The sequence below is a fragment of the Oncorhynchus masou genome, chromosome 11 (assembly GCF_036934945.1).
Source record: "Oncorhynchus masou masou isolate Uvic2021 chromosome 11, UVic_Omas_1.1, whole genome shotgun sequence".
Classification (NCBI taxonomy): Eukaryota; Metazoa; Chordata; class Actinopteri; order Salmoniformes; family Salmonidae; genus Oncorhynchus; species Oncorhynchus masou.
In genome coordinates this window covers 23,565,267-23,709,445 of record NC_088222.1, presented here as the reverse complement: position 1 = coordinate 23,709,445, position 144,179 = coordinate 23,565,267, and the positions used below count along the sequence as shown (strand labels likewise).

Sequence of the window (144,179 nt, the reverse complement as noted above, 5' to 3'; positions counted from 1 at the left end):
TCTCAGGCTATACTGCTTACATCGTTGCCCTCGGTCTCAAAGACATCAAACAGCAGGGTGATGTGGTAATGTGTGGGGGCCACCAGCTGCCAAACACAGTTCTTGTTGGGGGGGTATTCTTTGGGCCAGCCGGGGGTGTTGATGGAGCCATTAAGCTTGGTAATGAAGCCTCCACACGCAGCTGCTGGGGGGATACAGAGCTGACATTAGGGGTGGCCACGAGGCAACACAACTCAAACCACATAACAGTTATAGTTTAGGGAAGGTGGAGAGGTAGGTTGAACTTGTTCACAGTTCAATAAAGTATGAAGCACGTGAATGTGACACAATGTCAAAATACTACTCCCTATGTTTCAAACTGCAACATTAATTAAGCAAATAAAAAAGTCAGGTCATACCTATGTAGTCCTGTTATGAAATATGTACCAGGTTTTGAATCCAAGCTCTACAAAATGGAATAATCATCCACTAAGTACAGCAATTAAGAATAACCACATTTCGAGTGGCAGTAGGAAATAAAAAAGAAAGTGACAGGTTTATACCACACAAAGTGCAATCATGTCGTCTTAACAACAATGTCATCTCAGATTTTCAAAATATGCTTTTCAACCATAGCAAAACAACCGTTTGAATTGAGGTTTGTTCCACCTCCTCATTAATTCACAATTGAGGCTTTATTGAGCCGGGGACAAACTTCTCTCTTCAACAAGAGCCCAATCAATTCCACAGTGCTTCCCCAGATCAAGTATGAAGACATTACGCATCTCCAGTCAGAACAGGCTTTGCACAAACTTTTCCCCCCAGCACATTATCTGGCTGGCACCCAAATTGCCTTCATTGTTTTCCTTACAAACTTTGGACATATATGCGTTCCTATCAAAGTAAGTGGCTTATTTTCTGTACATCGTGTTGTCATTTCTACTGTAGCACACCATTTGTATGTATGGATCACATGTATGTGCTAATGCTAAGCTATTTGCTGGTTATGTGTGGCGCCATTTTGTTGACATCATACACTGCATTCTGGATGTCACATGAGCGTCTGTCAGACCAAAGATGTTATAACAAGGGATAGTTCACTCGACTGACTTATGGTGCTTTCAAGACAATTGGGAACTAAAAAAACTACTAGGTTAAACCATGACATCAGTGATCTACAGGTCGGAAGGTCAGAGCTCTAGAAAGAGGCCCAAGTTCCCGAGTTGGAATCCAGAGAGACAATCCCAGTCGGAGGTTGTTTTTTTCAAAGTTCCCAGCAGTGATGTTGGAAGTCAGAGATTTACGAGTTCCCAGTAGTTTTGAACACACCATCAGATTGTAATGGTGCCAGTTCAGACCCCCCTAAGGGGTTTATTTTTATTTAGTGTATAAACCTATCCTGTGTTTGCCCCCAATTTATTGATTAATCCCCCATGATAGTAATATTTTCTGCATCATATCCCCCCACAATACATTTCTACCCCCATGGATTTGAAAAAACACCCACAAATGAAATGAACCCCCCCCCCCCCCCCCACAAATCCCATTAAAATGGTTTCATCCTTGTTTAGCTTTTGTGATATGATTAGGCTAGGCAGTAGGCTTGTATTTGGTGTGATGATCTGTGAGGTGATAACATTTTACTTGTGTTGCGATTTGTCAAAAACAGTAAACGACTTGTCAAGTCATGTGCTCCGGTTCTTGTATACACTGTAACAAGTACATAGAAGATTTGTAATATGCTGAAATGTGGCTAATCTAAATTCATATTTTTCAGACAATGGGCACAGCCATTTTTGATGTTGTTTATTTGCGTCTTATAGTGAATGGCATTCTGGGATGAGGGAGTTTTCACCAAGTCAAACGTAAACAAACATGGCTGCATTCATAAAGAATTTAGCTGCTGTTAGCTTAGCTGACACGCATCTCCTTTCTAAACAATATTACATTTCTCCCTTGTGTTCACCAGAGATGTGGTACATTGTAAACAAGTCGAGTGTTAGGTGTCTAACTTATGTTCTGTTTTTTGGTCAGTGCAACCTGTTATTTAGACTGGTTTATGTAATGAGTTTAGCTGTGGATGTGTTCCATGTGATGTTTGCATGATGACTTTCACATTTATCTTTTACAATAAAAGGTGAAATTAAGGAATAAAGTTGTGAAGACCTTTAATTCCCATCAGCACAAAACATTGTTTAGATGCTTTTCAGACAACAATGCTGTATAGACGCATTTGTTGCCTCATACGCTGTGTTTCTACTGTTCCAATTACATATTTGTGATCGTATGCTGCAGGGACCACTCAACAATGATCACAAATACGAGATCGTACAGGTCTAAGTTTTTTTTTTGGTTACTACATGATTCCATATGTGTTATTTTATAGTTTTGATGTTTCACTATTATTCTACCATCTAGAAAATAGTTTTTAAAGTTTTTAAAATGCACAAAAACCTATGAATGTTTATTTTCGTACCCTATAATTTTGACTGCCTATAGGGTTATGGAATCACATTGTATTTATAAAACATGGTTTACATATTGTTAATGTAAACAATGACTCTATGTGGTTGTAATCCACTTATTTTAGGCCCTTCCCCTCAACAACACTAGAAGACGCCTGTGACAACTAACCATTTCAACTAACCATTTCTGTATTTTGTTTTAGAAAAACTGTATAACCGAACACCAAGCTAACTGCACTAACACTAGCCTGTCAAGCCTATAGGGTTGCTATTAAGTTAGCGGCTAACGTTAGCTGGTTCAATATTGAGTATGGTTCATGATTAGCTAGTATGACAATATAAAATACAGAGGATATATTATGTTACTGTACTTACATAACTTTCTAGTCTTTACAGCATCTGACTGAATTATTCATGTTTGCAGATGGATTATTTGTATTCATTTTTTCGCCAAGTTTGAAGATCAAATCACAATGTGTAATTTTTTGGGGATCTCCATCTCAGAATGCCCATAAGGATAACAGGTGTTGTGTCGGAGATCCATCGCCTGTGAAAATAGGCTACTTGCTGTTCACCCAAACCAACACCATTTCAGTTGGGAATGTCCGTTCTGCTCATTCTAATTCTAAGCGACAATGGCTGTGGTACAGTCTATGTATGTGTCATTTGGAGCATTGTACAGATAAGACAGAGTCATTATATTCTGACCTAACTCAAATTTAAATATCTGGCTGCGTCATTATGTATTTTGATAATTATTTATGACACAGTGAACTCTAGGTGGCAAAGCTAAAAGGGGAGAAGATCGGGAGAAAAAAGACGGATTGGATCCTGAAAAAGAGACAGCAATAATTGGTAAGTAGGTTGTTGTTAATCGATTGCAAATGAGCATTTGACAGTGTGCTGGTATTGTCATGATATTTAAAAAAAATATATACGACTCATAGCATGAGAACTTCAGAAACATAAAAATTGTATTAATGAGTTCATCTGACTCTGATAAGTAGAAAAACAACCGAAATCTCAAAATCTCTCAGTATTCCATTAAAAATGAATATCCCATAACAGGGTTGGGATCAATTTCAACTGAATGAATTGAAGATATTAAAGGGATAGTTCACTTGTTTACACCTTATAGTGAGATGGCTAACAAAAAACATATGTGGGAGATGGGGGAAATTAGACTAAATTCAATATTCATGCCCAAAATCCCCTCAAGTTAATATTGGCTATTTAAATCACTCTGAATCATGAATTACATTTTCTCCTGGCCCATAGACTACTTCCAGGGCAAGGAACCATCTGACTGGCTATAAGGTGTAAAAAAAAGTTAGCTATCCCTTAATTAATTTATAAATGAATCATTGCAAATATGGCATTAATGGTCAATGATTTGTTATTAAACTGAATCTAACAGAAGGTTCAGTTTTAGGATCACTATTGTTTTCACTATATATTTTACCTCTTGGGGATGTCATTCGAAAACATGATGCTAACTTTCACTGCTATGCTGATGACACACAACTGTACATTTCAATGTAACATGGTGACGCCCCAAAATTGCCCTCGCTGGAAGCCTGTGTTTCAAACATAAGGAAGTGGATGGCTGCAAACTTCCTACTTTTAAACTCGGACAAAACAAAGATGCATATTCTAGGTCCCGAGAAACAAAGAGATCTTGTGTTGGATCTGATGATTAATCTTGATGGTTGTAGAGTCTCAAATAAAACTGTGAAGGACCTCGGCGTTACTCTGGACCCTAATCTCTCTTATGACGAACATAGACAAACATATCAAGACTGTTTCAAGGACAGCTTTTTCCATTTACGTAACATTGCAAAATCAGAAATGTTGTGTCCAAAAATGATGCAGAAAAAATGAATCCATGCTTTTGTTACTTCTCGGTTAGACTACTGCAATGCTCTACTTTCCGGCTACCCGGATAAAGCACTAAAACTTCAGTTAGTGCTAAATATAGCTGCTAGAATCCTGACTAGAACCAAAAAATTGATCATATTACTCCAGTGCTAGCCTCCCTACACTGGCTTAAGGCAAGGGCTGATTTCAAGGTTTTACTGCTAACCTACACAACATTACATGGGCTTGCTCCAATCTATCTTTCCGATTTGATCCTGCCGTACATACAGTGGGGCAAAAAAGTATTTCGTCAGCCACCAATTGTGCAAGTTATCTCACTTAAAAAGATGAGGCCTGTAATTTTCATCATAGGTACACTTCAACCATGACAGACAAAATGAGAAAAAAAATCCAGAAAATCACATTGTAGGATTTTCTATGAATTTATTTGCAAATTATGGTGGAAAAAAGTATTTGGTCACCTACAAACAAGCAAGATTTCTAAGCTATCACAGACCTGTAACTTCTTCTTTAAGAGGCTCCTCTGTCCTCCACTCATTACCTGTATTAATGGCACCTGTTTGAACTTATCAGTATAAAAGACTCCTGTCCACAACCTCAAACAGTCACACTCCAAACTCCACTATGGACAAGACCATAGAGTTATCAAAGGACACCAGAAACAAAATTGTAGACCTGCACCAGGCTGGGAAACTGAATCTGCAAATAGGTAAGCAGCTTGGTTTGAAGAAATCAACTGTAGGAGCAATTATTAGGAAATGGAAGACATACAAGACCACTGATAATCTCCCTCGATTTGGGGCTCCACACAAGATCTCACCCCGTGGGGTCAAAATAATCACAAGAACGGTGAGCAAAAATCCCAGAACCACACGGGGGGACTTAGTGAATGACCTGCAAAGAGCTGGGACCAAAGTAACAAAGCCTACCATCAGTGACACACTACGCCGCCAGGGCGTATCAAATCCTGCAGTGCCAGACGTGTCCCCCTGCTTAAGCCAGTACATGTCCAGGCCCGTCTGAAGGTTGCTAGAGAGCATTTGGATGATCCAGAAGAAGATTGGGAGAATGCATATGGTCAGATGAAACCAAAATATAACTTTTTGGTAGAAACTCAACTCGTCGTGTTTGGAGGACAAAGAATGCTGAGTTGCATCCAAAGAACACCATACCTACTGTGAAGCACGGGGGTGGTAACATCATGCTTTGGGGCTGTTTTTCTGCAAAGGGACCAGGACGACTGATACGTGTAAAGGAAAGAATGAATGGGGCCATGTATTGTGAGATTTTGAGTGAAAACCTCCTTCCATCAGCAAGGGCATTGAAGATAAAACGTGGTTGGGTCTTTCAGCATGACAATGATTCCAAACACACCGCCAAGACAACGAAGGAGTGGCTTCGTAAGAAGCATTTCAAGGTCCTGAAGTGGCCTAGCCAGTCTCCAGATCTCAATCCCATAGAAAATCTTTGGAGGGAGTTGAAAGTCTGTGTTGCCCAGCAACAGCCCCAAAACATCACTGCTCTAGAGGAGATCTGCATGGAGGAATGGGCCAAAATACCAGCAACAGTGTGAAAACCTTGTGAAGACTTACAGAAAACGTTTGACCTCTGTCATTGCCAACAAAGGCTGACTAAATTCTTTTTTGCCCCACTGTACCTACAGGTACGCTATGGTCACAAGACACAGGCCTCCTAAATGTCCCTAGAATTTCTAAGCAAAGAGCTAGAGGTGGGGTTTTCTCCTATAGAGCTCCATTTTTATGGAATGGTCAGCCTACCCATGTGAGAGACGTAGACTCGGTCTTAACCTTTAAGTCTTTATTGAAGACTCATCTCTTCAGTAGGTCCTATGATTGAGTGTAGTCGGGCCTAGGAGTGTGAAGGTGAACGGAAAGGCACTGGAGCAACGAACCGCCCTTGCGGTCTATGCCTGGCCGGTTCCCCTCTATCCACCGGGATTCTCTGCCTCTAACCCTATTACAGGGGCTGAGTCACTGGCTTACTGGTGCTCTTCCATGCTGACCCGAGGAGGGGTGCGTCACTTGAGTGGGTTGAGTCACTGACGTGGTCTTCCTGTCTGGGTTGCCCTCCCACTGGGTTGTGCCGTGGCGGAGATCTTTGTGGGCTATACTCGGCCTTGTTGCAGGATGGTAAGTTGGTGGTTGAAAATATCCCTCTAGTGGTGTGGGGGCTGTGCTTTGGCAAATGGGTGGGGTTATATCCTGCCTGTTTGGCCCTGTCCGGGGGTATCATTGGATGGGGCCACAGTGTCTCCTGACCCCTCCTGTCTCAGCCTCCAGTATTTATGCTGCAATAGTTGGGTCAGTCTGTTATATCTGGAGTATTTCTCCTGTCTTATTCGGTGTCCTGTGTGAATTTAAGTATGCTCTCTCTAATTCTCTCTTTCTTTCTCTCTCTCGGAGGACCTGAGCCCTAGGACCATGCCTCAGGACCACCTAACATGATGACTCCTCGCTGTCCCCAGTCCACCTGGCCGTGCTGCTGCTCCAGTTTTAACTGTTCTGCCTGCGGCTATGGAACCCTGACCTGTTCACTGTGATTACTATTATTTGACCATGCTGGTCACTTATGGACATTTGAACATCTTGGCCATGTTCTGTTATAATCTCCACCCAGCACAGCCAGAAGAGGACAGGCCAACCATCAGAGCCTGGTTCCCCTCTAGGTTTCTTCCTAGGTTTTGGCCTTTCTAGGGAGTTTTTCCTGACGTGTACCTATGTGCTGTGCCACTGTGCTTCTCCACCTGTATTGCTTGCTGTTTGGGGTTTTAGGCTGGGTTGATGTACAGCACTTTGATATATCAGCTGATGTAAGAAGGGCTATATAAATCATTTTGATTTGAAAATTTGATTTGAATCTGATACGCTTTTCACCTAGCTTTTTTCCTTTAAAATGTTTCCTTTATTTCATTCTATGACCCCCAAACCCAACACCTAACTGTTCTGTGCTCTTTATCTTCAATTTGTGCAACAAAGGGACAAGTGTGAACCCCAGTCTGAGGTCCTGAGCAGGTTTCATCAATGATCTCTGTACTTTTCTCTGTTTATCTTTGCCTCGATCGTGACTAGTCTCGCAGTTCTTGCCACTGAAAAAATCCCCACAGCATGATGCTGACACCACCATGCTTCATCGTAAGGATGGTGCCAGGTTTCCTCCAGACGTGACGCTTGGCATTCGGACCAAAGAGTTCAATCTTGGTTTCATCAGACCAGAGAATCTTTTTTCTCATGCTGTGAGAGTCTTTGGGTACCTTTTGACAAACTCTGAGCATGCCTTTTACTGAGGAGGGGCTACCATCTGGCCACTACCATAAAGGCCTGTTTGGTAGAATGCTGTAGAGATGGTTATCCTTCAAGAAAGTTATCCCATCTCCACAGAGGAACTCTAGAGCTTTGTCAGAGTGACCAAGGGTTCTTGGTCACCTCCCTGACCTCCCTCCCCCGATTGCTCAGTTTGGGAGCCAGCTCTAGGATGAGTCTTGGTGGTTCCAAACTTCTTCCATTTAAGAATGATGGAGGCCCCTGTATTCTTGGGGACCTTCAATGCTGCAGACATTTTTTTGGTACCCTTCCCCAGATATGTGCCTCGGCGCTCTATGGACAATTCCTTCAACCTCATGGCTTGGTTTTTGGTCTGACATCTTATATAGACAGGTGTGTGCCGTTCCAGATCATGTCCAATCAATTGAATTTACCACAGGTGGACTCCAATCAAGTTGTAGAAACATCTGAAGGATGATCAATGGAAACAGGATGCACCTGAGCTCAATTTCAAGTCTCATAGCAAAGGGTCTGAATACTTATGTAAATAAGGTATGTTTTTTTAATTTGTAACACATTTGCAAAAAATTATAAAAACCTGTTTTCACTGTCATTATTGGGTATTGTGTGTAGATTGCTGAGGAAAATGTTTAACTTAAACCATTTTAGAATAAGACTGTAATGTAACAATGTAATGAAAATGTAGCCTACAGAGGATGAAGACGTACAGTACTAAGCACTATTTTGCATACAATGGGCACCATTTCTCCATCCTCCAACCATGACTTATGCTCCACAGTAAGCATCTGGCACATTGATGTCCAAGTGATAAAGAATATCAACATTTAGTTAGAAGACAGGGACTGATGAGTGCTTTTCAGCTACACTAGTGTCAATATTGGGATATTTTTCTCCTGAGAAGCTCATTATCAATTATGACAATAGCAAAGATAATGTGTCCAAGATGGCGTAGCAGTAAGACTGCTGAAACCTGCTCCTCTTATTCTCTGTCCCCAATGCTCTAGGCGACCAGTTTGATAGCCTTTAGCCGCACCCTCATACTACTCCTTCTCTGTTCCGCGGGTGATGTGGAGGTAAACCCAGGCCCTGCATGTCCCCAGGCACCCTCATTTGTTGACTTCTGTGATCGTAAAAACCTTGGTTTCATGCATGTCAACATCAGAAGCCTCCTCCCTAAGTTTGTTTTACTCACTGCTTTAGCACACTCTGCTAACCCTGATGTCCTTGCCGTGTCTGAGTCCTGGCTCAGGTAGGCCACCAAAAATTCTGAGATTTCCATACCCAACTATAACATCTTCCGTCAAGATAGAACTGCCAAAGGGGGAGGAGTTGCAGTCTACTGCAGAGACAGCCTGCAAGGTAATGTCATACTTTCCAGGTCCATACCCAAACAGTTCGAACTACTAATTTTGAAAATTACTCTCTCCAGAAATAAGTCTCTCACTGTTGCCGCCTGCTATCGACCCCCCTCAGCTCCCAGCTGTGCCCTGGACACCATTTGTGAATTGATCGCACCCCATCTAGCTTCAGAGTTTGTTCTTTTAGGTGACCTAAACTGGGATATGCTTAACACCCCGGCAGTCCTACAATCTAAGCTAGATGCCCTCAATCTCACACAAATCATCAAGGAACCCACCAGGTATAACCCTAACTCTGTAAACAAGGGCACCCTCATAGACGTCATCCTGACCAACTGGCCCTCCAGATACACCTCCGCTGTCTTCAACCAGGATCTCAGCGATCACTGCCTCATTGCCTGTATCCGCTACGGAGCCGCAGTCAAACGACCACCCCTCATCACTGTCAAACGCTCCCTAAAACACTTCTGTGAGCAGGCCTTCCTAATTGACCTGGCCCGGGTATCCTGGAAGGACATTGACCTCATCCCGTCAGTTGAGGATGCCTGGTCATTCTTCAAAAATAACTTCCTCACCATTTTAGATAAGCATGCTCCGTTCAAAAAATGCAGAACCAAGAACAGATACAGCCCTTGGTTCACTCCAGACCTGACTGCCCTCGACCAGCACAAAAACATCCGGTGGCGGACTGCAATAGCATCGAATAGTCCCCGCGATATGCAACTGTTCAGGGAAGTCAGGAACCAATACACGCAGTCAGTCAGGAAAGCTAAGGCCAGCTTCTTCAGGCAGAAGTTTGCATCCTGTAGCTCCAACTCCAAAAAGTTCTGGGACACTGTGAAGTCCATGGAGAACAAGAGCACCTCCTCCCAGCTGCCCACTGCACTGAGGCTAGGTAACACGGTCACCACCGATAAATCCATGATTATCGAAAACTTCAACAAGCATTTCTCAATGGCTGGTCATGCCTTCCGCCTGGCTACTCCAACCTCGGCCAACAGCTCCGCCCCCCACCGCAGCTTCTCGCCCAAGCCCTTCCAGGTTCTCCTTTACCCAAATCCAGATAGCAGATGTTCTGAAAGAGCTGCAAAACCTGGACCCGTACAAATCAGCTGGGCTTGACAATCTGGACCCTCTATTTCTGAAACTACCCACCGCCATTGCCGCAACCCCTATTACCAGCCTGTTCAACCTCTCTTTCATATCGTCTGAGATCCCCAAGGATTGGAAAGTTGCCGCAGTCATCCCCCTCTTCAAAGGGGGAGACACCCTGGACCCAAACTGTTACAGACCTATATCCATCCTGCCCTGCCTATCTAAGGTCTTCGAAAGCCAAGTCAACAAACAGGTCACTGACCATCTCGAATCCCACCGTACCTTCTCCGCTGTGCAATCTGGTTTCCGAGCCGGTCACGGGTGCACCTCAGCCACACTCAAGGTACTAAACGATATCATAACCGCCATCGATAAAAGACAGTACTGTTCAGCCGTCTTCATCGACCTTGCCAAGGCTTTCGACTCTGTCAATCATATTCTTATCGGCAGACTCAGTAGCCTCGGTTTTTCGAAGGACTGCCTTGCCTGGTTCACCAATTACTTTGCAGACAGAGTTCAGTGTGTCAAATCGGAGGGCATGCTGTCCGGTCTTCTGGCAGTCTCTATGGGGGTGCCACAGGGTTCAATTCTCGGGCCGACTCTTTTCTCTGTATATATCAATGATGTTGCTCTTGCTGCGGGCGATTCCCTGATCCACCTCTACGCAGACGACACCATTCTATATACTTCCGGCCCATCCTTGGACACTGTGCTATCTAACCTCCAAACGAGCTTCAATGCCATACAACACTCCTTCCGTAGCCTCCAACTGCTCTTAAACGCTAGTAAAACCAAATGCATGCTTTTCAACCGATCGCTGCCTGCACCCGCATGCCCGACGAGCATCACCACCCTGGATGGTTCCGACCTTGAATATGTGGACACCTATAAGTACCTAGGTGTCTGGCTAGACTGTAAACTCTCCTTCCAGACTCATATCAAACATCTCCAATCGAAAATCAAATCAAGAGTCGGCTTTCTATTCCGCAACAAAGCCTCCTTCACTCACGCCGCCAAACTTACCCTAGTAAAACTGTCTATCCTACCGATCCTCGACTTCGGCGATGTCATCTACAACATTGCTTCCAACACTCTACTCAGCAAACTGGATGCAGTTTATCACAGTGCCATCCGTTTTGTCACTAAAGCACCTTATACCACCCACCACTGCGACTTGTATGCTCTAGTCGGCTGGCCCTCGCTACATATTCGTCGCCAGACCCACTGGCTCCAGGTCATCTACAAGTCCATGCTAGGTAAAGCTCCGCCTTATCTCAGTTCACTGGTCACGATGGCAACACCCATCCGTAGCACGCGCTCCAGCAGGTGTATCTCACTGATCATCGCTAAAGCCAACACCTCATTTGGCCGCCTTTCGTTCCAGTACTGCTGCCTGTGACTGGAATGAATTGCAAAAATCCCTGAAGTTGGAGACTTTTATCTCCCTCACCAACTTCAAACATGTGCTATCTGAGCAGCTAACCGATCGCTGCAGCTGTACATAGTCTATTGGTAAATAGCCCACCCATTTTCACCTACCTCATCCCCACACTGTTTTTATTTATTTACTTTTCTGCTCTTTTGCACACCAGTATCTCTACCTGTACATGACCATCTGATCATTTATCACTCCAGTGCTAATCTGAAAAATTGTAATTATTTGCCTACCTCCTCATGCCTTTTGCACACAATGTATATAGACTCCCCTTTTTTCTACTGTGTTATTGACTTGTTAATTGTTTACTCCATGTGTAACTCTGTGTTGTCTGTTCACACTGCTATGCTTTATCTTGGCCAGGTCGCAGTTGCAAATGAGAACTTGTTCTCAACTAGCCTACCTGGTTAAATAAAGGTGAAATAAAAATAAATACATAAAAAGATGATTATTTTGTGATGTGAGACTGTGGATTGAGTTGTCTATTACCTTGAGACTGTCCAGTGAGTGGGATGGTGAAGTTGTGTGATTCATTCTCCATTGGTGTTTTTAGGAGATGGATAAGTAATAACCCCCTGCACTCACCCTCACAGCTGCGTCTGTCTGAGGCGAGCTCAAAGCCAGGGTCACAGGCACATCGGTAGCTGCCCAGGGTATTCACACAGCGCTGCTCACAGCGCCCATTATCAGGCTTACAACACTCGTCCATCTCTACCACCCACAGAGGCCGTTGTGATATGCAATTAAGAAGAAGAAAGGAACCATCAGTTCTACTGCACATTGTATAACTACTTCCACTTCCCCCCCTTTGTATGTTCATCAAAGTCGACCTCTTCCAAGTACAGACATCGTCGTAATATGCCATGATGAAAGAAGAACGAGAACATTTAGCAAAGCATTCTAGGAAACCATAAATTCTACATCCTTCCCTTTGTATTTTCAGTCCAAAGAAATAAAGAGTTCATCATATACTCCATTTATATACGCCATCTCACCCAGAGGTCATGGCATCCCAAAATATTACCCAATCCTGTGTCATCATAAACACTAATCACAGATGGACACTATTCTTGGCATCTGACCTTTGAAAAAGGTGGCAGCAAATCCATCCTTGTTCACTGATCCATCAGACACAAATTTCATCCAAAGCTGGTTGGAGCTGGTCTTGATGTCGTCTGGTTTGTCATGGCCACAGAAGCGGCCCAGCAGTGGACTGCTCTCTGAGTTCCCATCTCTCACTTCCAGGTAGTCATAAGCACAGCTGTCATGCCTCTCAATCTATGGTAGACATAAGGCAAGGAAGATTGGGGAGGATGTTGACACAGGATGCCCAACTGTCCTACGAATTCACATCTCTGCTATGTCGGTTTTAAATATGATTATTTCCACTATTATTTTGACAGTATCGTCCTATCGTCCTAGCACGTCCTACATCTCCAAGTGTCTGTACTATACGATTGGCAGTAAGAGCATGTGCTGGATGCGCTGCTGTCATCCCAGATTGAATGCTGATTATTCATCCTGCTCAGCAGTGTCTGGGTCTCGTACAGGATCGCGTGAAAATTACATTCTACTTCCCTTTCTGTCTCACAGTCGGTTACCTCAAATGACTGGAAGGAGAGGCCCACATGGAAGTCCTGTGCTACTGTGATCTTCCACACGCACACTTTGTTGGGTCGGTAGTCGTCAGGGTAGTTGGGTGACTGGATCTGGCCATTGTCCCTGTTCACCTCTCCCCCACAGATGGCTGGTGAGAGAGGGAAGCAGAAGGAGGGGGGTATAACTTCCATGAATTCTTCCAACAACAATATCAACTTCACCCTTTTCCCCTTCTTTTGAGATCAAGAGAATATAGTGATAAGCAATAGTTTCTGTGCATAGAGCTTACGTAATTTGAATGTTTCAGAAAACGAAGGCTTTTTTCAGACACTAAAAAAGGGAAAATAATCTCTCTCGATATCTATCTATATATAGTACCAGTCAAAGCTTGGACACCCCTACTCATTCAAGGGTATTTTGTTTTACTATGTTCTACATTGTAGAGTAATAGTGAAGGCATCAAAACTGTGAAATAACACATATGGAGTCATGTAGTAACCATTCACCTGCAATGCTTTACCAACAAGTCTTGAAGGAGTTCCCACATATGATGAGCACTTGTTGGCTGCTTTTTCTTCACTTTGCGGTCCAACTCTTTCCAAATCATCTCATTTGGGTTGAGATCGGGTGATAGTGGAGGCCAGATCATCTGATGCCGCACTCCATCACTCTCCATCTTGGTCAAATAGCCCTTACACAGCCTGGAGTTGTGTTTTGGGTCATTCTCCTGTTGAAAGTATATCTAAAAATATTTTTTTCAGCTCTACATGTAGGTCTCCTGATTTAAACCTGATCAAACTTGTTTGGCATCAACTGAACACATTCATCCATAACTCTGCCAAGCCGACAAGCACAGATGAACTAGTCAAGATGGCTAGAGAAATTGACGATACAATAATTAAAATTTAGTTTAAATAAACACCTGCATTTGAATGTATTTTTACTCGTTATTTTATTAGCATAAAGATAAAAAAGCATAAAGATGTTGATGAAGAAATACTGTACTGCTGTTTTGAGATAGAAATGTAACACTTTAGAGTACTTAAGCATCCAATACATTGCAAGTTGAGGGATTTTCACTACAGTAGCCGGGCTATAAAAAAGTATATTGTTCTGCTAATAGGAAACATTTGTATGATGGGCTACACCTGCTACAATACTACAGTAGACTTGTGGAAAACAAGTGTTTGACAACCTGTTTTCAAAATGCCTCCAGTTGTCCATCACTACTGTAAATAAAAACACAGCATCTTGTTTACATTCTTTATTGTAACCACAATGTCACAAATAATTTATATCTACCTTTCCAATAACTTTGAGTTTGGGATTTACAAATGTGCGCTTTTCATTATCAGTTACATTGTTTTAGTTCGAACATGCAGACTTTTTTTCTTTACATTATTGTTTTATGTAGGATGTTACATTTTTGACCAGTTGCAATAGTAAGTCGGCCTAATAAAAAAAGTCCTACTTCTATTAGGCTCTTCAGCCTCATAACTGGCTGAGGTAGGCTAAGTTATTTTATATAGGTCTTGGCTCCAAAGAACTAGACTCCAAATAAGCCCTCTTGTTGTTTGTAAAGTCAAATTAAAATGAAGATTATTGTTGAAATTAATTGCTCGACTGATGTAGGTTTTCTCCATCTGTTGGTGTGCAACACTTGCATAACAAGTTACACGGAACTCAAACCGGCTGTGTGTGTGCGCCATCGTGCGCTATCGTGCATAAATGTATTTTGTCCCCCTACACCAAACGCAATCATGACACGCAGGTTAAAACATCAAAACAAACCAATTGCATTAATTTGGGGACAGGTCGAAAAGCATTATACATGTATGGCAATTTAGCTAGTTAGCTTGCACTTGCTAGCTAGCTTGCTGCTGATAATTTGTCCTGGGTTATAAACATTGAGTTGTTATTTTACCTGAAATGCACAAGGTCCTCTACACCGACAATTAATCCACACATAAAACAGCCAACTGAATCATTTCTAGTCATCTCTCATCCTTCCAGGGTTTATTTTATTTTATACATTTATTTAACCAGGCAAGTCAGTTAAGAACAAATTCTTATTTCCAATGACGGCCTAGGAACAGTGGGTTAACTGCCTGTTCAGGGGCAGAACGGCAGATTTGTACCTTGTCAGCTCTGGGGTTTGAACACGCAACCTTGCGGTTACTAGTCACACGCTCTAACCACTAGGCTACCCTGAACTGTTACAGTGATTGCATCTACACTTTCATAGTATTACCACGACAACCGGCAAAACAGTTTGTCTTTCAATCACCCACGTGTATATCTGCTTCTATAAACCAATGAGGAGATGGGAGAGGCAGGACGTCCAGCGCGATCTGCGTCCAAAATAGAAAGGAGTTCTATTTTAGCCCTTGGCTGTCATGTCTTGTTATGTCTGTTCCTGTCCTTTCTCTTCACTCTGTCTCTCTCTGCTGGTCTTTTTAGGTTACCTTCTCTGTCTCTCATTCTTCAGCTGTTCTACATCTCCCCTAACTAGCTCATTCACTCTTTCTCACCTGTTCTCTCTTCCCCCTCTGATTAGGTCTCTATTTCTCTCTCTGTTCCTGCTACTTTCAGTGTCTGATTCTTGTTTGTGTTTTTGATGCCAGAAGCAAGCTGTCGTCTCGTTTGCTTCCACCTTGTCCTATCCTGTCGGAGTCTGCCTGGCAGGTGCATCCTGCACTATACTACGTTCTTTTTGTTCCATTGTCAACGTTGGAAGAGGATTTATGCCATTCCTGTTTTTCATTAAAGAACTCTGTTTTCTGTTAAAACCGCTTTTGGGTCTTCACTCAAGTACATAACACTTGGCATCGCACAATTGGCACAACAATTGAATAACTTGGATTTCTACATTTATTTTGCGACGCTCACGCAAGCAATGTGTCCGGTCTGGTCAGCATGTTAGCTATATTTTCAGCACCAGCCAATGTTCACCTCCTATTGATTGTGCTGTGGTTGTCGCCAGTTGTTTTTTAAATTGAACCTTTATTTAACTAGGCAAGGCAGGTAAGAACAAATTCTTATTTACAATCACAGCCTACCCCAGTTTACCTTGGGCCAATTGTACAACGCCCTATGGCACTCCCAATCACGGTCGGATGTGATACAGCCTTTATTCAAACCAGGGACTGTAGTAATGCCTCTTGCACTGAGATGCAGTGCCTTAGACCGCTGCGCCACTCGGGAGCCATCACCAATATATAGTCATGGCAAAAAGTTTTGAGAATTACACAAATATTAATTTTCACATAGTCTGCTGCCTCAGTTTGTATGATGGCAATTTGCATATACTCCAGAATGTTATGAAGAGTGATCATATGAATTGCAGTCCCTCTTTGCCATGCAAATGAACTGAATCCCCAAAAAACATTTCCACTGCATTTCAGCCCTGCCACAAAAGGACCAGCTGACATCATGTCAGTGATTCTCTCGTTAACACAGGTGTGAGTGTTGACAAGGACATGGCTGGAGATCACTCTGTCATGCTGATTGAGTTCAAATAACAGACTGAAAGCTTCAAAAGGAGGGTGATGCTTGGAATCATTGTTCTTCCTCTGTCAACCACGGTTGCCTGCAAGGAAACACGTGCCATCATCATTGCTTTGCACAAAAAGGGCCTCACAGGTTAGGATATTGCACCTATTTTTTTTATTTATTTTACCTTTATTTTACTAGGCAAGTCAGTTAAGAACAAATTCTTATTTTCAATGACAGCCTAGGAAGAGTGGGTTAACTGCCTGTTCAGGGGCAGAATGACAGATTTGTACCTTGTCAGCTCGGGGATTCAAACTTGCAACCTTTTGGTTACTTGATCAACGCTCTAACCACTAGGCTACCCTGCCGCACCACCTAAATCAACCATTTATCAGATCATCAAGAACTTCAAGGAGAGCAGTTCAATTGTTGTGAAGAAGGCTTCAGGGCACCCAAGAAAGTCCAGAAAGTGCCAGGATCGTCTCCTAAAGTTGATTCAGCTGCGGGATCGAGGCACCACCAGTACAGAGCTTGCTGAGGAATGGCAGCAGGCAGGTGTGAGTGCATCTGCGTGCACAGTGAGGCAAATACTTTTGGAGTATGACCTGGTGTCAAGAAGGGCAGCAAAGAAGCCACTTTCTGGGAAAAACATCAGGGACAGACTGGTATTCTGCAAAAGGTACAGGGATTGGACTGCTGAGGACTGGAGTAAACTCATTTCTCTGATGAATCCCCTTTCCGATTGTTTTGGGCATCCGGAAAAAAGCTTGTCCGGAGAAGACAAGGTGAGCGCTACCATCAGTCCTGTGTCATGCCAACAGTAAAGCATCCATTCATGTGCGGGTTTGCTTCTCAGCCAAGGGAGTGGGCTCAATCACAATTTTGCCTAAGAACACAGACATGAATAAAGAATGGTACCAACATATCCTACGAGAGTAACTTGTCCCAACCATCCAAGAACAGTTTGGTGACGAACAATGCCTTTTCCAGCATGATATAGCACCTTGCCATAAGGCAAAAGTGATAACTAAGTGGCTCGGGGAACAAAACATCAATATTTTGGGTCCATGGCCAGGAAACTCCCCAGACCTTAATCCCATTGAGAACATGTGGTCAATCTTCGAGAGGCGGGTGGACAAACAAAACCCCACAAATTCTGACTAACTCCAAGCATTGATTATGCAAGATTGGACTGCCATCAGTCAGGATGTGGCCCAGAAGTTAATTGACAGCATGCCAGGGCGGATTGCAGAGGTCTTGAAAAAGAATGGTTAACACTGCAAATATTGGCTCTTTGCATCAACTTCATGTAATTGTCATGTAATTGTCAATAAATGCCTTTGACACTTATGGAATGCTTGTAATTATACTTCAGTATTCCATAGTAACATCTGACAAAAATATCTAAAGACGCAAACTTTGTTGAAATTAAAAAGTATCTATATTCACAGTAAAACTAGTCCTATATCGACATAACCTGAAAGGCCTATCAGCAAAGAAGAAGCTACTGCTCCAAAACAGTCATAAAAAAACAGACTACGGTTTGCAACTACACATGGGGACAAAGATCGTACTTTTTGGAGAAATATCCTCTGGTCTGATGAAACAAAAATAGAACTGTTTGGCAATAATGACCATCGTTATAGAGCAAACATTGGGAAGCTTGCAAGCTGAAGAACACCATCCCAACCGTGAAGCACGGGGGTGGCAGCATCATGTTGTGGGGGTGCTTTGCTGCAGGAGGGACTGGTGCACTTCACATAATAGATAGCATCATGAGGCAGAAATATTATGTGGATATATTGAAGCAACATCTCAAGTCATCAGTCAGGAAGTTAAAGCTTGGTCGCAAATGGGTCTTCCAAATGGACAATGACCCCAAACATACTTCCAAAGTTGTGGCAAAATGGCTTATGGACAACAAAGTCAAGGTATTGGAGTGGCCATCACAAAGCCCTGACCTCAATCCTATAGAAAATGTGTGGGCAGAACTGAAAAAGTGTGTGCGAGCAAGGAGGCCTACAAACCTGACTCAGTTACACCAGCTCTGTCAGGAGGAATGGGCCAACATGCACCCAACTTATTGTGGGAAGCTTGTGGAAGGCTACACGAAACGTTTGACCCAAGTTAAACAATTTAAAGGCAATGCTACCAAATACTAATTGGGTGTATGTAAACTTCTGACCCACTGGGAGTGTGATGAAAGAAACACAAGCCGAAATAAATAATTCTCTCTACTATTATTCTGACATTTCACATCCTTAAAATAAAGTGGTGATCCTAACTGACCTAAGACAGGGAATTTTTACTAGGATTAAATGTCAGGAATTGTGAGAAACTGAGTTGAAATGTATTTGGCTTTGGTGTATGTAAACTTCCGACTTCAACTGTATATATATATATATATATATATATATATATATATATATATATATATATATCTTTTTTTCAGAACATTAACTGTGTGTATGTAGATACGTGTGTAGGTAGATGTGGAAACAAAGGATTTGTTGCAAGTTGGGGAGGGGGGTGTTTCTTATTTTCAATGATGGCCTAGGAACAGTGGGTTAACTGCCTGTTCAGGGGCAGAACAACAGATTTGTACCTTGTCAGCTCAGGGATTTGAACTTGCAACCTTCCAGTTACTATTTTATTTTATTTATTTATTTCACCTTTATTTAACCAGGTAGGCAAGTTGAGAACAAGTTCTCATTTACAATTGCGACCTGGCCAAGATAAAGCAAAGCAGTTCGACACATACAACGACACAGAGTTACACATGGAGTAAAACAAACATACAGTCAATAATACAGTATAAACAAGTCTATATACGATGAGAGCAAACTAGTCCAACGCTCTAACCACTAGGCTACCCTGCCACCCCAAAATTCTTTAGGAGAGATTGAATAGTTTTTGTTCAGCTAATAGCCCATCCTAGAAATGTTGTTAGCATAATTCACAGCCTGCTACGCTTGAGAAAAACGAATAATAATAATTTTCCACTTGTTAAAGATTCCAATTGATAAAGTGTTTCTAGCCACAAATCGGCCCCAACCCCAATTAATACATTTGGGCACAGTCGAAAGCGTGCTGGACTTCAGGCTAGAATGTTGAGGATTCGAAACCTGCTTCCTGCTTGTTTCATTCCATTATTATGCCGGTCTCAGAGCAAATAGCCTCGATTGTTACTCCCATCTCATTCCTCACCTTCTTCCACGCGTCATTCTCTGCCTGAGTGGCTCGCTTGTGGGTGTGCTGGAAGGATATGGTAGCACCTTCGGTTGGGTGTCAAGAATTCAGCATAGCAAGTTTGTTTGAAGGTCTGGTTATTCACAGGCAAATAGTAGTATGCTCTAAACCGCTCTAGGAAGTGTAGTGTACTGTTTTTTTCTTCTGTATATATGAATTACAAATCAGCCTTTACTTAAATCATGTTTCTAGTATATTGCATAGTTACAATGTGTAATCATTGATGTCCTAGGAGCGGCAGTGGTAAACACTGTTGAAGTGTATAATTGTAATACATACATGCAGACACAGCATCATTCAAAGAATGAAGTTTGATACACCTTGTTTTGGATATAACTGACAAAATACTTGCTAAATAGCCATTTTCGCAAATTAACTTTATGACAAAAAAATAAATGCAAAATCGTTTGTTTCTACATTAACATATTCCTCTCAATTGTACAGTCTTCGCTTGACTCGTTATAATTACTTACATTTGCTTCCACCGTAATGTTTTTGTCAAACACCTTTGCTGAAGAAAGTCATCAGCAATGGGTGGCATAACGTCAAATTCATCATTGGAACCACTCAATATGATTGGTCATATAAAAACCTTGGGACCCAAATGCATAATGAGTGCTCTAACTCCGCCCTGCGGTGGTGTGGAGCAAAAAGTCCCGCGGTGTAAGCTCGCAACTTTTAAAAGGAGGAACCACTGTACCACCCCTACCTTGTCACAACACAAATGAATGGCTCAAACGCATTAGGAAGGAAATAAATCCCACAAATTAACTTTTAACAAGGCATACCAGTTAATTGAAATGCATTCCATGTAACTGCCCCATGAAGCTGGTTGAGAGAATGCAAAGCTGTCATCCAGGCAAAGGGTGGCTACTTTGAAGAATCTCAACTATATAACACTTTTTGGTTACTACGTGACTCCATATGTGTTATTGCATAGTGTTGATGTCTTCACTATTAATCTACAATGTAGAAAATAGTAAAAATAAAGAAAAACCCTTGAACGAGTAGATGTGACCAAACTTTTGACTGGTACTGTATATAAACAAAATATAAACAATATGGACTATGGTCAAATGGCTGATGTTACCTTCATACACGGCTGAGAAGCCCTTGCCCACCCAGTTGCTGCTGCTCCTGAACTCTATCCATAGCCGACTATCCGTGGAAACGATAGGGCCAGGTAGACTGTCCCCACAGTAACGGCCTGATGCAAAAGATAAAACAAAAACACCACAACAACTCCAGGGTAATGACTAATAACAACACTGAGATAGGCAGCTCCTGGGCTGAGATTCATTCCAATCTGAGTTAGATCCACCTTATTGTGCGATTTACATTTAAAGGTAATTTCCGATTGTGCCAACATGTGCAAAGTTTACTGTGAATGCGGTCTCTGTGAATGAGGGAACACTGTCTTTAAAAGGTGCACAGCTGAAAAGGGGCAATTGGGATGAATCCGAGGCATAGTTTATCACTATTACACAGACAGCTGGCGATGTCTGATCTTTATGTATCAGTCTATTATTCTGAACATATTGTACATTCCAACCATTCTAACATTTTTCTGCTCTAGGATTTAAAAATATCAGGTGAACATCAACTTGATTGGATGTTTTCTGAGAGTTATTGGCAGATGTAGATAGCAGACCTCTCTGGAGAGTTCTCTATGGATAGGTTCGACTCTAAATCTTTTTCCAAGTAAAAGACCTTTCAGAGGGGCTTTTCTCCCGAACCCGTCTCGGACCTCCACATGGTCATACCAGCACAAGTGACTCCTGTAGAGGTCCATGGCAGTAATGTTCAGAATTATCTGTGTGTGAGAGAGAGAGAGAGAGAGAGAGAGAGAGAGAGAGAGAGAGGCAGACAGACAGACAGACAGACAGACAGACACAGACACGCAGACAGACAGAAATGAAGATAGGGAGAGATAAAAGAAAGGTGTCATGACATTGGCCTGGGGGATAGGTTTATGACAGTCATAAATACCTATTTTTCCCTTTTTCCTCTCTCTACCCTACTGAGGTAAAAAAAAAAACTTGGTTAACATAGAGATTCTGGGAACATCAGTAGGTAGGGGGAAATGAACTATATTCTGGTAATCCGAACAATTGAACATATGCGGTGGTACTTAAAACCTCTTGGTGTTAGGGGGCAGTATTTTCATTTTTGGAAAAAAAACATGCCCGTTTTAAACAGGATATTTTGTCAGGAAAAGATGCTAGAATATGCATATAATTGACGGCTTTGGATAGAAAACACTCTAACGTTTCCAAAACTGTAAAGATATTGTCTGTGAGTATAACAGAACTGATGTTGCAGGCGAAAGCCTGAGAAAAATCCAATCCGGAAGTGCCCCAGGTTTTGAAAGCGCTGCGTTCCAATGACTCCCTATTCAGCTGTGAATGTACCATGAACGAGTTTACGCTTTCTACGTATTCCCCAAGGTGTCTACAGCATTGTGACGTAGTTTTACGCATTTTTATTGAAGAATAGCCATAGGCGGCCACATTGCGTAAGTGATCACATGGTGGCCCCGAGAGAGATTCTCACGTAAAATACAGAGGTAGCCATTATTCCAATCGGTCCTAATGAAAAACGAATTGTCCCAACGGATATATTATCGAATAGATATTAGAAAAACACCTTGAGGATGGATTCTAAACAACGTTTGCCATGTTTCTGTCGATATTATGGACCTAATTTGGAATATTTTTTGGCATTGTGGTGACCGTAATTTGGGGCGATTTCTCAGCCAAACGTGAAGAACAAACGGAGCTATTTCGCTTACAAAAATAATCTTTTGGGAAAAAATTAACTTTGGCTGTCTACCTGGGAGTCTCGTGAGTGAAAACATCCGAAGTTCATCAAAGGTAAACGATTTAATTTGATTGCCTTTCCGATTTCCGTGACAAGGTTGCCTGCTGCTAGCAAGGCATAATGCTATGCTAGGCTATGATAAACCTACACAAATGCTTGTCTAGCGTTGTCTGTAAAGCATATTTTGAAAATCTGAGATGACAGGGTGACTAACAAAAGGCTAAACTGTGTTCCAATATATTTCTCTTGTCATTTTCATGAATATGAATATTTTCTAGGAAGATTTATGTCTGTTGCATTATGCTAATTAGTGTCAGATGATGACAACGGTCCCGTTCACGGGATGGGGTGTCACTACAGGTTAATGAATATGATGTCAGTTCAGTTGTCATCTGAGACATTCTCATCAATGATAATATGACAAACTCTACAGTGGAAAGTCTACACATCAGAGTTATCGGATTCACATGGAATTGTTGTTCAATTTAAATGTTTGAATATGAAATTATTTGTGACGGGATGAAATGTGATTTTAGCTTCTAAAATGTGAGATGTGGGTTTTCATAAGTTAGGGCTGCTCACTCAGTGGCCCGCCCACCTGAAGAGACAGAGGTTGTATACTATGAAACACACCCCTTTTCTCCCTTCCTATATAAGCCCTTGACGACAATAGAACTTCCTGTTCCGAGGATGTGAGGACGACGGTCCGATGTCAGGATGGTTCAGATAATAACTACAGAACAAAGCCAACATCAGCATGAGCTTTGGTTGCGAATAGTATTAACTTTGAACTCTTATTCACAACAGAAGTCATACCTCCTAGCCGTTGAGTTAGCGACCGCAGCTGCAAACGCAGGTTAGGAAGGAACAGACAGAGTATCACATCTACCACACAACGACGTTACTATAATGTATCCAATTGTCCACCAGAGACATTCTTCAAAGGACAAAGGACTCGATTTGGCAACACGGTCTTCCATCCACCACCAACCTACTGAAGCGCAGCTCAGAGTAAATATTTATTGTATTTTCCTTTTCCAAATGGGCGGTCATTTAGAATGCATAAGATACTGTATTTACGATAGCACATCTTTTTTCCTTTGTTCCTTAGTCTCCCACTCTTTCACTCAACTCAGCCCCTTTGTGTAACAAGCTGTCATATCTGTTCCGCCCGCTAGTGACGTTTTCCTTTATGACGTCATTTGTAATCAAGTTATGATTTAATTATGTGTACGTGTGGTATTTAGTAAATAAATTATTAAACCCAATTTTGTATTGCTGATTAAACTTATTAGCCAGGGTTCTTGCAGATAACCAAGAATTTACAACTTTCAGATTATGAGACTGAAGTAAGATGACGATTGATATTGACTGCTATAGATGTAAAACATTACTAGGTCTTTAAGAGTTTATTCGGAAGATAACAGCTCTATAAATATTATTTTGTGGTGCACGACTCTCTAGTTAATTACATTTACATGATTAGCTCAATCAGGTGATATTAATTACGGAGAAAATATTTTATAGAATAGCATGTCTTATCAATTAATCTGGCATAGCCAAAGACACGACAAAGGAAAGAGTAGAGTTTGTTAAGGGTAGCACATAAAGGTAAGAGGAAATCAAGCATTTCTTCTCGAGTGATCGAGAGAGCAGCACAATTAAATTCAGGTTGAGTTGTCAGGCAATGTAGCCAATGCACCTCACTTGAATCAAACCAGAACTATCCTCCCCTTTGTTATAGGATACCGTATATATTTTGTCAAGTGAACTGATTAGGGGTTGCAAAGTTTACCAGTAAACTACCAGAATTTTGGTATCTTTCAAGAGTTTATGTAATCTATCACAATATCTCTAATGGCCCTTTTGGGTACATCAGATGAGGTGTCTGTAATCATCTCTGGCCTTATCACGTAAAATATATAAAATAATAAGATCATTTTAATAAATGTAAGAGAATGACAACGCTGTAAAACATTGTCCTAAATACAAACCAGCAATTTTGTGAAAATCATTGGTGTTTAATATGATGGTTTCAGCATGAAATATAATTTTTATTTTAATTTACACATTTTAATTTATTTTACTATGTCATTATGTATTTGTTGTCAATGTGTTGGTGTCAAACTGGTGTCGGTTGTGAAAAAAGCCTAGTTGGAAGAGTTGCAGAGATAATTGAAAATAATGCCATTGTTGAGTAAATGATTTTTTCATTAATGGGGCTATTTTCTTTTACATTTACATTTAAGTCATTTGGCAGACGCTCTTATCCAGAGCGACTTACAAATTCTTTTCAACCATATGGTCTATCTACTAGGTGTATGTCGCACATCACTACTTGGGGCGGCATTTGAACGTAAACATACATTTTCTTTTATCAAAATGTGCTTTTTTTTGCCAGAAATACCTTCTGAAACGTGAACTTCATGTGCCTTAATTTAATAACAAACTTGTATTCCACCCATAAATTCAAATAAAATCGTTAAATTAAGAGTTTAGATTGTTTAGCCACGGAAAAAGACAGGGACATTCATGCTAGCCATAGATTGACTAATATAATGAATGGGCTGGACATGCCAGGAGATGTTTGGATTGGTCTGCCATTTAGCATGCTTCTGTCTATAATGTGAGCTGTTCAGTATGTGCTGACAGTCCTTTCTACCACACTGTTTTTGAAAGATATATCATTAGCCATCGAGAAATAAAAATGTTTTGCTACTTTTGTCAACAACATTGAAGCCCTGAATTTAGCAGGCGTTATCGACAGATCAGTTGGAAAATGTGATGGGCTACTTTCTGCACATGCCACATGGTTAAATGATTCAAGTCTGCCGTAAGAGTCTAGCTACATTTTCAGATATAAGTTTCTAATTTTGTCAATAAGTCATTTTAATTGCAAAGCAATAAAGCACACTAAAGCATACTGTCAGTTAGCTAGCAAATATTAGCTTGCTGGCTCAATATTTAATGTTACATGTATGATCTGTGTAGTAATATTATTCAAATCAGAAAGCTAATATTAAGCTATAACTAGCAATGGAAATAGTTATCTAATATGCAGATTCATACTACAGCTATGACAATGTTTATATTGGTAGTAGTATGCGTTGGGATTATGTCAGTTCATTGTTTAGCTACATGTCTAAACAAAAGACTATTACAAAAGATTATTACATGACCCATCAAATTAGCCAGGGATTTTATCTGGACACTTTCTGTTTTTGATATTGTCGCTATGCAAGTACCCATTTCACTGTACCATTTACACCTTCTGTACTGTATCATGTGCATGTGACAAAGACATTTCCATATGATGTGAACCCTTAAAAAGATGAGTGGGGTTAAGGCTTAAGAGGGTATGAATGATGTTGAATAGGTGTAGACAAAAAAAGAGTTCTCCAGTAGGTGTACCAAAATATTCAAGGCCATTTTCTCAAAAGTGAGGTTACAAGTTGATCAACTTTCAAAGCAGAATTACATTTCCATTGTTCCTCAACTGCAGTGTATGATACAGTGAGGCAAAAAAAGTATTTAGTCAGCCACCAACTGTGCAAGTTCTCCCACTTAAAAAGATGAGAGGCCTGTAATTTTCATCATAGGTACACTTCATCTATGACAGACAAAATGAGAGAAAAAAATCCAGAAAATCACATTGTAGGATTTTTTATGAATTTATTTGCAAATTATGGTGGAAAATAAGTATTTGGTCACCTACAAACAAGCAAGATTTCTGGCTCTCACAGACCTGTAACTTCTTCTTAAAGAGGCTCCTCTGTCCTCCACTCGTTACCTGTATCAATGGCACCTGTTTGAACTTGTTATCAGTATAAAAGACACCTGTCCACAACCTCAAACAGTCACACTCCAAACTCCACTATGGCCAAGACTCCACGCAAGATCTCACCCTGTGGGGTCAAAATGATCACAAGAACGGTGAGCAAAAATCCCAGAACCACACGGGGGGACCTAGTGAATGACCTGCAAAGAGCCGGGACCAAAGTAACAAAGCCTACCGTCAGTAACACACTACGCCGCCAGGGACTCAAATCCTGCAGTGCCAGACGTGTCCCCCTGCTTAAGCCAGTACATGTCCAGGCCCATCTGAAGTTTGCTAGAGAGCATTTGGATGATCCAGAAGAAGATTGGGAGAATGTCATATGGTCAGATGAAACCAGATATTTGGAGGACAAAGAATGCTGAGTTGCATCCAAAGAACACCATACCTACTGTGAAGCATGGGGGTGGAAACATCATGCTTTGGGGGTGTTTTTCTGCAAAGGGACCAGGACGACTGATACGTGTAAATGAAAGAATAAATGGGGCCAACTATCGTGTGATTCTGAGTGAAAACCTCCTTCCATCAGCAAGGGCATTGAAGATGAAACGTGGCTGGGTCTTTCAGCATGACAATGATCCCAAACACACCGACCCGGGCAACGAAGGAGTGGCTTCGTAAGAAGCATTTCAAGGTCCTGGAGTGGCCTAGCCAGTCTCCAGATCTCAACCCCATAGAAAATCTTTGGAGGGAGTTGAAAGTCCATGTTGCCCAGCAACAACCCCAAAATATCACTGCTCTAGAGGAGATCTGCATGGAGGAATGGGCCAAAATACCAGCAACAGTGTGTGAAAACCTTGTGAAGACTCACAGAAAACGTTTGACCTCTGTCATTGCCAACAAAGGGTATATAACAAAGTATTGAGATAAACTTTTGTTATTGACCAAATACTTATTTTCCACCATAATTTGCAAATAAATTCATTAAAAATCCTACAATGTGATTTTCTGGATTTTCTTTTCTCATTTTGTCCGTCATAGTTGAAGTGTACCTATGATTAAAATTTACAGGGCTCTCTCATCTTTTTAAGTGGGAGAACTTGCACAATTGGTGGCTGACTAAATACTTTTTTGCCCCACTGTATACTATTTTCCAACTCTGAGTCTCTACTTCATTCCAACACAATTTCTGTGTGGGTTCACAGCTCCAATCCAGATGCGTTGATCATTACTAAGACGTGGTAAAGGAAGAGTGTTTTCGCCAAGACAGATCTTCCAAAGGTGGAGGGAGTGGTAATGTTTACCAAGGATCACCTTCAGTACTCGGTTGTCACCACCAGGTCTGTACCCACACAATTTGATTTGCTGGTTTTAAACATTAAACTTTCAAATAGCTCTTTGTTGACTGTCGCTGGGTGCTATTGTCCTCTATCAACACCGGCCTGTACCCTACCTGCCCTAAGCTCTCTCCTGGCCCCTTACACTAAGTCTGAATTTGTCCTGCTTGGTGACCTAAACTGCTTAAACCACCTGACCCAGTCCTAAAGCAATGAGACTCCTTAAATCTTTCTTAGATTATTACCAATCCCACAAGGTATGACTCCAAACACCCAGAAAAGGCTATTCTCCTTATGTTATCCTCACAAATAATCCTGATAGATATCATTGTGGTGTTTTCAGTAATGACCTTAGTGATCACTGTTTTACAGCCTGTGTTCGTAATGGCTGCTCAGTGAAACGACCTGTCTTAATTTGTCATTGACGCTTGCTAAAAAACTTTCATGAGCAAGCCTTCCTTCATGACCTTGCCTCTGTAAATTGGTACAGAATGAGCTTGATCTGTTGAAGATGCTTGGACCTTCTTTTTTAATATTTTCAGTGGTATTGTTAACAAACACGCCGACATAAAGAAAATGAGAATTAAAAACAGGTTCAGCCCCTGGTTCAACCGTGATCTTGCAGAGTTACTCCACCTCAAGAATAGCATTTGACGAAAGGCTCGGCACACGAATACTCAGTCTGACTGGCTATCATTCAGGCAAATGAGAAGTAAGTGCACTCAAGCTATCCGGAAGGTCAAAGTTAGTTCCTTTAAGGAGCAGTTCTCTTTCTGTGGGTCTGACCCCAAGAAGTTCTAGAAAACGGTTAAAGACCTGGAGAATAAATCCTCCTCACAGCTGCCCATAACCCTTAAACGTTGATGTGGGGTTGTTACTGACAAGAAGCACATGGCTGAGCTCTTTAGTCACCACTTCATTAAGTCAGGATGCCCCCTTCCAACATTTCCTAATCTCCCACCCCTTCTAATGTGACTAATATGACTATCCCCGATGCTTCTCCCTCTTTTTCCCCTGCCCTGCTACAAACTTTCTCTCTGCGGGCAGTGACTGAGTCCGAGGTGCTAAAGGAGCTCCTTAAACTTGACCCAAAAAAAAACATCTGGGTCAGATGGGCCTATTTCTCTTTTGCCCTGTTTATCAAAAGTGTTGGAAAAACTTGTCAATAATCAACTGACTGGCTTTCTTGATGTCTATAGTATTCTCTCGTGTATGCAGTCTGGTTTCTGCTCAGGTTATGGATGTGTCACTGCAACCTTAAAAGTTCCTCAATGATGTCACCATGTCCTTGATTCTAAGCAATATTGTGCTGCTATTTTTAGGAACTTGGCCAAAGCTTTTGATACGGTAGACCATTCCATTCTTGTGGGCCGGCTAAGGAGTATTGGTGTCTCTGAGGGGTCTTTGGTCTGGTTTGCTAACTACCTCTCTCAAAGAGTGCAGTGTATAAAGTCAGAATAGCTGCTGTCTCAGCCACTGTCTGTCACCAAGGGAGTCCCCAAAGGCTCCATCCTAGGCCTCACGCTCTTCTCAATTTACATCAACAACATACCTCAGGCAGTAGGAATCTCTCTCATCCATTTATATGGAGATGATACAGTCTTATACTCAGCTGGCCCCTCCCTGGATTTTATGTTAAATGCTCTACAACAAAGGTTTATCTACCCTTAACCTTGTCATGACCACCTCAGAAACAAAGGTCATGTGGTTTGGTAAGGAGAATGCTCTTCACCCCACAGGTGGGATTACTACCTCCTGAGGGTTTAGAGCTTGAGGTAGTTACGTCATACAAGTACTTAGGAGTATTGCTAGACGGTGCACTGTCCCTCTCTCAGCACATATCAAAGCTGAAGTTAAATCTAGACTTGGTTTCCTCTATCGTAATCACTCCTCTTTCACCCCAGCTGACAAAAACTAACCCTGATTCAGATGACCATCCTACTCATGCTAGATTACGGCGACACAATTTATAGATCGGCAGGTAAGGGTGCTCCCGAGCGGCTAGATATTCTTTACCATTCGGCCATCAGATTTGCCACCAATACTCCTTATAGGACACATCACTGCACTCTATACTCCTCTGTAAACTGGTCATCTCTGTATACCCGTCACAAGACCCACTGGTTGATGATTATTTATAAAAAACCCTCTTAGGCCTTATTCCGCCCTATCTGAGTTATCTACTGCAGCCCTCATCCTCCACATACAACACCCGTTCTGACAGTCACATTATGTTAAAGGTCCCCAAAGCATACACATCCCTGGGTCGCTCCTCTTTTCAGTTCGCTGCAGCTAGCGACTGGAACGAGCTGCAACAAACACTCAAACTGGACAGTTTTCTCAATCTCTTCATTCAAAGACTCAATCATGGACACTCTTACTGACAGTTGTGGCTGCTTTGTGTGATGTATTGTTGTCTCTACCTTTGTGCTGTTGATGGTGCCCAATAATGTTTGTACCATGTTGTGTGCTGCTACCATGTTGTGTTGTGTTGATACCATGCTGTGTTGTCATGTGTTGCTGCCTTGCTATGTTGATGTCTAGGCCTCTTTTTATGTATTGTTGTGTTGTCTCTCTTGTTGTGATGTATGATTTGTTCTATAGGTATATTGTATTTTATTTATTTTTTATCCCAGGCCCCCTTCCCCGCAGAAGACCTTTTGCCTTTTGGAAGGCCGTCATTGTAAAAAAAAATGTGTACTTCATGGACTTGCCTAGTTAATTAAAAGGTCAATAAAAAAAATACAAGTAAAAAAAATCTATATGAGGTCCCACAGTTGAAAATGCATGTCCAAGCAAAATCCAAGCCATGAGGTTGAAGAAATTGTCCTGAGAGCTCCGAGACAGGATTGTGTTGAGGCACAGATCTGGTGAAGGGTACCAAAATATTTATGTAGCATGGAACCACCAAGACTCTTCCTAGAGCTGACTTCCCAGAGCAATTGGGGGAGAAGGGCCTTAGTCAGGGAGGTGACCAAGAACCCGATGGTCACTCTGAAAGAGCTTTAGAGTTCCTCTGTGGAGACAGGATAAACTTCTAGAAGGACAACCATCTCTGCAGCACTCCACCAATCAGGCCTTTATGGTAGAGTGGCCAGATGGAAGCCACACCTCAGTAAAAGGCACATGACAGCTCGCTCAGAGTTTGCCGAAAGGCACCTAAATACTCTCAGATCATGAGAAACAAGATTCACTTGTCTAAGAATGAACTCTTCGGCCTGAACGCCAAGCGTCACATCTGGAGGAAACCTGGCATCATCCCTATGGTGAAGCATGGTGGTGGCAGCATCATGCTGTGGAGATGTTTTTCAATGGCAGGGACTGGAAGACTAGTCAGTATTGAGGGAAAGATGAACTGAGCAAAGTACAGCGAAATCCTTGATGAAAACCTGCTCCCGAGCTCTCAGGACCTCAGACTTGGACAAAGGTTCACCTTTCAACACAACAACAACGCTAAGCACACAGCCAAGACAACGCAGGGGTAGTTTCAGGACAAGACTCTGACTGTCCTTGAGTGACCCTGCCAGAACCCAAACTTTAACCCAATCGAACATCTTTGTTGAGACCTGAAAATAGCTGTGCAGTGACGCTCCCCATCCAACCTGACAGAGCTTGAGAGGATCTGCAGAGAAGAATGGGAGAAACTCCCCGAATACATCTGTACCAAGCGTGTAGCGTCATACCCAAGAAAATTTGAGGCTGTAATCACTGCCAAAAGTGCTTCAACAGAGTCCTGAGTAAAGGGTCTGAATACTTAAGTTAATGTGATATCTATGTTTTTTTATTTCAAATAAATTATAAAAGCATTTCCAAAAAACAGTTTTTGCTTTGTCATCATGGGGTATTGTGTGTAGATTGATGAGGAAATAGAACAATTTAATACATTTTCGAGTAAGGCTGTAACGTAAACAAAATGTGGAAAAGGCAAGGGGTCTGATTACTTCCCGAATGCACTATATGAACACAGAAAAACTCACAGTGTCCTCTCACAGTCAACTGCATTTATTTTCAGCAAACTTAACATGTGTAAATATTTGTATGAACATAACAAGATTCAACAACAGACATAAACTGGACAAGTTCCACAGACATGTGACTAACAGAAATGGAATAATGTGTCCCTGAACAAAGGGGGGGGATCAAAATCAAAAGTAACAGTCAGTATCTGGTGTGGCCACCAGCTGCAATAAGTACTACAGTGCATCTCCTCTTCAGGGACTGCACCAGATTTGCCAGTTCTTGCCGTGAGATGTTAGCCCACTTTTCCACCAAGGCACCTGCAAGTTCCCAGACATTTCTGGGGGAATGGCCCTAGCCTTCACCCTCCGATCCAACAGGTCCTAGACGTGCTCAATGGGATTGAGATCCGGGCTCTTTGCTGGCCATGGCAGAACACTGACATTCCTGTCTTGCAGGAAATCACACACAGAACGAGCAGTATGTGGCACTGTCATGCTGGAGGGTCATGTCAGGATGAGCCTGCAGGAAGGGTACCACATGAGGGAGGAGGATGTCTTCCCTGTAACTCACGGCGTTGAGATTACCTGCAATGACAACAAGCTCAGTCCGATTATGCTGTGACACTCCGCCCCAGACGATGACGGACCCTCCACCTCCAAATCGATATCGCTCCAGAGTACAGGCCTCGGTGTAATACTCATTCCTTCGACAATAAAAGTGAATCCGACCATCACCCCTGGTGAGACAAAACCGTGACTCGTCAGAAAAAAGCACTTTTTGCCAGTCCTGTCTGGTTCAGCGACAGTGGGTTTGTGCCCATAGGCGACGTTGTTGCCGGTGATGTCTGGTGAGGAGCTACCTTACAACAGGCCTACAAACCCTCAGTCCAGCCTCTCGCAGCCTATTACGGACAGTCTTAGCACTGATGGAGGGATTGTGTGTTCCTGGTGTAACTTGGGCAGTTGTTGTTGACATCCTGTACCTGTCCCGCAGGTGTGATGTTCGCATGTACCGATCCTGTGCAGGTGTTGTTACACGTGGTCTGCCACTGCGAGGGCGATCAGCTGTCCATCCTGTCTCTCTGTAGCTCTGTGTTAGGCATCTCACAGTACGGACGTTGCAATTTATTGCCCTGGCCACATCTGCAGTCCTCATGCCTCTTTGGGGTGGCAGGGTAGCCTAGTGGTTAGAGCATTGGACTTGTAACCGGAAGGTTGCAAGTTCAAATCCCCAAGCTGACAAGGTACAAATCTGTCATTCTGCCCCTGAACAGGCAGTTAACCCACTGTTCCTAGGCTGTCATTGAAAATAAGAATTTGTTCTTTAACTGACTTGCCTAGTTAAATAAAGGTAAAATAAGTACAAATTTGCAGCATGCCTAAGGCACATTCACACAGATGAGCAGGGACCCTGGGCATCTTTCTTTTGGAATTTTTCATACGTTTTCATAATTGTGACCTTAATTGCCTACCGCCTGCAAGCTGTTAGTGTCTTAACGACCGTTTCACAGGTGCATGTTCATGAATTGTTTATGGTTCATTGAACAAGCACAGGAAACAGTGTTTAAACCCTTTACAGTGAAGATTTGTGAAGTTATTTGGATTTTTTCTAATTATCTTTGAAAGACATGGTCATGAAAAAGGGAAAGTTTATTTTTTTGCTGAGTTCATAATGGATAAATACTGTATATTGTTTTGTTTTTTTAAAGTTATTCAAATATAAATGACCAACGTTACAATCAATTGCCATAGATTTTCTGTCAATTACCAAAATTATTGAAGATTCTGGTAACTTTAGTAAATTACCGATAGGTTTGCAACCCTAGAACTGATTTAACTCAAGGAGAAACTCGCTGCACAGTTGTGAACTATTTCCACAAGACAGAGTTTGACGGCTAGCCCTTGGATGTTTTCAACCCACCTTCTCTCCAGGTGTGACAGCGATCCTCCAGATACAGTGGACATAGGCTGCATATCCATTGGGATAACCAGGAGAGGAGAAGTTGCCACTACTGTCCTGTAGGCTGTCCCCACACCCTGCCCACAAAACAGCACATGGTAATAAAACAAAGAAACAGACTCTAAACACACCACAGGAATGGCATAAGCTACAATAGAGAAAGAAGGCAGTTGTCTCAACATACTGTCTCAACATACTGTAGATTTCCTTTAGCCTCAAAAAGGAGGAACAATAACTAGCACTTGAATGGTTGCTGATTTATTGGTTGTTGAATTTTAACAACATTCGCCATTCCTGGGGCTTGAGTTCTCCAGATTACAACAATAAACTGAATTCCAATTTCTGGAAACAAAGAAACAAAAAAACAATCAACCTCCTTTCGACAATGACAACGCAAGTCCATTCATCTACTAATGTCACAGATTTGTCGTCACAGTCTTGTCTTAGACTCAGAAAAATTAACACAGTAATCATCAGTCGTCATCTTTTGAATAGGCAGGGGTGGTAGTAGTTAGACCTTGTGCAGGGTTTATCAGCATGTTCTCTCTGACATTTCACATGGTGAGAATTCTATACTCTTAGAAACAAAAAGAGCTATCTATAACCTAAAAGGGTTCTTTGGCTATAGCCATAGCTGAAACCTTTGAAGATCCCTTTTGGGTTCCAGGTAAAATGGAAGGGTTCTACATGGAACCCAAAAGGGTTCTACCTGAAACCAAAATGGGTGCTCTTATGGGGTCAGCCAAAGAACCAGCAGTCAGGAGGCCTGCCAAGTCGGATTTGTCTTACTTGTACACTTGTAGAGTTTGCGAGCTTGTGTGATGTCCCCTTTGCTCAGCCTTGTCCTCTGGCCAATGGGTGGCCTGACTCCATTTACATCATAGCGAGGTAGAATGGTGTCTAAGAAAATGCCTCTGTGGTTCAGACACAAACACAAACAGGGTCAATAAGAGAGACCAATAAGAGAGACCAACACCTATTCTCTCTTTGCAGAACTGAAGTTTTCATTTGTATTGATGGACAAGAGGAAACTTTGGTTTTACTGCGAAAATTCAAAACCATTTATCTTAGATATTACCATCATTAACAACAGTTCAATCGAGTACAGGCTTAACTGAATGAACAGCAAAGACGGAATGCAATATGATATTTTATTAAATAGTTTGGGGAATCCTCAGCGCCAGATGATATGATGGCATCAAACCCCAAAACAGTTGCTGAAAAACAGCAAGTACGAGAATGAGGGTAAGTTTACATACAAATACATCCCAAGATTTGGTTGGTTGAGAGAGAGGAAGGTGATCATTGCCAGAGTGAACCAATGGGTTAAACAACAAGCGTGAGGAATGTACATTATTGTGCCGTGCTTATACAGATGTAGGATCTTAATTTGATCACTCCTTTGTTGCTCATATAATTTCCTCCACAGCAGGGAATGCAAACTTGAGGTTTTAAAAACACTTCACTCTGGTCAAGCTTTATATTTCAATAAAACATGGTGAAGGCCCAAAATTGCCAAAATGGCTGCAAATGTTTTACTTTTAAACTCGGACAAAACAGAGATGCTCGTTCTACGTCCAAATAAACAAAGATATCTGCTGTTTGATCTGACAATTAATCTGGATGTTTGTACAGTCGTCTCAAAGAAAAAATATTTGAAGAGCAGCTTTTCTTCATCTTTGTAACATGCAAAAATCTGAAACTTTTTGTCCAAAAATTATGCAGAAAAGCTAAGCCATTCTTTTTAAACTTCAATATTAGACTACTGCAATGCTCTCCTCTCCAGCTACCCGGATAAGGCCTAGAATTTCTAAGCAAACAGCTGGAGGCAGGGCTTTCTCCTATTGATCTATATTTGTATGTGCTTTGGCAGTGGGCGGGGTTATATCCCGCCTGGTTGGCCCCATCCGAGGGTATCGTTGGACAGTGTCCCCTGACCCAGTCTCCAGTATCTATGCTGCAATAGCCTATGTGCCAGGGGGCTACGGTCAGTCTGTCCTATCTGGTGTAATTCTCCTGTCTTATCTGGTGTCCTGTGTGATCTTAAGTATACTCTCTTTGATTCTCCCATTGCGCTCTCGGAGGACCTGATTCCTAGGACCAGGCCTCAGGACTTCCTGGCCGTCCTCAGTCCACTTGGCTATGGTACACTAACGTGCTACATTGTTCCGGACACACACACACCTCTTTCTCCCTCTCTCCCGCCCGCTCGCCCTTTAATCCTTATGTGACCTGTTGCACCCTCTAAAATAACTTATTATCTGACCCTGCTTGTCATCTTTGAACGTGTGGCCATGTACTCTCATAATCTCCACTGGGCACAGCTATATGAGGACTATCCACCCCTTAGAGCCTGGTTTGTTCCTAGGTTCCTGCCTTTCTATGGAGTTTTTTCTTAGCCACCGTGCTTCTATAGTACATCTGCATTGTTTGCAGGCTGGGTTTCTGTATAAGCACTTTGTAACATCTGCTGACAACTGTGGTATACGCGGGATAAACGCCTCCGTTCTATATATACCTTGGAAAAAATAAACGATGCAGCATCCTTTGTGGAGTTCACTTTTCCAAGGTAATGTACAGAATGGAGGCGTTATCATGCTTATACCAGAGAAAATAATACTAAAGCACACAATTACCGGCATCTTTTTTGTTGTTGTTGATATTTCCATTTTTATAAGCTTTCTCATCTGTCATTCGATTAGTTCGATATTAATTGACGCGACCCAGTTGTTCATTCATTATGTTCCATTGCCATGCTGGTGGCAACGCTCTTATCCCTTGCTTGCTAGCTAGCCAACTAACTATGGCTAACATGGTCACAACTTCTTCACCCAGTATAACAGCAAAGTAGCTGCATTTGTGTTTGTTTAAACCGTTTTCTATCGACATCCATAACGATTAGCTGATAATGCCCGATTAGCTAGAAAAGTTTGCCTTCCCATAGGATACTCGTCAACAATGACTGTTAATAACGAGGAGACAGCATTGCAAACTAGAAACATGTGTGAGGATTTGACAGCATAGCGACAGCAGGTTCATCACTCACCTCGTTAGGTCATCAGATGCTCCAAAAAGAATATGTCTCTGGAAAAGCAAATCAATGCTACCTAGCAAAAAATATTCCTCGTTGGACCTGCATTTACAATGTATCTTATTTCAGTTTCTGTGGTTGTTGATTTAGAATTCTGTAAGTACAGTCTGCATGTGAAGAGCATATTACATCATGATTACGAGGAGTCCCGATATCTTTTCCGACTGTCCCAATATATTTTCCAACTTGTCCCATTATTTGGTTTTAATGTCCATTCTAGAATGCCATTCTAGCCAATCAGAAACAATTTTTCAACAATGCTGTGGATTAACATTCACATAATAATTCACATTTCCTGTTGCTGCAGGATTTCCTGCTGTAGCAAACTGGCTCAAATTAATATCCTACATCTGTAGGCTAAGGTAAATAGGTGAATCACATTCCGCACATGGCTATTAGGAAAGAGGAGAAGAAACAAGACGCTATATTGATGATGATACGTTTGTATTCATTCCCACTACGCCCGTAGAATAGGAAACAAAGATAATTATGTTGTTCTTACTGGATGAAGTTAAATGATCATTCAGACCAGCCTTCCTGATTGAACTTCCATAAACTACATTTCCACTGGAAAAGCAGTCATGAGTTGGGACAGCTGAGGCGCAAGCCATAATAAGATATTTTCACATGGAGTTCCTGTTTGACACTTTACTACTTTATTGAACTCCCTTTCTGTCCCTCAGTAGCCAGTTAGGGAGCTCACCATCACCAGGTTCCCATGGCGATGCACCCTTGAATGGCAGGCATGTGCAAACAGAGTGTTCTGAATGAGGGCTTTAGGCTGTGCCAAAGGGCTCTGTGGAGCCCAGCCCTGAATGCAAGAGAACAAGGCCACTCCAGCCCAGATTGTCACATACAAAGACCCAACTGGCAGCCCTATAGTTACCCTGGCCCGCCTCCACGACCCTGGCCTGCAAAGTGTTGGTGGAGGTAAAAAAGTAGAACACAGAAAAAGCAACAGGGCAACAACATGCACGAGACTGAAATGAAAAGACGTCTGTCTTCTGTGAAATCATTCCAATCAGGACCCAATCGCCATGGCTTCCAGTGGTTATTTGCAGGAGAACTATGTGCAAAGTGTTAGTTTTTCTGGAAGACAACCAGTTCCTGACAGTGACATTGTTATTCTAACACGTATACTAATAAGAGGATTTATCAAGCACGGAGGGGGGGGGGGGGGGGGGGTGATATATGGGGGATTTAAAAAAAATGGCACTATTAATTTATTGTATACCAGACCACTAATATGCAGATACTTTGGAGATGCTTTACTGCATAAAATGTATATTTGACCTGACTAGAATATATAAGGGGAAAAGTACTTGTGTGATTAATACTCAACTGAAGGTCAGAATACGTTACATGTTGATCCTAAGGAGTAGAATGTCCAACAAGACAGTACCTAATGAACCAAACAGAGCCTATAATTAATCAGTTGCTTTGTACCAACCTTGAAAAGGTATTCCGTGCATAATGCATGATGCTGTCAAAGTCGTACACTTCCCCAAGAGAGTCCACCTCCCCTGGCTCCATCTTCAGGAAGTTATACTCTTGACCTGGGGCAAATGGGAAGAATCAAGATTTGACCTGTCAGACTAAAATCAGGTATTATTCAATAATTTGACTAAACAGGCAAGCAAACAGACAGAGAGAAAGAGAGAGATTTACCTGCCTGGATGTTATCTCTGATAATACTGACATGCTCATCGCGGTCGGGCCGTGTATGCTCGTGCCAGAAGCCGATCACGTGGCCCAGTTCATGCACAACGATCCCAAACTTGTCACAGTTCTTTCCTATGGAGATGGCCTGGGGACCTCCGCCCCTCCTGCCCACGTAGGAGCAACACCTGCAGAGGGAGACACAGTCTTTCAGGGGGATATGCGCTTGGGAGACAGTGGGCCTTTTCTCACAGATTGTGCTTGATTAACATTTACTTCAGTCAATTCAGCACATATAATACCTTATTACATTTATTGAATTGAAAAACTACCCATTGATTTGTACTCATTGATTTTCTTTCAGTTCATTATTTGACTCTAATTTGACCCCTGAATGAAAATGGATTTGACCATTTACCCCGCACACTTCAATAACCCAGTATGTTCAAACTCTGCAACTGGAGAAATACAATACAGCTCTAGCTCTATGGTCAGTCACACATGAAAACCAAGCCCAGATTTAAAAACTGACCAAAGACTTTGCTCTGAGGCAATGTTCCAGTTTTCTTTTTTTGTCACATGCAATTTGTGACGATCTCAGCTAGTTTTGGAGCAAGGGGGGAAACGTGGCTATAGAAGTCGCAAAAACACTCAAAAACACACATACAGTAACAGGTTGAAAATAATTGCACAGCACATGCAGGCAACACACACATTGTTTAAAATTTTTTTATCCTTTATTTAACGAGCGGGCACATTGAGATTTACAACTCTTTTACAAGTCAGCCCTGGCCAAAAAAACAGTGTACTTACAATCAAATCCCCTGTGTAGAACAACTCTCTTACAGCCTCGCTCCCAGTCTTTTCTTTCTTTTTCAAAGGAGAACAGAATTTCTAACTCCTTACATATTTGTATTTATTTGTGAAATGACAGGAGCAGAGAAGCAGGGAGAAAGAGCAGCGGAATGAGAAATTCATAGGGCTGATGAAAGCTCTGAACCGGCATCTGTATGTGGTTCCGAGGATGAGAGTGTTACTGCTAGACTATGCATTTGGAGCCAGTCCTAATCTGTCTTAAGCAAAAAATATGAGAGAAGAAAGAGCAATTAGTCCTGCAGTGTGAAGTATGAACCTTGTCTGAATGGCAGACATTGTGAAAAGGTTTAAGGTCAATGTGGAGGCATGTAGTTGCTGCTCATGGAGATAATCACCAGGTTTGAAACCACAGGAGCTGAAGATATAGGCTAAAATGACAGTGAAGCATTCCTGCCTGAAGTGCATTCTTTTGCATAGGAAAACATATATTTTGTGTCAAGGACAGCTTAGAAGGCCACAACCCAGAAGCATCTGGCAATGTTCTGTGGGATGGAGCTGTACTGATGAAAATCAGGAGAGAGCTGTAATTTACCAGCAGGTGGGCATAAAGGACTTCTAAGTAGTAGGTGAGTGCATTGAGCTTTCCTGGAGAGACAAGAGAAGATTTGGTATCCTAATAGACGGGTTGGTTGTTTAGCAACAAAACCGACGTGGGCGCAACTATGAGACAAAACAGACAGAGTTGGCATAGGTTGTTGACAACATGTACACTATATTTGGATGCAGTCTATCACAGTGCCATCAGTTTTGTCACCAAAGCCCCATATACTACCCACCACTGTGACCTGTACACTCTCGTTGGCTGGCCCTCGCTTCATACTCGTTGCCAAACCCACTGGCTACAGGTCATCTACAAGTCTTTGCTAGGTAAAGCCCCGCCTTATCTCAGCTCACTGGTCACCATAGCAGCACCCACCCGTAGCACACGCTCCAGAAGTTATATCTCACTGGTCACCCCCAAAGCCAATTCCTCCTTCGGCTGCCTTTCCTTCCAGTTCTCTGCTGCCAATGACTGGAATGAACTACAAAAATCACTGAAGCTGGAGACATATATCTCCCTCACTAGCTTTAATAAGCACCAGCTGTCAGAGCAGCTCACAGATCACTGCACTTGTAGCTCATCTGTAAATAGCCCATCCAACTACCTCATCCCCATACTGTATTTATTCATTTACCTTGCTCCTTTGCACCCCAGTATATCTACCATTCCAGTGTTTAATTGCTGTATTGTAAGTACTTCGCCACCATGGCCTGTTTCTTGCCCCGTTATCTTACCTCATTTGCACACAATGTATATATACTTTTTTTCTAACATATTATTGACTGTATGTTTGTTTATTCCATGTGTAACTCTGTGTTGTTGTGTGTCAAACTGCATTGCTTTATCTTGGCCAGGTCGCAGTTGTAAATGAGAACTTGTTCTCAACTGGTTCTCAATACATCGTTACAGTTGTTGGTTAGCTAGCTAGCGAATTTAGGCCATATTAGCATCGTGGTTAGATCAGTGAAAATAACAAGATAAAACTAGCTGAAACGAGTCACTTAAAATTCCCCACATTGTAGTTTCTTGTTATTGGTGCTATCTATCTGGCCATCTAGAATCACAACCTTCTGCCGCATTGAAGAATGAGCTTCATATTGGTGACTTTCTCAGCTATCCCGTCTATAGCCTATTGCAACAATGGCATGTCACTCACCCGCATGGCCGGTAGGTGAAGACTATGTAGCTCTCCTCCGTTGTCCTCTCAATGAAGGTCACGCACGTGTGCTTCTCCCAGTGACGCATGGCCTGACGGAATATCGCTCGCTGGCTGCCTAAAAGGGAGGGTGGTCCTTCAAGTGCCCTAATCAAGGACTGCACTGAGAGTCTAAGTGGATTGAATTACTGATGTCGTACATTAGTAGACAACTTATATGATTGAACATCAAAAGCAAACAAATAATGATTTATTCTCTATAATGCTACAAAGTTATGGTATGTAGCTATACTGTAGCTACAGACAGATGGAGAGACGTTAACAATCAATGAAGCATCTGAAAATCAAGTCAATTTAAGGTCTTTCTCTATCTCCTAGTCAGAACTCACCACTGAAATTCCCACTGATTACATATGGAATGACCCCATCTGGCCACACCCGCTCTGGTCTGGAGGTGGCAGCCCTCCTCCTGCGACGAAAGCCCTGCCCATGGCTGTCTGGAGACATGTCATTCCTACTGCTCTCACTGGACAACGAACCATTCACTGGAACAAACACATGCAAACAGATATGTAACCCATGCAGGGTTGAGGTCATTCAGTCAATTTTAACTCAGTCCCTTTGGAAAACAAATGTAACCCCTCGTTTAAAATTCATACATGGTTTGATGGCAGTCATATGTGAACACACCCTAAATTGACCCCAATTGTGAATCCTCCATGTCCAGCATGACTCCTGTACTGTACCTGCATCTGTGTCATTGAAGGTCTGGATGGACCTCTGAATAACATCCAGAATGCGGTCCACCTTAAACATACGCAGGTCTTCCTCATCCAAAGCAATGTCTCCCAGGAAGGCAGCTAGAGCAGACACACAGACACAACCAAGAATTCATTCTGCAGCTGAAACATTGTTTTAATGCGATTCACAGTTGGCAAAAAAAGTTTGCAAAACTAGAGAGATAGTTATTTCGACAGGCAATCAAGAAGACAGAGATGGAAAAAGTGAAAGGGAGACAACTACTGTTTTTGGTAAACCTTTATTTGTACCCGAATATATAGCTACACAGTAGTTGGAAGAAACTGGAAGTAAAGGTGGGAATCTGGTATATTTAAAACATAAACGTATCTACAGCCACTCGGCATGGTACGCATTTGAATTCAGCTGACGGTATATCACCTACAGCATGTAAAGCAGTGCTTTGGGGTATGTTATGCTTAGGTCCCTCATTTTTGACATGTGTGAAGCTATGCAGTAAGGCCCACACCCTGCCTGCTGGCTATGGTGTGTGAGCTGATGTGTGATTGGTGCTTCCCTCTCCCCCAATGGGAGGCCCTCAGGGCTCTGTTAGTTAGCATACAGTTAGCATACAGTATGCACTGCAAAATAACCCTCACATACCCACTAACTGTCACGTGTGTGAGCACATACAGTGCATTCATACTTAAACAGAGATGCCCAATAGAACACAATTATACTGAACAAAAATATAAACGCAACATGCAACAATTTCAACAATTTTATTAAGTTACCCTAATCTATGGATTTCACATGACTGGGCAGCGGAAAAGCCAGCGGTACAGCCTGCGGTGCAGCGGTGCGGCCTTGGAGGGCATAGGCCCACCCACTTGGCAGCGAGGCCCACCCACTGGGGAGAATGAGACCATCAGAATGAGTTTTCCCAAAAAAATGGCTTTATCACAGACAGAAATACTGCTCAGCAGCGATCCCGCAGGTGAAGAAGCCAAATGTGGAGGTCCTTGCGTGGTTACACGTGGCCTGCGAATATGAGGCCGATTGGACATACTGCCAAATTCTCTGAAATGGCATTGGTAGAGAAATACAATTTTAATTATCTGGCAACAGCTCTGGTTGACATTCCTGCAGTCAGAATGTCAATTGCACTCTCCCTCAAAACTTGAGACATCTGTGGCATTGTGTTGTGTGACCAAACTGCACATTTTAAAGCAGCCTTTTATTGTCCCCAGCACAAGGTGCACCTATAATCATGCTGTTCAATCAGCTTCTTGATATGCCACACCTGTCAGGTGGATGGGTTATCTTGGCAAAGGAGAAATGCTCACTAACAGGGATGTGAACAAATGTGTGTACAAAACCTGAGAGAAATAAGCTGTTTGTGTGTATGGAACATTTCTGGGATTTTTCATTTCAGCTCATGAAACACTTTACATAGTGTGTTTATATTTTTGTTCAGTGTACATAAAGGGGTTGAAATATACGTGCTTTCTGAATCTAGACCCTTTTTCCCCATGACATACAGTAATCTAATCAACCCCACACAAACCTTATGGTCATGTTCCAATACCCATACTACCACATAGATCGGCATGATGGTGTGCAGCAGTGTGCAGATGTAGAGCTGAGAGGCCATACTCTTTGAATACCCAGACAGGCTGCTACTTGTCAGTTAGAGTAACCTGTCAAAGCATAACAATCGGAAGGCTTAATTAGCACAGTGAGTTGAGAGAAATTGATCAGAAAACAGGTTCAATTCAACCTGCCATGACAAATCTAACCTTTAGAGACACAAAGTGTGAGATGCATGACATATAGATTGGCAAATTTCAGATATGATACTCAGAATTTATAATTAAGTAGTCAAAGCAATAATGTTAAAGTAGATGCCTCTTGGGAATTTGCTGACTTCTGTCCAGAGGGAATGAGTCTAGTGGGATTGAGCTACACTCTGCTTTTTTCCCTATTTTCCCTTGTGGCTTCCCTCACACTGTGACATGTTCAAATAAGGTCCATGGAGAATTAGCACTCCACAATACTAACCTAAATGACAGAGTGAAAAGAAGGAAGCCTGTACAGAATCAAAATATTCTAAAACATGCAACAAGGCACTTAAAATATACTGCCAAAAAATGTGATAAAAAAATAAACTTTTGTCCTGAATACAAAGCATTATGTTTGGCGGAAAAAAAGATCACTGAGTACCACTCTTCATATTTTCAAGCATGGTGGTGGCTGCATCATGTTATGGGTATGCTTGTCATGGGCAAGGACTAGAGAGATGTTTTATTAATAAAAATAAACAAAATACAGCTATAAGTACAGGCAAAATCCTAGAGTAAGACCTGGTTTAGTCTGCTTTCCAACAAAACTGGGAGGGAAAATGCACCTTTCAGCAGGATAATAACCTAAAATACAAGGCCAAATCTACACGAGAGTTGCAGGAAATGTAAAACGTGCAGTGTATTTGAGGTTTGAAAAGGTTTTTGAAGTTTGCGATTTCAATTTTTAAGGGTTTGTAGAAGTGTATAAACCCCTACAAAAATGTCCATTAATTATAATCCACATAATAATTCACATTTCCTGTTGCTGCAGGATTATTTTCCTGCTGTAACAATCTGGCTCAAATTAAGACCCTACATCTGTTCATGGGGCAAGGGAAAGTAAATTATGGAGAAGGGAACCACCAAATCCTGGGTCTAAGTAACCCTAACTAAGTACTTTGGCAATAAGCCCTGGTTGTCCCTGCCTTTGAAGCAAAGTCATTCATGCAAAGAATGACTGTAAATGACTGCAGACCTAGGCCTACAGTGCTCAGCATATGCCTTGCAGCCAGTGGGATTTCACCGGCTTCCAACCGAGGACTACTCTGTCATGGCCTCAATGACCTCGGGTCTCCAGGCAACGGAGAGAAGGAAGAGGACAGAGATGATATTAGGGGGGAGAGGGAAGAAGGGAACAGGACAAAGGAGGAAATAACGAATGGAGAGGGAAAAGTAAATATGGGGAAGGTTGGGAGGGTGGAGAGAAGATGAGAGTATCGTGATATAAAAGAGGTAGAGGAAAGGGAAGAAAAGAGGGGAGTTGAGAGATGTGGGGAACCAGATAGTTGAACACAATTGTAAACTGGGTCTCCAAGAAGAGGGAGCCTATTCAGTGCACCGACAATGTATTATTAAATACAAATCAAAAGCATCGGAGTGGATCACAATGGTGCTGTGACCCGAGTTTGATCTATTGATGTCTAGTCTGTTAGCTAATGGGGTCATTGTGAAGAGGAGGAAGAGGCCAAATGGCATTGAAGTATGATGGAGGGGGTTCAGTGAGCCACGCTCACGTGATGAGTAACCTTGTCTGAGTGTACATTTTCTGAGGAAGCTCTGTGGATTAATACAACCTCAGATGATCTGAGTTCAAACTAGGTTAGCGGTTACTGAGATTTACCTAAATGTACCACATAAAACCACTCTTTTCCCAGGAAAAATAACTGTGAGAAACTGATAAATTGTAATAAAATATTATAAATTATTTATATGAACATGACGTGAAATGGAACTTTTAAATGATATGCAATGTCTAAATCTGGATTCTTTACGGCCTTCTCTCTAGTCACTGCATGTTCAATGCTCAGGGTGGGGACCGACAGCCAATCTCAGTATGTATCAGTATCATCTCATCATGTTAACTTTTTATTGTGACAGGTGGACCTACATTTGCTGCAGCATAGCCTATGCTACAGTAGTATAATGACCGAATGTGAGTCTAATTTACACATCTCTATCTGGCTTTCAGGGTCACCTAATTTTTTTAAATGTTTATTGCAGCTGCAGAGAGTGCAAGAGCGAGCACACTCTTGCAGTCTCTCTCTCTCCATCAATTCCATTAAAATTGCTTCCAAAATAGATCATCCTGTTCAAAATTGATTTATAGCCCTATATATACAGTGGCAAGAAAAATAATGTGACCCCTTTGGAAATACCTGGATTTCTGCATAAATTGGTCATAAAATCTGATCTTCATCTAAGTCACAACAATAGACAAACACAGTCTGCTTAAACTAATAACACACCAACAATTACATGTTTTCATGTCTTTATTGAACACACTGTGTAAACATTCACAGTGTAGGGTGAGAAAAGTATGTGAACTCTTGGATTTAATAACTGGTTGACCTTCCTTTGGCAGCAATAAACTCAACCAAACATTTTCTGTAATTGCGGATCAGACCTGCACAACGGGCAGGAGGAATTTTGGACCATTCATTTTTACAAAACTGTTTCAGTTCAGTAATATTCTTAGGATGTCTAGAGTGAACCGCTCTCAAGGTCATGCTACAGCATTTTAAATTGGGTTAAGGTCAGAACTCTGATTGGGCCACTCCGGAAGTCATACTTTCTTCTGTTCAAGCCATTCTGTTGTTGATTTACTTTGTGTTTTGGGTCGTTGCCCTGTTGCATCACCCAACTTCTGTTGAGCTTCAATTGGCGGACAGATAGTCTTACAAAATGTCTCGATAAACTTGGGAATTCATTTTTCGTCGATGATAGCAAGCTGTCCAGGCCCTGAGGCAGCAAAGCAGCCCCAAACCATGATGCTCTCTCCACCATACTTTACAGTTGGGACGAGATTTTGATGTTGGTGTTTTGTGCCTTTTCCTCTCCACGCCCTAGCCAGCTCAAGATTTTTCCTTGCCCCAGTTGGCTCGGCAGGCGCCCATCCCACGTCAGGCCTCAGCCGGATCGTCAGGTTTTTATGCCTCAGTCGGCTCATCAGGCTCCCACGTCCCAGCGGGCTCATCAAGCTGTCTCACCCCGACTGGCTGTTTCAGCGCCCATGCCTCGGCCGGCCCGTCAGGCTCGTCCGGACGGGACACCGGGTGGGGGGGTACTGTACTGTCACGCCTGCTTCCGCTCTCCCTCCTTGGTGCTCGAGGGTGCCAGGCTGCCCTGCTTAACGCACGCACTTCTGCCACCATCATTACGTACACCTGCTCCCCTCGTCACACGCATCAGCGATCCATTACACTTACCTGGACTCACTCACCTGTGTTTATTTCCTCCCCTATATCTGTCTGTTCCCGAGGTTGTCCCCCGCTTCAGCATTATTGTCGTCATGTTGTTTTGTTCCCCCTTTTCTGACGCTGTTCCTGTCCTGTTCCTTGTCTGTGCTTGATTAAATGTTCACTCTCCGTTCCTGCTTCTCATCATCAGCATCGGTTCTTACAGAAATAGGTAGGCAGGCTAATAGCATTAGGGGAAATATTCTTAAAAATGATAACCAAATTCGCTATACTTTGTAGGACACATGGTGCTGCACCAGAATGTTCTCTCTGCTTTATCATGGTTTGAACGAGGTGCCTAATTCCAGCCCATATAGTACAGTATAATACAATACAGTACAGTAGTACAGTTCACACTCAAAAAGATTAGCCTACTGGAGCTTTTTCATTTATTTACCCAAGAGAGCACATCATTGTGCTTTTTATATTTTATTTTCGTGCTTGAATGTTTGATTAAAACTCTATTCAAATCCAGACACAGGGTTATTTATATCCTTTAAATGCTTTTGAATGACACTTCCGGTTTTGGCGGGAAATACCGTGTTAGTGATTTATTTTCGGGATGGAACATTTGTATAATACCGGGAAAATATTCAACCCTAGTTCAAACCCAGGTGGTCACAGATACATATAGCATTGTGGATAACAGTCTTCTGGCTGAGCAGACCCTTTTACAAAATGAAGTACCTTGTTACATACCCTAGAGTCCTGTGTGTTTAAATTGATGGATTCAATTAAATGGACATTTCACCTTAGCTCTATATTAAAAACATCAAGACTTTGTCATAAACATTTTAAAAAAGTGCTCACCACAAGCTAGAACGAGCACATTTTAATTTCACCGGTAGGATCAGGAAGTTTCGACTTCCTATGTATTAGTCTGCTTATAGTGTACCACAAGGTCCTGTATTCACAGCAAATGCACGATGCATGACAGGGCCAGAGCAGGAAGCACCGGCCCACGCTGAGCTGTAGTCTTTCAGAGGCTGAGAGAAAATGTGGCACCTTGCACATCTAACAATGAATATGCCGATAGGAACATTGCTGGAAATGTCCAATGGCTCTATCGAACAAGGACGACCATATAAAGTATACACGAACACAAATGTATAGAACGATAATCATAACATAGAGGCTTTGTGAAATGCCACAAAGCGGGAATACGTTAATTTTCAGATCTCATCCACATGAGGTCATCGGGTGTATAATTCGGTGCGCGAAACCCAGACATGACTTCTCGGTGGTCAATATGTGTGAAACAGATGTCACTGACCTAGAGGTGCCTTGGACACGATCAAAACCAACCCAGAGTCATAGGTGAAATATACCTTTAAGGCTTTGTCCCTTGTTTTGACTCTATCATCTCTTGCACCCAATTGACATGGTCCATGTCTGTTCTTTAAAACTGTTTCATAGCTATTCCAGCCTCCAATTTACAGTAGCTTAAGTACAATGTTATGTCTTATATATATATATATATATATATATATATATATATATATATATATATATATATATACACACACACACAGGTTTTAGGACCACATTTTGTGCCCAATGTTATTTAGCACGCCTAGATTCATCAAAAGGCCATACCCTCTGTTTTGAATCTTTTTCATCATGCCCCCACTTGAAATGTTCCATGGCCATTCTATTCTATTCAAGTCTTCCATAGCTCTATTCCAGCCTCCTACATACACTACAGAAGGTAAAACAGGATAAATGATCTTCACATAACAGAGAACATTGAATTGTATTGAAGCAAGCTCAAAGTGATGCTTGATTGATTAATGGACAAAGGCTTTTCAGCCCTGTCTGGATTTGACAGCTGTCTGTGTGTTCCATACAATACCCCTAACACACCACTGTGGAACAATGCCCGGCGCACCATGCACGATATGGTTGGCCTTGGCCTCGAGTTTTTTATCATTTCTACCATAATTGATTTCGGTAACTTTACACGCTGCTGCTATACTACGTAAGTGATGTGCTTCACCTTCGAGCGGCGCGCTTGTGAAAACAAGTTCAACTCATTGCCTGTCCCTTTAAATCAACCATCACTTCGGTCTTGCCCAATGTGCAGTCTTATCTATAAAGGGAATCCAGATAAAGCAAACTATAATTAAATATCCCATATAATATGAAACATAGTAACATTACCAGCTTTGCAGGGATCTTTGTAGTCGATTACTTCTGGGGCGCTTATGTCAATGAAGTTACTTGTTTCCACATCCAAATCAACCGTAAGTAAAACGCGGAGACCTGATAGCAGTAACAAATAGCTCGGCATAAAAGTCATATTTTGAAGTTAATAAAAGCAGAGTTTTGGAAAATTAAAAGGAAAGAAAAGAAAGGAAAAGCGGGTAGACAGAGAGGATTTGGGGAAACGCAATCTTTTTTTTTTTGAGGGCGGGTTTATACACACGGTGCTGCCTCTCCACAATGTCTTTATTCTAGATCAGTGATTCGCTAACATACCCGGGCGCCAGGCCAACATCCCATAGAAAAGCTTACAAACTTAGCACACTGGAGGTCGTGACACAAAGCTGCACCCTGGTCACCAACACAGGCCAATTCAGTTTTTTTTAATCAACACAATTTTGTAGCGCAATCTTGTTGTAAACTAGACTTGTAAAATGCCTATTTTTTTGTATGAACCATACAGGATGTTATTTTCGTCATAGGGGTTTATAGCCTAGGGGCCGGATGTATGGGGTTAGGATTTAGATGGGGTGTTAGGGGTAAATTGGAGTTTAGGGTTTAAAAACTATCCAGTGCTCTGGGTGAACTGAATAAGTAAACTGACCCATTTCACTAACATTTCCAGCTGAATGGTTGGTTGGTTTATCCCAGTGAGCCTAGACCTGGGTGGCAGCGGGTCCTATATTACTTTCATTCAATGTCTATAGCCTGAGCCCTTGTTGATTAAATGTGTGTTCAACATATTGGACATTGTGATCTCCTCAACCCCAGAGTTAATGGGACAACCAATCCCAACAAAACTGCTGTTGACACACCTAACAGCATCATATACAATACTGTTGAAAAGTTTGGGGAAATGTCCTTGTTTTCCATGAAAACATACATGAATTGAGTTGTGAAATGAATAGGAAATATAGTCAAGACGTTGGCAAGGTTATAAATAAGGATTTTTTATTGAATAATCAGTTTGTCCTTCAAACTTTGCTTTCGTCAAATAATCTTCCATTTGCAGCAATTACAGCCTTGCAGACCTTTGGCATTCTAGTTGTCAATTTCTTGAGGTAATATGAAGAGATTTCACCCCACGCTTCCTGAAGCACCTCACACAAATACGGTCAAACTGCTCCCACAACAGCTCAATAGGGTTGAAATCTGGTGACTGTGCTGGCCAGCTGACTGCTTCTTCCCTAAATAGTTATTGCAGAGTTTGGAGCTGTGCTTTAGGTCATTGTCCTTTTGTAGGAGGAAATTAGTTCCAATTAAGCACCGTCCACAGGGTATGGTATGGCATTGCAAAATGGAGTGATAGCCTTCATTCTTCGAGATCCTTTTTACCCTGTACTCCCACTTTTCCACCACCAAAGCACCCCATCACATTGCCTCCACCATGCTTGACAGATGGCGTCAAGCACTCCTCCAGCATCTTTTTATTTTTTCTACGTCTCCCGAATGTTCTTCTTTGTGATCCGAACAACTGAAACTAAGATTTATCTGTCCATAACACTTTTTTCCAATCTTCCTCTGTCCAGTGTCAGTGTTCTTAATCATTTATTTTTATTGGCCAGTCTGAGATATGGCTTTTTTCTTCCAACTCTGCTTAGAAAGCCAGCATATCTTCAGTTTCTTGGCAATTTCTCACATTGAATAGCCTGAAATTCGCAGAACAAGAATAGACTGACGAGTTTCAGAAGAAAGTGCTTTGTTTCTGGTCATTTGGAGCCTGTAATCGAACCCACAAATGCTGACACTCCAGATACTCAAATAGTCTAAAGAAGGCCAGTTTTATTGCTTCGTTAATCAGCACGACAGTTTTCAGCTGTGCTAACATAATTGCAAAATGGTTTTCTAATGATCAATTAGCCTTTTTTAAATGATAAACTTGGATTAGTTAACAAAACGTGGAACACAAGAGTTCTGGTTGCTGATAATGGGTCTCTGTATGCCTATATAGATATTCCATAAAAATCTGCCGTTTCCAGCTACAATAGTCATTTACAACATTAACAATGTCTACACTGTATTTCTGATCAATTTGATGTTATTTTAATGGACAAAAAAAATGCTTTTCTTTCAAAAACAAGGACAATTCTAAGTGACTCCAAACTTTTGAACAGCAGTGCACCTATTTCCTTCCTCAATCCAAGAAAGATCTCATTCATGTCAATATTATACATCATTGTCATGGTCGTCATAAAGAGGAGACCAAGGCGCAGCGTGGTGAGAAAACACAACTCTTTAATAAAGAGAGAACACTGAACAGAACTAAACAAAATGTGAAGCAATATGGCTAGTGCAGAACAGGCAACTAAACATATAATAACAACCCACAAAATAACCAAGGAATATGGCTAGCTAAATATGGTTCCCAATCAGAGACAACGAATAAACAGCTGCCTTTGATTGAGAACCAATCTAGGCAACCGAAGACATATAAACACCTAGACTAGCGAAAACCCTAGACAATACAAAAACTAAACAAACCACCCTTGTCACACCCTGACCTAAATAAATAATAAAGAAAACAAAGATAACTAAGGTCAGGGTGTGACAGTCATAAACAACCTTTGTCGCCATTTTAACGATTCATGGCGCTGACATGACATGTATTATATTAACAACATGGATGATCTCTTTATTGCAATGTCCAAATACTATTACAGCCACAGTAGAGGTGTGGGACCTTAATTTGACCAGTTTTGTTGCAGGAATAAAATAATCCTGCTGCAGGAGGATTTTATATTCTCCAAATAAGTGATAGTTTCTAACGGGAAATTCGTTTTGATAGGTTACAGGAGGCAATAATTTAGATGTTGCCTACAGCTGCATTTCGGGTGATTAGGCCTGGCTTGCAGTCGGCATTCCAATTCGTTCCAAATGGGTTGAGGTGAGGGCTCTGTGCAGGCCAGTCAAGTTCTTCCACACCGATCTCGACAAACCATTTCTGTATGGACGTAGCTCTGTGCATGGGGGCATTGTCATGCTGAAACAGAAAAGGACGTTCCCCAAACTGTTTCCACAAATTTGGAAGCATAGAATCGTATAGAATGTCATTGTTTGCTGTAGCATTAAGATTTCCCTTCACTGGAAGTAAGGGGCCTACCCTGAACCATAAAAAACAGCCCCAAACCATTATTCCTCCTCCACCAAACGTTACAGTTGGCACTATGCATTCGGGCAGGCAGCGTTCTCCTGGTATCCGCCAAACCTTAAATTGTCCATCAGACTGTCAGATAATGAAGAGAACACGTTTCCCCTGCTCCAGAGTCCAATGGTGGCGAGCTTTACACCACTCCAGCTGACTCTTGACATTGCGCATGGTGATCTTAGGATTGTGTGCGGCTGCTCGGCCATGGAAACCCATTTAATTTTTGTGCTGACATTGCTTCCAGAGGCAGTTTCGAACTTGGTTGTGAGTGTTGCAACCGAAGAGAGATGATTTTTACTTGCAACATGCTTCAGCACTCGACGGTACCGTTCTGTGCGCTTGTGTGGCCTACCACTTAGAAACTGAGCCGTTGTTGCTCCAAGACATTTCCACTTCACAATAACAGCACTTATAGTTGACCGAGGTAGCGCTAGCAGCGCTAGAAATTTGACGAACTGACTTGTTGAAATGGTGGCATCACGTTTAAAGTCACTGAGCTTTTCAGTAAGGCCATTCTACTGCCACTGTTTGTCTATGGAGATTGCATGGCTGTGTGCTCGATTTTATACACCTGTCAGAAACGGGTGTGGCTGAAATAGCCGAATCCACTAATTTGAAGGGGTGTCCATGTACTGTTTGGCCACATACTGTCACTTTAGTGTTAGTTTCCTTCAATTTGTAGCCTAAATTTAGGATAATTCCATTCTTTCTTTCTTTTGAACCTGGGTCTCCAGAGTGAGAAACAGTCACTTAACCAACTGAGCCACAAATAGTCAGCAGAACCTAGAAGATGAGGCAGACACAGCAGTACTTAAGACGGTGAATTTAATAAAGTAAAAAAGAGAAGTCCTTCAATACAAAATGGCAAATCCAAAAGGTGGTAGGTATAACACAAAAAAGCCTCAAGAGATACTCAAAAACAAAAACAGAATTCCACAAGAGCATCCACCGGAATCGAAAAGAATACACAGAACACTAGGGCTGGGTGCTAACATACAAACACAGAGCACAGAACTGAGGGAAACTAAGGGTTTAAATACAATCAGGGTAAACGAGGCACAGGTGCAAATAATAATGGGGAACAAGGGAAAAAACATAAGGTCAAAAAGCACAATGGGGGCATCTAGTGACCAAAACCCAGAACAACCCTGGCCAAATCCTGACATTTCTTTCAGGTCATGTCTGTCACGACTTCCGCCGAAGTCGGTCCCTCTCCTTGTTCGGGCGACATTCGGCAGTCGACGTCACCAGCTTTCTAGCCACTGCCGATCCACTTTTCATTTTCCATTTGTTCTGTCTTTGTCTTATCACACCTAGCTTCACTCAACTAATTACTTGTTTATTATTAATCCCTCGTTCCATGTGTCTCTCCTCAGGCCGGTGGTGGCTGGTCCACTCCAGGAAGCTGAGGTGCGGGAGGTTCCTCTGTCCCATCTCGACATCGAGGGGGGCCTCGGCGTATGCTGTTCGAGCCATCCGAGACTCGAGGCATCGGGCAAGGGGCCTTCAGTACCTCGTGGATTGGGAGGGGTATGGTCCGGAGGAGAGATGCTGGATGCCGGTGGAGGACGTCCTGGTCCCTTCGTTGCTGCGGGATTTCCACCATCTCCATCCGGATCGCCCTGCGGCTTGTCCCCGAGGTCGGTGTCGGCACTCTGCTGGAGCCGCGCGCCAATGGGGGATACTATCACGACTTCCGCCGAAGTCGGTCCCTCTCCTTGTTCGGGCGGCGTTAGCCACCGCCGATCCACTTTTCATTTTCCATTTGTTTTGTCTTTGTCTTATCACACCTAGGTTCACTCAACTAATTACTTGTTTATTATTTAACCCTCTGTTCCCCATGTTGTGTTTGTGAGTGAATGTTTATTGTATTTGGTCCGTGTTTGTGGGCTATCATTGTTACTTTGTATATTTGGAATGTTTGAGTAAAGTACTTTAAGTACTCATATCTGTTGTCCTGCGCCTGACTCCTTACACCAGCTACACATAGGACCGCTACAATGTCTTTGTGGTTGTTTCTGTGGGCTGCTAGCAATAGTGGATGATATTTGGCTAATCTTGTGTAATAATTTGGGATATGTAGCCTTTTCGAATCAATTTGGAACGCAGTCTCCGCATAGCTGTTTAAACCTGGAGCCTGGCCTGGAGCATGGCGCATGGTTCACACAACTGGACAGCTGTCATTATCGTTCCATAATTAGTGAGGATTATGGTAGATTTATCTAGTTTTAAACGTATGGCTTTAGATAAATGTACTGAAAACCATATTAAATGAATACTCCACAATAAATTGTGTTGGCTATCAAGTGGGAGGGTTTTCAGCAGTTTAATTAAATGTATTCAATGCGTGCAATGGAGCCACACCTGCAAAGCCAGTTACACAAAGGAACAAGGTAGGTCTGAATACTAACTACTGACAATTGCTTAAATCAAAACACACATAAAAAGGCATAGATTTTAATCAACCCCTAAGTGAAGTGCAAAGAAACTAAAAGCCGTTTTACATGAATCTGTACAGACCGAATGAACTTTAAGTGTTAGCCATCCCTGTGAGTGGTTATGGTATCTCGTACTTCTAACTGCACCCAAAGAAGAAATATTCAATGACTGATGTCTCAGCATGTGTATTCCTGTCTTCCAGAAATACCCATGTTTAAATGTCATTTCACAGGCCCAGAGGACCCATACACCCAAACGCATTTGCATATAATGGCTTCGGGGCTGTTTGATGTGTGTATATGCACACGCGCATGTGATTGTATTGATATTGGTGGTGACGGGATTGTATCTTATCAGCCTAAAATTAATCAACAGAAGATTTTACTTCAAAGGGAAACCTCTAACAAGGAATAGATCATGATATCAATGCAAAACGAGTCTGATGGAATCTGATGTGGGGTGGGGGTGGGGGGATGAGTTACCCACGTGTAAATTTAACTTTATTCTGACCTTGAATTTAAGCATGAGGTAAAGCATGTGCCAGCCAGCTTTTCGTTTTGGGGTGGAGATCATAGAAATGGAGATGTGGCAGAGGTGTGTTTACAGAAACTCCTTATTCCGACCTTGACTTAATGCACTCATTATTGCATTACCTTTACATGCGAGGAAACTCTGAATAAGGTGGAGCAAACCATTGGTTCCACGTAGAAAAACACCAATCCTCTATGCCTAATTTATGAATTGATTAGCGCTATCGGTAAGACCAGAGTTGGGTAGGTTACTTACTAAATGTAATCAGTTACCAGTCCAAAATAGTAACGTAACTTTGGGATTAACCGAACTCAGATTACTTCTAATTACATGTTTTATTACTTCCCCTTAACAGACATTGGAAGACCGAAAGGAGCCATCAAAAACATTATCATAGTGGTCCACTCAGGTGGAAAAAACATAAAAGTTGTGCCTTTCTTCAAATGTAATTGACAAGACATTTAAAAGTAATCCAAGTAGTTAACTAGTTTTTCTAATGCAATCCAATTACAACTATGCTCGTAGCATAACTGATTAAAGTTACCTTTTTTTGTAATCAGATTAAATCTTTCAGCAAACTGAAAAGCATGTCAATATGACAGCTATTTCATCCCTGTAAAATAGCTCAAAGAAACTGGGTAGGATGGGTGGGAGGTAACGCAGTAAGTAGGTCTGCACGAACACAAAGAGAGGGTAGCCAATGGATCTTTTATTGAATAGATTTGTATCATTGGTCTTTGTAGACATCAGACGGTGTTACAGTTAACAGATGTGATAGATGGTGATGTAGGTGAGGGATGAAGATTTTTTCACTTGGGTGAATAGAAACAAGACATTGTTTTTACATTATGCCATTAAAAACTTGGGCAATAAAGGGCAAACACTTATACTCATGTCACCAAACTGGAAGGCTCAAAGATACACATTAGCATCTATGTACAATATTAGTGCTCTATGGGCAACAAACAAGCACAATCAAAGTAGCACCCATGCTGTAGGGAGAAATATAATATGTATTTACAGTAACCTAACAAAAGGAATAACTCCAACTTGGCCGCCACACACCACATTCGTATGATACTCACTGTCAATGACCGCATCTGTCACATGCTAGTTTGGTTGAAAGGGGCTAATAACTGCAGGTGGGGGGCATTTAAAGGGGTAGGCCCACCTCTTTCAGGTGCACGTGATTGTTCTTAATGAGCTTTGATGGAGGTGTGTGGCGACAAATGAGGGGAGGGCTCACCTCCAGGCAGCAAGGGAGTAGGAGGGGTGTTGTACAGGACCCTTTTCCACCGTGAAGTATAAATAGCTGTCGTTATTCCACAATTTTATTATATGCCTATGGCTTCATCATTTGCAGGGGTGAAATGTGGAAACACAAGCCAAGGCTATATGGAAATCGATGCGCACTGACAGTAGCGCCGAACATATCGAGTTGATTTATGCACTCTAGAATGTTTTAATTATGTGCCCAGACTATTATATATGTTTTTACCATTTCTATTATATTAAATATTAGCTGCTATCAGAAGCCACCGTCAATAATACCCACATACAGTGCCTTCAGAAAGTGTTCATACCCCTTGACTTTTAAAAAAAGGGGGAAAAAGTTGGCAAATTTATTGAGAATGAAATACAGAAATATCTCATTTACATAAGTATTCACACCCCCGAGTCCATACTTTGTAGTCTTGGGTATTTCTGTATCAGCTTTGCACATCTAGGTTTGGGGATTTTCTCCCATTCTTTTTTGCAGATTTTCTCAACCTCTGTTACGTTAGATGGGGAGCGGTGGTGAACAGCAGTCTTTAAGTCATTCCACAGATTTTCAATGGGATTCAAGTCTGGGCTTTGGCTGGGTCGCTCAAGGACTTTCACATTCTTGTTCTGAAGCCATTCCAGCGTTGCTTTGGTTGTATGCTTGGGGTCATTGTCCTGTTGTAACGTAAATCTTCGCCCCAGTCAAAGGTAATTTGCTCTCTGAAGCAAGTTTTCGTCAAGGATTTGCCTGTATTTGGCTCCATTCATTGTTTCCTCTATCCTTACCAGTCTCCTTACCACTGAAAAGCATCCCCATAGCATGATGTTGCCATCACATGCTTCACGGTAGGGATAGTGTTAGACAGGTGCTTTGTATTCAAGCGAAAGAGTACCAATTTTTGCTCTCAGGTGTGCTACCATGTGCCTTTTTCTCAGTAGTGTCTTCCGTCTGACCACTCCACCATAAAGCCCAGATTGTTGAAGTGCTTTAGAGACTGTTGTCCTTCTTGAAGGTTCTCCCATCTCAGACAAGGAACTCTGTAGTTCTGTCAGAGTGGTCATTGGGTTCGTGGTCACCTCCCTGACCAAGGTCTTCTTACCCGGTTGCTCAGTTTCGTCGGACGGCCAGATCAGGCAGAGTCTGTGTAGCTCCATATTTTTTCAATTTCCCACTGATGGAGACCACTATGCTCTTGGTTCCGTTCAACACTCTAGAAATGGCTTTATACCCTTCCCCAGATAAATTGTATGCCTGATCACAATTCTATCTTGGACTACATGGCATCAACGACATAAAAACTATGAAATAACACATATGGAATCATGTAGTAACCAGTGTTAAACAAATCAAAATATATTTTAGTTTTTAGATTCTTCAATGTAGCCAGCCTTGATGACAGCTTTGCACACTCTTTACATTCTCTCAACCAGCTTCACCTGGAATGCTTTTCCAATTGTCTTGAAGGAGTTCCCACATATGCTGAGCACTTGTTGGCTATTTTTCCTTCATTCTGCAGTCTAACTCATCCCAAACCATCTAATGCGGTGGCAGGTAGCCTAGTGGTTAGAGCGTTGGACTTGTAACCGAAAGGTTGCAAGTTCAAATCCCCAAGCTGACAAGGTAAAAATCTGTTGTTCTGCCCCTGAACAAGGCAGTTAACCCACTGTTCCTAGGCCATCACTGAAAATAAGAATTTGTTCTTAACTGACTTATAATATATATATAAAAATTGGGTTGAGTGATTGTGCAGATCAGGTCATCTGATGCAGCACTCCATCCACTCTCCTTCTTGGACAAATAGCCCTTACACAGCCTAGAAGTGTGTTGGGTCATTGTCCTGTTGAAAACAAATGATAGTCCCAATAAGCGCAAACCAGATGGGATGGCGTATTTCTGCAGAATGCTGTTGTAGCCATGCTGGTTAAGTGTGCTTTGAATTATAAATAAATCACAAACAGTGCTTGACCCAATAAAGTCTCTTCTTATTATTTGTGTCCTTTAGTAGTGGTTTCTTTGCAGCAATTTGACCATGAAGGCCTGATTCACACAGTCTTCTCCGAACAGTTGAGATGTGTCTGTTTCTTGAACTGTGTGCAGCTTTTAATTTGGGCTGCAATTTCTGAGGCTGGTAACTGTAATGAACTCTCCAGCAGAGGTAACTCTGGGTCTTCCTTTCCTGTGTCGGTCCTCATGAGAGCCAGTTTCATCATAGCGCTTGATGGTTTTTGCGACTGCACATCTAGAAACTTTCAAAGTTCTTGAAATTATCCGGATTGACTAACCTTCATGTCTTAAAGTAATGATTAACTGTTGTTTCTCTTTGCTTATTTGAGCTGTTCTTGTGATAATATGGACTTTGTCTTTTACCATATAGGGCTATCTTCTGTATACCAACTCTACCTTGTCACAACACAACTGATTGGCTCAAACACATTAAGAAATAAAGAAATTCTACAAATGAACTTTTAACAAGTCACACCTGTTAATTGAAATGCATTCCAGGTGACTACCTCATGAAGCTGGTTGAGAGAATGCCAAGAGTGTGCAAAGCTGTCATCAAGTCAAGGGTGGCTACTTTGAAGTACATATATTCCATATGTTTTATTTAATAGTTTTGATGTCTTCGCTATTATTCTACAATGTAGAAAAAAGTCAAAATAAAGAAAATCCCTGGAATGAGTTGGTGTGTCAAAACTTTTGACTGGTACTGTATGTAAATAAGATATGTGTTTCATTTTCAATAAATTAGCAAAAATGTCTAAAAACATCTTTTCACTTTGTCATTATGTGGGATAGTTTTTAAAACAATATATTTAATCATTTTTTAATTCAGGCTGTAACACAAAATGTGGAATACGTCAAGTGGTATGAATACTTTCTGAAGGCACTGTACATAATAACTGTCACTTTAGTGCAGGGACTGTTCATTTCCTTAAATATGTAGTCTACATTTAGCATTATTCCATTACATCGTCTAGGCCTCCCTTTCTTTCCTCTGTCACATCCATGTGGATGTTTCGGAGGGTCGCTATTAATAGTGGACATACAGTATTAGCGTATTACAAGTTGTGCAATAATTTGGGACACGTAGCCTTTTTAAAATCATTATGGGAAGCAGACCATACATAGCAGTTTAAACCTGGAGCCTGGCGCACCGTTCATGGCGACTGGACTGTTGTCATCACAGTCAGTGGATTTATTGGACTACTGTTCAACTTCTATTGTACACCTTTCTCACCTTCCAATATCTAATGGGTTGATCTATTGAATATGGCAACTTTCAGGATAAATCAAACCACTGTAATTTTGATTCACCAATATATTTTGTGTATGAAGGCTCTCCAACCCTGTTTATGTATGATTTATAAATACTTTCCTAAGCCTAAATAATCTATAAAATCTGAGTATTTTAAAATCTACCAATTGGTGATGAATATGTGTGTATTTCCATGGTTTGCTTCGATTGATCCCTATTCTGAACCCATTCACTTGATACATGTTGTAGTGAGTTTGTCGAGAAAATTTTAATTTAAAGTACATCGTATTCAAAGGGATGGCTTTAGATAAATGTACTGAAAACCCTATTGAATGAAATCTGTTGGCTAGCAAATGGGAAGGTTTTCAGTGGTTGAATTACATTTATTCAGTGTGCGCAAGGGAACCACACCTACAACATGGGTGGGTAACGTTGGTTATCATTTTGCAAGCAGAACAGCATGGTTAACAGTTAATAGAAGCTTCATTTCCAAAAATTCCAAGCAGTCAAAACGATTCGTTTTTGAGACAGGGGTGTGTCAACAAAGCTATGTTGTATTCATTAAGTATCTCATTGCTAATTTGTAAAGATGCATTACAAGCTCAATTATTGCAATAACCATGGCCATTTGCACAACAATGAATCTATAATCGTCACAGCCCTAAATAGAATCACTCCACCCAGGCTCCAATCACCCTGCTGAGTCCAACATTCCTGTTAATATCATCCAGGAGGATTCCATTGGTTCCATGTGGGATAATCTTAGGAGTGCCCTTAGAGCAGTGGCCTTTCCTCCCATCAGAGGACTCAGGGTTCTCGTTAAATACTCTGTTAGGGGGCGGGAAGTTGAAGCGTGTATTAACCACCCCTGTTGTTGTTTTTTGTGAACAGGCCCTGCAGGCCACTGCAGCCTGGAACCCCCTGCGGAAGTTCTCATTGAAGAAGCCATAGATGATGGGGTTAATCCCGCTGTTAAGGAAGGCCAGCCAGTGGGCCACAGGGAACAGGTAGCTGCTGAGGAAGTCAATCTGCTGCGTGTCCAGATCCCTGTAGTCAGTTAGCAGCATCAGCGTCCACAGAGGCAGCCATGACACCATGAAGAGCACTGCCACCATGATCAGCATGTTGATCACTTTAACCCTGCGTTGTGAATGGGCCCTCCGCACCTCTGCCAGCCTCACCTGCCTCAGGTTGACGGAGAGCTTGGCAACGATGCAGCCATACATGATGCTGATAACACCCAGGGGGGCCAGGTACACGTGCACGAAGATGACCATGGTGTAGACACGACGCATCTCAGGCCGGGGCCATTTCTCAAAGCAGACGAAGACAGGGTATGTCTGGTTGTCCTGGACCAGGTAGGTGTCTTCCAGGTGAATGATGGTCAGGGTAGCAGCCGAGGGGCAGATTATAGCAAACGCCAGCACCCAGATGAAGAGGATGGTGACGAGAGCAGTCACAGGCCTCATTCGGTGTCTAAAGGGGTACACAATACCTGTGAACCTGAGAGAAGGGGGAGGTAGGGAGGAAAAAAACAGACAGAGGGAGAGAGAGCAAGAGAGAGAGAGAGGAAGGGGGTAGGGAGGAAGAGAGACTGAATGCCACAGAGAGAAATGTTTGGCTTGACAATTACAGCAATGGAGTTGACAAGAGCACAAACAGATCTGTGACAGGATAGTGCGGTGGTGTGGTGGTGAATTACCTGTCAACAGCTATGGCCACCAGAGTGAAGACTGATGCTGACACTGACATCCCCTGGACCAGGTTGCTCATGGTGCATGTAATCTGGCCAAACGGCCATCCTGGAAAGAAAGACTGCATTACACACAGGCAGTAGCCCGGTTGCTACACCAAATATTTTAATCTTAACGAATCTTAATGTGTTTCGAATGAGAATGGATTTTAATACTGTAGATGTGTAGATATACATTGCGTTAAGGGAGCAAATGGCCCTGAAAGGGATGGAAAATGCATACATTTAATAGATAGTTGAAGTTGGAAGTTTACATACACCTAAGCCAAATGCATTTAAATTCCTGACATTTAATCCTAGTAAAAATTCCCTGTCTAAGGTCAGTTAGGATCACCCCTTTATTTTAAGAATGTGAAATGTCAGAATAATAGTAGAGAGAATGATTTATTTGAACTTTTTTTTCTTTCATCACATTCCCAGTGGGTCATGGTTGGGATGGTGTTCTTCGGCTTGCAAGCCTCCCCCTTTTCCTCCAAACATAACAATGGTCATTATGGCCAAAAAGTTCTATTTTTGTTTCATCAGACGAGAGGACATTTTTCCAAAAAGGTACAATCTTTGTCCCCATGTTCAGTTGCAAAACGCCTTTTCTTATGCCGGATTTGGAGCAGTGGCTTCTTCTTTGCTGAGCGGCCTTTCAGGTTATGCCGATATAGGACTCATTTTACTGTGGATATAGATAATTTTGTACCTGTTTTCACCAGCATCTTCACAAGGTCCTTTGCTGTTGTTCTGAGATTGAGTTTTTCAGCGCAACTCTACAGTCTTTTTCTGAGGTCTTGGATGAGTTCTTTTGATTTTCCCATGATGTCAAGCAAAGAGGCTCTGAGTTTGACGGTAGGCCTTGAAACACCTCCAATTGACTCAAATGATGTCAATTAGCCCATCAGAAGCTTCTAAAGCCATTAATTTTCCAAGCTGTTTCAAGTCACAGTCAACTTAGTGTATGTAAACTTCTGACCCACTGGAATTGTGATACAGTGAATTATAAGTGAAATAATCTGTCTGTAAACAATTGTTGGAAATATTACTTGTGTCATGCACAAAGTTGAGGTCCTAACCGACTTGCCACAACTATAGTTTGTTAACAAGAAATTTGTGGAGTGGTTGAAAAACGAGTTTTAACGACTCCAACCTAAGTGTATGTAAACTTCCAACTTCAACTGTACCCACCGGGCACAAGCTAGTTGAATCAACATTGTTTGAATGTCATTTTTAAATGTATTATGACATGGAATCTACATGGAAAGTACATTGGACAAACCGTGTATAAAATATGTATAATTGGTACCTTTGAAACAACATCCGATCTTCAATGTTACATCCCCTACCTATTACTGGAGAGTTGATCTACAACTATTCATTTGTTATCCCATCCAGGGTTTTAACCATGCCCAACCCTGCTTAGCTTTTATTTTGTCACTGACTAGTACCAATATATCACTAAATATATTCACTGTTGCTATCAAAGTCATTTCAAAGGGTAGGTTTGACAGAGCAAATGAAATGTAACCATATATATTTATAAGTCTTATATCATCAATTGTAGTATTTTGGCCTATATAACATTTGCAAAGTTATAAACAGCTATTGTCTCAATTCAACCCAGGGTTCAACTAAAAATATGCAAAACATAGTTCATAAATTGGTGTGATTGGTCGAAAGACCAATTAGTGGAAAATATCAGAATTGGGCTGCCTGTGTAAACGCAGCCTTATGGTTTCAAGCTTTGGTTGATTTAAAATGTAATCTTCAAATTCATCATTAATATTTGATTTTAATTTATTTATTACAATCTCTATTACCCAATGCCAATGGCAACAGCTAGTCTTACTGGGGTCCGACACATAACGAAAGACATTACAGACAAAAGACTTTACAATTGACATACATTTAAAAACATTAACATGTAGTGTGTGTGTGTGCATCTATCAGTTACACATACATGTCAGTACATACACACAACTCTTGGAATATGTTGGATTCACGTCTCCTTTTCAACCTAAAAAAAGTCAAAGTCAAAGTCTATTTAAAGTCTATTTAAAGTGCTTTTAAAGTTTGCATAGATTAAATTCATTCCTATTCCTTAACTTTGATTTTGGTTGATATGGAGACGTGAACCCAACATTTAATATTATTAATAATATATAAATTATTAATATATTTGTAGACAAACTGGATTTTGTATTGTGTTTGGTTGTCAACGCAAACAAATATCAATATTTGAATGAGATCTTCTGCTTGGATAGATCCATTGGTGTCACTGATTTAGTCTGTTTTTTCTATAAATGAATGCTAAACTATATGTTGGATTCACCTCTATCTCAACTAAATTAAATTTGAAATGAACTTGAAATAAAGTCTGATTTGACTTAGTACTATTCTTTAACATTGATTATTGGTTGAGATTGAGACGTGAATCCAACATATCAATTATTAACTTGGAGACAAACTTCAATTAAAACCAAAATTAGTCAGTGGCACAAAATATACTTTTCCTTCAAATGTTGATATTTGGTTGCATAGACAATCACACACATTACACTTTTGCAATGTAGAAAATACTCTATTAACTTGTTACAAGTTTTTATTTTTTTACCTTTATTTAACTAGGCAAGTCAGTTAAGAACAAATTCTTATTTTCAATGATGGCTTAGGAACAATGGGTTAACTGCCTGTTCAGGGGCAGAATGACAGATTTGTACCTTGTCAGCTCGGGGATTTGAACTTGCAACCTTCTGGGTTACTAGTCCAATGCTCTAACCACTAGGCTACCCTGCCGCCCCAACTTAACAAAAACCAGAGCTGTTGCAAGGACAGACTCTGGGAGACGAGAAGCAAGTACAGAGAGTGAACATTTAATGAATAACGGACATGAAACGAAATGCGGACATCGTCTGGACAAGGGACAAATATTGACCATAATGCTGGCACGGGGATGAAACTGAGGAATAGACTGATATAGGGGATGCAATCAAAAATGTGATGGAGTACAGGTGAGTCCAATGAAGTGCTGATGCATGTAACAATGGTGACAGGTGTGCGTAATGATGGGCAGCCTGGTGCCCTTGAGCGCCAGAGAGGGTGGGTGGGAGCAGGCGTGACAGTACCCCCCCCCCCCCACTATTGGTCCCACCTGGGGTGTGGGAGCCCGACAAGCCGGCCGAGGCGTGGGAGCAGGACGAGCCGCTGAGGCGTGGGATCCTGACGAACCGGCTGAGGCATGACGTGGGATGGGAGCCTGCCGAGCCAACCGAGTTAAGAAAACCTCTCGAGTCAGCTAAGCCATGGAAGCTTGACGAGCCAGCTGAGGCATCCCCGATTCCTTCAGCAGCAGCAACAGGACCCGATGCCACCAAACAAACAAAAAACTAAAAAACTCCCTGATGTTTTCATATTGGTGCCATCATTCTGTAAGAACAGACACTGGGAGACGAGAAGCAAGTAGGGAGTGAACATTAAATAAATAACAGACATGAACCAAACACGGACAGCATCTGGACAGGGGGAACAAAACAACATTAATGCTGACACAGGGATGAAACTGAGAAATCTAAATGTGTGGAGTACAGGTGAGTCTAATGAAACGTGGATGCGCGTAATGATGGTGACAGGTGTGCGTAATGATGGGCAGCCTGGAACCTCGAAGGACCAGAGAGGGGGAGTGGGAGCAGGCGTGACACCTGGTGCCAGAACTAATCAGTTGGACGGCATTCGATTTCCAAAGGCTAGACGTTTTTTTCACAGGGCCAGCCTTTCACTGCTATGTGTGGCAGACAAAAACACATTTAATAAATGGGTACAGTTGTGACCCGTCATTCACGGCAGGTGGGGCAGAGCATGTTATTTTGGCATTCATTTGTGTCACATATCAGTTTGCGAACAATGTAAAAATGAATTTATTGAGAGAATAAAGCCAAATGCAAACATGATCTCTTTCTTGCTTTCTTGAATATGGCAGCTCCAAAATAGAGTTGTTTCAGCCTAGCTCAGTGCTTTCTTTGGTGGAGGGGCAACCAGTGGAAAATGCAGAGCTTAGGCATTGGTAATCTTCTCTAGTGTCATCGGAGAATCTACCGGGAGAGCTAGGCAGTTCAAGCCCCCTTGGGTGCAGCCATAGATTTATATTAGAAGTGACCATCCTAGAAGGCTCAAGGTCATTGACTATAGATAAAATGACATCAAATCACGTTATATCTACAAAGCTTTGATTGGACTGATCATATCAACAACATACTTTCAAAATCTTAGCTAGCAAGCTAGACATGTTAAGCCCTCGACATGTTGCTGAATTTATCTGAACTAATGTCTATCTGAATTTCTGTCTGTGTCCATTTTGAAAGTGCTGAACGAATAGGCTTTTTATCAAATTACACAAATCCACAAGGAGTAAGTAGAAACCACTATGTTTTTTTAAATGCAGTAAATGAGGCTGAATTTGTTTTAACTAGGCAAGTCCGTCAAGAACAAATTCATATTTTCAATGGCAGCTTATGAACAGTGGGTTAACAGCCTTGATCAGGGGTAGAACAACAGATTTGTACCTTGTCAGCTCGGGGAAATCGATCTTGCAACCTTTCAGTTACTAGTCCAACGCTCTAACCACTAGGATACCAATCGCCCCGAATGAACTGTTTAGCTGCCAGACAAGACTCCGCTGTGTAGGTGTAGCGATGGTGCTGAAAGGAAAGTTCTGCTGTTGGGACAGCTTTATTTAGGCCTTAACAGTATGGGCACAGTTTGTCACTGTTATAGTGCAAATAATGTATTGTTTAGTGTTGTGCTGTGTTGTGGAGTGGCTTTGCTGTCATGCATCTAAAAACAAAATGGGGAGTGCCCCACCAAGATTTACATGCTAAAATCGCCACTGAATGGGTGTAGGTAGTAAAGACCATAGGCAACTCATGAGTTTCAAGTTTGGAGAAGCTTACAATTTATTCTTCCATTTCTACTGATCTGTGTGCCAGTTATGAATATGTATAAATGCAAATTTTCTAAGAACAGTTTCATTTGAATAATAATGTTTCTGTTTCTCAAAATCATTGTTTGTTTACTTTTAGATTTTTACCATTTTATTTCAGATGTTTATTATTAACCACGTGACAATATATATATATATTTTTTTTTTATGTAACTAGGCAAGTCAGTTAAGAAAAAAAATATTATTATTTCAATGACGGACTAGGAACAGTGGGTGAACTTCCTTGTTCAGGGGCAGAACAACATATTTTTACCTTGTCAGCTCGGGGATTCAATCCACCAACCTTTCGGTTACTGGCCCAACGCTCTAACCACTAGGCTACCTGCCACCCCAAAAGGAAGCGCCTAACGTGTCACGTGGTTAATAATAAACATCTGAAGTAAAATGGTAAAAATCGCAAAGTTAAAATACAACGTATAACTCAAAAGTGAAACCAGGCTACCTAAGTATGGTTCTGAAACAGGGACAACGATTGACAGCTGCCTCTGATTGAGAACCAACCACGTGACAGTACCCCCCCCCCAAAGGTGCGGACTCCGGCCTCAAAACCTGAACCTATAGGGGAGGGTTTGGGTGGGTGTCTGTCCGCGGTGGCGGATCTGGCGAATGACGGGACCCCAACTCCACCATAGTCTTTCTATGCCTCTTTATCTGCCTCTGTGGCCTCTTTGGGGCGGTGACCCTCGCCACCGACCTTGGACTGGGGACCCTAGCCACGGGTCCCGAATGGACAGGAGATTCCGGCAGCACCGGACAAACAGGAGATTCCGGCAGCACCGGACAGGCGGGAGACTCCCGCAGCTCCGGAGTGAAGGGCGATTCCGGCAGCGCCGGCGTGGCAGACGGATCCGGCAGCTCCTGGCTGACGGGCGGCTCTGGCAGCTCCTGGCTGACGGGAGACTTTGGCAGCTCAGGACAGACAGGAGACTCTGGAAGCTCAGGACAGACGGGAGACTCTGGCAGCTCAGGACAGACGGGAGATTCCGGCAGCACCGGACAGGCGGGAGACTCCGGCAGCTCCGAAGTGAAAGGCGATTCCGGCAGCGCCGGCGTGACGGATGGCTCCGGCAGCTCAGGACAGACGGGAGACTCCGGCAGCTCAGGACAGACGGGAGACTCTGGCAGCTCAGGACAGACAGGAGACTCTGGCAGCTCAGGACAGACGGGAGACTCTGACAGCGCTGGGCAGGAGGAAGACTCTGGCAGCACTGGAGAGGCGGGAGCACCTGTAGGGAGGAGACGGAGAGACAGCCTGGTCCGGGGGGCTGCCACCGGAGGGCTGGTGCGTGGAGGTGGCACCGGATAGACCGGACCGTGAAGGCGCACTGGAGGTCTCGAGCACCGAGCCTGCCCAACCCTACCTGGCTGAATGCTCCCCGTTGACAAGCCAGTGCGGCGAGGTGGAATAGCCTGCACTGGGCTGTGCTGGCGAACTGGGGACACCATGCGTAGCGCTGGTGCAATGTACCCCGGCCAGAGGAGACGCACTGGAGACCAGATGTGCTGAGCCGGCTTCATGGCACCTGGCTCGATGCCCACTCCAGCCCGGCCGATACGAGGCGCTGCTATGTACCGCACAGGGCTATGCCTGCACACCGGGGACACAGTGCGCCTCATGGCATAACACGGTACCTGCCTGGTCCCTCTCTCTCCACGGTAAGCACGGGGAGTTGGCTCAGGTCTCCTAACTGGCTTAGACACACTCCCCGTGTGCCCCTCCCAATACATTTTTGGGGCTGCCTCTCGGGCTTCCAGCCGCGCTGCCGTGCTGCCTCCTCATACCACCGTCTCTCGGCTTTCGCTGCCTCCAGCTCTGCCTTGGGGCTGTGATATTCTCCCGGCTGTGCCCAGGGTCCCTTGCCATCCAAGATCTCCTCCCATGTAGAGGAGTCTGGAAATCTCTGCTGCTGCTGCTGCCCGTTACCACGCTGCTTGGTCCTTTGGTGGTGGGTGATTCTGTTGCGGCTATCCTCTTCCTCTTCTGAGGAGGAGTAGGAGAGATCGGACCAATGCGCAGCGTGGTAAGTGTCCATCTTTTAATAACGTAAATGAACACTGAAAAAAAAGTGAACAAAACTGAAACAGTTCAGTCTGGTGCAGAAACAAACACTCAACAGAAAACAGTCACCCACAACTCAAAAATGAAACCAGGCTACCTAAGTATGGTTCTCAATCAGGGACAACGATTGACAGCTGCCTCTGATTGAGGACCATACCTGGCCAAACAAAGAAATCCCAAATCATAGAAAAAAGAACATAGACAACCCACCCAACTCACGCCCTGACCATACTAAAACAAAGACATAACAAAAGAACTTAGGTCAGAACGTGACACACATTCATCTCTCTTCTCCGCCTGTCTGCCTCCCTTTTTATCTGTTTTGATCTGAGCTATTGCTAGTGAAGTTCAACATTGTATCAAATTATCACAGGTCCGTCCGGAAGCTGTCTCTAAGAAACTTGCAACATTGAATCAACTAGCCTATTCTGGACCCTCAAAGTTTCCTGCACCAGTGAGCTTGGGACAAAAAGCAGTTTTTTTATGACGTTTCCACTGGATATATGGGATTATCAGATCATGATATCTTGCTCTTTCACACTGAGGACGGGAGTGTTGATAGATTTTTCAAATACTGAGGAACTACATGTATCATTCGCAATGGCTGATAGAAAAACAGACTTTGTTGCCTTGTGTGAGGCGAAGAAAACATGAGTGGTGAGTTAAGACAATCAGAAATAAGACATTGCCAAATGGGCACCTTCTTACATATGCATGCAAGGAAACAATCCACAGCATTTAAAAATAACAATAAGATAATGATCCTCTGTGGGTAAGTCATGCTCCATGGTGAAGTATTTTGAATGATTTTATTTAGACAGGAGTAATTATATAATTTTGTTGAAATGTCAATTTACTTTTGGGAATTCCAGCATCCAATTAGTGCACTGTACACCCGCACCTCTCCCTCAACGTCAACAAAATGAAGGAGCTGATTGTTGAATTCAGGAAACAGCAGAGGGAGCAAGCCCCTATCCACATCGACGGGACCACAGTGGAGAAGGTAAAAAGCTTCAAGTTCCTCGGCGTAGACATCACTGACAATCTGAAATAGTCCACCCACACAGACAGTGTGGTGAAGATGTGCAACATCACTTCTTCAGGAGGTTGAAGAAATTCAGCTTTTCCCCTAAGACCCTCACAAACCTTTACAGATGCACAATTGAGAGCCCCCTGTCGGGCTGTATCACCACCTCGTACGCTAATTGCACCGCCCACAACCGCAGGGCTATCTAGAGGAGTGTGCGGTCTGTCCAACGCATTACCGGGGGAACAGGAAATCTACAGCACCCGATGTCACAGGAAGGCCAAAAAGATCATCAAGGACATCAACCACCCTGAGCCACTGCCTGTTCACCCGCTACCATCCAGAAGGTGAGGTCAGTACAGGTGCATCAAAGCTGGGACCGAGAGACTGAAAAACAGCTTCTATCTCAAGGCCGTCAGACATCACTAGTAGGCTACCATCTGGTTACTCATACATAGACATGAAATCACTTTAATAGTGGAACACTAGTAACTTTAGTTATGTGTACATACTGCTTTACTCATTTCATATGTTACTGTATTCTATTCTACTGTATTTTAGTCAATGCCACCCCGACATTGCTTGTCCTAATATTTAAATGTTTTTTAATTCCATTCTTTTACCTTTAGATTTTTGTGTATTGTTGTACATTTTTAGATACTACTGCACTTTTGAAGCTAGGAACATAAGCATTTCGCTTCAACTGCAATAACATCTGCTAAATATGTTTATGTGACCAATACAATTTGATTTTGATTTTAACTTTCCTTTCCAATTCACAAGAGGCTGAAACCAGAGATCTGTCATGATGAGATGCTCAAGTCACCACCTTAACAATGGGAGTCTTTGTCTCAAAGGCTGGGAGGCAGACGACAAGTTTAGGTCTGCATATTCCCATAGAAACGCACTGGGTTTATACTGGACAGATTTTGGCGAGTGCTCTCTCGCTTTGCCGCTTCCTCTCTGCTGACACTCTATCGTCGGACAAAGCATCCGCGTGATCTAAACAGCGCACCTCTATATGTAGCCCATGCAACTGATGCTGTCTGGACAGAAATAGTATGACATGCCATACTCTTTTGGTCCAGACAGCATCAGATACATGGTCTACACATACTGAGACAGAGGGTCGCTGTTTCGCTCACTCGGTATCTTTAACTGAGATTGATGCATCTTTCTGTCGGCGCGAATCTCGGTCAAATAAATGATCAATATTTCAATATTTTATTTGGAAGGGCAAGCAGATAAATTTGGGCGGGGCAAGCCCCCAAAGGTCCTCCCACAACTCCGTCCCTGCCCAAAACCATCGTTATTAACTATTCACTTGAAAACACTCATAATTTAAGTGTGCGTCAGACCACTCAAAGAACAACGAAGTGCGTCATTAGATGTTTTTTTTGCCCATAGCATCATGTTATACACAGAACATAAACATAAAATCACATAGTTTGTCCGCCTCTCTGTGACCGCCGATAATTCAGAAAACAAAGTTGACTACAAATACAAAGTTGCCAATGTCTTTGCAATTGCGACGTATAAAACGTAATATAAAAATATAAAACAGAGATGACTGTATTAAAAAATAAATACAGTAGGCTATAGGCTAGGCCAATTTCAATTATATTGAAATACATTTAATACATTCAATTGAGATATATTTAGCTACTTGTAGGCTACTGTCTGTAATTTGTCTCAATATATTTCATGATGTGTAGCCTAAGGTGCCCAATGATGTGCCAAATATTTTAGTGCATTATTATAGGGTAAGAGTTAGAATTAGCCACCTCAATATTTGCAGTCATAGGTAACAAAATCTTTCTAGGAGCTGATCCGTCATCACTATTGTGGAATAATTTGAACGTTAATGTAAGATTTGAATGGAGAATGCTGATCCGAGAGCAGTGTTGCCTTTCTTTTGATCCAATAGGTATCAACACATGCTTCAACAATGCACTCAGTGACATTTTCTCTGGGTGCTGTTTTGGGAAACACCTGTTACATCTTCGGCCATTGTAGGAAACATGCTTTGTTAAAACACTTATTGTCTTCACCTTTTTGCCCTTTGTGCTGTTTGTGCCCAACAATGTTTGTATCATGTTTGTGCTGCTGGCATTTTGTGTGGCTACCGGGCTGTGTCATGTGTTGCTGTCATGCTATGTTGTTGTCTTAGGTCTCTCTTTATGTACTGTTGTGGTGTCATGATGTATGTTTTGTCCTACATTTGTATTTTTAATCACAGCCCAGTTCCTGTAGGAGGCCTTTTGCCACTTGATAGGCAATCATTGTAAATAAGAACTTGTTCACAACTGACTTGCCTAGTTAACGAAAGGTTAAATAAAAAATAAATAAAAGTAAGCCTAAATTCCAACTCTATGGGAAACCAGGCCCAGGTTATTTGTTTGTGCTTTTAGATGAAGTAGTTGTATAAATACAACATTTCTGACATTGTATTCCAGTTTGAACTTTATTGTGCTTGTAAATTGTTGAAAGTGCAGTGATAACACATTTAGATGACAACTAACTAAAATCTGACATTGTTTTAACTTTCTCCTTTGGAATTTTGTTGTGCTTTTTATAGATGGATGAAAGCGTAGTGAATTAAACAAACATTTGGATTTCAAGAAACGTATGGCCGTCTTTTTGAGTAGGTAAATAAAGGTTGAAATCTCATTGAACAACTTAACCAAATATTACCCCAAATTCCCCCATACCCAGTGGTTATGCAATAATTAATTATCAATAGCAAGTTGATTGAAAATCAGCCTTTTCACTCCAGACCTTCTCACACTTGGTTGACTCAACTGGAGACAGCGTCTAGCTGTAAAAGCCAGACTGAAACCTTTGATCCCTTCACAGAAAGTTAACACTCTCGCCTCCAGAACCATATGATTCCCCTTACGGAGGGGATCCCGCATCGATTTCTGCATGTGCCCTACGCATTTCTGCTCCCTCCACTTTCTCACCTGATATTAGGCTGTCAATCAAAGTCGTTGGAACGCAGAACACTCCAATGAGCAGGTCACTGATGGCCAAGTTGAGGATGAAGAGGTTGGTGACGGAGCGCATGTTGCGGTTCCGGAGGACCACCAGGGAGACCAACACGTTCCCCCCGACGCAGAGCAGGAAAACCACCATATAGCACAGGATATAGATTACAGACATGCCAGTGGAGTGCAGGTAGTAAGGCATGTAGGTGCGGTTGGCTCTGTCCATAGTGGCACTGTCCATGGTGCTGTTCACAGCAGTTTCATTCAGTGACGCAATCTCCATTTTCACAAGTCACCTTCCAAATGGAATCACATCAGAAAAACGTGTTATAGCCTACATATTGGCAGAGAAACCTAGCAGATACAAATATATATTTTAAAAGAAACGCAAGGAATATTAAAGAAAAACGATAAAGCCATAGCACAAACATTCTCTGAAAAAAAGCTTTAGTCATCATACAAATAATCAAGGAAAGGTTGCCATTTGGACGAATCCACTCCATCGTGATTTATTGTTCTTATTTTTTACCATCAAATGACACATATGTTCTTACTGAAACAGGTACATGAAATTGACGAAGAAAGAAAATACAGTGAAAGCTCAGTGAGAACAAATGGTGAGTTAAATTCATAAGATTGAGAAGGCAAAGTTGCCATTTCATAGAAATCTGCAGGATGCCTATTGAGATTTTCAAAGAGAGACTTACCTTTGGAAGAGCTACACTATAGTTCCCTTGTCTGGTCTTGTCTGTGCCGGTGCGCTCTACTGCGTCTCGTAATGCTTCTAGTCCACTTCTGGAAACGCATCAGCGTCACTCATACTCTATAACGATTAGGGATACTGTACCACATGGATAGTGCGACCAATGCATGTAGCCTATATTTGATTTATAGTAAGCCTACAGAATAATTTAAACAAAATTTAATGGTCTGTCTTTAGTTCCTTATATTTGTAGGACTATTTTTCCCACCACTATAAGACCTGTTCATTGATTGATGACAAATAAGTAAGTAAATTGGGCACTTCCGGATCTGTCTCTAAACATGTCAATTATGTTCCAAGTGTAAGTTACTGTATGATGATATAACCTACTGACAAGTTACAAGGAGAGTCCCAAGAGACATTGAAATCAAAGTAACCTAGTAGTTAAAATATGTAACTGTACAGTAGAGTGGATATCTAAGAGGTATATATTCACACATTCACAACACAAATACAACAGCTGGTTTTACAAAAAGATGAATGCTTTAAATGAGTGGATCTCTGTTACGGTAAATAGACTACAGTACACTAAGAATATGAAAAGTACCTCTCTTTATTAAATCTGTTCTTTGGGGCTCCGGTAGACTGCTCGAGCTCATGGCTCAGTCATCCCCAAGGCTATATAGCTGTGGTAAATATAACCCTGATGACATTGTATTTTTCACAACAACTTGCAAATTTTCACTTCTCATTGTCTGCTAGCCTACTTGCACTTACAGTATTCCTTATGTATATTTAAAACAAAAAAATATGCTTTAAGTGAAAGTAGGTATTGTTCTGAAGCCGAAAAAGAAAGGAAATTCACATGAGCACCACAATGCCTACTTCACCCATGCTCTACCAAGGTTTTCCAGCACACAGCTTTGACCTACTACAGTAGCTATGTTGGTCTATTGTACTTCAAACAATGTGCAGGTTACTTAGGATTCAAACCTTCTCAAATAGCCTAATTCATATTCTTAGAGCAGGTTCTCCCACAATAATGTGATTTGCATCGCCTACAAGTTAAAGTATTGGATTCTTCACACACCACACTAATCCCATTCCACTACCTTTTCAAGCTTTCTTAAATTATATGAAAACAAGCTTTGCTTTTATACTTACTAGACCATCATGCTTGATTCAGCGAGCTGTTTTGTAGTAATGTGGTGCCTGCCTGTATTTTCTTAAACCTTTTATTTATCAATATAGTACATGTCATAAAGAAAAATATACTGTATATTTCCTAAAATCTTTGTTTGGTCAGTAGATGCCCAACATAACACCAGGTGGTGGTGTGTTGTACACAGTTACTCATACAGTTGAAGTCCGAAGTTTACATACACTTAGGTTGGAGTCATTAAAACTCATTTTTTAACCACTCCACAAATATCTTGTTAACAAACTATAGTTTTGGCAAGTCGGTTATGGCTTTAGATGTCATGGCTTAAGAAGCTGCTGATAGGCTAATTGGCATAATTTGAGTCAATCGGAGGTGTACCTGTGGATGTATTTCAAGGCCTACCTTCAAACTTAGTACCTCTTTGCTTGACATCATGGGGAAATCCAAAGATATCAGCCAAGAACTCTTTTTTGTTTGTTTTTGACCTCCACAAGTCTGGTTCATCCTTGGGAGTTATTTCCAAACGCCTGAAGGTACCACGTTCATCTGTACAAACAATAGTACACAAGTATACTTGTACTGCTCAGGAATGAGACGCGTTCTGTCTCCTAGAGATGAACGTACTTTGGTGCGAAAAGTGCCAATCAATCTCAGAACAACTGCAAAGGACCGTGTGAAGATGCTGGAGGAAACTGGTACAAAAGTATCTATATCCCCAGTAAAACGAGTCCTATATCGCCATGACCTGAAAGGCCGCTCAGCAAGGAAGAAGCCACTGCTCCAAATCCGGCATAAAATAAGACAGACTACAGTTCGCAACTGCACATGGGAACAAAAATTGTACTTTTAGGAGAAATGTCCTATGGTCTGATGAAACAAATATCGAACTGTCTGGCCATAATGACCATCATTATGTTTGGAGGAAAAAGGGGGAGGCTTGCAAGCCGAAGAACAACATCCCAACCATAAAGCACGGGGGTGGCGCATGTTGTAGGGGGCTTGGCTGCAGGAGGGACTGGTGCACTTCACAAAATAGAACATCTAGCAACATAGCAACATAGCAACATCTCAAGTCATCAGTCAAGAAGTTGAAGCTTGGTCACAAATGGGTCTTCCAAATGGACAACGACCCCAAGCATACTTCCAAAGTTGTGTAAAAATGGCGTAAGGACAACAAAGTAAAGGTATTGGAGTGGTCATCACAAAGCCCTGACCTCAATCCCATAGAAAATTGCAGGCAGAACTGAAGGAGCTTGTGCGAGCAAGGAGACCTACAAACATCAGTTACACCAACTCTGTCTGGAGGAATGGGCCAAAATTCACCCAACTTATTGTGGGAAGCTTGTGGAAGTCTACCCGAAACGTTTGACCCAAGTTAAACAATTTAAAGGCAATGCTACCAAATACTGTTTGAGTGTGTGTAAACTTCTGACCCACTGGGAATGTGATGAAATAAATAAAAGCTGAAATAAATCATTCTCTCTAATATTATTCTGACATTTCACATTCTTAAAATAAAGTGGTGATCCTAACTGACCTAAGACAGGGGATTTTTACTAAGATTATGGCAGGAATTGTGAAAGCTGAGTTTTAATGTATTTGGCTAAGGTGTATGAAAACTTCTGACTTCAACTGTACATACATTATAGTGCTGAGCGATTTGTGCTTTTTGAGGTCGGTTTTTGATTTCGGTTTCGAATATTTTATTTAACATTAAATGCACTTTGCATTATGTGGGTTGAATGCTGTAACAACACAGAATACAACCATTAATAAAAGTGCCCATTACTGATTATTACTTATTAACCATAATTTATTCACTTTAGTTAACTTTAATAAAATATTTATTTTATTTGATTACTTTATTATTTCATTCCAGGTTATCATTTCATCTTTTTAGAGCTGGGCTGTCTGACAAAATCACGATTTTGTAGTTCTTCAATGTAAATAAGGCACGCATTATGACTGTTGAATACCAACAATCAATCACTTTGATAATGTATTTTCAGACTCTCTTTCAGACTCTCTGTTCTCTCTTCTCTCAATCCCAATGTTTTACTCAGCACAGATTTAACCATTTTAAGCGTCCGCACAATGGATTATGGTCATTGTAGTTAATTACTATGTTTTCTGCGCTAAATTATGTAGCATATTGGCTTGTTCAGGCTTGATCTGATTTATCTCTACAGAAACGGCACTTCAAGCTCACAGGAAAAACAACTACTTCAGGCAATTAGTCGTTTAAAAACCGAAAAATAACCACAATTTTGGTTAATCGCTCAGCACTAATACATTATTGACTGTCACATTAGGTGGCTTGGAGAGCAAAGCATGAGTGGCACAAACTGCATGTTGCTCTGCATTAGCAGAGACTTTGGATACACCGAGGGGACGACATTGGTGCGGCAGATGCGTGGATTTAGAGGGGTCATCCGAATGTTTGCCGGGACGACAATGGTCTTTTCTGATATTGCGCAGTGGAGGACCTGGATGTTCCAGTGGGACCAGAAGATAAACAAGTGCATAGAGAGGTCCCGGTGCTCTCTCAATCAGCTAGGGTGCGCATTTCAGGGAACACAATCCACCACCCTGCCATTATACATTGTGTCCCTGGGATGTACTGTAGAGGTAGAGTGCATCTGACAGATGAGGGCAATGACGTATTCCTTAAAAGTTGAGCTCTCTAGTCTCCACTGTTCTCTGCTCCGTAGAGCCACCTAATAATTGAAAATAAGCACACCGTGCGTGCATGCACAGGCCAGTGTGTGTGTCGGGACTGGGAGACAGGTATCAAAACTATACACGAAATAGAATGGTCAGAAACCCAGGACCTTCAGATCCTATGGCCGTGACGTTGACAGTTACGCTACGAACTCTGTCAAGAACGTACACTCTACACAATCTGAAGATTTTGTTGTTGTTCGTTCACTCATTACTGATTGAACCTTCATTTATCTTGCTTGTTTAAAAAACATAGTCTAAAACACGATGTGTTGAAAACAGTGACATATCTTCTATTGACTCCGCAAAGGTCGCGCAAACATGCGATGATGTTGGTATTATTTAAAAAGACGATATGTAACTTTTTGGTTGACCCCACCAAATTCACATGGAAATTTACAGATCTGGGGAAATGGAGATTTACAGATCTGGGGAAATGGGGATTTACAGATCTGGGGAAATGGAGATTTACAGATCTGGGGAAATGGGGATTTACAGATCTGGGGAAATGGAGATTTACAGATCTGGGGAAATGGAGATTTACAGATCTGGGGAAATGGGGATTTACAGATCTGGGGAAATGGAAATTTACAGATCTGGGGAAATGGGGATTTACAGATCTGTCATTCACCATTGTTATCAACTGTACCAGCAGAAATGGAACATAAATCACAGAAAATAGATGTTGTGGTAGGTGCAGCTGTAGAGAAGTATTTGGATGTAAAATATGTTACTGCAGAAGGTGTGCCGGCCTGGTAAAGGATCAGACAGGGCCAAGTAGTGGAATAGTGGTGAGGTTTTAATTGGTGTTGGGTTAGTTGGTAGGTCCATTTTTTTGTAACTTTTCAGGTTCCCTTTCGTGTCACAAGGTGTAGTGCATTCACACTCCAGTACAGTAGGTGGCGGTGTATGCATCTTTCAGTTGGTTGAGATCTGTTAATACAAATTTAAAGAAGAAGGGTTTCGGGAATAAGTTGAAAAGGACCTTGACACTGTTAATCAGACAGCACAAATTGAGTTTACAATGACAAGAAGAAAATTGCATTGCAGAGGAAGGAGCGTACTGATTCATTGCAGGGATCATCAACTAGAGTCAGTTGCGAGACAATTTTTTTTCTTGAGCGGATGGTCAGGGGGCCAGAACATAATTATACAAATCATTTTTAGACTGCAAACTGACTGCCGGAAGCTTAAATAGATATAATATTTGACTACAACATATTAATTTCAAACCTTGCGATCACATACACTGAGTATACAAAGCATTAACCTTTTACTAGAGGGAGCTAAATCAGGGTCACACAGTGTTTCTTGGTAGTCTTGAACAAATATACTTTGAAACAAAAGTATACGCCGTTACACACATGGTTATGTAAAAAAAAAGAGTCAGATATAGAGTTGAAATATATTACATTTCGAGTTTGCATCCCAATATTACACTTTATGTACATCACAGAAGACTGAAACAAAACCATTTGCCATAGTTGTAGGTGGTTTATTATTTTTATTTTGACTTTGTTATGAAAAATATTAATAACATTCCACTCATGAGGCCAATAGAGGGCGCTTGTGGTCATTAGACTGCAGGAAATTAAGAATACCTGCTCTTTCCATGACGTGACCAGGTGAAAGCTATGATCCCTTATTGAGGTCACTTGTTCAATCCACTTCAATCAATGTAGATGAAGGAGAGGAGACAGGTTTGAAGAAGGATTATTAAGCCTTGAGACAATTGAGACATGGATTGTGAATGTGTGCCATTCAGAGGGTGAATGGGCAAGGCAAAAGATTTAAGTGACTGAACGGATATGGTAGTAGGTGTCAGGCACACCGGGTTTGTGTCAAGAACTGCAACGCTGCTGTGTTTTCACGTTTAACAGTTCCCTGTGTGTATCAAGAATGGTCCACCACTCAAAGGACATTCAGCCAACTATACAAAACTGTGGGAAGCATTGGAGTCAACATGGGCCAGCATCCCTGTGGAACGCTTGGCACCTTGTAGAGTCCATGCCCAAAATAATTGATGCTGGCCTCAGATCTGTTTGTGCTCTTGTCAACTCCATTGCTGTCATTGTCAAGCCAAATGTTTTTTTTATGTCAATGACTGACAAGGTTATGTCCGATTGAGCTGACATATGCAGCGTTTACCGTGAATGCCGTCTCTGCCAACGCGGTAACATTTCTTCAAATTTCAATCACGCTGTAACGCTGAACTTCTGCGATACGGATTGAATAGAGTCCTGAATCTTTTATTATTGAACATTGTCCCAGTCAAATTAATTATGTAAAATAAACATAATTAGCACCCTTAGGTAAGACAATGCATGTGATTAAAGGAACTATGTGGAATATTTGATTCTGTTCTGATGAATGATGTGTGTTTGTAACAAGCCACCCTGTGATCACTACTACAAACTATTGAAAAACAATTACTTTTACCAACAGTTGATAGCTGGACTTCTAACTAACGTCAATTGATTTTGCCAGGTTTTAATTACACTGTTGCTACCGACTTCGTAGAAAAAAACATAGTAAATAGTGAACTTTTTGTAATTGTAAACTTTATGCAAAGTTGTGTGCTAAAAATAAATTAAAAAATATGGCAAAAAATGAATCATAATCACTGCAGTCATAACCCACTTGCCACTAAGTGGCACTATTGCTGAAGATGTAGGAAACAGAGGGAAGAAAGAAAGAAAGAAAAACAATAGAAAGAAAGGAAAAAGTACTGCATGACAAAAATGTATCCCCACTGCCAGTGTGTGTGTGTGTTGATTTGAGAGTGTTTGACCTGGAACAGCTCTTCCTGATTCAGTCCAAGCAGCTCCACTCCCCCTCTCCCGGCACAGGACTGCTGTGGAGATGGGATGCTGATCCAGACTGGGAATATTTCATGCCTGGAATCTTAACTCTGGGTGGATCACCGCACCGCGAGGCGGCGTGCTGGGGAACACAGGAACTATCTGAAAGGAGATTATTTGGACTAGTTTGGACTTTTTGAAGGTGTTCATTTTGATTTTGCAGCTTTCTCCTGAAGCAGGAAATATGTCTCTGGGCAGTTGCAGGCAGACTATGCTTGCAGCAGAGATCTGCACCCTGATGGCAATTCTGGTGGCAGGCACTGCAGGACAGAGCCAGGACGGGAGGGAGGCAGGGTCCTCCTGCTACGGGGGGTTTGACCTTTACTTCGTTTTGGACAAGTGAGTGTTCTCCTCTGTCTTCTTGCCTGCTCCAAGTCTCACTCTTCTGCAGGAGCATCCATAGAGGCTCTGTAGCAGCCTGCTTCCATTTAGTCCCAGCAAGTCACCTACCACATTTTGGACATTTCTATGCATTCTTATCATTATTGCCCAGAGAAATACCTACACCGAGCAATTACATTTTCCTATACAACTATTTTTTTTAATGGAGTGATCCACTAATCGGAACCAGAGGCATGACAACACAACGTGAACATATATGTCTTCAGAGGCTAATTGGAAGTGTTTGAGCATTGGGTTGGGGTGGTTGAAGAGGGAAATCGAGTTGGTGGAGGGGAGGGCGTGCTTGGGCTGAGGTACATATGCAGAAATTAGAGCAGGTATGTGGATGATATGCAATCTAAGAGACCCAGGGAGCCAGAGGCTGCATACTAACCTCTCCCTCGTGGTTCCAATCAGTTCCACTAAAGTAGCACAGCAGAAAACTGGTCAAATCTACTTCCTCAGCTTTCCCCACATGCTCTATCAAGAGGCTCCATTCGTTTCTACTGGAAAACGAAATTGGGAAAAAACTGCCAACAAAAAACATAGGCAATCTGTAAACTTGTGCGAGCCTTAGAATCTCTGTTTTCACAAAACATTGCCCATATGGCATGTAGGATGCTGGGTAATGCTAGTATATTATTGTTATGTGTTCAAGTCATGTGTTCCTTACCGTTCCAGACTCACCCCTCCCACTGTCTCCAAATTCTTTTAAAGATGGTGATTTCCCCTCCCCCCCAGTTATTGGCAGCTCCATTGCAATGATATTTCTGTGGCGCACCATACTAAAATACAGAACTACAGTAATTCCAAGCTTCCATAAGGGAAAGTGACATTGGAGTGTGAGGTGGCATGCAGTTAGTGCTGTCTTATTCTATTCTCATCCACAATACGGTGAGCAGTCACGGTAGAGGATATATGAAAGCTAGCAAATAAGATGATTTTAGAATAAAATAGCCCCACAAAACCATTAGTTCATGTATTTTTTGGGATACATGTGTAAGTTTTTGGGATGCATGTGGTAACACTTACCATAAAAATAACCAAGTTTACAATAAAAGTAAATACAATTCTGCTCTTGAACGTGCAAAGGCAATCAGATCCGTTTTGAAGTGAGAAAACAATACATTTCTACTTTAGATAATTTTTTGCTGCTTTATATTTCATTCCACAAGCAATCCAAATATTTCATATTAACAGTTCTATAGATCAGTGTTTCCCAAACTCTGTCCTAGGGCCCCCTCTGTGTGCATGTTTTGGGGGGTTGGGCAGGATCGAGTTTGGGAAACCCTGCTATAGATCACATACAGTATTTCACACACTAATCAGAATACAGTATGCATGGGTGAAATGTGTGACTGTCTTCATACAACATGCAGAGCAATGGTAGCTACTTCATGACTCCCCCGTCGTTTCCCCCTTCCACAGTGCGGTGTGCAGTGGGGAGAGCTCCTGTCTTTCTCTATGCCCCAAACCTCTCTCCATGTGTGTCTGGTCTGCAGAACCCTTTCACCATTAGGCCCAGATGTTCCAAAGCTCCCGAGTGTTTGGCAGCTGTGTCAGGACTGGGACTCATATCACAGTACAACGGACAGAAAAACAAGTGAGAGGGAAGAAAAGAGAGTCAAAGAAAGAAAGGACAGAGAGAGAAATCTTTTGATTTATCCTTTTGCAATCAAATTATTCAGACTTTCAAGCATCAACATCTTTCAAATACTTAAACATATCCATTAAATATGTGGGACATTCTATAAGTATCATAACTGCTGTATTGCTATTGTGTCAGTCTGAATTGGCCAATCACTCAAAACCTCTGGCACGTCTTTAGGCCGACAGAAAAAGGCACATTGAGTTCCATCCTTAACAAAACCTGTCTATATGCACCACACTTATCAAGTCTAAAGTGGTCACATATCAAAGTTGCATTGACATTATCCTATTAGACTGGCTTTTTGGAAACGCTGTGCTCATTTCCTGAGTCTAGTGTTGCTGTCCAAGGTAATCATCAAACACATACTGGTAATCATCTGAATAATCTTTTTCCTTAATGCTGTCCAAACTACTCCCCATTTCATGAGGTCCCTGCTTTTATTTTTTATTTGATTTATTAGGATCCCCATTATCCGATGCCAATGGTGACAGCTAGTCTTACTGGGGTCCGACACATAACAAAAAATACATTACAGACAAAAGACTTTTAAAATGTACATACATTTAAAAATATTAACATGTAGTGTCTGTGCGCGCATCTATCAGTTACACATACATGTCAGTACATACACACAACAAGTAGGTCACATGGGGTGAAGCGTTGTGCCGTGAGGTGTTGCTTTATTTGTGTTTTGAAACTTATGCTATATAATGGAAGGGAGTTCCATGCACTCAAGGCTCTGTATAATACTGCACTGTATTTCCTTGACATATATATTGTATTTCCTTGAATTTATTCTGAACCTGGGGACTGTGAAAAGACCCCTGGTGGCATGTCTGGTGGGGTAAGTGTGTATGCCATTGCTGTGTGTAAATTGAGAATGCAAGTAATTAGGAATTTCCAACATTAATGTTTCTTATAAAAACAAGAAGTGGCATAGTCAATCTTTCCTCAACTCGTAGCCAAGAGAGACTGGCATGCATAGTATTCATATTAGCCCTCTGATTAGAGTGAAGAGCAAGACGTGTCGCTCTTTCTGGGCCTACTACAGCTTAACTAGGTCTTTCTTTTCAGCACTTGACCATATGACTGGACAATAATCAAGATAAGATAACAGTAGAGCCTGCAGGACTTGCTTTGTGGAGTGTGGTGTCAAAAAATCAGAGGATCTCTTCATTAGGTGGCAGGTAGCCTAGTGGTTAGAGTGTTGGACTTATAACCGAAAGGTTGCAACATCTAATCCCCGAGCTGACAAGGTAAAAATCTGTCGTTCTGCCCCTGAAGGCAGATCACCCACTGCTCCTAGTCTGTCATTGTAAATAAAATAAAAATCTTAACTGACTTGCCTAGTTAAATAAAGGTTACATAAAATAAAATAAAATATATAAATATATTGTCACGTGGTTAAAAATACCATAGGACCACGCAGCCGTCATACCACTCAGGAAGGAGACGCGTTCTGTCTCCTAGAGATGAACGTACTTTGGTGGGCTGCAAACCTGACTCAGTTACACCAGCTCTGTCAGGATCAATGGGCCAAAATTCACCCAACCTATTGTGGGAAGCTTGTGGAAGGCTACTCAAATAGTTTGACCTAAGTTAAACAATTTAAAGGCAAATCTACCAAATATTAATTGAGTGTATGTAAACTTCTGACCCACTGGGAATGTGATAAATAAAATTTGATAAATAAAAGCTGAAGTAAATCATTCTCTCTACTATTATTCTGACATTTTACATTCTTAAAATAAAGTGGTGATCCTAACTGACCTAAAACAGGGAATTTTTACTTGGATTAATTGTCAGGAATTGTGAAAAACTGAGTTTAAATGTATTTGGCTAAGGTGTATGTAAAACTTCCGACTTCAACTGTATGTTTTGACCATGTAAGTTCACAATCTAAGGTAACACCAAGTAATTTAGTTTCATCAACTTGTTCAACAGCCAAACCATTATTTAGCAGATTCAGCTGAAGTCTAGAATGTAGGGAATGAGTTGTACCAAATACAATGCTCTTAGTTTTAGAGATGTTCGGGGCCAGTTTATTACTGGCCACCCATTCCAAAACAGACTGCAACTCTTTGTTAATGGACACACACGCTTTGTACAAAGTGGCAGGTCATTGATAACAATAGAAAAGAGTACACCACACTTTACATGTTTGACATTAGAGAAGCTTCCATTAAAGAAAACCCTCAGTTTTATTAGATAGGTTGAGAAGCCATAACACATACGTTTTCTCAACAACAGGTTATGGTCAATAATATGAAAGGCTGCACTGAAATCTAACAGTACAGCTCCCACAATCTTCTTATTATCAATGAATTTCAACCAATCATCAGTCATTTGTGTCAGTGTAGTACATGTTGAGTGCCCTTCTCAAAAAGCATGCTGAAAGTTTATTGTTCATTTGTTTACAGAGAAATAGCATTGTGTTTGGTCAAAAACACATTTTTCCAAAAGTTTGCTAAGAGCTGGCAGCAAGCTGATAGGTCTACTCTTAGAACCAGTAAAGGCCGCTTTACCACTCTTGGGTAGCGGAATGACTGGCATTTCTCCAGGCCTGAGGACAAAGACTTGTGGCAGCACAAGTAGGGCATTTGATTTGCAAACTCATCACATGATCAGTGTCTCGTCAGGAACACTAAAATTGCACTTCCGGGCCACAGAATTTCTAAATGTTTGAACATAAAAGTCCCCCACGTAATAGTAGAAAATTGTCAATAACCATTCATGAAAAATTGTCTAAACATTAACAATGATTCATATTTGTTCATATTTAAGTGACATTTGCATTACATTTGGTGTTTTACACATGTTCCAAGGTCAAATAAATGTATTGCTGGCTTTTTACTCCAAACCATTGTATTGCCGCACTACGGAAAACCTGCTAAACAAACAAAGTGTTTCTTAGATTTTGCCCAGACCTCAAAAGTCATCCCCTGATGTGGTTCATGCATTGTTGTGAACACAGAAAAAATATTGAACAAAATGGGAAAAAATTGAGAAATACGAAACCTGGAATAACAAAAGAAAGAAAACAGGAATTGTGGGGAAAAAACTGAAGTAGATAAAAAATTATTTTAAAAGGTCATACCAATATGTTTTTCTGTGCATGACTGAACTTTAGAATGTGTGTTTTGACTATGTAGCCAAGAAGGAAAGAGGTTGGGCCATCCTAGAAATGTTCTAGTGAAATATACAGTAATATATACAATTTAGCAGATGCTTTTATTAAAAATGGTGCTTATGCCACCCTTTATAAAGCACAGGTTTATGTCATATTTGACATAGTGGGTTATGTCACATTTGACATGGGTGGTTATGTCACACAGTTATGCCCTTAACCAACCGTTATAAAGCATGACACATGGTTGGAGATGATTTGTATTACATTTATGTAGTGTTTATGAAGGCTTTATGTAGCCTTTATAAGCTGCACGTAATTTAAAGCGGGACAATTTAAAGTCATTAAGCTGTCATCTTAGTTGATATAGAATGGGAATATGTTTTCAAATACATTTTCTTCCAAAATGCCATGAACAAATTCCACCTCAATTTAAGAACGACCTACTTGAGAAAAAACATATTTCTATAAAAAGTTATTACATTAGTGCACACTTCCGCTCGCTTTCCCTATTTCTCGCACACACATTATTATTTAAAAAAACATTTTAGTCATTTAGACAATGCTCCTATGCAGAGTGACTTAGTGAGGGCAGAAATTTTTACAAACTTAGTGCACAAACTTAGTGAGTGCAAAGTAGTGAGGGCACAAATTTCCGTACTGGGCGAAATCCTCTTTTTGCTGGTCCTACATAGAAGTAAGGGCTTAGATAATGTGTTGGAGCTATACACTGCGTCTGGCCCATTCTCTTCACTCAAACTGCCTTTGATTGTGATTCTGAAAAGATTTCCTGATAGAAGTCAACCATAATGGAATGTGTATGGCATGCATTCAAAGTAAAACCCCATAGAGGATAAAAATACTTATTCTACAACGTCTGCGGTCTAAATGAAAAAGTAAAGTAAGTACACAGTATCTATTCTCTGTGTCTGTGTCAGTGAAAGGTGGGGGAAAAAACTATATTGACAGGCTCTGTTGTTTTATCCGTAACTATGTCATTACCAGTGATGTAAACTACTATAAAGTACTACTTAAGTAGTTTTGGGGGGGTATCTGTACTTTACTATTTATATTTTTGACAACTTCTACTTTACTACACTCGTATAGAAAATTATGTACTTTTTACTCCATACATTTCCCCTGACATTCAAAAGTACTCGTTACATTTTGAATGCTTAGCAGGACAGAAAATGGTCCAATTCCCACACTTATCAAGAGAATATCCTTGTTCATCCCTACTGCCTCTGATCTGACAGATATACTAAACACAAATGCTTTTTTTTTTTTTTAAATGATGTCGGTGTGTTACCCTGGCTACCCGTAAGTATAGAAAAAAGAAAAAGAAAATTGTGCCGTCTGGTTTGCTTAATATAAGGGAAAGTAAAATTCTTCATACTTTTCACTTTTGATACTTAAGTATATTTAAAACTAAATACTTTTAGACTTTTACTCAAGTAGTATTTTACTGGGTGACTTTCACACAAGTCATTTTCTATTAAGTATCTTTACTTTTACTCAAGTATTAGAATGTAGTACTTTTTCCACCACTGGTCATTACAGTGTATCTCTGATGGTTGAATTTTTCTCTCTATCACCACAGATTTGGTATATTTAAGCAATAAGGCATGGGGGGTGTGGTATATGGCCAATATATCATGGGTAAGGGCTGTTCTTATGCACAATGCAACAAGGAGTGCCTGGATACAGCCCTTAGCCGTGGTATATTGGCCATACAGTATATCACAAAACCAAGAGGTGCCTTATTGCTTTTATAAACTGGATAGCAACATACAGTAATTAGAAGAGTACAAATAAATGTTTTGTTATACCTGCGATATACCACGGCTTTCAACCAATCAGCATTCAGGGCTCGAACCACCCAGTTCATAAAATTGGTTGATGCATGTTACATCTGAACAGGATAATGCGTTATGTAACATCTGAGCAGGATAACGCATTATCATTAGCTAACGCCCTGTAGGGTGAGCTGATTGGAGACACACGGAAGCAGCAATTGGTTTGTGGACAGTTCAATCATGGTAGCTGTTAGGGCCCTTTTAACAGCTCCACCACAATAACAGACATCTTCTAACCTTTCTTTTAGGTCCGGGAGTGTGCAGCACCACTGGAATGAGATCTATTACTTTGTTGATCACCTGGCTCATAAATTCATAAGGTACAGTATTGCCTTGATCGTTACCCAGATACCACTACAAGTACCAGAGAGCTCAATTAATGTATACTGGCCAGTAAGGATGTATCAATTCCAGTAAGGATATAAACAGACGTTTTTGCACAAAGTATTTGAACAAGACAGCAACATACATAAAGAGATTATGTCTGTGTGTCAACTGTGGAAATACCCTCCCATCTACATGTAACTGGAAAAATAAAGGAAACACCAACATAACATGTCTTAATAGGGCTTTGGGCCATAACAAGCCAGAACAGCTTCATTGCACCTTGACATAGATTATACAAGTGTCTGGAACTGTATTGGAGAAACTCCATCATTTGGTTTTTGTTGACGGTGGTGGAAAACGCTGTCTTAGGCGCCATTCCAGAATCTCCCATAAGCTTTCAATTGGGTTGTGATCTGGTAACTGAGACGGCCATGGCATATGGTTTACGTCACTTTCAAGCTCATCAAACCAGTCAGAGCATAGCCATTGTATCCAAAATAACGGCCTGCCCAGCATTTTTATACATTACCCTAAGCATGATGGGCTGTTCATTACTTAATTAACTCAGGAACCACAACTATGTGGAAGCACCTGCTTTCAATATACGTTGTGTCCCTTATTTACTCAAGTATTTCTTTAGCCCTCAGCTGCGGATGTCCTTCATTGTATTTTCTACAGAGGGACGGATCCTGATGAAACTAACAGAAGACAGGCAAGACATAATTCCCTCATAATACAACACTTTCAATGATCTGCCCATTTTACTCATTGGTCAATCGTTTTGTGGAGGGTACTGTGTGTCAATCCTTCTATTACGTGGGTACTGCCCACATGATACACTGACAGTACCAATGGTATATTGCGGTTGGTTGTGAGCAGGGAGCAGATTCGGGCAGGCCTGGAAGAGCTCCGCATGGTGCATCCTGGGGGAGACACTTTTATGCACAAAGGGTTCCAAAGGGTGAGTAATGGATTGGAGACCAGTAGCTGAAGGTAACTGGGCAACAGCTAGATGTCCTTCTGCAAAAATTACAAAAATCTATTTTTATTTTCACAAAAACTTATATATCTATGGGTAAAAGCAGAACACAAATTTCTGTCTCATATTGGTCAATAAAGTACAATGGGGCAAAAAAGTATTTAGTGAGCAACCAATTGTGCAAGTTTTCCCACTTAAAAAGATGAGAGACCTGTAATTTTCATCATAGGTACACTTCAACTATGACAGACAAAATGAGAAGAAAAAAATCCAGAAAATCTCATTGTAGGATTTTTAATGAATTTATTTGCAAATTATGGTGGAAAATAAGTATTTGGTCAATAACAAAAGTTTATCTCAATACTTTGTTATATACCCTTTGTTGGCAATGACAGAGGTCAAACGTTTTCTGTAAGTCTTCACATGGTTTTCACACACTGTTGCTGGTATTTTGGCCCATTACTCAATGCAGATCTCCTCTAGAGCAGTGATGTTTTGGGGCTGTTGCTGGGCAACATGGACTTTCAACTCCTTCCAAAGATTTTCTATGGGGTTTAGATCTGGAGACTGGCTAGGCCACTCCAGGACCGTGAAATGCTTCTTATGAAGCCACTCCTTCGTTGCCCGGGCAGTGTGTTTAGGATCATTGTTATGCTGAAAGACCTAGCCACGTTTCATCTTCAATGCCCTTGCTGATGGAAGGAGGTTTTCACTCAAAATCTCATGATACATGGCCCCATTCATTCTTTCCTTTACATGGATCAGTCGTCCTGGTCCCTTTGCAGAAAAACAGCCCCAAAGCATGATGTTTCCACCCCATGCTTCACAGTAGATATGGTGTTCTTTGGATGCAACTCAGCTTTCTTTGTACTCCAAACACGACGAGTTGAGTTTTTACCAAAAAGTTCTATTTTGGTTTCATCTGACCATATGACATTCTCCCAATCTTCTTCTGAATCATCCAATTGCTCTCTAAAAAACTTCAGACGGGCCTGGACATGTACTGGCTTAAGCAGGGGGACACGTCTGGCACTGCAGGATTTGAGTCCCTGGCGGCGTAGTGTGTTACTGATGGTAGGCTTTGTTACTTTGGTCCCAGCTCTCTGCAGGTCATTCACTAGGTCCCCCCGTGTGGTTCTGGGATTTTTGCTCACCGTTCTTGTGATCATTTTGACCCCACGGGGTGAGATCTTGCGTGGAGCTCCAGATCGAGGGAGATTATCAGTGATCTTGTATGTCTTCTATTTCCTAATAATTGCTCCCACAGTTGATTTCTTCAAACCAAGCTGCTTACCTATTGCAGATTCAGTCTTCCCAGCCTGGTGCAGGTCTACAACTTTGTTTCTGGTGTCCAGCTCTTTGGTCTTGGCCATAGTGGAGTTTAGAGTGTGACTGTTTGAGGTTGTGGACAGGTGTCTTTTATACTGATAACAAGTTCAAACAGGTGCCATTAATACAGATAGCAAGTGGAGGATAGAGGAGCCTCTTAAAGAAGAAGTTACAGGTCTGTGAGAGCCAGAAATCTTGCTTGTTTGTAGGTGACCAAATACTTATTTTTCACCATAATTTGCAAATAAATTCATTAAAAATTCTACAATGTGATTTTCTGGATTTTTTTTCTCATTTTGTCTGTCATAGTTGAAGTGTACCTATGATGAAAATTACAGGCCTCTCTCATCTTTTTAAGTGGGAGAACTTGCACAATTGGTGACTGACTAAATACTTTTTTGCCCCACTGTATCCTTCTAAACATTCTGCTTCTATCTGCTCCTCCAGGCCAGTGAACAAATATACTATGCTGGTGACAGTGAGTAGATTATTCTTGTTTTTTTGCACTTGGAATAAATCATTTGGGTAGAACTCTGGCTCTCTTTATGTCATAAGCAGACATAAAACAGTACACATAAAACCCATTGAACCCAATGTATGGTATCAGAGGTAATAGAATGAATTATCCAATTATTATCTTCACCTTCAGAGACAGATAGACAGTACAGTCTGTGTTCTGAGGAGATTTTGTTCTGCTCTATTGTCTTGTAAGTCATTTGTCCTGGTCCATCAGGTTTCCGTACGGCCAGTGTCATCATTGCCTTGACAGATGGAGAACTGAGGGAGAATCAGTTTGATCTGGCAGAGAGAGAGGTGAGATAAATATTGGTTTTAGACCTACAGTAATGGATGATCTATTGGCAATGTCTACGGTATCTCTACACTCACAGAGTGAGGAGAGTTCAAATAGCTAACCACATTCCACAGGATATTCCAGTCCTGGAAGAGCGGGTTCTCAGTATTCTGCTGCCTGTCATAATCTGCAATTATCATTATTAGAAACTCTGTTTCTGATAATACACTATATATATATACACAAAAGTATGTGGACACCGCTTCAAATTAGTGGATTCGGCTATTTCAGTCACACTCATAACTGACAGGTGTATTAAATGGAGCACACAGCCATGCAATCTCCATAGACACAAAATGGCAGTAGAATGGCCTTACTGAAGAGCTCAGTGACTTTCAACGTGGCACTGTCAAAGGATTCCACCTTTCCAACAAGTCAGTTCATAAAATGTCTGCCCTGCTAGAGCTTCCCCAGTCAACTGTAAGTGCTGTTATTGTGAAGTGGACATGTCTAAGATCAACAACAGCTCAGCTGCGAAGTGGTAGGCCGCACAAGCTCACAGAACGGGACCGCCGAGTGCTGAAGCGCATAGCACGTAAAAAATGGTTTGTTATTGGTTGCAACACTCACTATAGAGTTCCAAACTGCCTCTGGAAGCAACGTTTTTGCAAAACCTGTTCGTCGGGAGCTTCATGAAATGGGTTTCCATGGCCGAGCAGCCACACACAAGCCTAAGATCACCATGTGCAATGCCAAGCATCGGCTGGAGTGGTGGACCTCACAAATACTCTTGTGGCTGAATGGAAGCAAGTCCCCGCAGTAATGTTCCAAGATGTAGCGGAAAGCCTTCCCATAAGAGTGGAGGCTGTTACAGCAGCAAAGGAGGGATCAACTCCATATTAATGTCCATGATTTTGGAATGAAATGTTATATGAGCAGGTGTCTACATACTTTTGGTTATGTAGAATATCTTCCTGCAGCTGGTTACATCAGTAATTACAGCTAGTGACATGTAAAAGAGCCTAAACTCAAGCCTTTCAATAACTGGATGTTTCCATCAGTCCATACATTGGCTGATGCTAATTTTGTGCAGAACTTCCTAGACTTGAGAAGTTTACTTAAACTCACCAAGACCCAAGAAGTCATCATGGGCTGTGGAAGATCACCCAAAGCACTGTAACTACATGAGGACACAGAGGTTTTTCGAATTTCAACAAACAAAAACCTTTCTTTTTCTTTCTAGGAACTCAGTTGGGGTCTCAATTTACTGTTGAGAGTTAGAGTAGTAGAATACACAAGGTGCAATTTCGAAACATAGTTGTCACTCACTAGCTAGGTTTCCATTCAATTGGCATGAAAACAATCAGAGCATTTGTCACCAGAGGTATTTCCATCAAATTGATTTGTTGCAGATAAAACGCTGCGCATGATGACATAATACGCATAAAATATATTTTGCCATTCAATTCCCATTCCCAAAGTAAAATGTGTTTCCATTGCATTTTCAACTCTACTGATGTTTTTTTCACAAAAAAATGTAATGTTATATAGTGAGTGTGCACATTCTGGTATTGGCACATGCACTCTAGCCAACAGCACTAGCTGTACACTGTTGGCTAAAGCACAATTATAGTCTACATTATGAGATTATTATTATGGACAAAAGAGCAATATTATTTTTATTTGTCAAATGTCAAATGTGATTATCATGCCACCAGAATAAGACCCTCAATATTTATTGGAAAGGAGCATCAAGCTCATACCTTGCATTTTCACCACCATCATCATTTATTTCATCTGTAACCTAATAAACTGTATGCTTTCACAATGAGTCGTAGTGGAAAGACCACAATACATGTCATCGCATGACTCCAAGTTTATTTCGATATGATGGGTATTATATCAACATTTGCGCATAAAAGGCGTTTCCACCAACATTTTTTGCATAATAAATTTGACCGACACAGAAAGATCCCACCTTGTCTAGCCTATTTTATTTTGTCGACATTTGAAAAGTTTACAGAAAAATGTAGTGTTTCCATCAGGCCTGTAATGACATTTTTTTATCCGACATGTACTTTACACATATAAAAAGGTTGGATGGCAACCTTGTTACTGACAGTCACTCAATTAGCCCATGTCAGTAAATCAAATACATTTGTAAATTTGTCTAGCCAGCTATCTGGCCAGCTATCAAAACTAATTTGTTTACTTTTTGTTAATAAAATACTTTTTCTGCTAACAGATCCCTCTGTACTTATTACATTATAGTTTTCAATCCTGGTGCTGAGATAATGTGTAGCGGCTAATTGTATAGCTAATAGGCTATGTGTTTGTAGATCGACTAAGGTGCATGAACCTACCGCAACGAAGGTGATAATGGCTGGAGTCATTGTATAGTTTTTAAACTGTATATAAATTCAGTAAATGAGCTCCAGCTTTCTTAAAATTCACCCTGTCCGTGGACCTCACCAAAACTCAAGACTCTGGTTATGGCCATGAAAGCACAAGATTTAACCAAAGCAATCGATCAAGTGGACTGCTACAAAAATGCCTGCACCGTTATAGACTGCAAACTCTGCTTTGGAGAAAACGTGGATATCTTTGTCTCCATGTGTCAGCCATAACTCAAGACTAAATACCTGCACAAACTGAGATGGCTGGAGAAAACCCCCAAATCTGTCGTGCATGCCTTCCATAGATGCTTCCTAGGATCAATGCTCATCCTTTATGGAGACACCTTTATACGCAGTGTTGTATTGTTTTTCTATATATCTAACACCAGACATGAAGTTCTCTCTACTTTGGTCAATAAAGAGTTATGAAATAACTTTCATGTCTATTTGTGTGACCCTTTTGAAAACTAGGCCAGCCGATCGCGTCAACTGGGCGCCTCAGTCTACTGCGTGGGAGTAAAAGACTTCAATGAAACCCAGGTGAGCCACGTTCACATGTTTCTGTTGTGAGCAGGGGATTATTATTGTTATTACACTGTTATTGAATTAGAATTCTCCTCACTCCCTAGCTTTGGACAATAGCCGACAGTAAGGACCATGTCTTCCCTGTGAATGATGGCTTTGAGGCACTGCAAGGAGTCATTGATTCAGTAAGGGCAATGTTGTTGGGGTTGGTAGAATGATGCAAACACCTGTTCACTATTGTAAGGTATGTTTTCAACACTGTTGAAAGTATACCATGGTATACGATTTAAATACTTTCAACAGCTCTAACTCTTTTTGTGTTTGTCTTTTAAGTTCTTTTTTTTTGTCATATCCAATTACAATCTTGTCTCGTCGCTGCAACTCCCCAAAGAGCTCGGGAGAGGCGAAGGTCGAGTAATGCGCCCTCCGAAACATGACCCACCAAACCGTGCTTCTTAACACCCACCCGCATAACCCGGAAGCCACTGTTCAACTGACAACCGAGGTCAGCCTGCAGGCACCCAGCCCACCACAAGGAGTCACTAGAGCACGATGAGCCAAGTAAAGGCCCCAAGTCAAACTCTCCCCTAACCCGGTCGACGCTGGGCCAATTGTGCGCCGCCCTATGGGACTCCCGGTCACGGCCAGTTGTGACACAGCCTGGGATCGAACCAGGGTCTGTAGTGACACCTCAAGCACTGCAATGCGGTGACTTAGACCGCTGCACCACTCAGGAGGCCTCAACAGCTCTAACTCTAACAGATTTACGTTTCCAGTAGTGCTGCTTCCCGCCTTCACCATTAACCATCGCCTTCTCCCTCTCATCCTCTCCCTCTCCCTGTTTCTCTCTCTCTTGCGATTCTCCCTTCACTCAGATCCTGAAGAGATCATGCATCGAGATCTTGGCAGCAGAGCCCTCTAGTATCTGTGCAGGAGGTGAGTGGTGTATTAGCTCCTCTGTTGGAGTTCCAGAATAACCCATTTTAAACATAGACAAACCCTGTATAAAATATGTTGAATTTGTACCTTGGAAACAACATCAGATCTTCAACGTAATATTCTTGATAAGAAAAAAACTATAGGCTGGGCAGCACCTCCTACTGGAGAGTTGATCAACTGTGCATTTGGAAATCATTCCGACCCTTTGACTTATTTCACTTTGTTACGTTACAGCCTTATTCTAAAATGGATTAAAAAAATACACTACCGTTCAAAAGTTTGGGGTCACTTAGAAATTTCCTTGTTTAATTGAAAGAAAAGAACACTTTTTGTCCATTAAAATAACATCCAATTGATCAGAAATACAGTGTAGACATTGTTAATGTTGTAAATTACTTTGTAGTTGGAAACGGCTGATTTTTTATGGAATATCTACATAGGCGTACTGAGGCCCATTATCAGCAACCATCACTCCTGTGTACCAATGGCACGTTGTGTTAGCTAATCCAAGTTTGTAATTTCAAAAGGCTAATTGATCATTAGAAAACCCTTTTGCAATTATGTTAGCACAGCTGAAAGCTGTTGGGCTGATTAAAGGAGCAATACAACTGGCCTCGTTTAGACTAGGTGAGGATTAGGAGCATCACCGTTTGTGGGTTCCATTAAAGGCTCAAAATGGCCAGAAACAAAGAACATTCTTCTGAAACTCGTCAGTCTAATCTTGTTCTGAGAAATGAAGTCTATTCCATGCAAGAGGTTGGCAAGAAACTGTAGTTCTTATGTTTAATACTCCCTTAACAGAACAGCACAAACTGTCTCTAACCAGAATAGAAAGAAGAGTGTAAGACTCCGGTGCATAACTGAGCAAGAGGACAAGTACATTAGAGTTTCTACCTTAAGCACACAGCCAGGACAATGTAGGAATGGCTTCGGAACAAGTCTCTGAATTTCCTTGAGTGGCCCAGCCAGAGAACGGACTTGAACCTGATCGAACATCTCTGGAGAGACCTGAAAATATCTGTGCAGCGACACTCGCCATCTAACCTGACAGAGCTTGAGAGGATCTGCAGAAAAGAATGAGAGGATCTGCAGAGAAGAATGGGAGAAACTCCCCAAATACAGGTGTGCCAAGCTTGTAGCTTCATACCCAATAAGACTTTGGCGCTGGAGAAGATGGCTGATAACCAACAGTGCTATTTTGTTAGTTTTTTCGTATTGTTTGTCACTTATTTTGTACATAATGCTGCTGCTGCTACAGTCTCTTCTGGAAATCAGAACAGTGATTACTCTCCTTGAACTGGACGAAGAATTTATCTTTAATTAATGAGTCGGACGAGAGGGATTTACCCCAGACACCCGAATAGGCCCTCATCCCTGTCATTCACAGGAGAAACAGATGGAAAGGATATTGCGGAAGGAGATCGAGTGCCTTGTGAGGATTCGCCAACGAGTGGCTAATCTGCTGTTGCCATCCCTACTATTGGCCAATGTACAATCGCTGGATAATAAATTGGACAAACTAAAAGCACGTATATCCAACCAACGGGACATTAAAAACCGTAATATCTTATGTTTCACCGAGTCGTGGCTGAACGACGACATGAATAACATACAGCTGGCGGGTTATACACTGTATCGGCAGGATAGAACAGCAGCCTCTGGTAAGACAAGGGGAGACAGTCTATGTATATTTGTAAACAACAGCTGGTACACGATATCTAAGGAAGTCTTAAGGTTTTGCTCACCTGATGTAGAGTATTTCATGATATGATGTAAGACCACACTTTCTACACAGTTTTCATCTGTATTTTTCATAGCTGTCTATATACCACCACAGACTGATACTGACACAAAGTCCGCGCTCAATGAGCTGTATACCGACATCAGCAAACAGGGAAAACGCTCATCCAGAGGCGGCGCTCCTAGTGCCTTGGGACTTTAATGCTAGGAAACGTAAATCCATTTTACCAAATTTCTACCAGCATGTTAAATGTGCAACAAGAGGGAAAAAGACTATAGACCACCTTTACTCCACACACAGAGACGCATATAAAGCTCTGCCTCACCTTCCATTTGGCAAATCTAACCAGAATTCTATCCCCCTGACTCCTGACTTAAAGCAGGAACCACCAGTGACTCGGTCAATAAAAAAGTGGTCAGATGAAGCAGATGCTAAGCTGCAGGACTGTTTTGCTAGCACAGACTGGAATATGTTCCGGGATTCTTCCGATGACATTGAAGAGTACACCACATCAGTCACTGGCTTCATCAATAAGTGCACCAATGACTTCGTCCCCACAGTGACTGTACGTACATACCCCAACCAGAAGCCATGGATTACAGGCAACGTCTGCACTGAGCTAAAGGGTAGAGCAGCCACTTTCAAGGAGTGGGACTCTAACCCAGAAGCTAATAAGAAATCTTGCTATTCCCTCCGACGAACCATCAAACAAGCAAAGCATCAATACAGGGCTAAGATTGAATCGTACTACGCCGGCTCCGACGCACGTCAGATGTGGCAGGGCTTGCAAATTATTACAGACTAGGGAAGCACAGCCGAGAGCTGCCCAGTGACACAAGCCTACCAGACAAGCTAAATTACTTCTATGCTCGCTTCGAGGCTAGTAACACTGAAGCATGCATGAGAACATCAACTGCTCCAGACGACTGTGTGATCATGCTCTCCGCAGCCGATGTGAGTAAGACGTTTAAACAGGTCAACATTCACAAGGCCGCAGGGCCATACGGATTGCCAGGTCATGTACTCCGAGCATGCACTGACCAACTGGCAAGTGTCTTCACAGATATTTTCAACCTGTCCCTGTCTGAGACTGTAATCCCAACATGTTTCAAGTATACCGCCCCAACAGATCCACAGATGATGCAATCGCTATTGCAATCGCTATTGCACTCCACACACAATGCTATTCATTGACCACAGCTCAGCGTTCAACACCATAGTGCCCTCAAAGCTCATCACTATGCTAAGGACCCTGGGACTAAACACCTCCCTCTGCAACTGGATCCTGGACTTCCTGACGGGCCGCCCCCAGATGGTAAGGGTAGGTAACAACACATCAGCCACGCTGATCCTCAACACGGGGGCCCCTCAAGGGTGCGTGCTCAGTCCCCTCCTGTACTCCCTGTTCACTCATGACTGCAAGGCCAGGCATGAATCCATCACCTTCATTAAGTTTGCAGATGACAACAGTGGTAGGCCTGATCACAAACAATGACAAGACAGCATATAGGGAGGAGATCAGAGACCTGGCTGTGTGGTGCCAGGACAACAATCTCTCCTGCAACGTGATCAAGACTAAGGAGATGATTGTGGACTACAGAAAAAGGAGGACCGAGCACACCCCCATTCTCATTGACGGGGCTGTAGTGGAGCAGGTTGAGAGCTTCAAGTTCCTTGGTGTCCACATCAACAAACGGACATGGTCCAAGCACACTAAAACAGTCGTGAAGAGGGCACAACAAAACCTACTCCCACTCAGGAGACTGAAAAAATTTGGCATGGGTCCTCAGATCCTCAAAAGGCTCTACAGCTGCACCATTGAGAGCATCCTGACTGGTTGCATCACTTCCTGGTATGGCAGCTGCTTGGCCTCCGATCTCAAGGCACGACAGAGGGTAGTGCGTACGGCCCAGTACAACACTGGAGCCAAGCTTCCTGCAATCCAGGACCTCTATACCAGGCGGTGTCAGAGGAAGGCCCTAAAAATTGTCAAAGACTCCAGCCATCCTCGTCATAGACTGTTCTCCCTGCTACCGCACGGCAAGTGGTAACCGGAGTGCCAAGTCTAGGTCCAAGAGGCTTCTATACAGCTTCTATTCACAAGCCATAAGACTCCTGAAATTCTAATCAAATGGCTACCCAGACTATTTGCATTGACCCCCCTGCACCACCTCTTCACTCTTTTACGCTGCTGCTACTCTCTGTTACTATCTCTGCATAAGTCACTTAAATAACTCTACCTACAGTACATGTATATAATACCTCAATTACCACGACTAACCGGTGCCCCCGCACATTGACTCTGTACCGGTATCCATTGTACGTAGCCTCGCTATTGTTGTGTTACAGCTGCTCTTCATTATTTGTTACTTTTATTTTTTAATTTTTTTTTCTTAAAACTGCATTGTTGGTTAATTAAGGGCTCGTAAGTAAGCATTTCACTGTAAGGTCTACCTGTTGTATTCCGCGCATGTGACAAATAACATTTGACTTGAGCCTGTAATCACTGCCAAAGGTGCTTCAACAAAGTACTGAGTAAAGGGTCTGAATACTTATGTAAATGTGATATTTCAGTTTTTATTTTTACTAAAAAAAATAATACTGTTTTTGCTTTGTCATTATGGGGTATTGTGTTCAGATTTATGAGGAAAACAAACTATTTCATCCATTTTAGAATAAGGCTGTAACGTAACAAAATGTGGGAAACAGTCAAGTGGTCTGAATACCTTCGAAATGCGCTGTATCTATAGCTATCCCTTCAGTCTCCCATCCAGGGCTTTAACCAAACCCAGCCCTGCTTAGCGTTGATATTTGACTCTAACCATGTGTTATCATGAGAATGATTGTTGAGAAGTCTCCACTTAAAATATTCACTGTTGCTATCTAAGTCATTCCAAAGGGTAGGTTCAACAGAGCAAATGATATGTAACCATATTTAGACCTACAGTATATAGCATTTGGGAAATCATCAACAGCTATTGTTTACATTCTAAAAATAGACAATACATATAGGCCTAGGGTTTCAAGCTCATAAAAGTTTAAAAAATACAATAAAATAAGCAGATTAAGCCAGTGGCTCAGATTGAACTATCCAAGTAATAGATACATCTCCTTTAAATGATTTTATTTGGTTGCATTGTCAACCAAACAAAATTCAATATTACTTTTGTAAGACAGTAAATAGCTTAATGTTAAGGCTATCGTACAAACTAATGTAACAGTATTTATCCAAGCTTAAAATGTGTAACACATCCATGCACATTGAGGTTCCTGTAAAATGTTTTCTTATGTAATCATAGAAATCGTGCATGTTCAGGGTCGCAGTTCTGTGGAAATCTCCACAATTGCTACAGTTATCTGAACAGAATCTCATATGGCATTGATCACTTGCACCATGTAGTTTAATGCAATTTCAATTGCATTCCAGGTCATTTGGTTGTGCTATTAGATGACGCACATTGATAACACATGAAGTTGTTGTATAAATAAACAAAATATCTGACATTGAATTCCCATTTAAATGTTGTTGTGCTTTTAAATGGTTGAAAGTGCATTGATAACACATTTAGGTGACAACTAAACCAGAAATCAGATATGGATTTTCCATTGGAATTGAATTGTGCTTTTAGATGGTAGAAGGTGCATTGATAGTGATAGTGATAGTGATAACACGTTGGGAATTCAAAAAAACATTTTTTTGAGTGGATGAAAAAAGTTTGGAATCTCATTTTCTACCTTTGTTTAACTAGGCAAGTCAGTTAAGAACAAATTCTTATTTTCAATGACGGCCTAGGAACAGTGGGTTAACTGCCTGTTCAGGGCCAGAACGACAGATTTGTACATTGTCAGCTTGGGGGTTTGAACTTGCAACCTTATGGTTACTAGTCCAACGCTCTAACCACTAGGCTACCCTGCCGCCCGCATTGATCAATGCATCTACCAAATATTACCCAATTATTCACGTTGAAATGACATGGTGTGCCCAGTGGGATGTATCGTTATGGATAATTGGGAAGCTTTTGGATTAAGGATTTGAAAATATCATTATCAACTGTAATTCCAATTTACTTATGATTATCAAGGTGAACACATGGCATCGATGATTGTTCTCTCCCTTTCATCCCTCCTTAGAGTCCTTCCAGGTGGTAGTGAAAGGAAATGGTTTCTCACATGCCCGCGAGGTGGGGAAGGTCCTTTGTAGCTTCCGCATCAACGACACTCTCACTTTGAGTAAGTGGAAGTTACGGTATCTACAATTTACCGACCATTAACCTTAATGAATCCCATCAGTAACACCCCTGATTTGAATGATCTGGATTTCTAATTTCTAATGAGGCTTAGAAAGATATGTTTCAGCAATGTCACAGTGAGTTGGCTGATATCGACTGTGACTATGAAACAGGCAAATACAAAAGAGAAGGATTTCAAACATCCTGAATGAAAGAACCTAAAGGAATGAGCCTGAAAGAAAGCTCATTAGATCAAACAGGCACCAGTTGGGTTCTCAAGACAATTTCTGCCTGTCTTCTATTCCTTACCTAACCATTTAATTGAGCCAATGTAGAACAGCAGTATCCCACAAGGTGCCCTACACATGACAGAACATTGGACCAAGAAAGGACTACAAATATTTTGATGCAAGAGATTACCCTCGCTCAAAAGTTGCAAACCACTGTCTGGTTGCAAATTCAACACCAATGGAGTCGGCAGCAGTGCACAGATCTGAGTTGGAGATTTAATTAGGTTTCTTTGTTCCGTTCACTCATCCAAAACTGATCTAGCACATCTGCTGTTGCCTCAGTGTCTCTGATAAGCTAGGTAGAAGGCTCTCTGAAGCTTTAAGGGCAAGGGTTTATTTCATCTAGAATCTCCAAAAGTTCCATGGATAAGGGACTTGCAATAATATCCTTTGACAAGCAATATTCAGTAGAGTAGTCCAATTCTTTACACTGAAGAAACATTTCTACATTCTTTCCTGAGGCATTATGCGAAATGGGGCTACGTTTGATTTAGCCACAAGCAAGATGGGGTTATAGCATTCCCACTGTTATTACAAATCCTAATGAGTTCTGGTCTGTCTTTCTTCGCGCACACACACACACACACACACACACACACACACACACACACACACACACACACACACACACACACACACACACACACACACACACACACACACACACACACACACACACACACACACACACACACACACACACGTCCTCACTTTAATTCATCTGGTTGAATACTTAAGGCTTCTCAGATGTACAGAAGGAATGTTGATCTTATGTGCCATATGCACACACTGGAAGTTCTCTCGGCCAGGGTAAATAAACCACACTCACTCTGAAAGATTTCAGTTACTTCCTTTTCCACAAGTAAAGGGCCACAAAGACAACAAAAAGAAAGGAATTTTCACAACTTGTCTCAAAGTATTTACATTTCAACTATAGTCTTTGAAGCACTCTTTGATCTACAACTATTTGAAACTATGATACTTTAACTAAAACAAATAGTTAAATTAATAGCACAGTTTGGTAATGAATTAGCTACTTAACTGTATTTTGTTGATTTTATTTTAGATTTTATTTTCATGCACCTCTAGCTGGATGCATAGCTACTGCATGGGATTTATAATGAGGCACATTATCCACAGTATTAGGTATTCATATACACACATAATACAATGCATTCTCTTCTATAATCTCATAGTGAAAAGACCATTGGTCGTGAGAGACACCTACCTGCTGTGCCCAGCTCCAGTATTGGAGGAGGAGGGGACGTAAGTGACTGTTTAACTTTCACATCCTCACTGCTTTAATTGATGCATGCCAAACCATACTCATGAAACGCTAAGATAAACATACAGTGTGGCAAAAAAGTATTTAGTCAGCCACCAATTGTGCAAGTTCTCCCACTTAAAAAGATGAGAGAGCCCTGTAATTTATCATAGGTACACTTCAACTATGACAGACAAAATGAGAGAAAAAAATCCAGAAAATCACATTGTAGGATTTTTAATTAATGTATTTGCAAATTATGTTGGAAAATAAGTATTTGGTCAATAACAAAAGTTTCTCTCAATACTATGTTATATACCCTTTGTTGGAAATGACAGAGTTCAAACGTTTTCTGTAAGTCTTCACAAGGTTTTCACACACTGTTGCTGGTATTTTGGCCCATTCCTCCATGCAGATCTCCTCTAGAGCAGTGATGTTTTGGGGCTGTTGCTGGGCAACACGGACTTTCAACTCCCTCCAAAGATTTTCTATGGGGTTGAGATCTGGAGACTGGCTGGGCCACTCCAGGACCTTGAAATGCTTCATACGAAGCCACTCCTTCGTTGCCCGGGCGGTATGTTTGGGATCATAGTCATGCTGAAAGACCCAGCCACGTTTCATCTTCAATGCTCTTGCTGATGGAAGGAGGTTTTCACTCAAAATCTCACGATACATGGCCCCATTCATTCTTTCCTTTACACGGATCAGTCGTCCTGGTCCCTTTGCAGAAAAACAGCCCCAAAGCATGATGTTTCCACCCCCATGCTTCACAGTAGGTATGGTGTTCTTTGGATGCAACTCAGCATTCTTTGTCCTCCAAACACGACGAGTTGAGTTTTTACCAAAAAGTTCTATTTTGGTTTCATCTGACCATATGACATTCTCCCAATCTTCTTCTGGATCATCCAAATGCTCTCTAGCAAACTTCAGATGGGCCTGGACATGTACTGGCTTAAGCAGGGGGACACGTCTGGCACTGCAGGATTTGAGTACCTGGCGGCGTAGTGTGTTACTGATGGTAGGCTTTGTTACTTTGGTCCCAGCTCTCTGCAGGTCATTCTCTAGGTCCCCCCGTGTGGTTCTGGGATTTTTGCTCACCGTTCTTGTGATCATTTTGACCCCACGGGGTGAGATCTTGCGTGGATCCCAGATCGAGGGAGATTATCAGTGTTCTTGTATGTCTTCCATTACCTAATAATTGCTCCCACTGTTGATTTCTTCAAACCAAGCTGCTTACCTATTGCAGATTCAGTCTTCCCAGCCTGGTGCAGGTCTACAATTTCGTTTCTGGTGTCCTTTGACAGCTCTTTGGTCTTGGCCATAGTGGAGTTTGGAGTGTGACTGTTTGAGGTTGTGGATAGGTGTCTTTTATACTGATAACAAGTTCAAACAGGTGCCATTAATACAGGTAACGAGTGGAGGACAGAGGAGCCTCTTAAAGAAGAAGTTACAGGTCTGTGAGAGCCAGAAATCTTGCTTGTTTGTACGTGACCGAAATACTTATTTTCCACCATAATTTGCAAAGAAATTCATTAAAAATCCTACAATGTGATTTTCTGGATTTTTTTTTCTCATTTTGTCTGTCATAGTTGAAGTGTACCTATGATGAAAATTACAGGCCTCTCTTATATTTCTTTAGTGGGAGAACTTGCACAATTGGTGGCTGGCTAAATACTTTTTTGCCCCACTGTATATATTATTTTACATACCCATTACTCACAATTACACCTTTTCTTTCAAGACATACAGTTGAAGTCGGAAGTTTACATACACTTATAGGCTGACCACATGCGACGCGAGCATTGCAAAATGAATTTAGAAATCTATGTTATTCAATTATTGCACCCACATTGCCCACGCGCACATTTCCGATACAGATCGCGCTGCAAGTCCTGCCTCTCCCATCTCCTCATTGGTTTATAGAAGAAGGTAGCCCACGTGCCATCTCCTCATTGGTTATACCCACGTGGGTGATTGAAAGACAAACTATGCTGCCAGTTGGTGTGGTAATACTATTTACTATTTATCAATCATCATATAAGTTCAAAGATGAAAAAGCCTGGAAGGATGAGAGATGACTAGAAACGATTCGGTTGAACGTTTTATGTGTGGATTAAATGTCGGAGTAGAGGACCTTGTGCATTTCAGGTAAAATAACAACTCAATGTTTATATTCCAGGACAAATTAGCTTGCAAGTGCAAGCTAACTAGCTAAATTGCCATAAATGTTTAATGCTTTTCGACCTGTCCCCAAATTAATGTAACTGGTTTAGAGGTTGTTTTGATATTTTAACCTGTGTGTCGAGATCGCGTTTGGTGTGGGGGGACAAAATAAAATGTATGCACAATGGTGCACGTGCGCAGCCGGTTGGTGTTCCGTGTTACGTTGGAGTCATTAAAACTCATTTTTCAACCACTTCACACATTTCTTGTTAACAAACTATAATTTTCGCAAGTCGGTTAGGACATCTACTTTCTGTATGACAAGTAATTTTTCCAACAATTGTTTACAGACAGATTATTTCACTTATAATTCACTGTACCACAATTCCAGTGGGTCAAACGTTTACATACACTAAGTTGACTGTGCCTTTAAACAGCTTGGAACATTCCAGAAAAGTATGTCATGTGTTTAGAGGCTTCTGATAGGCTAATTTACATTAAGTCAATTCGAGGTGTACCTGTGGATGTATTTCAAGGTCTACCTTCAAACTCAGTGCCTCTTTGCTTGACATCATGGGAAAATCAAAGGAAATCAGCCAAGACATCAGGAAACAAATTGTAGACCTCCACAAGTCTGGTTCATCCTTGGGATAAATTTCCGAACGCGTGAAGGTACCACGTTCATCTGTACAAACAATAGTACGCAAAAAAAATTATGTGGATATATTGAAGCAACATCTCAAGACATCAGTTAAAGCTTGATCGCAAATGCGTCATCCAAATGGACAATGACCCCAAGCATACTTTCAAAATGGTGGCAAAATGGCTTAAATACAACAAGGTCAAGGTATTGGAGTGGCCATCACAAAGCAATGACCTCAATCCCATAGAAAATCTGTGGGCAAAACTGAAAAAGTGTGTGCGAGCATGGAGGCCTACAAACCTGACTCAGTTACTCCAGCTCTGTCAGGAGGAATGGGCCAAAATAAACCCAACTATTGTGGGAAGCTTGTGGAAGTCTACCCGAAACGTTTGACCCAACTTAAACAATTTAAAGGCAATGCTACCAAATACTAAGTGAGTGTATGTAAACTTCTGACCCACTGGGAATGTGATGAAAGAAATATAAGGTGAAATAAATAATTCTCTCTAATATTATTCTGACATTTCACATTCTTAAAACAAAGTGGCGATCTTAACTGACCTTAGACAGGGATTTTTTACTATGATTAAATGACAGGAATTGTGAAAAACTGAGTTTAAATGTATTTGGCTAAGGTGTATGTAAACTTCTGACTAACTGTATTTAATCAGAAAAGCAGTCGGTTTCTGAAATTAAAACAGAGATGTATTGAAGGATATTAGAGCAGTGCAGTCACCTCACCTTCCTCTCACCTCCCTCAGGGCAGCTACCCTCCACGTCAGTATGAACAATGGCCTGAGTTTCATATCTAGTTCTGTCACCATCACCTCTGTCAGCTGTGTAAGTATCAACCCCTCACCACTTCTCTACACAGTGTTGTGCTTCTAATTGTTTGGCTCATTTTAGTGCTGTACTCTTCCATGTCTATTCCAGGGGAGTAATATAGCTTGTGTTCAAGCACAGATTTTAGTTTACGTACACCTGGTTCTGACCTTATTTCCTCTCTCGGCCTCCCCCAGTCTGACGGGACATTTTTGGCCATAGCTCTGCTCATCCTGCTGCTCCTCCTGACGCTGGCTCTGCTCTGGTGGTTCTGGCCTCTCTGCTGCACAGTGGTACGTCAGCCATCTTGTCCCAACGAAAGTCCATGAGGAGATACTTTTTGTAATCATTTCGTGAAGTGTGTGTGCATTAGGATATTGCAGTACACAGCAGTATTTGTTCATGAGATTGTGTTTCATCTACAGTACCTCTAAAAACAAACATACAAAAAATGAATATAGTCGCTAGTGAAAGTCTACACACCCCTTGCACATTCTTCATGTTTTGCAGCTTTAAAATTACATCTAAAAAGGGATTCAAATTTATATTTTTTCACACCCCAGAGTTAATACTGACATCCATTACAGCTGTGTATAATTTTGAATAAGATTCTACAAACTTTGCACATCTCTTAGGACAACATACACCGAGCATACCAAATGTTAGTACCACATTCCTAATATTGAGTCGGGGCACGGACTCTACAAGGTCTCGAAAGCATTCCACAGGGATGCTGGCCCATGTTGACTCCAATGCTTCCCACGGTTGTGTCAAGTTGGCTGGATGTCCTTTGGGTGGTGGACCACTCTTGATACGCATGGGAAACTGTTGAGCATGAAAAACTCAGAAACGTTACAGTTCTTGACACAAACCTCTGCGCCTGGCACCTACTACCATATCCTGTTCAAAAGGCACTTAAATATTTTGTGTTGCCCATTCACCATCTGAATGGCACACATACACAAGTCATGTATCAATTGCCTCAAGGCTTATTAAAAATCCTTATTTAACCGGGCTCTTCACCTTCACCTACACTGACTGAAGTGGATTTAACAAGTGAGATCAATAAGGGATCATAGCTTTCAGTTCTTAATACTCATTGTATATCTCTTGTTTTTGTAAAAATTGCTCAAGTTCAGTAAATTTGGTTGGGAATAATTGTAGGACAGCAATATTCAAACCACGTCTCTGATTTTCAAGCAGATTTAAGTCAGGGCTGAGACTAGTCCATTCAGGAACACTCACCACCTCGGAAAGCCAGTCTGGTGTGTCTTCGGCATTAAAATGCGTGTAATTGTCTGACTGTAAAATAAAACTATCCCAGGGTTTGGTTCTCAGAATACTACGGTGGGTTTTCCTCTAACATTTAACCTGGATCTGGATCATTGTTACTCTAACATCCGTGACGCATACAAAGCCCTCCCTCGCCCTCCTTTCGGCAAATCTCACCATTACTCCATTTTGTTGCTCCCAGGCTATAGATAGAAACTAAAACAGGAAACACCCGTGCTCAGGTCTGTTCAACGCTGATCCGACCAATCTGATTCCACGCTTCAAGATTGCTTCGATCACAAGGACTGGGATATGTTCCGGATAGCGTCGAACAACAACATTGATGTATATGCTGATTCGGTGAGCAAGTTTATTAGCAAGTGCATCGGTGATGTTGTACCAACAGCGACTATTAAAACCTTCCCCAACCAGAAACAGTGGATTGATGGCAGCATTCACGCAAAACTGAAAGCACAGAGGCAAGGCGACCGGAAACATGACCGAATACAAACAGTGTAGCTATTCCCTCCGCAAGGCAACCAAACAAGCTAAGCGTCAGTATTGACACAAAGTAGAGTCGCAATTCAACTGCTCAGACATGAGAGGAATGTGGCAGGGTCTACAGGCAATCACGGACTACAAAAAGAAAACCAGCCCCGTAGCAGACTGATGTCTCGCTCCCAGACAAACTAAACAACTTATTTGCTTGCTTTGAGGACAATACAGTGCCACCGACACGGCCCGCTACCAAAACCTGCAGACTCTCATTCACCACAGCCAACGTGAGTAAAACATTTAACTTCTTTGGGAATGGGGGGGCAGTATTGAGTAGCTTGGTAAACTACCTGCTACTCAGGCCCAAACGCTAGAATATGCATATAATTAGTAGATTTGGATAGAAAATACTGAAGTTTCTAAAACTGTTTGAATGATGTCTGAGTATAACAGAACTCATATGGCAGGCAAAAACCTAAGAAAATATCAAACCCAGAAGTGGGAAATTGAGGTTTGTAGTTTTTGCCTATCGAATATACAGTGTATATGGGGTCATATTGCACTTCCTACGGCTCCCACTAGATGTCAACAGTCTTTTGGACCTTGTTTCAGGCTTCTACTATGAAGGGGGAGCGAATAAGAGCTGTTTGAGTCAGGTGTCTGGCAGAATGCAATGAGCTAAGTCATGCATGTGGCCGTGAGAGGTAGCTGCGTTCCTTTTAAATTCTAAAGTCAAAAGAATTGTCCGGTTGAAACATTATGGAAGATTTATGATAAAAACATTCTGAAGATTGATTCTATACATCGTTTGACATGTTTCAACTGACTGTAATATAACTTTTTGGACTTTTCGTCTGATGCATTGAGCATTTGGATTACTGGGCTAAACACGCAACCAAAAAGGAGGTATTAGACATAAATTATGGACTTTATCGAACAAAACAAACATTTATTGTGGAACTGGGATTCCTGGGAGTGCATTCCAATCAAGATCATCAAAGGTAAGTGAATATTTATTACGCTATTTCTGACTTTTGTGACACCTCTCCTTCTTTGGAAAATGGCTGTATGTTTTTCTGTGGCTAGGTGCTGACCTAACATAATCGCAAGGTGTGCTTTCGCTGTAAAGCCTTTTTGAAATCTGACACAGCGGTTGCATCAAGGAGAAGTTTATCTATAATTCAATGCATAACACTTGTATCTTTTATCAATGTTTATTTTGAGTATTTCTGTAATTTGATGTGGCTCTCTGCACTTTCACCGGATGTTTGTTTGAGACAATGCATTTCTGAACATGACACACCAATTTAAAATTAGGTTTTTGGACATAAAGTTTAACTTTATCGAACAAAACACACATTTATTGTGTAACATGAAGTACTGTGAGTGCCATCTGATGAAAATCATCAAAGGTTAGTGATTAATTTAATCGCTGTTCCTGACTTTTGTGAGCCTTCTCCTTGGTTGGAAAATGGCTGTATGGTTTTCTGTGACGAGGTGCTGACCTAACAATCATTTGGTGTGCTTTCGCCGTAATGCCTATTTGAAATTGGACACTGTGGCTGGATTTACAAGAAGTTTATATTTAAAAGGGTGTATAATACTTGTATGTTTGAGGAATTTTAATTATGGGATTTCTGTTGTTTTGAATTTGGCGCCCTGCAATTTCACTGGCTGTTGACATATTCCAGAGAAGTTAAACGTGTTAACCCTCGCATGGCTTCCGGCCCAGACGGCATCCCTAGCCGCGTCCTCAGAGCATGTGCAGACCAGCTGACTGGTGTGTTTACGGACATATTCAATCAATCCCTATCCCAGTCTGCTGTTCCCACATGCTTCAAGAGGGCCACCATTGTTCCTGTTCCCAAGAAAGCGAAGGTAACGGAGCTAAACGACTATTGCCCCGTAGCACTCACTTCCGTCATCATGAAGTGCTTTGAGAGAATAGTCAAGGATCATATCACCTCCACACTACCTGACACTCTAGACCCACTCCAATTTTCTTACCGCCCCAATAAGTCCACAGACGACTCAATCGCAAATCACACTCCCCTAACCCATCTGGACAAGAGGAATACCTATGTAAGAATGTGGTTCATCAACTACAGCTCAGCATTCAACACCATAGTACCCTCCAAACTTGTCATTAAGCTCGAGACGCTGGGTCTCGACCCCGCCCTATGCAACTGGGTCCTGGAAAACATCTCCACCCCGCTGATCCTCAACACTGGGGCCCCACAAGGATGCGTTCTCAGCCCTCTCCTGTACTCCCTGTTCACCCATGACTGCGTGGCCATGCACGCCTCCAACTCAATCATCAAGTTTGCAGACGACACTACAGTGGTAGGCTTGATTACCAACAACGACGAGACGGCCTACAGGGAGGAGGTGAGGGCCCTCGGAGTGTGGTGTCAGGAAATCAACTTCACACTCAACGTCAACAAAACAAAGGAGATGATCGTGGACTTCAGGAAACAGCAGAGGGAGCACACCCCTATCCACATCGATGGGACTGTAGTGGAGAAGGTGGAAAGTTTTAAGTTCCTCGGCATACACATCACGGACAAACAAATGGTCAGTGTGGTAAAGAAAGGCGCAAAATCGCTTCTTCATCCTCAGGAGGCTAAAGAAATTTGGCTTGTCACCAAAAACACTCAAAATTTTACAGATGCACAATCGAGAGCATCCTGTCGGGCTGTATCACCACCTGGTACGGCAACTGCTCCGCCCACAACCGTAAGGCTCTCCAGAGGGTAGTGAGGTCTGCACAACGCATCACTGGGGGCAAACTACCTGGCCTCCAAGACACCTAAACCACCTTATGTCACAGGAAGGCCAAAAAAATAATCAAGGACAACAACCACCCGAGCCACGGGTGTTCACCCTGCTATCATCCAGAAGGCGAGGTCAGTACAGGTGCATCAAAGCTGGGACCGAGAGACTGAAAAACATCTCAAGGCCATCAGACTGTTAAACAGCCATCACTAACATTGAGTGGCTGCTGCCAACATACTGACTCAAATCTCTAGCCACTTTAATAATTACAAATTGGATGTAATAAATGTATCACTAGTCACTTTAAAACCTCTTGGAACTCCCCATCCCGGATCCGGGATCGTGACTAAAGCCTCAGGCTCATTAGCATAAGCAACGTTAACGATTTCTGAAAATCGCAAATAAAATGAAAATAATGTGTCTGCTCTCAAGCTTAGCCTTTTCTTAACAACACTGTCATCTCAGATTTTCAAAATATGCTTTTGAACCATAGAAATTGACTAATTTGTGTAAGAGTATGCAAAGCTAGCATAGCATTTTGAGTAGCATTTAGCACGCAACATTTTCACAAAAACCAGATAACCAAATAAATAAAATCATTTACCTTTGAAGAGCTTCTGATGTTTTCAATGAGGAGACTCTCAGTTACATACCAAATGAGCAGTTTTTCCTGAAAGCGTCTGTGTGTAGGAGAAATCGTTCCGTTTTCTACATTGCATCTGGCTACCAAACGAACCGAAAATTCAGTCACCTACAACGTCAAACTTTTTCCGAATTAACTACATAATATCGACCGAAACATGGCAAACGTTGTTTGGAATCAATCCTCAAGGTGTTTTTTCACATATCTCTTCATTGATATATCGTTCGTGGAAGCTTGCTTTCCTCTCTGAATCCCATGGAAAAATACTGGCAGCTGACTTTTGCGCACCAATTTCGGCGCAGGACACCGGGCGGACACCTGGTAAATGTGGTCTCTTATGGTCAATCTTCCAATGATCTGCCTACAAATATGTCACAATGCTGCAGACACCTTGGGGAAACGACAGAAAGGGTTGACTCACTCCTCTCGCATTCACAGCCATATAAGGAGACAATGGAAAACAGAACCTCAAAAATCCTGCTCTTTTCCTGGATGCCGTCTCATCTTGGTTTTCCCTGAAGCTCACGTTCTAGGGCACGCACAGAAAATATCTTGGTAGTTCTGGACACGTCAGAGTGTTTTCTTTCGAAAGCTATCAATTATATGCATAGTCGAGCATCTTTTTGTGACAAAATATCTTGTTTAAAACGGGAACGTTTTTCATCCAAAAATGAAATAGCGCCCCCATAGCATCAAGAGGTTAAACAATGCCACTTTATATAATGTTTACATACCCTATATTACTCATCTCATATGTATACACTGTACTCTATAGCATCTACTGCATCTTGCCTATGCCGTTCGGCCATCGCTCATACATATATTTATATGTACATTTTCTTATTCATTCCTTTACACTTGTGTGTATAAATAAGGTAGTTGTTGTGAAATTGTTAGATTACTTGCTAGATATTACTGCATGGCCGGAACTAGAAGCACAAGCATTTTGCTACACTCACATTAACATCTGCTAACCATGTGTATGTGACCAACAACATTTGATTTGGCGCTTTGCTCCTTTCATGTTTTTTTTTTATCCTGAGAAACTCCCCAGTCCCTGCCGGTGACAAGCGTGCACATAACATGATGTTGCCGCCACAACACTTGAAAATAAAGAGGATCAACAACATTGCATTCACTCCAAAAATCCATTCCAAATCATCCATTTTGTTTGCAGTAAGGCTGTTAAGTAATTCTGCATGACAATACAAAAAATAAAGCCTCTGTAAAGACCGTGCAAGGGGTGTGTACTGTAGACTTTCACTAGCCACTGGTTTGATGACAGAGTGTTATCTACATTCTCTCATTATCAAACACTCAAATTCAAACTAATTTCCTGTACCCCAGCAGAGACGCTGCCAGTATGCCAATGGAAAAAAATATTTTTTCATGATTATGATTCAGTTTCTTTTTCCATCTTTGCAGATCATCCATGTGCCTCCACCTCCGGTACTGGAGGACAGCTCAGTGAGTAAATCTTGTAGTCTCATGTACTTTGCTTCTAGACCTTGCAGAGTTGAAACATGCCTATCATACCCTGTTAAAATGCTCTCTGTGTCTCTCTCTGTCTCCTGTTGTCTGCACTGAAACAGCCAGCAGTCTCTGCCTCAAAGGGCTCTGAACCTGCAGGAGCATAATAGGGATTAGATAGAGTTATTGACTCACAGCTGTCATTTTCAATTTTAACCCGACAGAAGCAGACTTTCAGCATGGAAAAAGAAACATTGAGCCTAGTGGTTAGAGTGTTTGGACTAGTAACCGAAAGGTTGCAAGTTCAAATCCCCGAGCTGACAAGGTACAAATCTGTCGTTCTGCCCCTGAACAGGCAGTTAACCCACCGTTCCTAGGCTGTCATTGAAAATAAGAATTTGTTCTTAACTGACTTGCTTAGTTAAATAAAGGTAAAATAAAAAAATTGAGACATCGATGTCATCAATCTGAAAAACATGAGTTGGTTTCAAAATGTAGCAGTGGTTGAATCAACGTCGTTTCCATGTCATTACAATGAAGTTGCATTGAACCAACGTGGAATAGACGTTGAATTGACGTGTGTGCCCAGTGGGTAGTTTTGGAAGATAAGAGGCAACATAAAAAAGCCATGGTCAAGCTAAATGAGGTTTCTCTCTCACTCGCTCACACACACAAACTAAACTCCCTTCTTTACCTAAAGAAATCACACCGGTAAAAAAAAAAGCACAAGATCAGTCAATCACCCAAGGTCCTGATCTGTACAGCACCATATCAGTCCTCAGTAGCTCAGTAAGTAGAGAATGGTGCTTGCAACGATAGTATAGTGGATTCGATTTCCAGAAGCATCCGACAAATACTTATTTTCCACCATAATTTGCAAATAAATTCATTAAAAATCCTACAATGTGATTTTCTGGATTTTCTTTCCTCATTTTGTCTGTCATAGTTGAAGTGTACCTATGATAAATTACAGGCCTTTCTCATCTTTTTAAGTGGGAGAACTTGCACAATTGGTGGTTGACTAAATACTTTTTTGCCCCACTGTGTGTGTGTGTGTGTATATATATTGTGGCAAACCTCTTCAAGGTTAGGAGCGTTTGTCACAAACTAAGTGGTAAACTGTCACCAAATCACCCAAGAATGAGAGTTCTTTCGAACAGGTTTGTTTCTTGATCTTTCAAGTACAGTGGTTACAACAGGACATGCATACCGTATATCATCTTCATTTTCACCGAGGTTACATTGCATTGGCTCTTCTTTAATAGGGCAGTAGGCTGCAATATGTCCTGGTTGATTACAATTGTAACAGATAATAGGGGTTCGGGGGGGAGACCCCCTCGACACCCAGTCCCGGTTTCCGTTTTTTCTCTTAGTGTCTCGGCCTGATTCTGATTCTTTCCTCATGGCCCCACGCTGCTCTCTTCCCCCTCTATATGTTGGGACAGCCTTACCCTGTCCGCTGGTTTGCCCATGCCTGGGGAACGGGAATCTTTCCTCCTGTGCCTGCTCAGCTGTTCCTGCCGTACAATACCGTTCAACCAGGCCCACGAGATGGTCGGCAGAAAGTACCTCGTTCTGGCGAACCCATCGTCTCACTTCTTGGGGTAGACCTCGCTGAAACTGGTTGAGTACGATGGTCTCGACGATCTCGGCGGATGACCAGGTCTCTGGTCGCAACCATTTCCGTGCCAGATGAATCAAGTCGAACATCTGTGTTCGTGGGGGTTGTCCCGGTCGGTAGGACCACTGGTGGAAGCGGTGTGCCCTCACGGTATTGGTCACTCCCAGTCTAGTCAGGATCTCTCCCTTTAGTTTATCGTAATCCTGTGCATCTTTCAACTCCAGGTCGAAATACGCTTTTTGAGCGTCCCCTGCCAGGTATGGTGCCAGAAGCCCTGCCCATTCTTCTTTTGGCCACTTCTCCCTCTCTGCCGTCCTTTCGAAGGTGGTAAGATATGCTTCCACATCATCCTGCGCTGTCATTTTTTGAAGAAAATGATTGGCCCTCCTCTGGGTATTTGCAGCTGGTAATTGAGCCCCAATTTTGGTCCGCTAGAACCTTTAGGCCTTCTCTTAACTCCCGGGTGTTTCTCTCTTGCTCTTCTCTGAGCAGCTGGTTGGTGCGGTGCTGGACCTGTAACGTGTCTTGATACATTCGCATTGCATCCTGATGAGCTATTTGTTGAGCTCTAGTTGCCTCTTGTTGGGCGGCCGCCGCTTGTAACAGGGCCTGTATGGCTCCCTCCATACTCATTTTCCTGAGAAACTGTCCTAACCAAACAAAGCCACAAAAAAAACCTGACTCCCCTTTGGAGTGCCAACTGAACATTTTTCTTTTTCTTCTACCTAACCAGTGGTATGGTTAGTCCATGCCCACATTCTCCACCACGTGTGGCAAACCTCTTCAAGGTTAGGAGCGTTTGTCACAAACTAAGTGGTAAACTGTCACCAAATCACCCAAGAATGAGAGTTCTTTCGAACAGGACAGTACCTGTGTGTTTGTTTCTCCGTCCTGGTCCACCCAGGCCGTAGGCGAGGTCAAGGATAGCAGGGTTCGGTACATGAATCGGGTTCTCGGTAGGTCCAGGTCCAAACGCCAACAGGTAAGTCCAAAACAGTCCAACTCATACACGGTAAATCCAGCCAATCTCTATTGTCTCTTTCTCTATTGTTCATAGATCCTTCCAGCACTCTCTTCTTCTCTTCCTGGTTTTTCTTGACCCTTTATCTGTGGGTTGGCTCCACCTTCTGAGGGTTCCCCTTGCTTCTGGGACTTGTAGTTTTGGTGGTCGGCCATTTTGTGATCTGTAGTTCTGACAGGGGTGGCCATTTTAGTGATCGGGCAGAGCCCGTTTATTAGTTCTGCTCTCACATATCTGCCATTTACCACTCGACCCCCTTCTTTGCCACAATATATATATATATTTGAGGTTGACCGATTATGATTTTTCAACGTCGATACCGATTTATTGGAGGACCAAAAAAGCCGATACCGATTAATCGGACGATTTAAAAATGGTTTTTACTTGTAATAATGACAATTACAACAACACTGAATGAACACTTATTTTAACTTAATATAATACATCAATAAAATCAATTTAGCCTCAAACAAATAATGAAACATGTTAAATTTGGTTTAAATAATGCAAAAACTAAATGTTGGAGAAGAAAGTAAAAGTGCAATATGTGCCATGTAAGAAAGCTAACGTTTAAGTTCCTTGCTCAGAACATGAGAACATATGAAAGCTGGTGGTTCCTTTTAACATGAGTCTTCATTATTCCGAGGTAAGAAGTTTTAGGTTGTAGTTACTATAGGACTATTTCTCTCTATATGATTTGTACTTCATATACCCTTGACTATTGGATGTTCTTATATAGGCACTTTAGTATTGCCAGCGTAACAGTATGGCTTCCGTCACTCTCCTCACTCCTACCTGGGCTCGAACCAGGAACGCATCGACAACAGCCAACCTCGAAGCAGCGTTACCCATGCAGGGCAAGGGGAACAACTATTCCAAGTCTCAGAGCGTGTGACGTTTGAAACACTATTAGTGCGCACCTCGCTAACTAGCTAACCATTTCACATCGGTTACACCAGCCTAATCTCGGGAGCTCATAGGCTTGAAGTCATAAACAGCACAATGCTTGAAGCACAGAGAAGAGCTGCTGACAAAACGCACGAAAGTGCTGTTTAAATGAATGCTTACGAGCCTGCTGGTGCCTACCATCGCTCAGTCAGACAGCTCGATCAAATCATAGACTTAGTTATAACATAATAACACACAGTGGGTGGCATCCCTAAGTCTAACTATTCCTGTTATGTTGCACAACCTTCAATGTTATGTCATAATTATGTAACATTCTGGCAAATTAGTTCGCAACAAGCCAGGCGGCCCAAATTGTTGCATATACTCTGACTCTGCGTGCAATGAACGCAAGAGAAGTGACACAATTTCACCTGGTTAATATTGCATGCTAACCTGGATTTCTTTTAGCTAAATATGCAGGTTTAAAAATATATACTTATGTGTTTTGATTTTAAGAAAGGCATTGATGTTTATGGTTAGGTACACGTTGGAGCAACGGCAGTCCTTTTTCACGAAAGCGCACCGCATTGATTATATGCAACGCAGGACACGCTAGATCAACTAGTAATATCATCAACAATGTGTAGTTAACTAGTTATTATGATTGAGTGATTTATTGTTTTTTATAAGATACGTTTAATGCTAGCTAGCAACTTACCTTCGCTTCTTACTGCATTTGCGTAACAGGCAGGCTCCTCGTGAGGCAGGTGGTTAGAGCGTTGGACAAGTTAACTGTAAGGTTGCAAGATTGAATCCCTGAGCTGACAAGATAAAAATTGTTCTCTTACGTTTTCTGTAAGTCTTCACAAGGTTTTCACACACTGTTGCTGGTATTTTGGCCCATTCCTCATGCAGATCTCCTCTAGAGCAGTGATGTTTTGGGGCAGTTGCTGGGCAACATGGACTTTCAACTCCCTCCAAAGATTTTCTATGGGGTTGAGATCTGGAGACTGGCTAGGCCACTCCAGGACCTTGAAATGCGTCTTACGAAGCCACTCCTTCGTTCCCCGGGCGGTGTGTTTGGGATCATTGTCATGCTGAAAGACCCAGCCACGTTTCATCTTCAATGCCCTTGCTGATGGAAGGAGGTTTTCACTCAATCTCACGATACATGGCCCCATTCATTCGTTCCTTTACACGGATCAGTCGTCCTGGTCCCTTTGCAGAAAAACAGCCCCAAAGCATGATGTTTCCACCCCCATGCTTCACAATAGGTATGGTGTTCTTTGTCCTCCAAACACGATGAGTTTTTACCAAAAAGTTATATTTTGGATTCATCTGACCATATGACATTCTCCCAATCTTCTTCTGGATCATCCAAATGCTCTCTAGCAAACTTCAGATGGGCCTGAACATGTACTGGCTTAAGCAGGGGGACACATCTGGCACTGCAGGATTTGAGTCCCTGTCGGCGTAGTGTGTTACTGATGGTAGGCTTTGATACTTTGGTCCCAGCTCTCTGCAGGTCATTCACTAGTTCCCCCCGTGTGGTTCTGGGATTTTTCCTCACCGTTCTTGTGATCATTTTGACCCCACGGGGTGAGATCTTGCGTGGAGCCCCAGATCGAGGGAGATTATCAGTGGTCTTGTATGTCTTCCATTTCTTAATAATTGTTCCCACAGTTGATTTCTTCAAACCAAGCTGCTTACGTATTGCAGATTCAGTCATCCCAGCCTGGTGCAGGTCTACAATTTTGTTTCTGGTGTCCTTTGACAGCTCTTTGGTCTTGGCCATAGTGGAGTTTGGAGTGTGACTGTTTGAGGTTGTGGATAGGTGTCTTTTATACTGATAACAAGTTCAAACAGGTGCCATTAATACAGGTAACGAGTGGAGGACAGGGGAGCCTCTTAAAGTAGACATAACAGGTCTGTGAGAGCCAGAAATCTTGCTTGTGTGTGTGTGTGTGTGTGTGTGTGTGTGTGTGTGTGTGTGTGTGTGTGTGTGTGTGTGTGTGTGTGTGTGTGTGTGTGTATGTATATATATATATATACACACACACAGTGCCTTGCGAAAGTATTCGGCCCCCTTGAACTTTGCGACCTTTTGCCACATTTCAGGCTTCAAACATAAAGATATAAAACTGTATTTTTTTGTGAAGAATCAACAACAAGTGGGACACAATCATGAAGTGGAACGACATTTATTGGATATTTCAAACTTTTTTAACAAATCAGAAACTGAAAAATTGGGCGTGCAAAATTATTCAGCCCCCTTAAGTTAATACTTTGTAGTGCGATTACAGCTGTAAGTCGCTTGGGGTATGTCTCTATCAGTTTTGCACATCGAGAGACTGAAATTTTTTCCCATTCCTCCTTGCAAAACAGCTCGAGCTCAGTGAGGTTGGATGGAGAGCATTTGTGAACAGCAGTTTTCAGTTCTTTCCACAGATTCTCGATTGGATTCAGGTCTGGACTTTGACTTGGCCATTCTAACACCTGGATATGTTTATTTTTGAACCATTCCATTGTAGATTTTGCTTTATGTTTTGGATCATTGTCTTGTTGGAAGACAAATCTCCGTCCCAGTCTCAGGTCTTTTGCAGACTCCATCAGGTTTTCTTCCAGAATGGTCCTGTATTTGGCTCCATCCATCTTCCCATCAATTTTAACCATGTTCCCTGTCCCTGCTGAAGAAAAGCAGGCCCAAACCATGATGCTGCCACCACCATGTTTGACAGTGGGGATGGTATGGTCAGGGTGATGAGCTGTGTTGCTTTTACGCCAAACATAACGTTTTGTATTGTTGCCAAAAAGTTCAATTTTGATTTCATCTGACCAGAGCACCTTCTTCCACATGTTTGGTGTGTCTCCCAGGTGCCTTGTGGCAAACTTTAAACAACACTTTTTATGGATATCTTTAAGAAATGGCTTTCTTCTTGCCACTCTTCCATAAAGGCCAGATTTGTGCAATATACGACTGATTGTTGTCCTATGGACAGAGTCTCCCACCTCAGCTGTAGAGCTCTGCAGTTCATCCAGAGTGATCATGGGCCTCTTGGCTGCATCTCTGATCAGTCTTCTCCTTGTATGAGCTGAAAGTTTAGAGGGACGGCCAGGTCTTGGTAGATTTGCAGTGGTCTGATACTCCTTCCATTTCAATATTATCGCTTGCACAGTGCTCCTTGGGATGTTTAAAGCTTGGGAAATGTTTTTGTATCCAAATCCGGCTTTAAACTTCTTCACAACAGTATCTCGGACCTGCCTGGTGTGTTCCTTGTTCTTCATGATGCACTTTTAACGGACCTCTGAGACTATCACAGTGCAGGTGCATTTATACGGAGACTTGATTACACACAGGTGGATTGTATTTATCATCATTAGTCATTTAGGTCAATATTGGATCATTCAGAGATCCTCACTGAACTTCTGGAGAGAGTTTGCTGCACTGAAAGTAAAGGGGCTGAATAATTTTGCACGCCCAATTTTTCAGTTTTTGATTTGTTAAAAAAGTTTGAAATATCCAATAAATGTCGTTCCACTTCATGATTGTGTCCCACTTGTTGATTCTTCACAAAAAAATACAGTTTTATATCTTTATGTCTGAAGCCTGAAATGTGGCAAAAGGTCGCAAAGTTCAAGGGGGCCGAATACTTTCGCAAGGCACTATATATATATATATATATAAAATAAAAACATATTTTTTTGTGAAGTGAGGTTGGCCTCCTGGCTCTCTTGCCAAATAACACACTGTCTGCATGTGGACCGCCAACCAAGAGTGACTGGACTGCAGCTGTAGGTGAGAGGGGCAATGCAGCCAGGACCTGACAGGGCAGATTGTCTGACCTTATTCCAGATAGATGGAGTTGTTTTTGACTTTCTGTCCATTAAACTGGATAGCAGCCCCCAGCTCTTTAGGTAGAGAGAGGAGTTTAGTCATGCTACAAGTTTGCTTCAAGTTTAGTTACTGTATACTGTAACTGTTTTCAGGCTCTTAAATGCTGCTGCAGTTTCTAACAGGGATGCTCCATGGTCACACACCACATGGATGCCATGCTCAATCGTTTGGACACACCTACTCATTCAAGGGTTTTTCTTTATTTTTACTATTTTCACTATTGTAAGGACGAGGATGAGGACGGGTATCCCAAGAAGAGGTGGCCCACTGTGGATGCCTCATACTACGGTGGCCGAGGTGTGGGTGGCATCAAGAGAATGGAGGTGAGAAAGACATACACTGACTGTTGTGCCCGGGCTGCTGTGCCCTTCATCCAATTACGGCTCAGCTCTGCTCATTATATTACCATTCCTCTGCCACTGACTGTTATTGACTGTCCCTGTTCAGGTCCGCTGGGGCGACAAGGGTTCTACTGAGGAGGGGGCCAAACTAGAGAAAGCCAAGAATGCCCGCGTCAAGATGCCAGAGCAGGAGTTTGACATGGCACCAACACGCACTCTCAACAACGGCATGCATAAACCCATCAGTCCCCAGAAATGGTACTCCCCTATAAAGGTACTGTTCACTTTATGTTACGTAGCCACGCCCAGTTCCTGATCAAATGTGGTTGTTTTCCAACTTAAGACCCATTCCGGCCTGTTGTTACACAGGGAAGAGATGTTGGTAAATACACTATATATACAAAAGTATGTGAACACCCCTTCAAATTAATGGATTTGGCTATTTCAGGCACACTCGTTTCTGACAGGTATATAAAATCGCGCACACAGCCATGCAATCTCCAAACACTGGCAGTAGAATTCAGTAGAGTTCAGTGACTTTCAATGTGGCACCTTCCTCAGTAGCCACCTTTCCAACAAGATAGTCAAATGTCTGCCCTGCTAGAGCTGCCCCGGTCAAGTGTAAGTGCTGTTATTGTGAACTGGAAACGTCTAGGAGCAACAACGGCTCAGCCGCAAAATGATAGGCCACACAAGCTCACAGAATGGGACCGCCGAGTGCTCAAGCATCTGTCCTCGGTTGCAACACTCACTACAGAGTTTCAAACTGCCTCTGAAAGCAACCTCAGCACAATTACTGTTTGTTGGGAGCTTCATGAAATGGGTTTCCATGGCCGAATAGCCGCACACAAGCCTAAGATCACCATGCGCAATGCCAAGCGTCGACTGGAGTGGTGTAAAGCCATTGGACTCTGGAGCAGTGGAAACGCATTCTCTGGAATGTTGAATCACGCTTTCCCATCTGGCAGTCTGACAGACGAATCTGGATTTGGAGGATGCCAGGAGAACTCTATGGTTTTCATGGTTTGGGCTAGGCCCCCTGAAGGGAAATATTAAGTCTACAGCATCTAGACAATTCTGTGCTTCCAACTTTGTGGCAACAGTCTGAGGAAGGCCCTTTCCTGTTTCAGCATGACAATGCCCCTGTGCACAAAGTGAGGTCTATTCAGAAATGGTTTGTCGAGATCTGTGTGGAAGAACTTGACTGGCCTGCACAGCTCCCTGAACTCAACCCCATCGAACACCTTTGGGATGAATTTGAACTCAGACTGAGACCCAGGCTAACGTCAGTGCCCAACCTCACTAATGATCTTGTGGCTAAATGGAAGCAAGTCTCCATAGCATTGTTCTAACGTCTAGCCTTCCCAGAAGAGTGGAGGCTGTTATAGCTGCAAAGGGGGGACCAACTCCATACTAATGCCCATGATTTTGAAATATTCAACAAGCAGGTGTACACATACTTTTTGTCATGTAGTGTATAAATTATATTTGCCAAAATTATTAAAAGTGCAGAGAATCTAAACGATATGTTAATTCTAAGTTTAATTTTGTTGGGTTGAAAAATTAAAAACATTCTCATGTGGCAGGTTGCCAACATTAGCATTCCCCATAGACTCAACATCGATTGTTATCTAGCTAGCATAATTACATGGTATCTAATAGTCATTATCCACAAAGGCTATTTCCATTTTCAATCAAAGAGCAACACTTGAAAAGACATGTTGTTAGACACAGAATAACATTGACAAATTACAGAAACAATGCAGAAATATTTTATGAAGACTGTCTGTTGTGCCACAAAGCTAACGTTAACCTGCCATGACTATGGGGAATGCTAATTATGCTAAGAGCATTTATAAGGACACTGCTGACCTCCAAAAAGACTCACCAAAATCAAAAATGGACTCTTACCTTATCCAAAACCCTGACCTAATTTTAACCAATTCTGAAATGAAATATTGGTTTGCAGGTCAGGAATGTCTGGATAGCCTTTTCCTAATGCTTCATCAGCTTCTGAGTGCTATTAAAATGTTTCAATCATTTTCCTCACCAGATAATTAACACATTTTTCCAATTCTGTGTGCATTAAACATTTTTGATAAATGTAATTTACATTTACCATCACCAGTTGTGTCAATGCGCAGGAAGTTGAAAAACAATAGCAACAAATTGGATACACCCACCCCTTGCCAGGTTGCATGAGGTGGATACCATAAAAGGTACAATTTCAAGTTGAGTAGTAGTGGAATAACAAGAACAAAATTGCAGTACCTTCCTATCGAAATACAAGTGCATCATATGCACTCTCCACTCCATGGAAAAGATCAAAAACATGTATGCTATACCATACAAGTTCAAATTTCTTGTAATTGAGTGTGGCAATAACAAGAACAAAATTGCAGTACCTTCCACTCACATACAATCATATGCACTCTAAATTCCATTACCCACCAAAAAATGTCTATGATCAAAACAAGTCTTAGTTAGTTGCAGTGTTCCTGTAGCGTCAACATTTCCAGGAAGTTTGTTTCATAACGTCTCAGTCAGCTGGATGAGCCATAATATGAACCAGGCATGAACTGAGCCGACCTCGGGAAGACGAAATCTGCAGAGAAGAGAGGAGCTGGTGCTAGTCCCAACCCAATACATTCCTTCCCCTTTATCTCTACCTACCCTCCTCCCTGACTGGTATGACGTGGAGGGACACAGCTTTCCATGGACAAAGAGCACCAGACAGACAGACACACACACCTACCCTTCTCCTTGGATATTATGATGTCGAGGGACACAGCCTTCCATGGACAAAGAACACCAGGCAGACAGACCTGTATACTAAACCATATACAGTATAGAAACAAAGCACAGCAGAGTAAAGCAACTGACATGCAACCACGCAGTCAATTTATTGGTATTATCATGTTGTTTGTCTATTATGTAATGTTTTCTCTTCCCTTTACTGTGCCTGTCTTTGTTCAGGGCAAGCTGGATGCTCTGTGGGTATTCCTGAGGAAAGGCTACGATAGGGTATCTGTGATGAGACCCCATCCTGGAGACAAGGTAAGACACGAGGACAAACAGCATAGAGAAAGACACATCCAACACATGCTACCTGCTGTCACTGCACTGTATGGGCTGACACAAGAATATGCAGAGTCATGGAAAGCCCTTTTAGCAACTCAATAAGAAAGCCAGTGTGTGACTGATGCTTACATATGGGACAGAGAAGGATAGCTTACAGGGGATTTTCTTTCAAAGCTCTTCTAAGGGATCATAAGGCCCACTGGCCCAGCACTTAGATATGCTGTTATGCAAGAGAAGCAGGAAGAAAATACAATCAGAGGAAACAGTTAAAGCAGTTGAAATCAGCAATTGAAAAAATGTAAAAGTGTTTCCCCACCCCTGCTTTGGTGAAAAGCTGAGGGATGGTTATGGAAAAGTGTACTCTCAAATTCATAGACAGAGCAATGAAGTATCCATGATATCAAAATTATAGCTTTAACCATGTTCTGAGGCTATATAGTGTGTGTTTACATTTACTTTGTTTACAAACATTGGAGTGAAACAAGCTTATATTTTGGGTTCTGACAGAACTAAGCTCAAGAGGCATTTACTTTCTTCGAGAATCAATGGGTACAATATAAAACATTGATGAGACAAAAATGGATGTAGCAACAACAGACTGCTCCTTTAAGGAGGCAGAGACCACACGACGTAATGCCTAGGCCCACTCAGTTGCAAATCCTCAAGAGAAAGAAGAACTCAAACTCCTGGAAAAGTGAGGGAAATAGGAAGGTCTGGAGCCAAGACCACATCCTGAGGAGCAAAGCAGACAGCATGGAAAATAGAGAGGGGCTCGGCTTCAGTCTACCCTCTTCCTTTTTTATTCTCTTTTTACACTTAGTTTTTTTTTGTGACGATTCTTCCAGAACCTTTAATCTTTTTCTTCATCTAAACTATTCCACCAGGCAGTTGAGGAGAGTGGGCATTTTCATTACCTCCCTACACACTCATCATGTTGGCAGTTTTGAAAGACAATTAAGTCCCTAAATTCGTTAACTCCTTTTTCAATGCCCTCACTGCCCATTTCTTCATTAAATAATCTTAAAACCTAATATTTTAAACAATTTCAAGCCAGGCCGTAAATCATAGAGCAGAAAAGTTGCAGCTGTTAGTCATTATAACAGTGCACAGACAGAGTGGCTGCGAGGAAGGGACAAAGTAACCTGGCATATACAGGCTGAGGTGCCAATACTGTATTGCTCCAACCTGAAGGAATGTGTTCTAATCTGCTGAAACCATTAATGTTAGATGACTACCCACATCCCCACCTTCCTGTAACTCTAGCCTAGCTGGGAGTTTTATTTTTATATGGTCTCAATGACAGATGTGGATAGGAGGATGGGGCAAACCATCCACACAATTCCCCCTCTTCCCAAAGCTGTTGCTACCTTAGTAAATCTCCTTGTTGTTTTGACTGAATTTGACATTTATAGCTAAGCAGAAGACAAGATGGAGTCAGCACATTATTCCGAAAGGAAAACAAATAAAATGAAAGATTGGTCGTATTCCCTTCCAATCCTATTTGAATGGAGACGCTAAAGTCTATAAATCCACTTTGCATGGAAACATTATAAAATAATTCCAATGCATCAGTAAAACTCTGACTGTCTCTGATTACACTCTTCCCTGTTGTATCCCTCTCTCCTAACTTACAGGGCAGGTGCATTAGCTTCACCCGGGTGAAAGCCTACCCTGCTCCTCGTTATCCAGTCTACAACCAGCCCTCAACAGCCATCTACAGTCTGCCTCACACCTACAGTCACCCCTCCTCACACAGCACCCTCTCCCACATGCCCCCCTCTCCCACCTCCACTCTACCCCCTCTGCCGTCCACTCCACCCCCTCCCTCCTGCATCACCCATCCCCCTTACACCCCCCCTCCAAACCGAGCTCTGCCCCCCACTTCTCTAAGTCCTCCCCCATCGGTTTCTCCACCCACCCCTCCACCCCTTTGCCCTCCTACCCTTCCCCTCTTTTGCCCTGCCACCCCTCCACCCATTAGCTCCGCAACACCCCCTTCCCCAACTGGCTCTCTGCCCCCACCCCCTCAGGCCCCACCCCCATGCAGAGCTCCCCCCTTCTCGCCCTCCCCCACATCCGTCTGACCAATGCCTGTGAGGAAAGAGAAGAGAAGGGAAAAAGCAATAACAGTTAGTCCATGGGACTTCCCTACCCTTAACCCTTACCATTTTCAATTTCAACTTCAATGGGGTGACGTCAGAGTTGGACATCCCAAGGACCCAGATAGCAAGGACCATCAAAGAACTGAGCAGCATGGACCCTGAAGGCCCATGAATACTGTGCCTTTCTCTCCTTCTCCACCAATCAAAACCACTATCAACAGTTGGACAGGCAGGACAGCAAGCTCAACTCTAGTCATCAGAAATACTTTCTACTTTACTCAGAGTATCATAGAGAAGCTGAGCAATTGATCTGTGCAACAAAGTTCCATTAGAATTTTCATGTGCTCTATTCCAACTGACCAGGATCTTGGGCATCCTTTCATATACTGTAGCTAGCTACAGGTAGTGCAAGATTTTGAGTATGGCTCACGAGACTATAGTGAAGAAAATATCAATACTTTACTGCTTTGCAGAAAAATGCAATATTTAGCAGAAGGGATACACTTACAGTTGAAGTTGGAAGTTTACACACACTTAGGTTGGAGTCATTAAAACAATTTTTTCAACCACTCCTGTCAGTTTTGGCAAGTCGGTTAGGAAATCTACTTGGTGCATGACAAGTAATTTTCCCAACAATTGTTTACCGACAGATTATTTAACTTATAATTCACTGTAGCACAATTTCTGTGGGTTAGAAGTTTACAAATCAAATCAAATTTTATTTGTCACATACACATGGTTAGCAGATGTTAATGCGAGTGTAGCGAAATGCTTGTGCTTCTAGTTCCGACAATGCAGTAATAACCAACAAGTAATCTAACTAACAATTCCTAAACTACTGTCTTATACACAGTGTAAGGGGATAAAGAATATGTACATAAGGATAAATGAATGAGTGATGGTACAGAGCAGCATAGGCAAGATACAGTAGATGGTATCAAGTACAGTATATCAAATTTATTTATATAGCCCTTCGTACATCAGCTGATATCTCAAAGTGCTGTACAGAAACCCAGCCTAAAACCCCAAACAGCAAGCAATGCAGGTGTAGAAGCACGGTGGCTAGGAAAAACTCCCTAGAAAAGCCAAAACCTAGGAAGAAACCTAGAGAGGAACCAGGCTATGTGGGGTGGCCAGTCCTCTTCTGGCTGTGCCGGGTAGAGATTATAACAGAACATGGCCAAGATGTTCAAATGTTCATAAATGACCAGCATGGTCGAATAATAATAAGGCAGAACAGTTGAAACTGGAGCAGCAGCACGGCCAGGTGGACTGGGGACAGCAAGGAGTCATCATGTCAAGTAGTCCTGGGGCATGGTCCTAGGGCCGCGGTTCAGTTGAAACTGGAGCAGCAGCACGGCCAGGTGGACTGGGGACAGCAAGGAGTCATCATGTCAGGTAGTCCTGGGGCATGGTCCTAGGGCTCAGGTCCTCCGAGAGAGAGAAGGAGAGAATTAGAGAACGCACACTTAGATTCACACAGGACACCGAATTGGACAGGAGAAGTACTCCAGATATAACAAACTGACCCCAGCCCCCCGACACATAAACTACTGCAGCATAAATACTGAAGGCTGAGACAGGAGGGGTCAGGAGACACTGTGGCCCCACCCGAGGACACCCCCGGACAGGGCCAAACAGGAAGGATATAACCCCACCCACTATGCCAAAGCACAGCCCCCACACCACTGGAGGTGTATACATATGAGATGAGTATGTAAACAAAGTGGCATAGTTAAAGTGGCTAGTGATACATGTATTACATAAGGATGCAGTCGATGATATAGAGTACAGTATATACGTATGCATATGAGATGAATAATGTAGGGTAAGTAACATTATATAAGGTAGCATTGTTTAAAGTGGCTAGTGATATATTTACATCATTTCCCATCAATTCCCATTATTAAAGTGGCTGGAGTTGAGTCAGTGTCAGTGTGTTGGCAGCAGCCACTCAATGTTAGTGGTGGCTGTTTAACAGTCTGATGGCCTTGAGATAGAAGCTGTTTTTCAGTCTCTCGGTCCCAGCTTTGATGCACCTGTACTGACCTCGCCTTCTGGATGATAGCGGGGTGAACAGGCAGTGGCTCGGGTGGTTGATGTCCTTGATGATCTTTATGGCTCTCCTGTAACATCGGGTGGTGTAGGTGTCCTGGAGGGCAGGTAGTTTGCCCCCGGTGATGCGTTGTGCAGACCTCACTACCTTCTGGAGAGCCTTACGGTTGAGGGCGGAGCAGTTGCCGTACCAGGCGGTGATACAGCCCGCCAGGATGCTCTCGATTGTGCATCTGTAGAAGTTTGTGAGTGCTTTTGGTGACAAGCCGAATTTCTTCAGCCTCCTGAGGTTGAAGAGGCGCTCAGGCGCCTTCTTCAAGATGCTGTCTGTGTGAGTGGACCAATTCAGTTTGTCTGTGATGTGTATGCCGAGGAACATACACTAAGTTGACTGTGCCTTTAAACAGCTTGGAAAATTCCAGAAAATTATGTCATGGCTTTAGAAGCTTCTGATAGGCCAATTTACATCACTTGAGTCAATTGGAGGTGTACCTGTGGATGTATTTCAAGGCTTACCTTCAAACTCAGTGCCAATTTCCTTGACATCATGGGAAAATCAAAAGAAATCAGCAAAACCTCAGAAAAAAAATTGTCTGGTTCATCCTTGGGAGAAATTTCCAAATGCCTGAAGGTAGCACGTTCATCTGTACAAACAATAGTAGGCAAGTATAAACACCATGGGACCACGCATCCGTCATACCGTTCAGGAAGGAAGCGCGTTCTGTCTCCTAGAGATGAACATACTTTGGTGCAAAAGGTTCAAATCAATCCCAGAACAACAGCAAAGGACCTTGTGAAGGTGCTGGAGGAAACCGGTACAAAAGTATCTACATCCACAGTAAAACGAGTTCTATATTGACATAACTTTAAAGGCCGCTCACAGCAAGGAAGAAGCCAATGCTCCAAAACGACCATAAAAAAGCCAGACTACGGTTTGCAACTGCACATGGGGACAAAGATTGTACTTTTTGGAGAAATGTCCTCTGGTATGATGAAACAAAAATAGAACTGTTTGGCCATAATGACCATCGTTATCTTTGGAGGAAAAAGGAGGAGGCTTGCAAGACGAAGAACACCATCCCAACCGTGAAGCACGGGGGTGGCAGCATCATGTTGTAGGGGTGCTTGGCTGCAGGAGGGACTGGTGCACTTCACAAAATAGATGGCTTCATGAGGATGGAATATTGTGTGGATATATTGAAGCAACATATCAAGACATCAGTCAGGAAGTTAAAGCTTGGTCGCAAATGGATCTTCCAAATGGACAATGACCCCTAGCATACTTCCAAATTTGTGGCAAAATGGCTTAAGGACAACAAAGTCAAGGTCTTGGAGTGGCCATCACAAAGCCCTGACCTCAATCCTATAGAACATGTGTGGGCAGAACTGAAAAAGTGTGTGTTCCGAGCAAGGAGGCCTACAACTGACTCAGTTACACCAGCTCTGTCAGGAGGAATGGGCCAAAATTCACCCAATTTATTGTAGGAAGCTTGTAGAAGGCTACCCAAAACATTTGACTCAAGTTAAACAGTTTAAAGACAATGCTACCAAATACTAATTGAACGTCTGACCCACTCTGAATGTGATGAAAGAAATAAAAGCTGAAATAAATAATTCCCTCTTCTATTATTCTGACATTTCACATTCTTAAAATAAAAGTGGTGATCCTAACTGACCTAAGACAGGGATTTTTACTAGAATTAAATGTCATTAGTTGTGAAACTGAATTTGGCTAAGGTGTATGTAAACTTCCGACTTCCAACTGTACATATTTCACAAGTTAAACGATCAATGGCTCAGATTTAAACTGAAATGTGTCTCTATGTGTTATACTAGGTACATATTACATGCTGATTGATAAAAATAGATTTGTATTTTGGATTAATTAATGACAGACACATTGGCAAAGAGGAAAACCTCTGACTGAGGAAGAACAGATGACTTGGTTTACTTGCTTACACAGAGATCATGCAAAGAATGTTAAAAGCAAAAATAATGGACTGTGGACTGTGGCAGAGTCCTGTGGACTCTTAAAGGCACAATATGGGATTTCAACAGTCGGACCCTGCTACTTGAGATGGATATTTTTTAAGCTTTACATTGTTTACCAAAAAAAAGAGTAACAACCTTAGACATTGGGGTATGATAGGGTAAGGCAGATGTACTAAGCTCATAAGTCATTATTATAATTTATGTAATTAATTGAAATGAATGACCATTGGAAATCAGCAAATCTGACAGATTGTGCCTTTAAACTCAGCATGGCTGACCTACCACTGGGCAACCAGGAACCAGCGAGTGAACATTGACCTTTTGATGTGACCTTTGGCTGTTGTTATATGGGACATTTTGATGGTGTCACTATTGTGGTGTTGCCATTCCTAGAGGTACTAGGAATGAGCAGCTCTGTGAATCCACCAGGGTCTAATTCCATTTCCAATCCAGATATGTGTTTATTAAGTGTGTGCTTGCTGAGTATCTTCAACTAATGTATAGAATGTATTCAAAACCAGTGAGGCCATTTTTTTCTGTGTAATAAAATATTGAATTTCAGAACAATGATTTCCTGTTATGTAATTCATGATAATTTTGCTTAAAAGCTTCTTTTATATTCTACAACTATCCCACATGATGTCCTAAATCTATTTAACTCACTCCATCTATAGAGCAGAGTAGACGGGTAATGGTCCGCAGGTTCATAGATGAGATTGAAAAGTTAGGATGCTGGAAGCTATTTCATTCCGGGTGAAATAACTTCAAACAGAATTCCTCTCTGAAGAAATGGCTCAATATGAATAATGCATTGAGAAGTCTGAATAGGTTTGAGGTGGGCCTTCCAATGGCAGACTGACAAATTAGTAAATAATATAATATAAAATAATTTCCTGAAATTGAATGTAATGCCTGCATCATCTCCTGCTGCTCTCTCTCTCTCTGTTAATCTGTCCCGGCCCCTGCAGACACAACAGACTGTCATGAGGACAGGGCTTTAGGAGACGCAGTAGTAGGAAGTTCTGAGGAACATTAGCTTTGAATTTCACATGACAACTGACACCAATCCCTGTATTCACACATGCTTAGATGCCTCAGTCCACCCACTTCCCATTATATACAGAATGCATGTACACACGTCTTAATTGTTAGCAGCATCAGCATATGGATTCTGTAAGAGAGTAAGAGAGTACATATTGTCATGTCCCTGGACTTTAAGGTGCACTTGTACAGTTTCTTTAAAGATTCATGTGGAGCAGCCTTGAACACAGCAGATGTAATGTTTAGCACTGGAGACTCAGCACTATAGATGTTCTAACCCCTCGTCTCTGAACCAGACAGATTTCCACTGACAAGCCAGATCAACATGGACACAGGTAATCACCATCAGTTGTCATGATAGGGTTTAGGGGCAGTCAAATCAGATGAACAGAGAAAAGTAACATAACTCATAGTAGCAAGTAAAGTAATAAGAAAACGCCAGTAGGTTCAACCGACAATGTCTGTGTGAAATTGGTCTGGGGGCGAGGTAAGTGCACTCGAAGACAAACATGAGTTTCTTCTCTCCGAACAAAGAAACTACAGGGTTACATTTGTGGACCTGCATGTCATGGTCCTTAGCATGTCATTTAGAAAGGGTGTTTGGTGCCATGTATTGTATGTGTATGAATTCAGTACATATTCTGTGTCATTTTCAATCTATTCTATTATTGGTAAAAACAGTAAATACAAACAATGTGGAAATCTTTGTTTGATGACTGAGGTTGTTGAAAATACGCTCCCGTCCATATGTATTTGGACAGTGTTTTTTTGGTGGGGAGAGGGGGCTCTATACTCCAGCATTTTGGATTTGAGATCAAGCGTTTCATTCGAGGCAACAGTACAGAATGTCACCTTTTATTTGAGGGTATTTTCACACATCTGTTGCACCGTTTAGAAATTAAAGCACTTTAAGTATGTAGTCCACCATGTGAAGAAGTATTTGGACAAATTCACTTAGGGTATTAAAGTCGTCAGCCTATGGCTATGCAATGGCATAGCTTTGTTTTGTTCATTTAGCAGACAAGACACTTATTTCCTGAGCCCTTATCACGGTGAAGTAATACCTATTTTATAGTAAAAAAAACATGATGTGTAATATAGTAGAAAATAGAACAATATAACAAAATAGAACAGAGTCTAGAAACCATATTTTCAAAGAGTGATCATTTTAAACAAGGCTCAATTTGGAGAGTTGAAAGAAAGAAAATGATGGGTTACAAACCCAAATCTGTTTATTTTCATTATACAGACGTTGGATTAACAATTCCATATTGAAGACTGCATGATGAGGAATTATAGTCCCGACATCTATTTGGGGAGTAGGCATATGCTTAATGATTCTGATAAAAAATATGCTCTGTCTTTATCAAACTAATGTTTCTCTATATTTTCAGTGAAACCTGTCTATGTTTAGGGGTGTTATAGTTTAGACGAACCAATTGTAAATGGCACTAGCAGTTTGTAATGGAGACTAAGAGGAAAATAGACTGAACACAATTATTCAAAAACTACAGCTCATTATTTGAACACATATTCCATAGTTTGTGCAACTACCTGCACCTAACAAACAATGTTTTGATTTTGTTGTACCTGCTGGTGGCTTTGAGTCTCTAGCGACACTTGTCAAGGAGTGACATTTTTAAATCGGAACGCAATTGAGTGAATGAGACACAGAGGGGAAAGGGAATTTAGAGAGAAGAATTGTGTAATGCTTGACTTGGTTTCTTTTTTGATGTGCCTACAAATGCACATGCACAAATGAAACAATGGAGTCAAAGCAATTAATGTTGTCTTCAAAACAACATTTCACTTGCCCGTTTGGGCAGCCACAAAGCAAATTGCACCAAATAGTTTTACAGTATTTGAGTATATTTATTTAATCTCTGGTTAAACCCCTAGAGTCAATGTCCACGCTGCAATGGAAATCTAATTAGCATAATACAATTTTAAAAATCAGTCAGTTGAAGCAATAAATATCAGTATTTTTTTCATTAGATGCGTCTCAATCCGCCACATCTGCGATGTCTCACTTCTGCATCTGTGGGGAAAGGTGACAGAGCTAGAGCAGTATTTGTCAGACCATGAGACAACCCGAAAACTGGTCTTCTCACAAAATCATAGTGTCCGAACGGTTTGGCCTACAAACTATGACCCCTCAGTGGAAAGGTGAGAACATGTACACTACCGTTCAAAAGTTTGGGGTCACTTAGAAATGTCCTTGTTATTGAAAGAAATGCACATTTTTGTCCATTAAAATAACATCAAATTCATCAGAAAAACAGGATGGAATATCTACATAGGCGTACAGAGGCCCATTATCAGCAACCATCACTCCTGTCTTCCAATGGCACGTTGTGTTAGCTATTCCGAGTTTATCATTTTAAAAGGCTAATTGATCATTAGAAAACCATTTTGCAATTATGTTAGCACAGCTGAAAACTGTTGTGCTTATTAAATAAGCAATAAAACTGGCCTTCTTTAGACTATTTGAGTATCTGGAGCATCAGCATTAGTGGGTTCGATTACCGGCTCAAAATGATCAGAAACAAAGCACTTTCTTCTGAAACTCGTCAGTCTATTCTTGTTCTGAGAAATGAAGGCTATTCCATGCGAGAAATTGACAAGAAACCAAAGATCTCGTACAAGGCTGTGTACTACTCCCATCACAGAACAGAAAAAACTGGCTCTCACCAGAATAGAAAGAGGAGTGGGAGGCCCCGGTGCACAATGAGCCAGAGGACAAGTACATTAGAATGTCTAGTTTGAGAAACCGATGCCTCACAAGTCCTCAACTGGCAGCTTCATTAAATAGTACCCGCAAAACACCAGTCTCAACGTCAACAGTGAAGAGGCGACGCCGGGCTGCTGGCCTTCTAGGCAGAGTTGCAAAGAACAAACCTTATCTCAGACTGGCCAATAAATATCCAGTCCACAAGAAGGTGAGTCCAGAAATGTCTTTATGCTGCTGCATAAATAATGTAATATGCCAGGGAGATATGAATACTGGAGCCAAGAAAGTAATACTGAGTGTATGTTGTGTGGTAAGCCGTTTGTAGGCTCTGTGGCTCACCATAATAATTTGGTCCCCTTTTCCCTCATAACTTCGCCTACTGTTCTGACTTTATGGTACACATGTAGCCTATAGCCTGTTTTAGAGAAATGCAATCATTTAATATTAAGAGCTTTCATTGTCTGCTTATATGCCTCTTTATTTATCCTACGGTATTGACTTGGTGTACAGGACGAATACTGTAATAACGGCCCATGTTCTGAATACTATCCCTGTACATTTAAAAAATGCTTAACAAATAGTTATAGTGCTTTCGGAAAGTATTCAGACCCCTTGATTTTTCCACATTTTGTTATGTTACAGCCTTATTCTAAAATGGTTTCAATTGCTTATTTTTTTTACTCATAAATCAACACACAATACCAAATAATGACATGCAAATATATATAAAACATTTTTTTAATATCACATTTATATAAGTATTCAGACCCTTTACTCACTACTTTTTTCCAAGGACTTCTGACAGCGATTACAGCCTCAAGTCTTTTTGGGTATGACGCTACAAGCTTGGCACACTTGTATTTGGGGAGTTTCTCCCATTCTTCTCTGCAGATCCTCTTCTGGAAGGTTCTCCCATCCCCACGGAGAAACTCTGCAGCTCTGTCTGAGTGACGATGGGGTTCTTGGTCACATCCCCGACCAAGTCCATTCTCCCCCGATTGCTCAGTTTGGCCAGGTGGCCAGCATTAGGAAATGTCTTGGTGGTTTCAAACTTCTTCCATTTAAGGATGGAGGCCACTGTGTACTTAGGAACCTTCCACGCTACAGAATTATTTTGGTACCATTCCTCAGATCTGTGCCTCGACACAATCCTGTCTCCGAGCTCTTACGGACAATTCCTTCGACGTCATGGCTTCTTTTTTGCTCTGAGATGCACTGTCAACTGTGGATCCTTATACAGAGAGGTGTGTGCCTTTCCAAATCATGTTCAATCAATTGAATTTACCACAGGTGGACTCCAATCAAGTTGTAGAAACATCTCAAGGATGATCAATAGAAACCGGATGCACCTGAGCTCAATTTTGCGTCTCATAACAAAGGGTCTGAATACTTACGGAAATAAGGTACAGTGCCTTGCGAAAGTATTCGGCCCCCTTGAACTTTGCGACCTTTTGCCACATTTCAGGCTTCAAACATAAAGATATAAAACTGTATTTTTTTGTGAAGAATCAACAACAAGTGGGACACAATCATGAAGTGGAACGACATTTATTGGATATTTCAAACTTTTTTAACAAATCAAAAACTGAAAAATTGGGCGTGCAAAATTATTCAGCCCCTTTACTTTCAGTGCAGCAAGCTCTCTCCAGAAGTTCAGTGAGGATCTCTGAATGATCCAATATTGACCTAAATGACTAATGATGATAAATACAATCCACCCGTGTGTAATCAAGTCTCTGTATAAATGCACCTGCACTGTGATAAGTCTCAGAGGTCCGTTAAAAGCGCAGAGAGCATCATGAAGAACAAGGAACACACCAGGCAGGTCCGAGATACTGTTGTGAAGAAGTTTAAAGCCGGATTTGGATACAAAAAGATTTCCCAAGCTTTAAACATCCCAATGAGCACTGTGCAAGCGATAATATTGAAATGGAAGGAGTATCAGACCACTGCAAATCTACCAAGACCTGGCCGTCCCTCTAAACTTTCAGCTCATAGGAGAAGACTGATCAGAGATGCAGCCAAGAGGCCCATGATCACTCTGGATGAACTGCAGAGATCTACAGCTGAGGTGGGAGACTCTGTCCATAGGACAACAATCAGTCATTTATTGCACAAATCTGGCCTTTATGGAAGAGTGGCAAGAAGAAAGCCATTTCCTAAAGATATCCATAAAAAGTGTTGTTTAAAGTTTGCCACAAGCCACCTGGGAGACACACCAAACATGTGGAAGAAGGTGCTCTGGTCAGATGAAACCAAAATTGAACTTTTTGGCAACAATGCAAAACGTTATGTTTGGCGTAAAAGCAACACAGCTCATCACCCTGAACACCATACCCACTGTCAAACATGGTGGTGGCAGCATCATGGTTTGGGCCTGCTTTTCTTCAGCAGGGACAGGGAAGACGGGGACTATGGTGGTCTGCTTGAAACATGTTGGTATTAGACTCAATCAGGGACATGTTGAAAACGTCAGTGAAGACACCTGCCAGTTGGTTATCTGCCACTCTGATCCTCAACGCCCAGTCCCCTCCTGTACTCCCTGTTCACCCACAACTGCATGGCCAGGCATGACTCCCAACACCATCGTTAACCTGTTATGGCTGCAATCCCCCTATCGGGATAAGTGTTATCAACAACCACTGAATAGCATAGCGCTACATATAATAAATATTACAATAAATATTTATATTCATGAAATAACAAGTGCAATATAGGAAAACACAGTTTAGCCTTTTGTTAATCCACCTGTCATGTCAGGTTTTGAAATTATGCTTTGCAGCGAAAGCAATCCAAGTGTTTGTGTAAGTTTATCGATCGCACGATAAAACATTAAGTACACTTAGCATCAGGTAGCTCGGTCACAAAAATCAGAAAAGCAATCAAATTAATCGTTTACCTTTGATGATCTTCGGATGTTTTCACTCACAAGACTCCCAGTTACACAAAAAAATGTTCCGTTTGTTCCATAAAGATGATGTTTATATCCAAAATACCTCTGTTTGTTTGTCACGTTATGTTCAGAAATCCACAGGAAAGAGCGGACACCACAACGCAGACGAAAATTCCAAATAGTTTCCATTATGTCCACAGAAACATGTCAAACGTTTTTTATAATCAATCCTCAGGTTGTTTTCAAAATATATAATCGATAATATATCAACTGCAAATGTCTTTCACAGTAGGAGAGGGAAAGGATATGGCTGTCCGAATTCTGTTGTGCAAGCAAAACTCATGTGACCACTTGACCCAATATTATCGTTCTGGCTCATTTTTCAAAATAAAAGCCTGAAACTGTCTGAAGACGGTTGACACCTTGAGGCGATAGGGAAAGGAATCTGGTTCATATCCCTTTAAATCCAGCAAAGGGAGACTATGGAACATGGAGTTTTCAAAATAGAGGCTACTTCCTGTTTAGATCTTCCTCAGGGTTTCTCCTGCATGACAATATTTTGACAGTTTTGGAAACTTTAAAGTGCTTTCTATCCAATACTAATAATAATATGGATATATTAGCAACTGAGACTGAGGAGCTGCATGTTTACGATGGGCACCTTTTCATCCAAGCTACTCAATACTGCCCTTGCAGCCATATGGAAGTTAAGTTTGCCGAAGACACAACAGTGGTAGGCCTGATCACCGACAACGAGGAGACAGCCTATAGGGAGGAAGTCAGAGACCTGACAGGGTGACCTATCCCTCAACGTAACCAAGACTAAGGAGATGATTGTAGACTTCAGGAAAAGGAGGACCGAGCACGCCCCAATTCTCATCGACTGGGCTGTAGTGGAGCAGGTTGAGAGCTTCATGTTCCTTGGTGTCCACATCAACAACAAACTAGAATGGTCCAAACACACCAAGACAGTCGTGAAGAGGGCACGACAAACCCTATTCTCCCTCAGGAACTCAAAAGGTTCTACAGCTGCAACATCGAGAGCATCCTGACTGGTTGCATCACTGCCTGGTACAACAATTGCTCGGTTTCTGATCGCAAGGCCCTACAGAGGATAGTGCGTACGGCCCAGTATATCACTGGGGCTAAGCTGCCTGCCATCCAGGACCTCTACACCAGGCGGTGTCAGAGGAAGGCCCTAAAAATTGTCAAAGACCCATGGCACCCCAGTCAAAGACTGTTCTCTCTACTACTGCATGGCAAGCGGACATTGGCTAACCGGGCTATCTGCATTGTGTCCCACCCACCGCCAACCCCTCTTTTACGCTACTGCTACTCTCTGTTCATCATACATGAATAGTCACTTTAACCATATCTACATGTACATACTACCTCAATCAGCCTGAATAATCCGTGTCTGTATGCAACCTCGCTACTTTTATAGCCTCACTACTGTATATAGCCTGTCTTTTTACTGTTGTTTTATTTCTTTACCTACTGTGGTGGCATTTTTCTGCTTTACCAAATGAGGAGTTACAAACTACACACCAGTCAGAGTTATACTTAAATGACATCTTTAATAATAATAAGAGCTTTGCAATAGCCTTTTTTTTTACTTTCAATGATGCACTATCTCTAATGAACCATTGAAAAGTGACTACAGAAAAATACAAAGATCTTTTATAGCCAAGATACACCCCTCTCAACTTGCATGACGAACCACAGATCTTAGGAACTGTTCACAAATAAATACTTTTTCTTGAGAAAGGAGTATCCCTTAACCAGATAACATTCGCTATTAATTATCGTTGAGTTTGGTCCCTCGGACGAGGTTCTAATCTTGTTCCTGTTACTTCATCGTACAAAACCATTACCTCATCCAATCTGGAATGCTCTTTAGGTTTTATCACCCAAAGACATTGTAAATCTCCTCTGTCAGTGCTATATCATAGAGGCCCATCCTCAGTGGAACACACACACAATACTCTATTCTGTCGAATAAAACAACCATTACAATGCAATACAAACATTATAACATAATCTTGCAATTTTCCACGACACTACCTATTGTTCACCTAATACCTTTTTTTCACTATTGGTTAGAGCCTGAAAGTAAGAATTTCACTGTAAGGTCTACACCTGTTGTATTCAGCGCACGTGACAAATAAACTTTTGATTTGATAATAGAGTAGCCTTTTATTGTCCCCAACACAAGGTGTAATGATCATCTTCTTGATATGCCACACCTGTCAGGTGGATTTTCTTGGAAAATTAGAAATTTGATTCTTTGTCTTGAGGACAGCTTTGCACACACTTGGCATTCTCTCAGCCAGCTTCATGAGGTAGTTACCTGGAATGCATTTCAATTAAAGGTGAAACTTGTTAAGTTAATTTGTGGATTTTCTTTCCTTCATAATTCGTTTGAGCCAATCAGTTGTGTTGTGACAAGGTAGGGGTGGTATACAGACGATAGCCCTATTTGGTAAAAGACCAAGTCCATATTATGGCAAAAAAAGCTCAAATAAGCAATGTGAAATGACAGTCCTTCATTGATTTAAGACATGGTCATTCAATACGAAACATTTCAAGAAGTTTCTTCAAGTGCAAAAATCATCAAGCGCTATGATGAAACTGTCTCTCGTGAGGACCGCCACAGGAAAGGAAGACCCAGAGTTAGCTCTGCTGCAGAGGACAAGTTCATTAGAGTTACCAGCCTCAGAAAATGCTGCCCAAACAAATGCTTCAGAGAGTTCAAGTAACAGACACATTTCAACATCAACTGTTCAGAGGTGACTGCGTGAATCAGACCTTCATGGTTAAATTGCTGCAAAGAAACCACTACTAAAGGACACAAATAATAAGAAGAGACTTGCTTGGGCCAAGATACACAAGCAATGGACATTAGACCGGTGGTAATCTGTCCTTTGGTTTGATGAGTCTAAATTTGAGCATTTTGGTTCCAACCGCCATGTCTTTGTGAGATGCATAGTAGGTGAATGGATGATCTCTGCATGTGTGGTTCCCACAGTGAAGCATGGAGGTGGTATGATGGTGCTTTGCTGGTGACACTGATGGTGATTTATTTTTAATTCAAGGCACACTCAACCAGCACAGCTACCACAGCATTTGGCAGTGATAAGCAATCCCATCTGGTGAAACGCTTAGTGGAACTATCATTTGTTTTTCAACAGGACAATGACCCAATACACCTCCAGGCTGTGTAAGGGCTATTTGACCAATAAGGAGAGTGATTGTGGAGTGCCTCCACAATCACCCGACCTCAACCCAATTGAGATGGATTGCAATGATTTGGACCACAGAGTGAAGGAAAAGCAGCCAATAAGTGCTCCTTCAAGACTGTTGGAAAATAATTCCAGGTGAATCTGGTTGAGAGAAAGCCAAGAGTGTGCAAAGTTGTCATCAAGGCAAAGGGTGGCTACTTTGAAGAGGCTAAAATATATTTGGATTTGTTTAACAATGTTTTGGTTACTACATTATTCCATGTGTGTTATTTTATGGTTTTGAGGCTTCACTATTATTCTACAATGTAGAAAATAGTAAATTATTTAACTAGGCAAGTCAGTTAAGATCAAATTCTTATTTACAATGATGGCCTACCAGGGAACAGTGGGTTAACTGCCTTGTTTGGGGGCAGAACAACAGATTTTTACCTTGTCAGCTCGAGGATTCGATGCAGCAACTTTTTGGTTACTGGCCCAACACTCTAACCACTAGGCTAGCTGCCGCCCCATACATGAAGTGCTTTCATTTCTAAATGGTAAAGCAGATACTGTTGGTATGAAAACACCCTCAAATAAGAGCTGACATTCTGTACTGTCGCCTAATACGAAACATTCTATCTCAAATTGAAAATGCTGGAGTATAGAGCCAAAAGTATAACGCTGTCATATAATGACACTTTGAGAAGCAGACACAGCCACAATCCTGTGGAGAGAGAACTGAAGCATGCCATGTGGCCGAACACAGAGCCAACTGTAACTACTAGCTGAGCTTGGTGGCAGAGGGATTGGAGGCAGTAAAAGAAAAGGCCCAACCATGATGACATAACCTCCACTGCCAGGGCTAAGAACCAGGCACACATACTCAAGGGAGAGCTGAGGTTCTGTGAGCTGCCCCTCGATCAACTCCTTAAGTCTGATAGACAAGTAGATCACTCCACTACAGCTATTTCTGTTGCAATTTCAAAATGATGAGGGGGATGCTGAGGACACGCTTGCTCGCATTGGATTAATCACCCATATAAGACTCTTCAATTCCATTTTGTATTAAGCCTACATTTGTTAAAATAAACTTCTGACTGATTACTCTGGGATCCAAACAATAATCCAATCAACTGATTCATTAGAGGTAAGAAAGCCACTTGACAGTGAGTACACATACACAAATGATGTCTAAATAAGCATATGGTTAAAATGAATGTTCAAATCAGATTGGTAGACATGTCAAGTGACTGAATATATTATCAGAATAGGCCTACTACAGCATTGCATGAAAAATAATTTTAGCTTACAGTAGTGTGGTTGTTAAGAAAACATTGAACAGCAAGGTTGTTGTAGGGAACGGTAATCCAAGATTAGAGCACCAGACTGCTGTGCTTTCCTCAATGAATGGATTCATAGATCAATACCAGGAATATGGATACATATAGAGGGAGGGGTAACATGAAAGCATATTAAATCTATACAGCATTCCTACAACATGACACATACTGAGTGAGACAAAAACATATATGACAGGATGTCACACCGATACAGCATTCATCTGAGGTGGATCCTTTGGAAAATGATAGGTCAGAGAGGTTCTTAATCTGTTCTGTCACATGGCTCAACCTAAACTTGAAAGTATTACTTAAGTCGTTTTTTTTTGGGGGGTATCTGTACTTTACTATTCATATTTTTGACTACTTTTACTCAACCACATTCCTAAAGAAAAGTATGTACTTTTTACTCCATACAGGAAAATTGCCTAATTCACACACTTACTGTACAAGAAAACATCCCTGGTCATCCCTACTGCTTCTGATCTGGCAGAATCACTAAACACATGCTTTGTTTGTAAATTATATTTGAGTGTTGGAGCGTGCCCCTGGCTATCCGTAAATAAATAAAAACAAGAAAATGGTGCCGTCTGGTTTACTTAAAAGGAATTTGAAATGATTTATCAATTTACTTTTGATACTTAAGTATATTTTAGCAATTACATGTACTTTTGATATATAAGTATATTTAAAACCAAATACTTTTACTCAAGTAGAATTTTACTGGGGGACTTTTACTTTTACTTGAATAATTTTCTATTAAGGTATTTTTACTTTTACTAAAGTATGACCATTGGGTACTTTTTCCACCACTGGGCCACTGGGTAATACCACATACTGTAGTATTACATATTAATCCCTATTTAGGTAGTAGCCTTTGGGTGGTACATCGAGACCCATGTCTTTTCCTATGGTCTTTCCTATGGTCTGTAGGTTGAAAAGGTTTTAGAATCATTGCTGTAGTTAGGTTATTTTGCATTATAGGTAAACAGGCATACAATACAAAGCTGCAGTCTGTTGGGCTCAACATAATGTTCCTCCTATATGTTAGAGGGCATTTTTATGCATAGTCACAAAGACATACAATTCAATAAAGAGGCTGCTGCTATGGTTATGGACCAAACTTAAGTATCCTTTAAGATAAGCCTTTCAAAGTCCTCTTTCTTTTGACAACATGTATTTTTATTAGGACTGTCAAAACATAAAAACAATTAATTGATTTAATCACAGGGTTTGCTGTGATTATTCGTGATTCATTGCACATTAGAAATCTGCTCAAATTAAGATTTTTAATTTTAAAAAAAACATTTCACGAATATTGACATCTGATTTTGTCTAAGGTAATGGTTTGCACAATTTGGTGAATTGAGAAAGCACACTTTCTTTAATCTTAATGTCAACTTGTTTTTACATTGCATTGTTGTTTTTAGCTGTATAGATGTATTGGGATGTTTTTAGTGTATTTTGAACTCTTTAAGACAATGCGATTAATCACGATTTAAAAAAATGTGAACTCAAATTACAAAAAGTTAACTTGAGTAAACTGATTAACTCTGACAGCCCTACTTATAAAACCGTTCCATGTTGACCTTTGAAGAAGGAAACTGCATAAAACAACGGTTACAATGTAAGGAATAGTAGATGTAGATTACATACGTTTCACACAGAGGTCAAATGTCACATGCTAATCAGGCAAATACTCAAATGATGTAATTTAGTACTTCAATAGTATATCAAGTCTAACCATATAAAAGCAGTGTAATTTACACAACATTAGTATATTATTAACATGGTGTTAAAAACAATGTGACAAAATTATATCAAAATTTTAAATTAAAACCATTCAACAAAAAAAACGAATTTCCCTTGAGCTCTACTTTACATGGGAGACTTCTCTAATTCAGAAAATGTAGATTACTATCAGTACTTTTAGAGTAAAACAATCCTGGACAATATTCGGTTTCAAAATAGTTTAAATCGGTTCGACGTGTCCTGAAAATCCTAATGTATTGCAAATAAAGTGCCGCAATGCTTCATCTGAAGGTGAATCAGAAAGCTGAGGCAGAACAAGGGTGTAGCAAAACAGGTAGAATATGGGCAAGATAGAGCAAGTCATTGTTAATACTGCAATTGTACAGAAATACAGTCAGTCTACTTATAGTATCACATCCTCACCAGAGGGAGACAGAGCAATCTAGATTGCACACTGGTACTGGGATATGACCTCTTACAGGTGGATATAGAGCAGGGCTGGCCTGGGCCAGGCTTCAACAGATCACCTCCCTCCCTGGGAGGCCAGCTTTGGTTTTTGATAAGAGGTGGGGGTCCATATATCAAGGCTTTCCCTGTTGGCATCTGGGGTATAAGGGGGCCCTGAGGAATTGTTCACTATAGCTCTACCTCCAATGGTCCAGGAGTGCAGGGGCCCCACAGTCACCGAGCCCACAGCAGCCTGCTGCCCCACACTGGGGACCACACGGTGGGCTGCGACAGGCTGCTGGAACAGGGGGGCCTCGCGAACACCAGGAGTACCTGGGCTGGGCCTGCCATAACATGATGCAGCCACTACCATGCTTGAAAATATGAAGAGTGGTACTCAGTGATGTGTTGACCCCAAACTTAACACTTTGTATTCAGGACATAAAATTAATTTCTTTGCCATATTTTTTTCAGTTGTACTTTAGTGCCTTATTGCAAACATGATGCATGTTTTGGAATATTGTTATTCTGTATGATCTTCCTTATTTTCACTTTGCCATTTAGGTTAGTATTGTGGAGTAACTACAATGTTGAGCCATCCTCAGTTTTATCCCATGACAGCCATTAAACTCTAACTGTTTTAAAGTCACCATTGGCCTCATGGTGAGATCCCTGAGTGGTTTCCTTCCTCTCCAGCAACTGAGTTAGGAAGAATGCCTGTATCTTTGTAGTGACTGGGTGTATTGATACTCCATCCAAAGTGTAATGAATAACTTCACCATGCTCTAAGGGATATTCAAGGTCTGTTACCAATAGGTGCCCTTCTTTGCAAGGCATTGGGAAACCTCCCTGGTCTTTATGGTTGAATTGGTGTTTGAAATTCACTGCTCGACTGAGGGAACTTAAAGATAATTCTATGAGGTATTCAAAAATCATGTTAAACTCTATTATTAGACAGAGTATATGGAACTTGTTAAAGCACATTTTATTTTACTCCTGAACTTATTTAGGCTTGCCATAACAAAGGGGTTGAATACTTATTGACTCAAGACATTTCAGCTTTTCAATTTTATTAATTTGTAAAAATACATAATTCCATTTTGACATTATGGGGTATTGTGTGCAGGCCAATGACAAAAATAATCTGAAGTCAATCTTTTTTCTTTTTTTTGTGTGCAAAGCTATCATCAAGGCAAAGGGTGGCTACTTTGAAGAAACTCAAATATAAAATATATTTGGATTTGTTTAACACTTTTTTGGTTACTACATGATTCCATAAGTTTTGATGTCTTCAATATTATTCTACAATGTAGAATAACCCTTGAATGAGTAGGTGTGCCCAAACTTTTGACTGGTACTGTAAGTTCATGTGACAGATGGGAGCAATAATAAATATGCAATGTTGCAGTTGGCTCACCTTTCCTATATTAAATGGACTTTAAAAAGTATGTGATAGATTGCTTACTTTATTGAGATGAAATTTGCAGCTGAAATCTGGCCATAGAATGAATGACCAAAAAATACATCTTTTCACCTTCTGTAAATTACGTCATTTCATTTTTTCATTCAGAACCTAAAATTAACCTAACTTCAACGTTTCGAAAACACTTTTTTTCAACATCATTTTGCATAATGAGTATGAAATCTACTCAATGTCATCCCCCAAATGTAATTAAACCTCTGTGCATATGTAAATAAGATGATAATAAGTTGTGATTA

The 144,179-nt window shown here is 41.6% G+C and overlaps 2 protein-coding genes and 1 pseudogene across 4 annotated transcripts in view; 1 reads left to right on the top strand and 2 right to left on the bottom strand.

The window, feature by feature from the left end:
• Nucleotides 1-49,243, bottom strand: part of LOC135548358 (bone morphogenetic protein 1-like) — a 55,431-nt gene extending 6,188 nt beyond the window's left edge. Inside the window, exons 1-15 of one of the 3 annotated variants that reach the window (XM_064977880.1) lie at nt 49,002-49,088; nt 43,332-43,464; nt 41,773-41,886; nt 41,416-41,571; nt 41,027-41,144; nt 38,463-38,641; nt 38,245-38,350; nt 34,493-34,617; nt 33,665-33,780; nt 21,563-21,665; nt 20,943-21,059; nt 13,114-13,259; nt 12,595-12,790; nt 12,098-12,223; nt 21-184 (exon numbers count right to left, since the gene is read on the bottom strand). In XM_064977880.1, coding sequence (XP_064833952.1) covers nt 21-184; nt 12,098-12,223; nt 12,595-12,790; nt 13,114-13,259; nt 20,943-21,059; nt 21,563-21,665; nt 33,665-33,780; nt 34,493-34,617; nt 38,245-38,350; nt 38,463-38,641; nt 41,027-41,144; nt 41,416-41,571; nt 41,773-41,842 — 1,722 coding nt within the window. In that variant the 5' untranslated portion in view covers nt 41,843-41,886; nt 43,332-43,464; nt 49,002-49,088. Of the gene's footprint in view, nt 1-20; nt 185-12,097; nt 12,224-12,594; nt 12,791-13,113; nt 13,260-20,942; nt 21,060-21,562; nt 21,666-33,664; nt 33,781-34,492; nt 34,618-38,244; nt 38,351-38,462; nt 38,642-41,026; nt 41,145-41,415; nt 41,572-41,772; nt 41,887-43,331; nt 43,465-49,001 lie in introns of all 3 variants that reach the window. The other 2 variants (XM_064977878.1, XM_064977879.1) reach the window with 2 other exon arrangements.
• A 10,920-nt stretch (nt 49,244-60,163) lies between these two features.
• On the bottom strand, nt 60,164-72,768 carry LOC135547939 (neuropeptide FF receptor 1-like). Its single transcript, XM_064977148.1, has 3 exons — nt 72,462-72,768; nt 61,381-61,480; nt 60,164-61,181 (listed from the first exon to the last, which is right to left on the bottom strand). Exons 1-3 carry the CDS (start codon nt 72,766-72,768, stop codon nt 60,350-60,352), a joined length of 1,239 nt encoding a protein of 412 aa, XP_064833220.1. The 3' UTR covers nt 60,164-60,349.
• Nucleotides 72,769-79,818: 7,050 nt separating this feature from the next.
• LOC135548357 (anthrax toxin receptor 1-like) lies at nt 79,819-129,594 on the top strand (annotated as a pseudogene).
• The last annotated feature ends 14,585 nt before the right edge of the window (nt 129,595-144,179 follow it).

What these genes read in the sequence shown, in the direction of transcription:
- LOC135547939 (XM_064977148.1), bottom strand. Translation starts at nt 72,768, where the DNA reads ATGGAGATTGCGTCACTGAATGAAACTGCTGTGAACAGCACCATGGAC. An exon ending in GATTGACAGCCTAATATCAG is followed by an intron (nt 61,481 to 72,461) that starts GTGAGAAAGTGG and finishes CTTTCTTTCCAG; the next exon opens with GATGGCCGTTTGGCCAGATT. An exon ending in GTGGCCATAGCTGTTGACAG is followed by an intron (nt 61,182 to 61,380) that starts GTAATTCACCAC and finishes CCCTTCTCTCAG; the next exon opens with GTTCACAGGTATTGTGTACC.